Below are 121896 nucleotides of genomic sequence, written 5' to 3'. Positions count from 1 at the left end.
CCACACGTTAAGAGGCAGCGTTTCTAGCCTCACCCTTTGCCCACAGCCTTGTTGTGGTTTCCTTTGTTTCTGTTTTTCTTTGGGCTCTGCTGGGTCTTCACCCCGGGGCGAGGGCTTTCCCTAGCTATGGAGCACTGGCTCCAGAATGTGTGAGCCCAGTAGCTGCAGGAACCCCGGTTTAGGTGCCTGGCAGCATGTGGGGTCTTAGATCCCTGCCCAGGGAACCCGAGTCCCCTGCATTGGAAGGCAGATTCTCAACTTCTGGATCAGCAGGGAAGTCTCGCCCGAAGGCTTGTTTAATTCACAGTTCTTGAAAAGAGAGCTTGTGCCTAGAAGACCTTATAATAGTAAACCAAGGGATGAGGGACTCTGTTGATGGTTCCCAATTAACAATCAGGTTCTATTTCAAGAGAATGTACATGAGCCTTTCCCCATAGAAATAATATTCTGGGTGAGAGGAGGTAGGGAGGCAGGGCCTGCCAGAATGTGGGGTGATGGAGGGTGGGCCCTTCCTGAGTGGGACCCTCTCTCCCTCCAGGACCTGGGATGGCTGGGAGGGAGGAGCTGGGATCCCCCCAGCCCCACTCCGGAGTTTCTCCAGGCTGTGTGGTTACCAGCAGCTGATTCCTAATAATTTAGATCTCCACTTCAGTTTATGCTTTGAAGACAGAAATTAAAAGAAACAAAGCCTTTGAAAGCATGTTTTATAAACTGTTTCTTGAAGACATTTCAAAAGAAAACCAGTTGTAAAGAAATTCTTTCCTTACCCTTCTTACCTCTTTCAACCAGTAAGTACCTGCCTACTTCAGGGGGTTATCGGTAATACCCAGCAAGGTGTGTGTGTCTGTGTGTGTGAGAGAGAGAGACAGAGACAGGGAGAGCTCTCTGTTGACCATATGGCACTGGGGAAATGCAAAATGGCATGGTTTTCATTACAAGAGAGTCTCAGGCAACAGGCTCAGTCCTCAAGATGAAAAATCATCCTTAAACACACAGTTTGAAAAGGAGCAGGGTGGAGATTTCTGCTCCAACCTCCTATGATTTAAGCTGTTGAAAACTTTGGAAAGAGCCAAGCTGCACTGCTGAAGGCTTGGATAAGAGGGGAAATTTAACCTAGATAAAGGACAGATGATACACATTAGAGGAAACCCTAAACACGCTATCAACTCTGAAAGCTTGTTGACTTTTAACGTATCAAGTTGCCCAGGAGCAGGGGTGGCAGAGGAAAGGTGGGTTGCATGCGGAAGCTGGACCTCTGCAACCTGGCTTAGGGGCTGCACAGGGACCCAGATGCCATAGAGGATCACCAACTATTGGCCAAGACTGAGTAGTTTCCTGGGCTGTGGGGCTTGGAGTGCTAGAATGATGAAAGTCCTGGGTAAACTGGGAGGTACTGGTCACCTTAAGACCATAGCAGTTCTGTTTGTGATACACTCTGGGATGAACAAGCCATGTAACTTCTTCACACCTTCTTTCCTCTGTTCATAAGTGGAATTATCCTGTGTTCCTTTTCCACAGGAAACGGGGAATTTCTCTTCCTTATCAAACGTCACTGAGTTTCACCATCCCGACACCAGAACAAAGATGCTGCAGTGGTTTGTTGTTTGGTTTTCTTTTTATATTTGTGGAGAAACCCAGAAACACAGGATACTTGTGAACTAAAAGCTTCCAGCCAAGCTCAGAGTCTGTTGACAGTGGCAGGACAGGGAATTGTGAAAGAAAGCTTGAGATATGAGATTCCATAGGGTCTCCTGAGGATAAAAATGAGAGCAGAGCAAAAGGAGAAGTGAGTTCAAAGCAGTTAGTCAGGGTACTCTTTCCAGAAAGAAGTCAGTGCTGGGAAATGTTGTGGACACAGTTTAGGGAAACTGCCAAGCTGGAATTTATAGATAGCAGTTTTGTCTGGAAACGAAGGGGAATCCACAGCCCTGAAAAGAGCTAACTTTTCTGAGAGGCTAGAGAGTGAAGTAAGATTTAGCTTTAAACTGGGGGATGGAGCCTGGAAGGACAGGGTGATTGAAAGGATCAAGTTGCTAAGGGCTAGCAGATAAAGAAGTGAGAAGGAGGAGATGGGACTTCTGCAGTTTGAATGGGGTACCCTGAAACTGTGGACCGGAACTTCTCAATGTGTTCAGTTGATATGTCAAGATCACCTTGAACTGCAGGCTCAGAACCAGGCGGTTAGTTGTGGCTATTCACATCAACAAGCATGCAGAAGGGATGTGTGAGAGCAAATCAGGAAATCAAAACTGTGTTCACTCTCTATCAATGCAGTAGTTATCCAGAGGAGTGACTCTGGAGTGCCAAGGGACTCTGGACAAGAAGGTGGGCTTCCAGTGGTTGTAAAAAGATGGTCAGAGAGAAAGAAGGATGATGTTCCAGGTACAGGAACAGCCAAAGCAAAAGTATGGAATGTGTTTGTTTAAAGGGAGAGGAGGCTGTTTGGGAAGTAAATGAGAACTGAAGTAGAATTTGACAATGATTGCCAGTCTTTAATTTCGTGGCCCTCATTGAAAATGGAGGTCATCAGTCTGCTACCCTAGAGTGCTAGGTTCTGCTGTGGGAACCCCACTGAGACACAGCAGCATGCACGGCCATTGGTTGATAGGCTCCGGGATAACGAGTGAGAAATTGGATGCTAAGGTCCTGAAGTAAACCAGAGACATTCACCCTTGGTTTGCTAGGACATGGAAAAACAATGGCAAAACTTGAGCAGGAAAATAAAATGTTAAAAATGGAACTTTAAGAAAAATGGACTTCCCTGGTAAATGGCTCAGCTGGTAAAGAATCCACCTGCAATGAGGGAGACCTGGGTTCGACCCCTGGGTTGGGAAGACCCCCTGGAGAAGAGAAAGGCTACCCACTCCAGTATTCTGGCCTGGAGAATCCCACGGACTGTATAGTCCACGGGGTTCCATGGAGTCAGACATGGCTAAGTGACTTTCACTTTCACTTTAAGAAAAATAGTACAACCACATCTTCCAGGATTGATTGGGAGTAGGGAACAGCTTGAGAATGGAGGAAGATATTAATATTAAAAGGGGCAATATTATTTTGTACAATTAGTGATTCACCTGAGGTGCTTCTAGTCACTGAAACAATCATTTTTAAAAGTTGAAACACATCTTAAGATGAAGTATTAGCAACATTTATTTCTTCTGGCTATGGTTTGGGTGAGGATGATGATGATGTCACCATTCAAGATATCCAGTTAACCTAAAAAAATGAAATGATTCAGTCTGAATAGATTAAATAAACATTGAATTCAAAAAATTTTTTCCTGCCAAATGTAAGACAATAAGCTAGACATTGGGAAAAAAAAAATAATGAGACAGGTGATATGGAACCTCTATTCTCAACAGACAACCTAAAATATAAAATATCCTAGCCTGTTACAATATGATAGGCACTGGGATATAAGAATGGACACAGAGGGAGAATGAATTCTGGGGGTGGGGATGGGGTCGTGGATCCTTTGATATTTTAGCTGGACCACAAGGGATGAATAGGATCAGAAAGACACAGAGAAGGGAAAAGCATAAACAAACAAGCAAACTAACAAAAAAAATGCATGAGTTTGTATGTGTGAAGCTGCACAGTGCATTCTTTCAAGATGGTGAGCACTTTGGTGTGGCCACACTATGAGGGAGGGGAAGGTGTGAGAAGGGAATGATAAGAGATGAGGCTAGAGAAGCGTAGCATCTTCTGAAACTTCCTGTCACTGTCTCTCTTTCTCTCACACTCTCGGTGGAGAACAACTTTTCTACCAGCCTCTCCTAGAGAGGCACTGTAGAGTGTGGTCAAGGCAATGGAGTCTGAGAACTGGGAATTGAGTTGCAACCCCGCCACTTGCTGCCTAAGTGACCTGGGACCGAATGCTTAATTTCCCCACCTGTAAAACGTGAGTGTTCATGGGGTTCTCAAGCAAGAATACTGAAGTGGCTTGCCATTCCCTCCGCCAGTGGACCACGCTTTGTCAGAACTCTCCACCATGACCTGTCCGTCTTGGGTGGCCCTACACCGCATGGCTCATAGTTTCGCTGAGTTAGACAAGGCTGTGATCAGATTGGTTAGTTTTCTGTGATTGTGGTTTTCAGTCTGTCTGCCCTCTGATGAAGAAAGATAAGAGGCTTATGGAAGCTTCCTGATGGGAGAGACTGACTGAGGGGGAAACTGGGTCTTGTTCTGATGGGTGGGGCCATGTTCAGTAAATCTTTAATCCAATTTTATGTTGATGGGCAGAGCTGTGTTCCCTCCCTGTTGTTTGACCTGAGGTCAAACTATGGTGGAGGTAATGAGGATAATGGGGACCTCCTTCAAAAGGTTCCATGATGCACTGCTGCATTCAGTGCCCCCGACCGTGCAGCAGGCCACTGCCAACCCATGCCTCCCCAGAGACTCCCGGACACTCATGGGCAAGTCTGGGTCACTCTCTTGTGGGGTCACTGCTCCTTTCTCCTGGGTCCTGGTATGCACATGGTTCTGTTTGTGCCCTCCAGGAGTCTGTTTCCCTAGTCCTGTGTAAGTTCCGGCCCCTCTATTGTGGGGTTAATGGCAATCTCCTCCAAGAGGGCTTATGCCATACACAGGTCTGCTGTACCCAGGGCCCCTGTCCCTGCAGCAGGCCACTGCTGACCCGTACCTCCTCAGGAGACACCTAAACACAGTTCTGTCTCAGTCTCTGTGGGATCTCTGGGTCCTGGTGTGCACAAGGTATTTTTGAGCCCTCTGAGCATCTCTGGTGGGTATGGGGTTTGATTCTAAATGCAATTTCACCCCTCCTCCAATCTTGCTGGGGCTTCTCCTTTGCCCTTGAACGTGGGGTATCTCCTCAAAGTCACTCCAGCGCCACACAGCCACCGCTCCAGCACCTACCATCTTGCTGGGGCTTCACTTCTCTGCCCTTGGCCGTGGGGTATCTCCTCATAGTCGCTCCAGTGTGACATTGTACAGGAGACAGTGATCAAAACCAACACCAAGAAAAAGAAATGCAAAAAGGCAAAATGGTTATCTGAGGAGGCCTTACAAACAGCTATGAAAAGAAGAGAAGTGAAAGGCAAAGGAGAAAAGGAAAGATATACCCATTTGAGTGCAAAGTTCCAAAGAACAGCAAGGAGAGATAAGAAAGCCTTCCTCAGTGATCAATGCAAAGAAATAGAAGAAAACACTAGAATGGGAAAGACTAGAGATCTCTTCAAGAAAATTAGAGATACCAAGGGAAAATTTCATGCAAAGATGGGCACAATAAAGGACAAAAATGGTATGGACCTAACAGAAGCAGAAGATATTAAGAAGAGGTGGCAAGAATACACAGAAGAACTGTACAAAAAAGATCTTCATGACCCAGATAATCACGATGGTGTGATCACTCACCTAGAGCCAGACATCCTGGAATGTGAAGTCAAGTGGGCCTTAGGAAGCATCGTTACAAACAAAGTTAGTGGAGGTCATGAAATTCCAGTTGAGCTATTTCAAATCCTAAAAGATGATTCTGTGAAAGTCTTGCACTCAATATGCCACAATTTCCAATATGCAAATTTGGAAAACTCAGCAGTGGCCACAGGACTGGAAAAGGTCAGTTTTCTTTCCAATCCTAAAGAAAGGCAATGCCTTTGGAATGCTCAAACTACTGCACAATTGATCTCATCTCACATGCTGGCAAAGTAATGCTGAAAATTCTCCAAGCCAGGCTTCAACAGTACTTGAACCGTGAACTTCCAGATGTTCAAGCTGGATTTAGAAAATGCAGAGGAACCAGAAATCAAATTGCCAACATCTGCTGGATCATTGAAAAATCAAGAGAGTTTCAGAAAAACATCTACTTCTGCTTTATTGACTATGCCAAAGCCTTTGACTGTGTGGATCATAACAAACTCTGGAAAATTCTGAAAGAGATGGGAATACCAGACCACCTGACCTGCCTCCTGAGAAATCTGTATGCAGGTCAAGAAGCAACAGTTAGAAGTGGATATGGAACAACAGACTGGTTCCAAATAGGAAAAGAAGTACATCAAGGCTGTATATTGTTACCCTGCTTATTTAACTTACATGCAGAGTACATCATGAGAAATGCTGGGCTGGAGGAAGCACAAGCTGGAATCAAGATTGCCAGGAGAAATATCAATAACCTCAGATACGCAGAAGACTTCACCCTTATGGCAGAAAGTGAAGAAGAACTAAAGAGCCTCTTGATGAAAGTGAAAGAGGAGAGTGAAAAAGTTGGCTTAAAACTCAACATTCAGAAAACTAAGATCATGGCATCTGGTCCCATCACTTCATGGGAAATAGATGGGGAAACAGTGGAAACAGCGGCTTTATTTTTTTGGGCTCCAAAGTCCCTGCAGATGGTGACTGCAACCATGAAATTAAAAGACGCTTGCTCCTTGGAAAAGAAGTCATGACCAACCTAGATAGCATATTAAAAAGCAGAGACATTACTTTGCCAACAAAGATCCATCTCGTCAAAGCTATGGTTTTTCCAGTAGTCATGTATGGTTGTGAGAGTTGGACTATAAAGAAAGCTGAGTGCCAAAGAATTGATGCTTTTAAACTGTGGCGTTGGAGGAGACTCGCCCTTGGATAGCAAGGAGATCCAACCAGTCTATCCTAAAGGAAATCAGTCCTGAATATTCAGTGGAAGGACTGATGTTGCAGCTGAAACTCCAATACTTTGGCCACCTGATGCAAAGAACTGACTCATTTGAAAAGAACCTGATGTTGGGAAAGATTGAGGCAGGAGGAGAAGGGGATGACAGAGGATGAGATGGTTGGATGGCATCACCAACTCGATGGACATGAGTTTGAATAAACTCCGGGAGTTGGTGATGGACAGGGAGGCCTGGACTGCTGCAGTCCATGGAGTTGCAAAGAGTCGGAAACGACTGAGCCACTGAACTGAACTGAAAATGTGGGTGACAGTATGGTCCTCATAAGGTCTTTGTGAAGAATGAATGATTTGATGCCTGGAAAGCAAGCACTGAGAACAGGGCTGGCAGTGTTGAAAGTGATTAATAAATGTCAACTATTATTACTACTGTAACATAATCATGAATATCAAGTTATTTCAGTTCTTATGTTAGGAAAAGCCAATTTTAAATTTGGATTTGTCTTATTCTTACGGGTACTACATGGTTTTATAGCTTCTGTCAGCTAGGAACTTGCTGAAATAGACCCTCCAAAATATCTTACAGGAATACTTCTCCACAATAGAACCTGGGAATCTACCAATAGAAATGCTTTTAAGGAAGTCCTTTTTATTTTTTATTTTTTTAAAATTTTATTTTTAAACTTTACAATATTGTATTGGTTCTGCCATATATCAAAATGAATCCGCCACAGGCATACATGTGTTCCCCATGTTGAACCCTCCTCCCTCCCTGTACCATCCCTCTGGGTCGTCCCAGTGCACCAGCCCCAAGCATCCAGTATTGTGCATCGAATCTGGACTGGCGACTCGTTTCATATATGATATTATACATATTTCAGGGCCATTCTCCCAAATCATCCCACCCTCTCCCTCTCCCACAGAGTCCAAAAGACTGTTCTATCCATCAGTGTCTCTTTTGCTGTCTCGTATACAGGGTTATTGTTACCATCTTTCTAAATTCCATATATATGCGTTAGTATACTGTATTGGTGTTTTTCTTTCTGGCTTACTTCACTCTGTATAATAGGCTCCAGTTTCATCCACCTCATTAGGAAGTCCTTTTTAAAACGTTAATACTTTAGGAAGAGGGACTGTGGGTTTCAGCCATTAGCAACTCAGCAGGGATTAGTTTACCCCACTAGGCAAGAAAGACAGGGCTGAAATGCAATGTTGGATAGGTGAGAAAATAGGTTCTAGCTTAGAGTGTTGTCTGTTGGGGGTGGGGTTCTTAGATGGGGTCTTCAGTGCCCCCTGGAAACTAGGGACCGTTTCAGTATCAAGAGGGGAAAAGGAAATTAGTCGAAGAGGAGAGGGACATAGGAAGGAAAAGAGAATTGTTTACTTCACAGTATTGTTTAAAGTCAATCTTGTTAATAAAAAGAGTTGCTGAAATGGCTTAAATAAGGCTGCTGTCAAGACTTATCTAAAAAATGTTAAGGTTACAAGCCCTAACATACTTCATGCAAAATGATTATGGATACTAATATAGAAGAAAAATTATATACAGTGTATTTCATATTTATTTTTGGCCTGGAGAATCCCAGGGATGGGGAGCCTGATGGGCTGCCGTCTATGGGGTTGCACAGAGTCAGACACACCTGAAGCGACTTAGCAGCAGCAGCAGCAGCAGATATATACGTGCCAGGCTTCCCTGGAAGCTCAGATGGTAAAGAATCTGCCTGCAATGCAGGAGACCCAGCTTCGATCCCTGGGTTCGGAAGATCCTCTGGAAAAGGGCATGGCAACCCACTCCTATTCTTGTCTGGGAAATCCCATGGACAGAGCAGCCTGTCAGGCTACAGTCCATAGGGTCACAAAGAGTCAGACATCACTGAGCGACTAACCCTTTCAAGCTTCACTTTCCTTTTCACGATACGTATGTATCTCCCTTTTTGTCTGAAGTTAAATCTGACAACGCTCAGACTGTATGACTGTCTTAGAGGCTAATTTCTAGGTTGCAACTGTGCCTAGTGATGTGTATGTGTGGGGGGGCCTTTGTCAAGTCATTGAATGTTTATGAGCTGCTGGTTGGGTTTACCCTAGAGAGAACTGGTTCAGTGGAGCTTTAGTGCAGAAACTGTCACAGGTAGCTGAAATGTTTTTTTAATTGCCACCAGGAAAAAGAGAGGGCCCAGAAGGATTCTTCAGCCCAAGGGAGCCCCTCCTTGGTTATAACCTAATTTGCTGTGTGCATGTGGACCAGATGGATGGAATTAAACCTTCTTGGGTGTCATGGTTAAATCATTTTAAAATGTCTGGAGACTCCTGGAAATGTAAGAAGCATACTTCTCTTTCAAAGGATCATCCTCTTGTGGTTCAAATGTGAGTTTTGAAACTGAAACTATAACTCCTGTGGCTATAGGGTGGGGTCTCTATGTTTTCCTTTTTCCCCTATTGGGCTGTACTATATAGAAAGGTTGTAAAATTCTCAATTTATGTTTGTGTTTTGATAAAACCAGCTCTAAGGTAGTTAGAGAGGGGACTGGAGGCTAGTTAATCTTTGAAGAAAGTCCCTGCTTTCTACAGATCTTCTGTCCTGAAGAACTGGTCATCCCAATCTTCTTGTTACAGTTGTTCAGAGCCTTTACACACCTGTCTGCCTGTGGTATTGTGGAAATAACCTACAGAAACATCTCAGGAGGCTGCATCAGTAAGTTGAAATATGGCGGAGAAAAAAATGTAGGCCAGAGGGAAGTATTATATGTAGGGTAAGAGAATACAGACCCAGGCTTAATTCCTGGTTTGGGAAGATCCCCTGGAGGAGGAAATAGCAACCCACTCCAGTATTCTTGCCTGGAGAATCCCATGGACAGGGGAGCCTGGTGGGCTACAGTCCGTGGGGTTGCAAAGAGTCAGACACCACTGAGTGACTAACCCTTTCACTTTTCAAGAGAATACAAAACATATATCTTAAAGGAAATATGAAATACAAGAAATAAATATAAGCATCATCTGAAATTGTTCCCTGAAGAAGCCAGCCCAAATTATCCATTGTAGATACTGAATTGTCTGGAAGCTAAACACACTACTGTGGTGAAAAATGTTAAAAAGATAAGCCCTCTCAATCACTCTGGGCAATAAAACAGGGCATATCTACACCTGGAACACCATGTCTTGTTCTATATCCTTAGCTTCAAGATAAGTCTAATGAAGTGGAATCAGTCAAGAGGGGACCAGCTCAAATAATCAAGGTTAGGGTTTCCACATCCCTCCCATAAAGCTACTGTAAAGAATCTGTCTGCAATGCAGGAGACCTAAGTTCGATTCCTGTGTCAGGGAGATCCCCTGGAGAAGGAAATGGCAACCCACTCCAGTATTCTTGCCTGGAGAATCCCATGGACAGGGGAGCCTGGTGGGCTATATTCCATGGGGTCACAAGAGTCAGACATGACCTAGTGACTAAACCACCACCACCAAAGAGTAGAAGTAGGATGTTATGGGTGACTCTTGTCCCCCTAAAATTCATATATTGAAGTCATAACCTTCAGTACTTCTGAACCTGGCTGTATTTGGAGACAGGGCCTTTAAAGAGGTAATTAAATTAAATGGGGTCATTAGGGTGGGTGCTAATCCAACATGACTAGTATAAGGACTGGGGTTCTTGAAAGAAGAGACTGGGACACAAGAATGACACCAGATACCTGCACGCACAGACAGATGACTGTGGTAATACACAAGAAGATGGGCATCCACAAGCCAAGGTGAGACGCTTCAGAAGAAACAAACCCTGCCGACACCTTGATCTGTGATTTCCAGCCTTTGCAAGTGCTAGAGATAAATTTCTGTTGTTTAAGTTCCCCAGTCTGTGATATTTTATATCACAGCCCTACAATGCGATATAAAGTACCAATGAGAACAGATATGATTGAATTATTTAAAATCATGAAAGGTCAAGAAAAGGTGATTATCTTAGGATCCTTCTCAGTCAGAGTTTCTTAAAGCAAGATCTGCCTACTCTGCCTGCATTAGAAACACCTATGGTTTTTTGTTTTTTTTAAAAAAGCAGGTTCTCCAGCTCCTCTGAACCTAGAGTATGAAAATATTTCTCATATGAGGTTCAAGAATCTCTCTTTTTGGTAGGCACCATAAGTGATGTTTTTGCACGCTAAACTTTGACACCTGCTGTGCAGCCATGAAATTAAAAGACGCTTACTCCTTGGAAGGAAAGTTATGACCAACCTAGAGAGCATATTCAAAAACAGAGACATTACTTTGCCAACAAAGGTTCGTCTAGTCAAGGCTATGGTTTTTCCTGTGGTCATGTATGGATGTGAGATTTGGACTGTGAAGAAGGCCGAGCGCTGAAGAATTGATGCTTTTGAACTGTGGTGTTGGAGAAGACTCTTGAGAGTCCCTTGGACTGCAAGGAGATCCAACCAATCCATTCTGAAGGAGATCAGCCCTGGGATTTCTTTGGAAGGAATGATGCTAAAGCTGAAACTCCAGTACTTTGGCCACCTCATGCGAAGAGTTGACTCATTGGAAAAGACTCTGATGCTGGGAGGGATTGGGGGCGGGAGGAGAAGGGGACGACAGAGGATGAGATGGCTGGATGGCATCACTGACTCGATGGACGTGAGTCTGAGTGAACTCCGGGAGTTGGTGATGGACAGGGAGGCCTGGCGTGCTGCAATTCATGGGGTCGCAAAGAGTCAGACACGACTGAGCGACTGATCTGATCTGTGAAAGGTCCTCCCCAACCTCTGGCCCTTTTCTGGGCATGACTGACTGATACTAATTACATCTCAGCAAGTGCTGGTGTATCTGGAGCTCTGGCAGATGCTCTGTAATCCAGGAACCAGGTACAGATCACATTGTAGGTTATGTCTCCCCAGGTGTCAGCCAGCATTTGCCAGCATGTGGAGAATGCTGAATGGGATGGACCTAATGGAATCTTAGGGGAGTTTACTCTTGATTCTCAGAAGAAATATGTGTCTCACCTATCTTACCCACTTAATAATACTATGACATATTTTAAACAATCAATAAATAGTACATATATTATTTTTCTCATGAGATTTATTTTAAGATGCTATTACCTTGGCACCTAAATTCTCAAAGGAAACATTGATACAAAGAATAGAAAGATCATATTTAACTTGTCTATTGCTATTCATCACTTGAACTTATACAGAAAGATATCTGACATGGCCTGTGCCTTTTTATGGCCTGTACAGTTAGAATATAATATTGGTGAAATAAACAACATCTATAAATAAAAACAAATTAATAATAAATGGAAAGAAATCTAATCAACTATTCCAGCCAGGCTCTGTGCTTTCATATTTTCTCATCACCCAAGGGAATAGGAAATACTCTTTCACATGTCCCTAAGGTGAATTTTCTTTCCTTCACCTGTGAGCCAAAGAGGAGCTAGAGAAAGAGAGAGGTCATTGAAAGTCCAAAGCAAACACAGTGATAAACATTTTGTAGGAAGAGTAAGTGGCATTCTGATTTAAATATGGCAGTTCACCATAATGGCAGGGCACCAAAAAAAAAAAAAGTGCGCCTCCTCAATTTACAAATGTGATTAAGGGATATAACAAGATTTTATACTTTTTTTTTTAATACTGAAAATTAGTAGGCCATATGTGGAGAAGGAAATGGCAACCCACTCCTGTATTCTTGCCTAGGGACTCCTGTGGACAGAGGAGCCTGATGGGCTCCTGTCCATAGGGTCACATAGAGTCGGACACGACTGAAGCGACTTAGCATGCATGCATGCATTGGAGAAGGAAATGGCAACCCACTCCAGTATTCTTGCCTGGAGAATCCCAGGGACAGAGGAGCCTGGTGGGCTGCCATCTATGGCGTCGCACAGAGTAGGACACGACTGAAGGGACTTAGCAGCAGCAGCAGCAGCAGCAGCAGTAGACAGTATGAGAATGTGTAGGTGGGGAGGTCGTTGGGCTCTTTCTCTGTTTTTCTTCTGGTGGTCCAGCCTTTGAAACAGAATGCAACTACAGTATCTTGGGAATGACCCAGCCCTGACCAGGGGTACCTATGGACATGAATTTTTGAGCACTCGCTCAATGACAGTTACTGCCTACCTGCTTTTCCCTCTTTGACTAACCAAATTTTAGTGTCTCTGTGTAGACCACTCATTCCCACTGGATTCTTTGGGGTGGGGGTGGTGTAGGGGGCAGGAGGATGGATGGGGCATTGGAACTGTCATTAATGTTCCATGTGCTTTCCAGGAACGAGAGTTCTGGCACTTAACATGAATTGATTTTAAACTCTAGACCTTAATCCTCTGGAGAGAGTCAGAAGAAAAGCCATGAGAGCAGCTGGGTTTCATTAGGAAAGAAAAGAGGGCATTCAGTCTTCGAGGAGGACAGTTTCCCAGTCTGGGCAGTGATCGGGTTTGTCAAGGGGAGAGACAGAGCCCTCACAATGAAAAACCGCTGTTTCGGCAGAAAAGCGGCTCTAAATCTGGACCAAATCACTCTCGTGTGGTGGAAGGGTTGGAGCTCGTTGCTAGATCTTGCCGAGCGGCCCTCTTCCTCGGTCCGGGGCTAAGCCAGGTCCCAGCCTAAGGACCGGGCGGGCCCCAAGGGCCTCGACCCACTGCCAGCGGGATCGCCGGCGGCGGTGGCGCGAGCGGGCGGGCGGACGACGGCCGCCGCGCCTTCATTAGAGGGCGCTCTGGGGACGGCTCTGCAGCAGTGCAGACTCCCGCCGCTTCCTCCCCGCTGCCCCTCCCCGCGAGTCCCGGCGAAACGCGGCCAGGCCCCGGGGACCGAGTCTCGGCGCCGCCGGGGGCCGGGTGCGGGCCGCGCCGCTCCTCCTTCCGCCGGCCATGCAGTCTTCCGGCTCCTCTGGCTCCCGCAGCCCCGGCTGGGGCCGGGCCGGCCCGAGGTGAGTCCGGGCTCGGCGGGTGCAGGCCCCGCGGCTGCCGCAGGCTGGGCCCCGGGGAGGCGCTGTGGGGTGAGGTGGGGGGGAGGCGGGGAACGGGTGTCGTCGTCGCGTGGCCCGGGGAGGAGGCGGCGGCGGCGGCATGAGGGACGAGGGCGCGGTAGGCCCCAAGGAGGAGGCGGGGGCGCGGGGCATCCGCCCGCCTCCCTGGGACCCGCCCCGGTGACAGGTCCGGCCTCTGAGTCCCCGCCGTCCCCTCTGTCCGCAGGCAGCCGCGAGGGGAGTAGGGCGCCCTCGCGCCCGCTCGCGCCGCACCTCGGCCGCCGCCGCCGCCGCGTCCATGACCGCGACCCCCCGGCCGAGGACACCCGCCGCCGCCGCCGCGCCCCGGGCCGCCCACCCCCGGCCCCGCCGGTCCCCGCACTCTACCGCCCGCCGCCCGCGCCAGCTGAGGTGAGCCCGGGGCGCGGGCCGACACCGGCGGCCCCGACCCCTCCCACACCTCGGACCCCGCGGCCGGCCCCAGCCGCCCCCCTGAGTGCAGCGCCGCGGTCGCCTCTTCCCCGCTCCTTTCATCACCCCCGGCTCCCCTGCGCTCCGGCCGCGGACGGGGCTCGTCATCCCCGGCTCTGCGCCTCCTGCTGCCGCCGCCGCTCCCCTCCCCCTACTCCCGTTCTTCCTCCTTTTCGCCTGATTATCGCCCACTTTCTTCCTCTCACCCGCTCACCCTTTTGCCCGCTTTTCTGGCCCCCCTTCTTTCCCCCCACCCTCCTCTACACACCTAAGGAAAAAGGAACGCCAGACCCGATTTGCCGCAAATGAACCATTTTAGCGTAACTCTTTTTTTTTTTTTTTTTGGCTAATGCGAGAGACCGTTTTAAAGGATGAATCAGTGCAGAAGGGTGGTGGTGAGGGTCCCGGTCTGGATCGAGAGGTGCCCGCTTCAGTCTTCTCTTCACTGCTGTCAGTTAGGGAGCTGCCGCAGGCGTGTGAGGCAGGTCGCTGTGTTGTTTCTTCCTCAAAGTCCAACCGGAGACTGCAGTGACACGCGGTTGCGGGCCGGCCGCTGAGGAGTTGGTGGGAATAGTGCTATCAGTTGCTAAATATATTAGGACGTAGCCTGTGCCTCCGTGAACAGCTCCCTTGACCTTGTGGGGCTCCTCCTCCGCTGGCTGTCCGTCCCCCTCTGGAATTTCCCGGACGGATCGCTGAGGTACTACAGTGAGGGGGAAAAGCTTAGATCCTCGATTTTTTCTTTTCTTTTTTCATTTGTTTTTGTGCTGGAGGTGATTTCTCTATTAGTGACTGTCTAGATGTGTTCACTCCGTTTTCCTTTTTAAATGAATTTTCTTTTCACCTCAGCAAGACAGGACAGACTTCGATGTGAGAATGGCTGTGACTCTGGAAGAAGCTCCGTGGCTGGGCTGGATCTTGGTGAAAGCCCTGGTGAGGTTTGCCTTCATGGTCGCCAACAACCTGGTTGCGATTCCATCCTACCTCTGCTATATAATCGTGCTTCTGCCCCTTCGACTGCTGGACAGCAAGCGCTACTGGTACCTTGAAGGAATGATGTACAAATGGCTTTTAGGAATGGTGGCTTCTTGGGGATGGTATGCTGGATATACAGGTAAGAGCATGAGCGGTTTTTAAAATGCATATTTAAAAGTGTGTAACGTTTGCCTTAAATCAGGAGCCATGTTTTAAAAAAAATGTGTATTACACTTCAAGTGGAAGATGCTTTGACCATTGTAAACACAGAGAACAATTCTATTGAGGTTTTTTTTTTTTTTTTTTTTAAGAATCCTAATTTAGAAAGGATGATATTTTCAGAAGTATCATTTCATAGTTATATACTGATAAATTCCTTAAATAAAATGGCTTTTAATGATTGACATGTACTAAAACCCGTCAGTGTAAGCTGTCCTAGAGGACTAAGAGTGAGTTTTATTGGACTTCAGGGGTTATAAAATGAAGAAGTAAGATGTTTAGCTCATAATCATTGGTCATTAAGAAAAAGTACTGAGCCCTATTTGTGCTAAGATAGTTTAATAAAAGTTTTTTCATTTAATGGTGTATTGTACTTGTGTTCACATTTGAAGCCAAGCGAAGGGTGGCTTTTTTTCTGTTAAGTATGTTTCCTTTGTTTACTAGATAATTTTATATTAGAATATTAAATGTAAGAAATTAAGTTTATCCCTGGTAAGCTAATGTATCTTCAGAGTGTCTTTTAATAGATTTTTATTTCTGCAAGCGTAATGCTATTCTAAAGTGAATTTTAAAGAACTGAGAAGCAGTGTTTATTTTCTGCTTATAAGCCTTACATGCTTTGAGAACTTGTGCCCTGGTTGTGAAAATTGTGTACTATTATATTTATTTGACATTTCCCTCTAAAAAGTAGGATAATGAAAAAAGCATTCAGGTTTCTGGCCCTTGTCTTGGACATTGAGGCTTTATCATAGAATTTTATAACTGATAAACTCCTTAGAGATGTGCCACAGATGCTGTGGTCAGTGGAGTCTGTAGCTCATATCTTGGAAGAGTGAGCAGGGTACTTTTAGAGTTGAACAGCACCGCAGATCCCCACTTAAGATTTTCTGTCTCCCTCTTTCCTGCCCAGGCGACATCTGCAGATTTTATGTACACACACAAGGGTACTGACAGCACACAGCTTTTTTGGAGTCTGGGAGTCTCTTGCTAGGTTAGAGTGCTCTTAGTTGCCCCAGATGAAGCCTTTTCTCCTTCTGGCAATGCCATTTATTATTCTGCAAGACCCGAACCCCCAGGGATAGTATACGCATTGCTTCTTTGTTATGTATCTTGTTGAAATTCCAGTGGTCTTTAGATATGGCAGGTGAACTTCTGGTCCTCTTTGGGGGGACCTGGTGGTAGCAGCAGTAGTAAGAGAGAAAAGAAAACGAAGTAAAAATGAATTTTTTTCTATGGTGCTGAATTTTCACCTGTGCTGCACTGCTGTCATAGAATCGCTTTACTCTGTAGAGTCTGAGCTTCCCCCAATATGCTATGCAGTACTACTGGTTTGTTCTTTGCACAGTATACTTAAGTTTGCTTGTTTTAAATGAGCTCATAGTATTTCTAGATATAAGTTCTAGAAGTTCATTCTACTTAAAAATAATGAAATTACTGAAACATTTGTGCCTGTGTGTGTGTGTTTTTGGAATATTTGTGTGTAAGTGTTAGCATGATCAGAAGCTGGGAAAAAATAATTTGGCATTGACCTTGAGATTGTAAGGAGGGTAGTGGTGCTGACTGAAGTTAAAGTTAATTATGCTATGGCTACAGCAAGGCTGCAGTATAATTTTTAAGCATATTTTCTTGGAGTGTTTCTTCTTTGCTGCCTACAAAACCATGCAGTTTCTTTGGCCACCTGCTTGGAAGGTGGTCTTGGCATGCTCTGCGTATTTTAGTCTCTCTGAAGCATCTGCTCTCCTTCAAGATACTGCTTTTTGACCATTTGATTGGTTTGTCTCATTTAAATATAGAATATCCTGGTATGTGCATTTTAAATAGTCTTCCTATAGGTAGACTACTTCTCAAGGGTCTGGTCATAACAGAACACAGACAAGGTCAAACAAATGTAGGAGTGACTTTTGTTTAAAGCCACAACTGTGTCTAAAGAAGCAAACATAAGCAGGGGTTGATGAGCAGATATACCCACAAGGGGGTTGTGTTGGGCTTTGTTTGGATTATATGTTTCATTTCTTACCTTTGTATCAAGGAGAGGGTGGGCCTGAGTTTTTTTTTCACCTTCCCCTTTCCCTAGTTTTAAGTTTCACACCTGGAAAATTGAGCATTGCCAAAGCAGTGCTGCTCAGCGTGTCTAGTATGTTTATGTTTTAAAATAAAAATTGCCAGACTTTGTTGAAAAACCGCTTCTAAGGAAATCTTAAATGTTAATTAGCTAACTGTTAACTGGGAAACTGAAAATTGAATATTGGTATAGAATATCAAATTTTCAAGTTGTGACATTCAGTCTAAGGTAAGTGAATTACTCAGCTTTGCTGCTGAAGACTTATGTTGATTATATAATCTACACTGCCCCATATAGTAGCTGCCAGCCATATTTGACTATTTAAATTAATTAAAATGAAATAAATTTAAAACTCAGTTTCTCATTCACACCAACCACATTCCAAGTGCTCAGTACTAGGTGTCTGGTGGCTACTGTAGTAGACAGTGGAGATAATAGAACGTTTCCATCATCACAGGAAGTTCTATTGAATAGAGCTGATAAATAGTAGGTGTGACTTTTTCCTATTTCTTAGAAAAAGTGCATTTTATCTTTATAAAAGAATGTTTTTCTCAACATAATTCTGAACAGATTTCTTTTGGGGAAGACAAGAAGTTTTATAACATTGACCTTTAATTTGAGGCAAATATCACACAAAAAATGAGTCCTTTAAACTCAAACACACTTCTTGGATAGAGAATGGTGAGACTAGTTAAGTCTAAAAATTTAACTAGATGTTCTTGTACTTGATTTGTCTTCTCAGAGCTGGAGTACTATCTGTGGACCCAGAAGAGGGAAAAGGATTTTCTGGTCTCTCTGCCCATTTCTGATTTTACATTTTCTGTCCAGGGGAACACATTTCTTGAAAGAACTCTGAGGACGCTGGGGTTTCTTCATCTCTAGTTTGCTACTAGGCAGTGATGATTGTTGTGATCACATTTCCTTCAATGGCACGTGCTGTCCAAGCCTCTCGTGTTGAGGGAAAGTTGTATACTACCTTGGTCTCTTTATTTCAAGAGCAAACCAAAAGACCTACTCCTTAATGATTCATATCTACCTGCTTTATTCAGAGCCAGGATAAATCAGCATACTCCTTTGTCTTCAGTTTAAGTGAAGATTGGCAAATCTCAATGCGCTATTTCTTTGAAATAATATGTTTATTTAAAATAGATTATTATGATTTTCATTCACTTCTTTAATAAATACATTGTTCCCCATCCAAACACATCTAATTAAAGCCTCTTACACAAAATCCTTTAAAAATATTCACTGTAAGTAGAAGCTTCAAAATTTCTTATGCAGGATGAGGGGAGTCTTTTGGGCCACAGTCTGGCTGGAAAAGAGCGAGGTGCCAGGGGACTTAGCACCAAGCTATCTTTGCTTCGCAATCCTCGTTTCCCTTGGATTGGGTGTTTACTTGGATGGCTGATGGGGATTAGGTTTAGCTTCCTCCCACTCCCCAGGGGACAGCTGTCATGGCTCCATGTTAGTCTTTGGGGTGCTATTTGATAGTGTTGTACATTTTTTTTTGCTGGGATATTCACTGTGTGAGGAAAATTAATTATTATGAATTTTGTCTGCCTGACATTTAAGAGTTTTAATCTAGCGTAGTATTTTTCCACTTTTGAGGCATAAACCTACTTAATGTGTCAGGACGAACATAAAAAAAAAAAAAGAGTGTGAACTAGAAAAGATCAGAAGTATATGCATTTGTACTGGGTGGGTGGTTGTTAGTCTCTCAGTCGTGTCTGACTCTTTGTGACCCATGGACTGTAGCCCGCCAGGCTCCTCTGTCCATGGGATTCTCCACTCAAGAATACTGGAGTGAGTCGCAGTGCTACAGATTTCATTTTTTTTTTTTTTTTTTTGCTGTGAGCCGTCAGAATGTCATTTGAAAGACATTCTTCCGGTGGAAAGAGCTAAAATTTAGAATTTTGGGAGTCAGCTGTCTTGGTCTAGCTTTAACTTTAACATCTCTACCTAACTAGTAGGAGGGAGAGCCTTACCTGCTCTGTGCCCCGTGGCTGTGAGCTCCCTATAGACAGAGATGTAGTGTTCTTTATACCCCTAGAACCCAGTTCATTGCCTGATGCTCACAGGGTGCTCTATAAGTGTTCTAAGTTTTTTTTTTTTCCTTCAATGAATCCTTTCTTTCATTCTTAGTCCCAGCTGACCTTCCATTCCCCCCCAACCCCCGCTCTTGGAAGCGTGGCCATCTTAATCACTGGACTGCCAGGGAAGTCCACTGCCTGCTGCTACTGCTGCTGCTAAGTCGCTTCAGTCATGTCCGACTCTGCAACCCCATAGACGGCAGCCCACCAGGCTCCCCCATCCCTGGGATTCTCCAGGCAAGAACAGTGGAGTGGGTTGCCATTTCCTTCTCCAATGCATGAAAGTGAGAAGTGAAAGGGAAGTCACTTAGTCATGTCCGACTCTTCGCGACCCCATGGACTGCAGCCCACCAGGCTCCTCCATCCATGGGATTTTCCAGGCAAGAGTACTGGAGTGGGGTGCCATTGTCTTCTCCGAGTCCACTGCCTACCTTCCTAATTTTGATATCAGAACTTTCAGGAAGGTAGGCATCTAAGGCAGCTCAGTCTGTTATCAAGATCATTGCAATCCACAGAATATAAACCCTGAACTGGATCATGTTTTTCATACACTTGCACGCACATACACACACCGACTACAATACCACATTTGTTAATTTAACACACCTTAATTGAGCTTCTAGTGTGTGTGGGAACAGGTGCATAAGACATAAATATGACTTTAAGTCGTTCACAGCAGCTTTGGTCGGAAAGACAGTGCCGCTAACAATGAACGCATCCTGGTACAAGGCTTAATGGAGTGTACCATGGGATGAAAGAGGAAGGGCTGCTAATCTTGCCCCGGAGGTAGGTGGCAGCCGAGAGGAAATAGGGAATTTAGGATAGGAGCAACTTTACATTCTTTTTTTTTCATAGGGAAATATTTGTCTATGGGGCTAATTCTATCATCAGTAATTATATAGATTTAAGAGATTTGAATAATGCATCAGTTTTAAATTTGCATCTCCATGATGATAATATTAGCTAACACTTATTGCAATGTAAACCAAGCAGTGTTTGATGAGTTTTAGTCATGTGATGCTCACAGCAGTGTTATCAAGTTGGTACTATTATTATCCTCTCCTTTTGTTATTGATGTTGAAATTGAAACACAGAGATTTCACAATTACTTCCTCTTATGCATTAACTGAGTTGATGCTGCCACAAGTGCATTTTTGTGTTTATAGAACCATTATTGACCTTTATATTATATTTTTAGAATATTTTTTAATTTTTTTTACTACCCATACTGTTGTTTCTGAGGCTTGAAATCTCTTTCTGAAACTACAGATTTTTAACTCCTGAAAGCAATCTCATGGTTGTGGATTTCTGCAAGAGGTTAAAAAAATTGTTGCTTCAACAGAATTATTTTTAATAAATAAATTGCATAAAATCCCACTTCCTTAAGATTCAGAAAACAACTCAACCGAAATTTTAGTTTTTGAGTGCTTGACAGTCATCAGGATGAGGAGGTATTGCAATGATGTTAGATCAACAGCTGATCTTGATGTAAATACAGGTGAGGACTGCTCAGTAAAGTATTTTGATTTTTATGTGGAAAAATTTTTATATACCATTAACTCAGCAATTTGATATCTAGTCTTACTTCAAAGATTGTATATTTGTATATAATTAATTATTATATAGTTTTAATGTATATATGGTATATTTAATCATGTACACATACCCTATACATACATTGTTACAGAAGCACATGAAACATTATTTGCAGTTCTTGTAAAAGATAAGACCTCAGATTCTGGAATCAAAAAATTCCTACTTTCTTTTTGTTTACATTTGCCTTGTATATCTTTGCCCATCCTTTTGTTTTCTAACCATTTAAATTACTTTGATTTACATATATCTTTCAATCAGCATGAAGATAGGTTTTGCTCTATGAGTCAATTTGAAAATCTCTTTCAACATGAGTTGAATCCATTTACATTGATTGATATGTCAGACTTTTTTTCTGGGGTCTGTCATTGTATTTTATATTTTCTGTTGTAAAATTTATAAATGTTAAGTCTTTCACTGTGTAGTCTTCCCTTGCTTTCTTGTTCTTTTGATATTTAGGAAGGTTTGTGTTTTTGTCTTATTAGTTGCTTTATATATTTTTATATTACAGTTCACAGTAACTGTTTTCTTCTATGAAAAAAGGTGAAAGTCTTTTAAAATATTCTCTTCTCTCTTCCCCTTTCTCTTTTCTGTCACCCAATTTTAGTCAATAGTGAATACTATTTATTCACTATTGTATTTACATTTGCACTGTTTTGTATGCTTTTACTTCTGCTACTTGATTTGTAAGCTTTAAGGCTCTCTGTTGACTCCCAGCTGTTACATCAAGATAATGAGTTAGCTTAGTATACTTCCTGCTCACTTTCTCCCGTCATCTAATTTTTTTATTTGAATTTATACATTATTATAGACTATAATGTTTGTGTTCTGTTTTGTCACCTTTATCTTTTCTTCTTTTAGTCTTAATTTTTCAGTTAAATATGTGTAATGCTCACTCAAACACTTTTGCAGAAGTTTTTCCTAGTTGCTTAAAGTTTGTCATCTGGTAGTTTCTCAGTAACATCATGAAAACAAAAGGGAACATTATTCTAACATTTTCAGAACTTCTTTTTGTTGCTTTACACTTAGGATGGCTTAGCAGATAATAAAGTCCTCGGCTCACTCTTTATTTCCTTGAGCATCTTATAGGTTTGTTCAATGTCTTCCGGCATTAAACGTTGCTGTGTAGATGTGTGAAGCTAACTTGAATTTTTTCCCATTATTAATGATTTGATCTTTTTGCCTATTGGCCCAATGAATTCTGTCTCTAATATTTAGTAATTTTACTAGGATATGCTGGTGTAGGATACGTTGGCACATGTGTGCTTTTTTAATATATAGACTCAGATCCATTTTTATTTCAGGAAAGTTTTCTTTAATTACATCTTTAAATGTTTGTTTTGTTTAATTATTTTTGTTTTCTTTCTTGGTGACCCTAATTATATATCTGTTGGATCTCCCTTTTTATATCTTTTCTGTTTATTACTTTGCTCTAATCCTTCTAAACACTTTTTCATTTGTTTCTATCTTTAATGTCTCTTTCTGTGTCTTCTGCAGTCTCTTTTCTGTGTTCTCCTTCCAGTTTCTTCATGTCTGTGATGCTTTTGTTCATTCTTCTGTTTCTTCCTTGAGTTCTGCTAGTTCATGCTTCTTTTGTTCCTGTTGTCTAGTCAGTTCTTCCTTGAGTTCTTATTATATTTATGCTTTGTGATCTTTTTCATATTGGAGTGACTTCATTGATTAATTTCTTAATTTCGTGCAAGAGTATGTAGTTACAGTTTTTATTTTCTCCGTTGTAATGTTTTTCTAGCAGTATTCTTTGACAGTTGGTATGTTATGCTGCTCATTTCTACTGTTTTTCTTACAGTATCTCCAAGTCATTGCTGTGCCAGTTTCCCTTTGGTTTCCTGTGATTTAGTGAATTGGATTTTCCCTATTCAGTTATTTGTAGGAGGTATGGGTGGAACCAAAGTAGATTCCAGATTTCAGAGGTAGTTTTTTTTTTTTTTAACATATGAAGCCTGATTGTGTTCTCTGTGGTGCCACAAATCCTCTGTCTCTCCAAACCAGACTAAGTCCAGGAGGCTTTTTGCCACTGCAGCATGCCAGCGTAAATCCCTCTTAAGGATGAGCACTTTCACGTTGCTTTCTGAGAGCTGCCATTTTGGAGCCCTCTTCGTCACATGCCACACATTCTGTCTGTCTCTGCTCTCCACTTCCACTACAGATTCTGTCTTATGTCAGCTTGGTTTGATCTCAGCCAGATCTCATGTATTGTGGAAGTTTTATATTTTTGTTTTTCTCCTATACTTCCAGGAAAAGAGTTTTGTGAGGTGTTCTTTTTCTCTTTCTCCTTGTTGCTATGTATATTTTCTAGGAAGATTCACATCTATAACTCTACAGTATTCATGCCAATGTAAGATTTTTATTCAACTATGTAATTATAATGCAGGCAACTCTATGTCCATTTAAATGTACTACTAGTGGATTATTATAAAGTGGAGACTAGTTTTGCTACATATTTAAGTTCCTTTCTTTCTGTCCAAAAGCAAGACATAACCTCCCCGTTTTTTTTTTCCCCTCCCAAATTGTTTTGGATTTTGGTTCTCAAACTGTTTTGTTTCTTGAAATACTTATCACTGGAGTATATAGAAGATAAATTCTCTGTTTCCACTTGACTACAGAAAGAAAATGTCACTAAAATGAATGGAAGAAGTGACTTATCTTTGATACTTGAGTAAGGAATATGAATGAAATGTAACATTAATACTATAGGATCTGGTCTATTGACCACTTTGAAAACTTTAAAGGTGACTAGTGCTACCAAACTTTGATAAACATATATATAGTATATTATAATATTAAATATATTAAGTATATATAATATATATTAGTTATATAAAAGTATATTATCTGTATAAAATATGGTATATTTATAGTTTGAAAATGTTAGTCACTCAGTCATGTTCGACTCTTTGCGACCCCATGGATTGTAGCCCTCCAAGCTCTCCAGTGCATGTATGGATGTGAGAGTTGGACTGTGAAGAAAGCTGAGTGCCAGAGAATTGATGCTTTTGAACTGTGGTGCTGGAGATGACTCTTGAGAGTCCCTTGGACTGCAAGGAGATCCAACCAGTCCATCCTAATGGAGATCAGTCCTGGGTGTTCATTGGAAGGACTGATGCTGAAGCTGAAACTCCAATACTTTGGCCACCTCATGCGAAGAGTTGACTCATTGGAAAAGACCCTGATGCTGGGAGGGAGGGATTGGGGGCAGGAAGAGAAGGGGACAACAGAGGATGAGATGGCTGAATAGCATCACCGACTTGATGGACATGAGTTTGGGTAAACTCCGGGAGTTGGTGAGGGACAAGGAGGCCTGGCGTGCTGCGATTCATGGGGTCGCAAGGAGTTGGACACGACTGAGCGACTGAACTGAACTGAAGCTCTTCTGTCTGTGGAATTCTCCAGGCAGAAATACTGGAGTGGGTAGCCATTCCCTTCTCCAAGGGATCTTCCCAACCCAGGGATCAAACCCAGGTCTCCTGCATTGCAGGCAGATTTTTTTATAATCTGAACCCAGGGAAGCCCATATTTATAGTTTGTCTGTTATAAACTAGTTTCAAGAGTTTCTTTTCAGAGTTTGCAAACTAGTGGCCATATTCAGCAGCCAGTGGGACTTTATTTGATCTTTGCAGTTTTTCAATTTTTTAAATTAGTTGGCAACATTTCAAAATTAGGGGTTTTTCCCAAAACATGAAAGATGAAACCAAAGTTTCCAGCTCTTGAGAAATGAGAAATGTGACTCTCTTGGGGCCTCACGTCTGGCAGCAGCTTGCTGGAGTTGAGTGATGGCTGTCTCCTTTAGATGGTCCTGTGCTCTCCTGTTTACCCAAGACCCCACCCCTTCCTTGTCCTCCTCTGGACCCGCTCTGCTCACTTACATTACTGCCTGGACCCCAGAGGCTTAAATGATATTCATTGAAAAATACTCAAGCAATGATTACTAGTCTATTTCTGCTGGGAATATGACAGTTTTGCATTTGTGGCCTTTAACAATGCCTGTATCCTAATGAATTGTACCATTAAAACCAAAAGTTGGTTAGTGATCTCAGGCTCTGATTTCATGCAGCAGAGGCACGTGATGAAGACTGCAAAATGAAATGCCATTAGTAAGAACTGTGGTCACAGGTTTTTCAAGTTTCATGTACCATATTACTTGTCTAATGAAATGTTTCCTGTTACTTGTGCATTCAGTAACTGGTAGAATGTCTCATTTCTTCTTTTGAATATAGTCATGGAAAACCTAGATGATTAAAAATTGGTAATTTCTTTTTGCTTTTCATATTTGAATATGAAAAACAAAGTCTAGTTGATTTGTTTCTTTAACTTGTAGTGTAGATAATTTTAAAATAGTGTCATAAAAACATGCATAAATTTTAGTTATAAGATTATACTTTTTCTTAAGTTTGGTAGATCTGATCAAGTTTTGCTAGTAACCTTTTCCACAAAATTTTTTATTACTCATTAAACTTTAAGAAACTATTATGAGTCAAGTATATAAACATGTTTTACATATGCTATTAGGAGTATGCATTGTTTGACACTTTTAAGGGATAAAACATCTGTAAATTTAAATACATCAGGATGTTTCTGAATCATCAAAAGACTAAACTATGATCAATATAGCTTTTGTTGCTGTTGTTCAGTCACTATATGATAATATATATGTGTATATAAATATATAAAAATTGAGATAGAACTCACATACCATAAATTTTGCTATATTTGAATGTACAATTTAATGGGTTTTACTAAAGTCACAAGATTATACAGCCATGAGCACTGACTAATCCTAAGACATTTCATCACCCCCAAAAGAAACCCCAAACTGTTTAGTCCTCACTCTCTATTTCCTCCTCCCTTCAATCCTGGCAACCACTAATCTCTCTTCTGTCTGTATGGATTTGCCTATTCTGGACTTTCATACAAATGGAATTGTACAATATGTACTTGTATGTGTCTGACTTCTTTCACATAGCACAGTGTTTTCTGGGTTCATCCATATTATAATGTGTTAGGACTTTATTCCTTTGTATGTCTGAATAATACTCCATTGTGTAGACAGATTACATTTCATTTATATATTCCTCAGTTGATGAACATTTGGGTTGTTTCTACATGTTGGCTATTGTAAATAATGCTTCCAGAAACATTCATGTATGAGTTTTGGGGTGAATATATGTTTTCAGTTCTCTTGGACCTAGGAGTCCAATCGCTGAGTCATATGATAATTCTGTGTTTAACTTTTTGAGGAACTGCCAAACTATTTTCCATAGCAGTTGTCATGTTGTGCGTTCTTACCAGCAGGGTAGAAGAGTTCCAGTTTCTCCATATCCTCATTAATACTTTCTATTGTCTGGGTTTTTGTTTTTGTTGTTTTAGTTTGGCCATCCTAGTGGATGTGAAGTAATAGCTCACTGTGGTTTAGATTTGCATGTTCCTAATGAGGGATTGGGGGCAGGAGGAGAAGGGGACGACAGAGGATGAGATGGCTGGATGGCATCACCGACTCGATGGACGTGAGTTTGAGTGAACTCCGGGAGTTGGTGATGGACAGGGAGGCCTGGCGTGCTGCAATTCATGGGGTCACAAAGAGTTGGACACGACTGAGTGACTGAACTGAACTGAACTGAATGACTAATGGTCATAAGCATCTTTTCATATGCTTATTAGCCAGTTATATATCTTTTGAGAAATGTCTGTTCAAATGCTTTGCCCGTTTTTGAATTGAATTATTTGTCTTCTTAGTATTGAGTTGTAAGGTTTTTCTGTGTTTTATATACTACACTCTATCTGTTTTTTCATTGGTTACTTGTGTTTTTGGTGTCATCTAAGGAACCACTGCCTAATCCAAGGTCATGAAGGTTTACACCTATGGGTGGTTTTTTTTTCCTTTTTTTTTTTTTTTTGGTCCCTCTGTGCGGCATGCAGAATCTTAGTTCCCTAACCAGGGATCAAACCCATACCCTCTTCACTGGAAGCATAGAGTTTTAACATCTGGACTGCCAGGGAAGTCCTATGTTTTAAGAGTTTAGATTTTATACTTAAGTTTTTGATCAATTTTGAGTTAATTTTTCTAGGTAGTATAAGGTAGGGGTTCATACTTCATTCTTTTGCACATGGAGGATATCTAGTTGTTCTAACATTACTTGTTGGAAAGACTGTTCTTTCCATATTGAGTGATCTTGGCACCATTGTTGAGTATCCAGTTGGCCATATGGGTTTATTTCTGGGCTCTCAGATCTGTCCTAGTGCCAGTACCACACTTTTCTTTATTACTGTAGTTTTGTACTAAGTTTTACATTTCAAGTATATTTTGCTGTATTTCAGTACTTTAAGAATTCATGATCCATTTTGTTACATATAATGACTTCAATAATCATGCTAGTTCACTAATCAGAAATCCTAAAGTTGTTTTGGATTTAAAAGTGTTTACTGAATACTGTGTTTTTCAAGAATTAATGTTTATAATTGGGTTAAATCACCCATTTTTACCTCTGTGTTGAGGAAACGCTTATAAGTTATGTATTTCACTAGGAGTTGTCTTAGAAATAACATGATTAGAATTAACAATATTTCTTTCCTGTTTGCTCTGTCAAGAAAGTAGGGCGTTCATTGTAGAAATATCTTGTGTAATTGAACAATCAAATGCTTATTGTCTACTGCCAGTTAGCAAAGTTATTGATTTATATAATACTGTGCTGAAGAGTATGATTTAGATTAATTTCTACCCAAAGGATTTTTGGCATAGTTTCTAGTTTGATGGATGGTTTTGAGTTTGCTATGAACTATGGGTCCAAAATGCTTTTGCAAAAAATTTTCTGAAAAACAGTGTTCAGTATGCACATTTTCCCCAATGTGATGGTTCTACTTTTTAAAGTTAATTGAAATCATTGCAGAGAAGAAAATTAACTAGAAGCTAAATTGATATTAAAAATGGATGTATAAAATGGATTATATGGATCAGGAAAAAGGGTGTCATTTGTAGTAAGTTGTAAGCTGTTTTTTTTATGGGTGGGATTGTTATTGTTCAGTCACTAGTCATGTCTGAGTCTCTGTGACCCCATGGACTGCAGCACACCAGGCTTCCCTGTCCTTCACTGTCTCCCGGAGTTTGCTCCGACTCATGTCCTCTGAGAAAGTGATGTCACCCAGCCATCTCGTCCTCTGTCACCTCCTTCTCCCTGCCCTCAATGTTGCCCAGCATCAGGGTCTTTTCCAGTAAGTCGGCTCTTCACAGCAGGTGGCCAGAGTATTAGCACTTCAGCCTAAGCGCTTCCAATGAATATTCCCTTCCACTAACCCTTCCAATGAATATTCAGGGTTGAATTCCTTTAGGATTGACTGGTTTGATCTCCTTGCTGGCCAAGGGACTCAAGAGTCTTCTCCAACACCATCCTTAAAAAGCATCAATTCTTTGATACTCAGCCTTCTTTATGTTCCATCTCGGACATCCATACATGACAACTGGAAAAACCATAGCTTTGTCTATACAGAACTTTGTGGGCAAAATAATATCTCTGCTTTTTAATACACTGTCTAGATTTGTCATAACTTTCCTTTCAAGGAGCAAGCATCTTTTAATTTCACGGTTGCAGTCACCATCCACAGTGATTTTGGAATTCAGGAGAATAAAATCTGTCACTGCTTCCACTTTGTCCCCTTCTATTTGCCATGAAGTGATGGGACCAGATGCCATGATCTTAGTTTTCTGGATGTTAAGTTTTAAGCCAGTTTTTCACTCTCCTCTTTTCACCTTCATGAAGAGTCTCTTTAGTTCCTCTTCACTTTCTGCCTTTAGTGTGATGTCATCTGTATTTTTGAGGTTATTGATATTTGTCCCACCAATTTTGATTCCATCTTGTGATTCATCCAACTTGGCATTTTGCATGAGGTGCTCTGTGTAGAAGTTAAGTAAGCAGGGTGAAAACATATATATAGCCTTGACGTACTCCTTTCCCAATTTTGAACCAGTCCATTGTTCCATGTTTGGTTTTACCTGTTGCTTCTTGACCTGCATACAGGTTTCTCGGGAGACAGGTAAGGCGGTCGGGTATTCTTGTCTCTTTCAGAATTTTCCATAGTTTGTTGTAATCCACACAGTCAAAGGCATTAGTGTAGTCAATGAAACAGAAGTAGATGTTTTTCTGGAATTCCCTTGGTTTCTCTGTGATCCAGTGGATGTTGGCAATTTGATCTCTGTTCTTCTGCCTTTTTGAAACACAGCTCATACATCTAGAAGTTCTCAGTTCATGTACTGCTGAAGTCTAGTTTGTAGGATTTTGAGCTTTTCCTTTCTAGCATGTGAAACGAGTGCAGTTGTACAGTGATTTGAACATTCTTTGGCTTTGGCTTTCTTTGGGATCTTCCCTCATAGCTCAGTTGATAAAGAATCCACCTGCAATGCAGGAGACCCCAGTTTGATTCTTGAGTTGGGAAGATCCACTGGAGAAGGGAAAGGCTACCTACTCCCGTATTCTTGGGCTTCCCTTGTGGCTCAGCTGGTAAAGAATCTGCCTGCAGTGCAGGAGACCTGGGTTTGATCGCTGGGTTGGGAAGATCCCCTGGAGAAGGGAAAGGCTACTCCATCTAGTATTCTGGCCTGGAGAATTCCATGGACTGTAGTCCATGGAGTTGCAAAGAGTTGGACACAACTGAGCGACTTTCACTTCACTTCACTTCTTTGGGATCGGAGTGAAAACTGACCTTTTCCAGTCCTGTGGCCACTGCTGAGTTTTCCAAATTTGCTGGCATATTGAGTGTAGGACTTTCCACAGCATCATCTTTTAGGATTTGAAATAGCTCAGCTGGAATTGCATTACCTCCACTAGCTTTGTTCATATTAATGCTTCCTAAGGCCCACTTGACTTTATACTCCAGGATGTCTGGCTCTAGGTAAGTGACCACACCATCATGGTTATCCAGGTCATTGAGACCTTTTTTGTATAGTTCTCCTGTGTATTCGTGCCACCTCTTCTTAATCTCTTCTGCTTCTGTTGGGTCCTTACCGTTTCTGTCCTTTATTGTGTCTATCCTTGCATGAAATGCTCCCATACTCCTTTGATAGCTCTGATTTTCTTGAAGAGATCTCTAGTTTTTCCCCTTCTGTTGTTTTCCTCTATTTCTTTGCACTGTTCACTGAAGAAGGCCTTCTTGTTTCTCCTCGCTGTTCTCTGGAATTCTACATTCAGTTGGGTATATCTTTCCCTTTCTCCCTTGCCTTTTGCATCTCTTCTTTCCTCAGCTGTTTGTAAGGCTGCCTCAGACAACCACTTTGCTTTCTTGCATTTTTCCCCTGCTTTGGAGTGGTTTTGATCACTGCCTCCTATACAGTGTTACAGACCTCTGTCCATAGTTCTTCAGGTATTCTGTCTACAAGATCTCATCCCTTGAATCTACTTATCACCTCCACTGTATAATCATAAAGGATTTGATTTCGGTCATACTTAAATAGATTTGTGGTTTTTCCCAACGTTTAATTTGAGCCTGAATTTTGCAATAAGGAGCTGCTGATCTGAGTTTTTGTGATTGAGAGGCTGAGTTAGGCAATCATTTTAAAGCTGATATAAACTTTTAAAACTGTTTTAAACCTCAGATCCTTGTATACAGTTGTAGTATTCTATTACAGTTAATAATTATTTCTAAATATGTATGTTATTGGAGATACACCATGAGGTATTCCGGAAAAACATTGACTTTTGAGTTTGGGTTCTGCCACAGCTCATTACTAGTTGTATAACCTTGAACTTAACTTCTCTGAGCTTCAGTTTCACTGTCTTTATTAATGGAAGTTGTATTGATAATATTTTTCTCTGTGAAGTTTAAATGTGAAGTGAATAGCTTGACATTTGGTACTCTATAAATAATAATATCATTATCATCATTATTATTACATTAATGCCTAGGAAAACAATTATGTTTACTTTTGGGGGAGAGGTGTGAATAAATGAATAAAAGCTAACTTACGGAATAATTTTAGAAACACATTTGAGGATACTCAGACTTGGCTCAATATAGTTCTTATGCTTTCAGTTCAGTTCAGTCGCTCAGTCGTGTCTGACTCTTTGTGATTCCATGAATCACAGCACGCCAGGCCTCCCTGTCCATCACCAACTCCTGGAGTTTACCCAAACTCATGTCCATCGAGTCAGTGATGCCATCCAGCCATCTCATCCTCTGTCGTCCCCTTCTCCTCCTGCCCCCAGTCCCTCCCTCCCAGCATCAAGGTCTTTTCCAGTGAGTCAACTCTTCGCATGAGGTGGCCAAAGTATTGGATTTTCAGCTTCAGCATCAGTCCTTCCAATGAACACCCAGGACTGATCTCCGTTGGGATGGACTGGTTGGATCTCCTTGCAGTCTAAGGGACTCTCAAGAGTCTTCTCCAACACCACAGTTTAAAAGCATCAATTCTTCGGTGCTCAGCTTTCTTCACAGTCCAACTCTTCATCCATACATGACCACTGGAAAAACCATAACCTTGACTAGACGAACCTTTGTTGGCAAAGTAATGTCTCTGCTTTTGAATATGCTATCTAGGTTGGTCATAACTTTCCTTCCAAGGAGTCAGCATCTTTTAATTTCATGGCTGCAATCACTATCTACAATGATTTTGGAGCCCCCCAAAATAAAGTCTGACACTGTTTCCACTGTTTCCCCATCTATTTCCCATGAAGTGATGGGACCAGGTGCCATGATCTTCGTTTTCTGAATGTTGAGCTTTAAGCCAACTTTTTCACTCTCCTCTTTCACTTTCATCAAGAGGCTTTTTAAGTTCCTCTTCACTTTCTGTCATAAGGGTGGTATCATCTGCGTATCTGAGGTTATTGATATTTCTCCTGGCAATCTTGATTGCAGCTTGTGCTTCTTCCAGCCCAGCATTTCTCAGGGTGTACTCTGCATATAAGTTAAATAAGCAGGGTGACAGTATACAGCCTTGACGTACTCCTTTTCCTATTTGGAACCAGTCTGTTGTTCCATGTCCAGTTCTAACTGCTGCTTCCTGACCTGCATATAGGTTTCTCAAGAGGCAGGTCAGGTGGTCTGGTTTTCCCATCTCTTTCAGAATTTTCTAGTTTATTGTGATCCACTTCTGCTTTAAGCAATAAATAAAAATAATTTATTGTTAGTAGTTTAAGCCATAGTCTAGCTAAAATATTAACTAAATTTCACATTTGTAAATTACAAAATGCTTCAAAGCAATTTATGTTTAACTTTTCTGATTCATTCCGTCACCTATTCTAATACCAAATATTTGAGTGTCTTTTCTGTCAGACATTGTGCTGGTGGTGGAAATAAAACAGTAACAAAACAGAAGAGCTCCTGTTCTTCTACAGTTGACTTTTTCACATGGGAGACAGAAGGAGTTGCATGATAACCATGAAACCCCAAGTGTGAAAAGGGCTACAAAGAACAAGTATAGGGGCTGTGAGAGTAGGTAATAGAGGTCTTGTTCTGGAGATGATGGTGTCAGGGAGAAATGGCCTCCTTGAGAAAGTGACATTGAGACTGAGACTTCAAGTATGAGTGGACCAGGTGGTGCTGGGGGAGGGCTGCATGTTCAGAGGACGCAGAGTTTGTTGTGTTTGAGGAATGAAGGGAAGAGCAGGTGGGATGCAGCAGGGAGCGAATGAGGAGGGGAGCAGCGGCGGCGAGGGTGAGATGATGAGGCCAAGCCCACTGAGGCCTTGTGGTACTTACTGAGAATTTTGAAATTTATCATAAAAGGAATTAATGCAAGGATTTTAAGCAAGGGAATGATGGAAATCAGACTCTCTAATCCATTTCCACAAAACTCTGCCTGTTTTGTGAAAATGGATTAGAGAGAGGTGAGAGTAAGCAGGTAGTACCCTCTGGAAGGTTCTCAGCTTCCCCAGGTGAGGTGATAGTTGCTTGGTCCAGGGGTGATGGTATTGGAGATGGAAAGGAGTGAACTAATTTGGGGATTTTATGGGAGGAAATTATCGGGACTTGCTGAGAGCTTGGACATAGAGGACAGAATTCATGGACAGGTGATGGGTTTGACTATGAGGTTTCTGGTGTGAGATGCTGCGTTCATAGGGAAGCCCAGCGAAGGAGCAGTGTTGAGAAGAAAGATGAAAAATTGAGCACAGGCTGAGTGAGAAGCATCTAGGAAAAGCTCTGAAGTAGATACATGGGTATGCAGTTTAGAACTCAGAAGAGACACGTGAACTAGAAAGATCAATTGGGAAATTAACAATGGTACTTAAAGCCATGGAGATGAATGGGTTCACCTAGGGAGATTGTAAGTACTGAGTGGTGGGAGACCAGGGCCAGACTCTGAAGAATGCTGACACTTGGAGGTTGGGGAGAGGAGGGTAGTAGAGCCTGTGAAGGAGCAGCTAGAGAAGTAGAAGGCATGTCTGGGCTGTGAGTGTGTGTGAGAGGTCAGCAGTGTTCCAGGGCAGGGGTTCCCCAGGAGAGCTGCTGAGAGTGTCCATTTTGTAAGGTAAGAGCTGATTCATCCTTTCAATTATTTGGCAAGAGCACCTTCATTGAGGTAGGAGTGACCTAGCTTGGAGTGAGTTGGAGATGAATGATGAATGGAGGAAATAAAATGGAAACATGTATGTATGATTTTCCAGAAACGTGGCTCTGCAGGAATAAAGGGTGACAGTTGCAGGAGAGAAATTGGGTCAAGGGAAGGCTTTTATTTATTTATTTATTTTTTAAGATGTAAAACTCTCGCTTTTGACCCACTTAAGAGTTGTACCTGATGAAACCAGAGTCATTTACTTACACCGCTCAAGTGCTTAGGAAACTATTCTATGATTAAATGAGACAAGGCTTATCAGATCTCCGTGATACGATAAAACATGGAAAGCACTTAAATGCTGCCTCTGGTGACACAGGCAGGTAAGCAAGGCAGAGCTGCCATGGTTTGATCCTGTTCCAAGCTCTTATTCAGTAAGGCTTCTCTCCCTTGGTCCCTCTGCATTTTCTCATTGATGTTTTTCCTGTCCCTAAGATCTGTTCTTCAGTTTCTTTGAAAGTGTATCTCGTTATCTAAGCCCATGACATCCTTTCCTACTGCTCTAATTTCTGCTGTTTCCTTCTTTCTGAACCTCTTTGACATCTACTCTGCAACTGTGGTTACAAACCTTTGGACTGAGAGTTCCTGCAGTGCTTCAGAGTTCTCTCAGGGGTTCGAGAATCCCAAAATATATTAAATGCCATCTGTGGTTGAATAAATAATGGGTCTTATAAGTACATGTTAATATTTTTCAAATATATGTAGCTGCTGTTTTTTTTTTTTTAAATAAGAAATCCCTTAAAAGCATTATAGACTTTACAGTTGCTTTTTGTTACCAATCTTTTAATTCAGTGCTAAGAGAACTACTAGCATAGATGTCTGCCACATTTTTTCTACTTAATTTTAGAATGCTGGGAGGAATTGGGGGCAGGAGGAGAAGGGGACGACAGAGGATGAGATGGCTAGATGGCATCACTGACTCGATGGACATGAGTTTGAGTGAACTCTGGGAGTTGGAGATGGACAGGGAGGCCTGGCATGCTGCGATTCATGGGGTCACAAAGAGTCGGACACGACTGAGCGACTGATCTGATCTGATCTGATCTTAGAATGCTATACCACTCACTTTGAGAAACAATCTATTAATGTCAGGGGGTAAATATTATAAGATATAAAGTCAAAAATTTTATTAGGTTACTAAGGTAGGGCAGTAAGACAAGTGTTGGCGAAATGTTCAGATTTCCTTGGTCGTGCACTGCACACTGTGCAGCATGTCAGGTCTTAAAGTTCCCTGACCAGGGGTCGAACCCACACCCCCAGCACTGGAAGCACTGAGTCCTACCCACTGGACCGCCAGGGAGGTCCTACACAGATTTCATGTCTCATTTCTCTGTGCTCAGAGGGTCTATATTGCCAGGCCCAGGTCTTGTCGTGTTTTGTGATGTTAAAAAAGACTGTTCACACTTGAAACAGTTAAGACTCACTGCTCCACAACCAGAATTCCGGTTCATATTTTTTCACTGTTGTTTTTACCTTTGCTGTTCCAATCTCTTTAGCTTGTCAGCTAGTTCAGGGCAGGGACTGTGGTTCTTTCTTCTTCCTTATACCTTTCTGCAGAAATTGGCAAGCTAGTGCCTTTAAGCCAAATCCAGCTGTTTGTTTCGTAAGTTTTCTCTAGTTCAAGAGGTTTTTTACAGATGACGGTTTGCAGTTGATCTGATAATAGGAAACACTAACTTTGAAACCCAGTTCACTGAAATCTTACCCCTCGCAAGAAAGAATTTTTTTCTTCTCTTTAGTAGACCAAAAATCACAAAAAGTTGTATTCTATTATTTTTATATTTTCAATTTTGTCAATAAAGATTTGTAGAATTTTGTTGTAAAACAAATTTGTTACGTAAATGCCTATATAATTTTACTCAATTCTGACTCTTGGCCCGCATAGCCTAATAGTTTACTATCTGACCTTTTAGAGAAGTTTATTGATCCCTGCTTTATAGTGATAATTCCCAAATTAGTCTGCACATCTGTATTATCAGAGAAGCTTTGTATGTATATGAATTTCTCTACCCTGGAGAGTCTGATCAACATATTAAGATGGAGCCTGAGAACCTATATTTTTAACAGGCCGTTTAATTGTTTAGGAATCACTGCCTTTTAATGCCAGGGTCCCCAGTCTCTGGGATCTAATGCCTGATGATCTGAGGTGAAGCTGATGTAATAATTACAGAAATAAAGTGTACAATAAACATAATGCATTTGAATCATCCCAAAACCATACCACCCCTCCTCTCTCTTTGTGGAGAAATTGTCTTTCACGAAACCAGTCCCTGGTGCTAAAAATGTTGGGGACTGCTGTGAATGCATTCATAGGGTTGAACCCTAAGAGATAGCGAAATGAATATTGGATTAGATATCAGAGGACAGCTTGTTATTTTCTTACTTCAACATTTACTGACTATGGGACCCTATCCAAGTAACTACTTGTTCTGCAGGTTTTTGAGAAATTTTCGGTTCCTTTGTTTACACAGAATTTTGCTTAATCCTCTACAGTAGTAGTTCTTTTACCTTGTGGGGTTCATAAGAACCTCTTTCAGAGTCTGATGAGAGCTCTGGGCTCTCCTCTCAGAAAAGTGCACCTGTATTAATTTCATGTAGTTGCATAACAAATGAGCACAGAAGCGTTTAAAACAACAGAAGTGAATTCTTGTCACATTTCTGGAAGCCTGAAGTTCAACTCCTCACAGAGGCTCTAGGGGGAGATTGTCTGCCTCTTTTCTGGTAGCTGTCAGCATTCCTGGGCTTGTGGCTGCATCACTCCGAGCTCCGCCTCCAGAGTCATGTGGCCACCCCCTCTTCTCTGTGTCTGTCCTCTATGTGTCTCTTATAAGGATGTTTGTCATTGGCTGAGGGCCTAGCTGGGTAATCCGGAATTAGCTCCTCTTCTCAAGAGCCTAAACTGAATCACATCTTTTACCATATAGGATAACATTCACAGGTTCCAGAAACTTGACATGGTTATCTTGCGGAGTGGGTGTAGGGGAACATTTTTTGGCTTACCACAGCACCTTTGCACATACTCACAGTTTTACAGATAGTTTCAAGGGGTTCACAACTCTTTTAAGTCCATTTATTGACCCACAAACTCCAGGTTTGAGCTCCATGCTCAGTGAGAAGAACTTTACACCTTTAGTGTATTCTAGTCTATTTACTCTCTCCTCTATGTCAAGTTACATTCATGTCCTGTTAATATGAATCTCGAAATTATGATGTTTTCTTCTTGTGACTTAGTTTCTTCAATTTATAGTATGCTTTGAGTTAGTTTCTCTGATTCCTTTAGGAACTATTTATTCTCTAGTAAGATTTATTGTTAAAATACAAATCTTTCACAATCCTTTTTACTTAATTCTGTCAGTAATGCTTCCAGTGAGGAGACAAACTTACCTTAGCTGAGTACCTGATGTTCCAGGCTATTTACCAAGTGCTTACATGTGACTTCTTATTATATACTGAAAACAATCCTGAGAGGGAAGTAGTATCAACACCATTACATAAAGGAAAAAAGGAAGACTTCTGGATGCTAAGTAACTTGCTTAATGTGGGTGATAGAGCTAGCAAGGGATAGAGCTGGTCTTTGAATGAAAGTCTACTTGAAAGTCCGTTCTATTTTCATTATACGTTGAACAACATACTTCCCTTTTAGTTGAATGGTTAATAATTTTGTTAAACAGGGGCTATCTATGCTTTGGTTTTAGGGACAAAGAGACAGATTTCAGTAAGATTTATAGTGCTTACTTATAGTATTACCTTTTGCAATATCTTCTCTGAGTCTTAGCTTTAAGTAAGACTGATACACTGCTTGTATGTGTTTAGTGCTGCTGTGGCAATTGAGAGAATAGGGATGAAAGCCCTTTAAAATAGGAAATTTTTACTAATGTGTACTTTCTCATATAATTATATTCTTAGTACTTCCTTCTTTTAGTATCCTGGATTTCAACACTTAGGAATATGGTCAAACCTCAAACCAGGGGCTATATTATTAATAGCTCCAACTATGAACTTCTTTGCTTCAGGCCTCTTGGGCAGTTAGCTGGTGTGAATGCTTGTATCTGCTTTCTGCTCCTCTGTTTTGAGGGGCATCCTCAATTTTGTCTAGCTCAGTTCCACTCAGGATGTCTATGTTCATGATGCTTTTGTCAGCAGTTCTCTTTCCCAGGTCAGTTTTGAATTCCACTCATTGCCTTTTGCCATGGGTTTGGTTGGTGCCCTGGAATTGTGCTCTGGAGACTCTCCCCCTTTCTCTGTCCTACTCCCCAACTTCTTTGCACCCTCATTCATCAATAGATCATCCCTTACCCAAAGCAATTTCCCTCTCTCTCTTGTTTCACCTTATTGATTACTGTCTGCTTCTATTTGTGTTTTAGTCTTACAGGATATAAAAATACTAAAGACATTCTCATCTTAAAAAAAAAAATCCCCCACTTAACAAATAGCTACTCTCCCTCATCCCTGCAGTCCTGCATCTCTTCCCTCCATCCCACATTTTGTCAGTTCCTTTCCTACAGGCTTTCTGTGGTTTGTGAGATAACGTGCAGAGCTCTGGTGCTCTGCTACCCTGGCCCAAACCTGCCTCTTTGGCCACATCTTTTGGTATTCCTTCCTTTATTCCTCCCATTATATTGCAGAATGTCCTTTCTACCAAAAGCCAGTTGTCTCTTTGCTTATGTTCTATTCCTGCTAACCCAGGAGTCTTCCAACATTGTTAATCTTCTATTTAAATTTCATAAAAACTCTCAAATGTCCAATTACTGTTGGATTGGAGGGTCTGGTAAACTGGGTCCACATTTCCAGATATCAGAAACAGCTTAGAACTGGAACTCTTGGAGGGGGTGAGGCATACAAACTGTTCTGAACACAATACCACTGCTCCCTTCTGTCATATAGGAGCCCACTGCCCTCAATTTTGTCACCTGCCTGGTGACAAAAAAAAGGAATTTTATATTTCCTGGTCTCAATTCTAGTATCTGACGTCTAAAAGTACCTCTGTAATCTGACCTTTTATTTACAGTTGCAACCTCATTTTCCAGTCTTCCCAATAGCAACTCTCTGTTCAAGGCCATTTCCCCTGTGTCTTTGGTGTCTCTTCCATTCATGTTTTATCTCCCAATGATTTCTTCCCATCATGCCTCTTGTAGTACATATTTTCATGTGCCATGCATTATTCCCTAGTTTAATTTTTATTCCTAATAAGTGAGCAAACTTCTTGAGGGCAGGGATCATGTTTCATCAATTAAAAAGTTTGCTTACATTTTTTTATGGAAGAAAATGAATTTTTTTAAAAAGCGAAATCATCCTGCTCAGTGGGCTGCTATCATGATGACCGGCACATGAGAGCTGAATTGAGGAGGCATAGCGGCTTCACAATTTCAGTCTCGGGCTTCCCCCAGGGCATACACCTGAGAAGTGGAAGGGCAGGCAGAATTGCTTGTACTATTTAAAATGTTCTCTGTCTCAGTCTTTTACTTCTTCCCTTCCTTACTCTATCTTCCCTCAACCTTTGCCTTTTTTTCTCTCTTAGTTTTCTTGCTAAGCTCATGTAGTTGAATTTAATGATTGAATTACTTTTTGATACAATCCCTGTATATGCAGAGAAATGCTGGGCTGGATGAAGCACAAGCTGGAATCAAGATTGCCGGGAGAAATATCAATAACCTCAGATATGCAGATGACACCACCCTTATGGCAGAAAGTGAAGAGGAACTAAAGAGCCTCTTGATGAAAGTGAAAGAGGAGAGTGAAAAAGGTGGCTTAAAACTCAACATTCAGAAAACTAAGATCATAGTGTCTGATCCCATCACTTCATGACAAATAGATGGAGAAACAATGGAAACAGTGACAGACTTTATTTTTGGGGGCTCCAAAATCACTGCAGATGGTGACTGCAGCCATGAGATTAAAACATGCTTGCTCCTTGGAAGGAAAATTATGACCAACCTAGACAGCATATTAAAAACCAGAGACATTACTTTGCCAACAAAGGTCCGTCTAGTCAAAGCTATGGTTTTTCCAGTAGTCATATATGGATGTGAGAGTTGGACTATAAAGCAAGCTGAGTGCTGAAGAATTGATGCTTTTGAACTGTGGTGTTGGAGAAGACTTGTGAGAGTCCCTTGGACTGCAGGGAGATCCAACCAATCCATCCTAAAGGAACTCAGTCCTGACTATTCATTGGAAGGACTGATGCTGAAGCTGAAACTCCAATACTTTGGCCACCTGATGCAAAGAACTGACTCATTGGAAAAGACCCTGATGCTGGGAAAGATTGAAGGCGGGAGGAGAAAGGGACAACAGAGGATGAGATGATTGGATGGCATCACCGACTCAATGGACATGAGTTTGAGTAAACTCCGGGAGTTGGTGATGGACAGGGAGGCCTGGCGTGCTGCAGTCCATGGGGTCACAAAGAGTCGGATATGACTAAGCGACTGAACTGAACTGAACTGAACTGTATATGTCTACGTCCCCCAAAGTGGCAGAATCCTGTTTATCTATGAAGAAAATAAAACTAATTGAATGAATGAATACATCAGTAAGTGCCTTAGGGGATAGTAAGCAAGAGCTGTTGTAAATTAATTATCCTTATCATTTGCATGTTTTTTCTTGCAACTAATTCAGTCAGTCAAGGGGTAGCCATAGAGTTCTGCTTCTTGTATTTGAAAAAGTATCTATGAAGTAAGGAACTTGATTCAAATACCTCTATGTTCCTTTCAAGCTGTAAACTTCATTAAAATCAGACCTCCTCCCATATGTAATGGCCTGATTCTAAAGCTATTTAGAACTCTACTAGCAAAGCAGAGAAGCATCTACGTTGTGTACTTATTTCCTACCAGTTTGGTTTAATCCTCTACCTTTAGGAGAAGTTAGAATTTCCCTTCTTCTAATTACTCATTTTAGTAACCCAAGGCAGGCACTACTTAATCCCATTGCTTATACTTTCCCAAGGGAATCAAATTAAAGTACCTTTGATTTAAATCCGAATCTTTGAATTTAGTGTAGTGTTCTGTTTGTCATCTTACAAGTAAATGAAAGAAGCTATATAAAAGGTTGAGAAAACAAAACTTTGAACAAGTTGAGGATTTTGTGTAGAGTGAAGTACTTTTATTGGAACATTCTGTAAAAAGCAACAATATAAAGTCTTAGCTACTTCAATTCTCAGTGATTTAACAAAATACATTTGAAGCAGACTACTCAAGGGGAGAGGTTTTTAGAAAGTGAGAAAATGAACATTTAAGAAACAAAAAGAGTGCAATCCATTAGTAACATCTTCTAATACTTAGATGTGGGGCAAAAAACCTCCCTGAATTACTAAAGTAAGAAGTCAAATGCTGAAAACTTGGAGAAAACAGAAAATTATTTTTGAAAGGAAGAAAAACAACAGAGTAAAAAATCATCTGTAGTTTTGCCATGCTTCAGTGATCTCTATCCTTGGTAATCACATCCTCCCTCTACCTGTAACCCCTGGCAATCCCTTGTCTGTCCTCTTTCACTATAATTTTGTCTTTTTGAGAATGTAATAAAATAGAATCATGCATTATGTAACCTTTTGAGAGGCAATTCCTGGTCTGTTTTCTGTCACCATAATTTTGTCTTTTTGAGACTGTCATAAAATAGAATCGTGCATTATGTAACTTTTTTGAGACTGACTTCTTTGACTCAGCATGCCTTTTAAAGTTGTCTAAGTTGTGGTGTGTATCATTAGAATGCCCTTTTTTGCTGCTAAGTCATATTCCATTTTATGGATGTATCACAGTTGATATCCATTCAGCTACTGAAGGACATTTGGGTTGTTTCTAGTATTTAGCAATTATGAATATAGCTGGTGTAAACATTCATGTAGAGTTTTCTGTATTGACGTAAGTTTTCATTTCTCTAGGGTAAGAGTCAACAAACTATGCCCAAATTTTCCTGTTGCCTGTTTTTGTATGGCACTGAAATTCCAGTACTTTGGCCACCTCATGCGAAGAGTTGACTCATTGGAAAAGACTCTGATGCTGGGAGGGATTAGGGGCAGGAGGAGAAGGGGACGACAGAGGATGAGATGGCTGGATGGCATCACTGACTCGATGAACGTGAGTCTGAGTGAACTCCGGGAGTTGGTGATGGACCGGGAGGCCTGGCGTGCTGCGATTCATGGGGTCGCAAAGAGTCTGAGTGACTGATCTGATCTGATCTGATCTGATGAGCTAAGAATGCCTTTTACATTTGTAAAGGTTTGTTTAAAAAAAAAAGAGAGAGAGAATATGCAACAGAGACCATATGTGGCCCTCAAAGTTTAGAATATGTAATGGCTGACTCTTTACAGAAAAAGTTTGCTAACCCTTGCTTTAGGGTAAATACCCAGGAGTCGGTTTCTTAGGTCAGATGGTAAGTGTATTTTTAACTTTAGAAGAAACTGCCAAACTGTTTCCCGAGTGGCTATATATTTTTCATTTTCATCAGCAGTGTCTGTAAGTTTGTTTTTCTGCATCCTTATCAAAATTTGGTATCATCAGTATGTTTAATTTTAATAATTCTAGTAAGTGTATGGGCTTTCCTTGTGGCACAGATGGTAAAGAATCTGAAGTTTTCAGCTCTTCATGGTTTTAATTTGTATTTCCCTAATGGCTAATGATGTTGAACATCTTTTAATAAGGTTGTTTGTCATCCTTCTATATTCTTTGGTGAGGTGTCCAAATTTTTTGCCTAGTTTTTAATTGAGTGATTTGTTATCTTACTCTTGAGTTTTAGAAGTTCTGTAAACATTCTAGATACAAAGACACAAATACTTTGTTGTGATTGCTTCCATTTTCACCCAGTCTTGTCATTCTCTTAACAGTGTCTTTTCCTGAGCAAAAGGTTTAAATTTCGAAAAGTCCAGTTTTACTGATTTTTTCTTTTATGAATTATGCTTCTCTTATCAAGTCTAAGAACACTTTGCCTAACTCCAGGTCATGGAGATTTCCCCCTAAATTTTCTTCAGGAAGTTTTATAGTTCTAAGTTTCACATTTAATTCTGTGATCCATTTTGTATTAATTGTAGTAAGGTATGGGTTTAGGTTTCATATTTTTCTAACATTGTTTGTTGAAAAGACTCTTCTTTCTCCATTGGATTGACTTAGCACCTTTGTCAAAAATCATTTAGCCATATTTGTGTGATCTATTTCTGGAGTCTGTTTACTCATCTGTTGATCTGTGTGTCTGATCCTTCACCAGTACCATGCCATTTGATTAGTGTAGCTTTATAGTTAATAAGTAAAATTTACTTTTACTTTATTTTTCCTTTTTAAAGTTATTTTGGTTATTCTAGTTTGTTGGTCTTTATAAGTTTTAGAATCCAATTGTCTGTATATGCAAAAATTCTTTTTGGGATTTTTATAAGAATTGTGTTTTATTTGTAGACCAATTTGTGGGAGAATTGATATCTTTATTGTGTTGAATCTTTCAACCCATTAACATGGTATTCATTTCATTTTAGCCTTCTTTGATTTCTTTCATCAACACTTTGTAGTTGGAAGCATACAGATCCTGTCCATGTGTTTTAGATTTATACCTAAGTATATTTTTTGATCTGTTGTAAGTGGGATTTAATTTTTAAAACTTCCTATCATTCATTACTAATATAAAAATATGATACTTGTTGTTGAGTTTGTATCCTTCAGCTTTTCTAAACTCATTTATTAATGTGCTAAGTCACTTCCATCATGTCTGACTCTGTGTGATCCCATGGACTGTAGACTGCCAGGCTTCTCTGTCCATGGGATTCTCCAGACAAGAATACTGGAGTGGGTTGCCATTTCCTTCTCCACATTTATTAATAATATGAGCTTTTTAGAGATTGATTCAGAGAAGGCAATGGCACCCCACTCCAGTACTCTTGCCTGGAAAATCCCATGAACGGAGGAGCCCGGTAGGCTGCAGTCCGTGGGGTCGCTAAGAGTTGGACACGACTGAGTGACTTCACTTTCACTTTTCACTTTCATGCATTGGAGAAGGAAATGGCAACCCACTCCAGTGTTCTTGCCTGGAGAATCGCAGGGATGGGGGAGCCTGGTGGGCTGCTGTCTAGGGTCACACAGAGTCGGACACGACTGAAGTGACTTAGCATAGCAGAGCATAGAGATTGATTGGGATTGGGACATTCTACAGAGATAGTCATGCCATTTGTGAATATGGGCAGAATTATCTCTTCCTTTTCAATCTGCATGGCTTTCATTTCTTTTTCATTTCCCCCCCCCTTTTCTTTCTTTTTTCTCCTGTTACTAAACTCGCTAAGACTTCTGGAATAATGTTAAATAAGATAGGTGAGATTGAGCATCCTTGCCTTGTTCTCAATCTTAGGCAGAAAGCACTCATATATAATTAATACCAAATAATATGTTAACTATTGGTTTTGTGTAGAAACACTTTATCACACTGAGGAAATTCCTTTCTGTGCTTAGTTTACTGAGAGTTTTTATCATGAATGGGTATTGAAATTTAAGTGCTTTTTGTGTATTAATTCATATGTGTCTTGGTCTTTTGGACTGCTGTAACAAAGTGTCACAGGCTGGGTGGTTTATGAAAAACAGAAATTTATTGCTCATAATTCAGGAGGCTTAGAAGTCCAAAGTCAAGGTGCCAGCACAGTCACCATCTGGTAAAGGCTCTCTTCATGGTTCATAGCCTTTTCACTGTGCCCTCACTTGGTAGAATGAGCTGGATAGCTCCGTGGGGTCTCTTATAAGCCCACTAATTCCATTCATGAGGCCTCAACTCATGAATGATTAGGACCTAATCACTTTCCAAAGTCCTTGTCTACTAATACCATCACCTTGGAGGGTTGGGACTTTAAGATATGAATTTAGAGGGATACAAACCTTCAGACTGTTGCAATATAGTTGTGAGGTTTTTCTTCCTTAGACTGTTAATATGTTGGATTATTACCTTCAGTTCTTGTGATGATAAAACCTTACTTGATTGCAGTGTATATTATTGGAGTCCATTTCCTGATATTTTTTGAGGATTTTAATGGACATGAGTCTATAGGGGTTTTTTTTTGTTGTTGTTGTCTTTTTCTGGTTTTGGTATAAGGGTAATCTTTCCCTTCTTTTCTATTTTCTGGAAGAGATGGTATAGAATTGGTGTTGTTTCTTTTTAAAAAGATTAGTGGAATTTGCTAGTGAAATCATTTGGGCCAGAAGAATTATTTTTTGGAAGGTTTTTGACTATATATATCAATTTCTTTAATAGACTATTTGCTTTATTTTCTTTCACATTAAGGGCTTTTTCTGGTTATCTGGTAATACATGACAGTGTGTTCTTATTTAAGAGTAGGGGACTATAATCACTGCACATGGTGACTGCAGCCATGAAATTAAAAGACACTTACTCCTTGGAAGAAACACAAGCTGGAATCAAGATTGCTGGGAGAAATATCAATAACCTCAGATATGCAGATGACACCACCCTTATGACAGAAAGTGAAGAGGAACTAAAAAGCCTCTTGATGAAAGTGAAAGAGGAGAGTGAAAAAGTTGGCTTAAAGCTCAACATTCAGAAAACGAAGATCATGGCATCTGGTCCCATCACTTCATGGCAAATAGATGGGAAAACAGTGGAAACAGTGTCAGACTTTATTTTGGGGGGCTCCAAAATCACTGCAGATGGTGACTGCAGCCATGAAATTAAAAGACGCTTACTCCTTGGAAGGAAAGTTATGACCAACCTAGAGAGCATATTCAAAAGCAGAGACATTACTTTGCCAACAAAGGTCCATCTAGTCAAGGCTATGGTTTTTCCTGTGGTCATGTATGGATGCGAGAGTTGGACTGTGAAGAAGGCTGAGCGCCGAAGAATTGATGCTTTTGAACTGTGGTGTTGGAGAAGACTCTTGAGAGTCCCTTGGACTGCAAGGAGATCCAGCCAGTCCATTCTGAAGGAGATCAGCCCTGGGATTTCTTTGGAAGGAATGATGCTAAAGCTGAAACTCTGGTACTTTGGCCACCTCATGTGAAGAGTTGACTCATTGGAAAAGAGTCTGATGCTGGGGGGGACTGGGGGCAGGAGGAGAAGGGGATGATAGAGGATGAGATGGCTGGATGGCATCACTGACTCGATGGACATGAGTTTGAGTGAACTCCGGGAGATGGTGATGGACAGGGAGGCCTGGAGTGCTGCGATTCATGGGGTCACAAAGAGTTGGACACGACTGAGCGACTGAACTGAACTGAACTGAGGGGACTATAAAGTTGATTGGCAGCCCTACTAGTGGTTGAGGCTTGTCTACACTAAGCCTCATTGTAAGATAATGATTGGAATACTTCGCTGGAGAATCCTAAATGTCAGGATTTTATATCTTTTCTCATGAACTGATCAGATTTCCCAGAGAAGACTCTAGCAGTCTCCTTGCTGCCATATCCTGGGAGGTGATTGGGTAAAAGCTGGTGTCACAGGGCATGATCTTTGTTTTTAATAAGCATGTGTTCACTTAGTCCTCATGTTGTCTGCACTATTCTCATTTGTTATTTAACTCACTCTGATTTTATTACAGGGTCCTATTGACCTCAGTCATTTTGAACTCTCTTAGTGGTTTTATGGCACCCAACTCCAGTACTCTTGCCTGGAAAATCCCATGGACAGAGGAGCCTGGTAGGCTGCAGTCCATGGGGTCGGTAAGAGTCGGACATGACTGAGCGACTTCACTTTCACTTTTCACTTTCATGCTTTGGAGAAGGAAATGGCAACCCACTCCAGTGTTCTTGCCTGGAGAATCCCAGGGATGGGGGAGCTTGGTGGGCTGCCGTCACTGGGGTTGCACAGAGTCGGACACGACTGAAGCGACCTAGCAGCAGCAGTGGTTTTAAGTGGGATAGAGGTGGGAGTAGGATGTTTGGACATGTGTAGGGTCTTTCGGTTGTAACGGAGGATGCTGACCAGCTGTGCTGAAAGTTTGCAGTCCTGTGACCGCAGATAGAGTTGCTTCTTCCGAGATACATATCTTCCCTTTGGAAATTGTCTAGGTTTGAGGTAAAACAAACCTGTCTAGATTTAAGGTAACCCACTCCAGTACTCTTGCCTGGCAAATCCCATGGACGGAGGAGCCTAGTAGGCTGCAGTCCATGGGGTCGCTAGGAGTCGGACACGACTGAGCGACTTCACTTTCACTTTTCACTTTCAAGCATTGGAGAAGGAAATGGCAACCCACTCCAGTGTTCTTGCCTGCAGAATCCCAGGGATGGGGGAGCCTGGTGGGCTGCCGTCTATGGGGTCACACAGAGTCAGACACGACTGAAATGACTTAGTAGTAGTAGTAGTTAGAGTTAATTATCAGTTATCTTTGACTTTCCTGCTCTTTCTCTTTCCAGTCTTGCCAGTGTGATTCAGATTATATTGGTATTTGAAATTACAAACTATTTTAAAATTTTGTTTTAAGCAGGTGGCTAAAGTAGAAGTGAGAGGTCTAGTTAGGAGGTCACTTTAGAGTCCATGACAGAGGTGTCGGTGGCTCAGCCTAGAGTAGAGGTAGTAAGAAGGAGCAACATGGAGGTTGCAGGATGTGTCTTGGAGGTAGAGCTCAAAGGACTTAGATTAAATGTGGAGAACTGAGGAAAGGAAGGAATCAAAGGTGGCCTTAGGTTTTGTCTTGAGTTGGTTGGGTGAATGATGATGTCCTTTGTTGAGATGGAGAAGACTAGGGTGAAGAACTGGTTCTGTATTGAGCATATTAAATTTAAGATGACAGCATCCGGGCCCAAAAGCAATGTTGATTCTCCTTTCTTAGGTATTCTTTGCCTCTTTAGTCTGGGTTATTGTTCAACTGTCATGAAAAAAGCACTTGATTCTTGGCTTCTGTTCCACTCCTTACTGTTGTTGTCCACCACCCTTATTTGTTGTTGAGGATAAGGAAGGTTAGTGGACCTAACCACTAACTTGGCACGCCTGCCCCATTTCCTGGTATGATCATGGGCAACGTCAGGGGCTGTGTGGACAGCATACCCGTTTGTTCCTCTCCTCAAGGTTCCTCGACGCCGTAAGACACCTGCAGTGACAACATGATACAGTGGTTTTGAATCCCAGTTCCTGTACTTCCTAACTGTGTAACTTTAAATATATTGCTTAACCTTTTGTATCTCATTTTCTTCAATTATAAATTGTGGATAATAGTGTCTATACCTTTGGGATTTTTGTGAAGGTTACATAAGAAAATAATGTGAATTATTTTCTATTACTAATTATTAATGCCTGACACATGGTAAACGTTCTATAAATGATATTAATATTATTAGTATTTAATTGTATATCTATTTAATAATATATGCTACTATTATTCTTTTAGTTAAGCAGTCCTTCCAAAAGCTATACCTTGAGCCTTGCCACCTCAAGTTTAACCTCTTAAAGTCCCCAAAAGGGGTGCTGACCAGAGCTTCCCAGTATGTTCAGTATTCTTAAAAACATTGGTGCATAAATTCTAGTGATTCTTACTTATAGGCATACATTGGATTCTCCTGGGGGCTTTCTCAGAATGTCTGGACCCCATTTGTGGAGGTTTGAATAGGATGGGTAAAGGTGAACAGAGCGGGAGGCACCGAGTATCTCCATAATAATAGCCCTCCCTCGGTTTTCTTTTAGTGAATCACTCCCTTACTTGCTTCCTCCCCTCCTGTCTCCTCGCTATTATTCAGTACCGTAAGCTGCTTTCTCATATACACCCGTAATGTCCTCTCTCCTTTTTCATCTTCCTCTGCTAACCCCAGACTTTGGATGAGTCCAGTCCAGTCTGCCGGCAATCTGGGCTACTGAAAGCTGCAGTTCCGGAGTTTCACGAGATTCTTTCATGTTTTTTTTTTTTTTTTTTCCTCTCTAATCTTTTCTATTCATATTAGAATACCTGACCTTACATGAGTGACATAGTAGTTGTATGACTCAGTTAATAGTGATTTCAAAGGGAACGTCAACTGTCGTGTAATCTAATTACCCAGGATGTCTGTGATTCTATCAATTATATCTCATTCATTTCACAATAAGTTTGAATAGCATAATGATATCATTATATTTCTTAAGTGAAAATACTTAGGCACAGAATCATAAAATAGTTTGTTCCATCAGCTTTCCGATATTTTTTTTTTATTTTTGAAAAGCAAGCTATGGCTATGATTGTGTTATTATGATTGCATGTAAAAAGCAACCTTTCTTCTCCACATTGATTCTGTTTTGTGGATCAGTATAACAGCTTTAGCAGCAATGTTTTTAAGGAATTTGTGATGGTTTAATTGTTGTTTTTATTTTCTTTTTGAGATGTGCACTATCCTGATCAATTCTAGTCTATGACTTTTGGTGAGATTTATTAATATATGTGTATGTGTGTGTGTTGGAGAAGGCAATGGTACCCCACTCCAGTACTCTTGCCTGGGAAATCCCAGGGACGGAGGAGCCTGGTAGGAGGCCGTCTATGGGGTCGCACAGAGATGGACACGACTGAAGCGACTTAGCAGCAGCAGCAGCATGTGTGTGTGTAGCAGGTGATAATCTTTGGCTTTGGTTTTTAATAAGAATTTTTAAAAAATCAGTTATAACTAGGAAACTTTTCTTCCAGTTTTTACCCAGTTGTCTTTCATTCCCTTTGGAAATAGTGGACCTGACCCAGTTCTTTTTTGAGAATTCATTTCACAGAACAGTATGTTAAAATATTTTTGTTATTCTAATCAAGTACAATGTAAGAACTGGCTGTCATCCATAGTTTCTGTTCTTTAACATGAGAATAATTCTGTTCCTTGGTTAAGATACTCCTCCATTATTATACTTAACTGGTTTGGATAGCAGGCTATGATTTGAGGAACACAGCTATTTCATACATAAAATAAATGATGTTTCTCTGCAAGCATTTTTTAATCTTGATTTTGTCTAACTTGAAGTACATAATGATATGGTAAACGTACTGGTAAAAGAAGAATCCCATAGATACTAGAAGTGAAATTTATTGTTGAATAAAATTCAGCTTATTATAAAATATAGCATGACTTTATTGCTACATCAGGATAATTTTTAAAAAATTGATCCAGCTACCTTCCCTTGTTTGATTTAGTATTCATGTAAGTCTTAGTATAATAAATTGACATTTAGTTTTAAAAGTAATTTTAGCTAAGTTGTGGCAGAGAAAGAAAATATATATTGGGTTAACTCTTAATGATTATACCCTTAACCTATTTGTAGGAACAAACATTGAGGACCATTTATAATATATAATATTAGGTTTCTATATAATCTTCTGGGTGTTTAAAGTACAGTGTTGTTGTTCTTTTCTTATAGTTGGTTAGAAAAAAACTATTATTTGAAGGGAATAGAATGGAAAAGCAAAATGAGGAAAGTTGAGGAGGGTGGGATATATTAGTTTTAGAGGGCTTCCATAACCAAGTGCCACAAACTGGGGGACAAAACAACAGGAATTTATTATCTCATAGTTCAGGGTTAGAAGTCTGAAACTAAAGTGTTGGCAGGGATGTCCTGTCTGACAGCTCCAGTGGGAAGGATCCTTCCTTGCCTCTTGCTCACTTTTGATGGTTGTCTGCAGTCCTTGGCTTATGGACGCATCACTCCAGTTTCTGTCTCCGTCGTCACATGACATTCTCCTTGTGTATCTCTGTCCAAATTTCCCTCATTTTATAAGGACACCAGTCATATTGGATATAGGTTTAGAGCCCACCCTAATCAACTCTAACCTCATCTTAACTTGATTACATCTACAAAGCCCCTGTTTCCAAATAAAGTCACATTCATAGATTTTGGATTGATGTAAATTTGAAGGGACACTATTTAAGCCAAAACAAAGAGTTCTAAATTCAATTTATATTTTGAGATTTGAAACCAACACACTGGATTTATCTATTTTATATCTAACAAATGGTAAGATGCATTTTATGTAGAAAGCTTATTTTTATTTGCAGTTATATTTACACGTAGGCTTTCCTGTGTCACAGGCCGAAGTATCTAGTATTTTCCATTCATGTAGCAGAAATTGCTTAAAAGGAATATTTGGCTATAAAACATCAATGTGGAGCCAGAAGGCTTTCCACATTACCTCTTAACAGCCCAATATTTGTAGAATTGAGTTAGAGTTTTCTTGTGTTTTAACTGCTGTTAGAATAATACTTTTGCTTTTATTCATTTTATATCCACAGTGCCTGATGCTGCTTTATTGAGTGAAGAATGAGTTAATAAAAGGGTAGGGTGTGCATGTGTGTGTCCATTGAAGGGTTGTTGACAGAGGCGTAACATGGGAAGTTCTCACTTAGTAAATATATTCTGTCTTTTTTGAAAACCCAGCTGGTGGCATCCTTCACACAGTGTTCTGCACTTGGCCTTTATTACTTACAGTCATTTCATCAGTTCAGTTCAGTTGTTCAGTCATGTCTGACTCTGCGACCCCATGGACTGCAGCACACCAGGCCTCCCTGTCCATCACCAACTCCTGGAGTTTACTCAAGCTCATATCCATCAAGTTGGTGATGCCATCCAAACATCTCATCCTCTGTTCCCCGTCTCCTCCTGCCTTCAATCTTTCCCAGCATCAGGGTCTTTTCTAATGAGTTAGTTCTTTGCATCAGGTGCCCAGAGTATTGGAGCTTCAGCCAGTATCATTTCATAGTAGTGTATAGATGCTATGATTGCATAATATTCTATTGCATGGATATATTATAATTTATTTAACTAGCAAGCTCCCCAATTTTCCCCATCAACCACCATTTTAGAAACTTCTATGAATTTGAGCTACTCTGTCTTTTTAGTTGCTTTCATCTTTGCTCTTTGAAATGATGCTGCAATAAAGAGCTTTGCATATGTGTCACTTTACACATAAGTATATTTGTAAGATGAATTCCTAGAAGTGGAATGCCTGGCTAAAAAGATTTTTACATTTCTTAGTTCTCATATAGATTGCCAGATTGACTTCCAAAACTCTTGTACCAATTTATACTCCCGCCCCCTACACATACAATGTATGATATATCAGCTGTTCAGATAAGTTTAAGTAAAGTTAGCTTGTCAGCTAAACTTCACGGGCAGCTTGAGGAAGGAAAGGCCACTCTGAAGGAAAGTTGTTGCCACTGGACTGTCCCCAGTGTTCTACCTCTATTCCTTAAGGATTACTGGACATCTGTAATGTGGTTTCCATTCTGCATTCATTTAAAAAGCTTAAAGTAAAAGGTTTCAGTACTCAGTGTAAGCTACTTGTGTTTTAGTAATAATTTCTGAGAGAATGATTATGCAAGTAGATACCACAGCTGATTGAAGGCAAAAGAAGAAGAGGGTGGCAGAGGTTGAGGTGGTTAGATAGCATCACTGGACATGAATATGAGCAAACCCTAGGAGATAGTGAAGGACAGGAGAGCCTGGTGTGCTGCAGTTCATGAGGTCGCTAAGAGTTGGACAAGACTTAACAACTGAGCAACATAACAACCACAACTGAAGATATGTTCATCCTGGCTGAAATTCCCTTAATACAGATTTTTAAAATGAAGGCATAGATGCTTTGCTTAGATTTTAATAGAAAAAAATAGCAGAACTCTTTTCTCAAATGATGTCTTAAGAGGAGCTCCACTGTACTGGGGTGACAGTGAAGTGTGGCTGCGGAGGACGGGGGCTGGCAGAGGTAAAGCAAGTGAGCTCCAGGCCCCCATCCCTGTTTCCTCCAGAACTATTGCGCACAGGGAGCCCCGCTTCTTTCCTTATAGCGATGACAGAGTTGAGTGAATACTAGTGTATATTCAGCCTCCGGTAATTTAGGTCAGACATTTCAAGAACCAAGGAGCTTCTCCATAGAATCCTGATGTTTGAAACTGATGTTTAATTTTCTCTTGTGTGTGTGTAGTAAGTGTGCTATAAAATGAGGCATACCTACTTGGAGATATCATTGTTTTCCTTAGAGTGTACATATAGGTTTTGGTGCAATGATTTTTCATCTGGAGATTTTAAATAAATGTAACATCTTTAATTAGTTTTCTTATAAAATGAAAATGCTTACACAGTTTATAATATTTGCATATTTTATTCTAAAGTAGAATTTAAGGATATTTGGGGACTGCCTCCCAATGAAGATCAGTACTTACAGTTTTGAATTCATTTCCCCAGACTTTTTCAATGTGTTAAATTACATGTAAATTTTATTCCTTCTTTGCAAAAATGGAATCATATTATATATACTGTTTTGTGATTTGTTTTGTTTACTTGATAAGAAGACCTTTGAGGTTAGTGTATAGAGATATCTTCCATTCTTTTAATGGATTTATACTCTTTCATTGTATGAAAATTACCCATTCCCCTGTTGGTGAACTATCCTTTATGCATATTTTTGCCCATTTGGACAAATGTTTCTGTAGGATAAACTCTTAAATAGAATTTCTAAATCAAAGGTATGGCTGTTTTACCATGGATATTTTGGGTGTCTCTAAAATATGAATATCCTCATTTTTATAGGAAATATACTTAGGAAATAAACTTTCAGAAGTTTTAATGTGCACCCACTCCAGTGTTCTTGCCTGGAGAATCCCAGGGACGGCGGAGTCTGGTGGGCTGCCGTCTATGGGGTCACACACAGTCAGACATGACTGAAGTGACGCAGCAGCAGCAGTGTTTCTAACATAAGATTTCTGGAAATAGATAAATTTTTAAAATGACAGCTTTGAAACTTTTTGTCTTTACAGTGATGGAGTGGGGGGAAGATATTAAAACAATTTCAGAAGATGAAGCAGTCATGTTGGTGAACCATCAGGCAACAGGAGACGTTTGCACTCTGATGATGTGCCTCCAGGACAAGGGACTGGTAAGCCATCCTGAAGGCAGAGACAGACTGTGGGGAGAGGGGTTGACGAAGGGTCAGCTGAGTGTCTTACTACAGCTGGGAATGTAAAATCTTGAAGAAAAAATATACTGTGTATATAATTCTAAATCACTCTAAGAGGCATTTATAGACTTAAAGAAAACCAACTGGGAAAATGTGGATTATACCTCCATGAAGCTTTTTTTTTTTTTTTAAAGAACTGAAATGAAAGCAAAGTTAATATGGTTCAACTTGGGGCTATCTTGAGGTGAGTGGTGGATTTCCAGTTTGAGAAATACAACCACAAAAAACAGTTTGCTTAAGACAGAAGAATAAAATTGGATGGGGAATTAGGTGATCTTGGGGATTTTTAGCCAGAAGAAAGTAAAGTAGATATTGTTTTGAATTTCACTTAGAAAGCAAATTGAAAGGAAAGATACTACGTCTATTTTATTCCGTGTTCTAGGGCTGTGTTTGAACTGTTGATTTCACATTGCTTATATTGATAACTAAAATATATCTATAAAATGGGAGGATGTTAAAGTCAATCCTTAACATTAAAAGAATTAACACCTTAGGAGAAGGTAAAGAGGTTATGTTCATAGAAAAGTAAATAAATAGAAAGTATATAGAATTAATGGAGTTAATATTTGGCCTAATAATGAAGAAACCAATAGGTATTTTATCAATGTTTCATGTTCATGGTCACTAACTATAAATATAGAAGAACATCATCCTATAAGATGTCCTTTTAAAGGAACTGATAAGCTAGTGATAGGTGAAGAGAGGGAATAGCAAACAATACTTAATTACAAAGTGAGAAGCATTTGGTGGAAGGTGAGCTCACCATGTACTTGGTGGATATAGAAAAATTTGTGGAGAGGAGAAGACATAAACTTGACCTGAAAGGATTGAGTAGAACTTAAGCAGAGTAGTGAAGCAAGGGCCTCTTCTGTAATGAAATAATCATGGCTAAAACCCAAGGCAAGAATACACCTGGTGTGTTTAGGTCCTCACAGTTTGATTCAGCAGGTCAAGGGTCAGAAAATGAGGTGAGAGTAAATGGAAAAGGTTTGCTTATTATGAAATCTGTTTTTGTTGTTTATCTGAGAAGCAAAGGCATTATTTTGCTAGAATGTAGAATAAATTCAATAATTTCTTATATTCAGAATTGTTAAATAATATCACTGTATATATATATTTGCATTTATAATAATATGTCACCTGTCCTCTAAATTATTGATGTTAAAATTTTGTAAAAACTAGTTTATTTTTGGACTTCTCTGGTGGTCCAGTGGTTAAGACTCTGCTTCCACTGCAAGGGGCATAGGTTCGATCCCTGATTGGCAAACTAAGATCCCACATGCTGTGAAGTGTGGGCCCCCCCCCCCCGCAAAAAAAAACCTATTTGGCTTTATATCAAGGAGAACATTTTTATTCTTACTGATAAGATACTTGTAGTGATTTTTCTGAGGGCCTATGATGTCTTCCATTGGTTTTTGAGTCTCAAAAAGTGCTTAAAATGATAAGTATAAATATCCTAACTTTGTTACTCTTAACTTCAGTTTGGCAGAAATGATGACTGCATTAGTCAGAATATAGGTAATCTGAGATTCATCAATATTGCAGACAAAAGAAATTTTGATTTATTTGTTTGCTTTTGTAAAAAGATTTCAGTTAGTTGGTCTTCTGCTCATTTTTCTGTCCAGAGTTATTCCCATTTTCAGATTAGTTATACTAAGTATTTGTTACCATCTGATATTACTAAATAATGTGAAATTTCAAAGAATTTTTATCTTGTTTCATAAAGGAGTAGTTGAGAAATAAAAGGTAGAACATTATGATCTCTACCTCCTGCCTAGTAAATGTGGAGCAATATTAATTTATACTCATAAATAGAAATGTTTACTTGATTAATTGCATACTCCATGGGCACTTTCAAAGAAAGAAAACTAATGTCAGTTTAAAACTGGCCCACTAGGGCTTCCCTGGTGGCTCAGATGGTAAAGAATCTGCCTGCGATGCAGGAGACCTGTGTTCGATACCTGGGTCGGGAAGATCTCCTGGAGAAGGAAATGGCAACTCACTGCAGTATTCTTGCCTGGAGAATCCCATAGACAGAGGAACCCATTGGGTTGCAAAGAGTCAGACATGACTGAGCAAGTAACACTTAAAAATATTAGTTTAATGGTGATATAAGTGTAACATAGCTTTTTGAATTCAGGAATTCCTGTGGTGCTCGTCATTATTCCTTTGTGGAGCAAGGGCACTGCTTGCATTTTGGTAGGACAGCACTGTTGTTCTCATCTGTCCTGCTGGAGTTGTTTTCCTTACCTGGCTGCAACCTGCTGCATGCTAGTAGAACTCCCTAGCTATTGTGACCGCCAAAATTGTCCTTGCAGATTTCTAAATGGAGAATCATTGACTTTACTAACATTTCAGAATGATATAAAGAATGGAGCCATTTATGTAAGCCTCTCCAGATGTTTGAATATGTAGAAAATCCATGCTTATGGTAAAGGATAATTAATGTAAAAGATAAAGCACAAGTTGGAATCAAGATTGCTGGGAGAAATATCAATAACCTCAGATATGCAGATGACACCACCGTTATGGCAGAAAGTGAAGAGGAACTAAAAAGCCTCTTGATGAAAGTGAAAGAGAAGAGTGAAAAAGTTGGCTTAAAGCTCAACATTCAGAAAACTAAGATCATGGCATCTGGTCCTATCACTTCATGGAGAATAGATGTGGAAACAGTGTCAGACTTTATTTTTGGGGGCTCCAAATTCACTGCAGATGGTGACTGCAGCATGAAATAAAAAGACGCTTACTCCTTGGGAGAAAAGTTATGACCAACCTAGACAGCATATTAAAAAACAGAGACGTTACTTTGCCAACAAAGGTCCATCTGGTCAAGACTATGGTTTTTCCAGTGATCATGTATGGATGTGAGAGTTAGACTATAAAGAAAGCTGAGCACTGAAGAATTGATGCTTTTGAACTGTGGTATTGGAGAAGACTCTTGAGAGTCCCTTGGACTGCAAGGAGGTCCAACCAGTCCATTCTAAAGGAAATCAGTCCTGAGTGTTCATTGGAAGGACTGATGTTGAAGCTGAAACTCCCAATACTTTGGCCACCTGATATGAATAGCTGACTCATTTGAAAAGACTCTGATGCCGGGGAAGATTGAGGGCAGGAGGAGAAGGGGACAACAGAGGATGAGATGGTTGGATGGCATCACCGACTCAATGGACATGAATTTGAGTAAACTCTGGGAGTTGGTGGACAGGGAGGCCTGGCATGCTGCAGTCCATGGGGTCGCAAAGAGTTGGACACGACTGAGCGACTGAACTGAACTGGATTTTGTCCCCTGGAAATACCTAGCAGTGCTCTGACAGACAACCTGTGAAATGTCGCCGGAGTTGACTCAGGCGGGTTGTGTTTACTGACTTCCTTTTTTCAGGAATGTGAGTCAAAGGATTAGTTATATTTTCTAAACATTCTAGTACCTTTTTAAGAAATGTCTCTAAAGTGAGGGGTCTTGCCCTTTCACGGCAGTTGATGATAAAACTAAGAATTTTCATTTCTACTAATAGAACTCTGTTGGACATGTAATATATATTTATTGACTTGTAATATTTCTGCTAAAATAAGTCAGGACAGAATTATCCATACAAATCTTAGAAGATAGCTTGACTGTCTTATTGAATTTGTTTTAGGTTACTTTCTAACTGAGGAAATAAATCCACTATAAATGTAAGATTAAACATAAAAGCTACTTTAGTGTTGGTATATTAAACCCAGAGATCAGTAATTTGCAGCCACACTTAATACCGTGTATAAAGCTCAAAGATTTTACAGGTTGAATCCACCTGCTTTTTGTTTTGTTTCTTGGGAAACTTTTCAGCAAATTCCATTTAGTTCAGATCTCAATTTATTTACAGAAAGTACTTATCATTACAAAGCAAAACAAATTATTTTAATCTGTATTAATTGATTTGAAAATTAGTCTTTCACTGGGCATGTATCTATTTTTTTTAAGTTGTTTTATATAGTAAAACTGGTGGAATAGGAATCATGCAACTGAATTATTTAGTAATGCTGAAAAATTAAGGCAGAAGCTCCAGTATTATATTATTTGTGGGGTTTTATAATGTTTTTGTAAAAGCAGCACATGGGTGTCAATGCTTCATTTTTTCCTTATATGTGCATACAGTTTTGTGCTTAGAGATGGAATTTATGTTTCTTATTCCTGTAGGAACCGAAGTAGAGCTCTGTTGCATTCTTGATTGAGGCTGTAGTTTTCACTTTATTTATTTAAGGCTTATAACAAGGGATGCTATTATCTCAGCAGGGGAGAACAATTAAGCCATTCATTAACTAGATCCTGTTTACATTTACTTTTAATTTTGAAATTTTGCTTGGAATAAAGTCTTCTGCTCCTGATAGAGTATTAACTCTTATCAACAATGGATAATATTTTGGGTTTAAGAAACTGTATTTTTATGCTGGTAAAGAGTATGGCTTTGTATAAACTAACAAATACACTTAATAGTAGAATGTGTAAATCACTCTCCTGAATTAATTTTTAAAAATTTACAGTGTATTTTTTGAGTAAATGAATGGTTTAATGTTCTTTTGTTGAACATTTTTATATTTTTGTATTTATATCTTTATGTTTTTCGACTTTTAGTATTTTAACCATTAAGGTAAAGTCACATTTTATAAAGCTTTAAAAAAGATGTTAACGAAGATATTAAGGCTTTTATAAAGCCTTAATAAAAATGTTAATCGTTCAGTTGTGTCTGACTTTGCAACCCCATGGACTGTAGTCCACCGGGCCTCTCTGTCCGTGGGGTTCTCCAGGCAAGGCTAGTGGAGTGGGTTTCCATTTCCTCCTCCAGGGGACCTTCCTAACCCCGGGGTCAAACCAGCGTCTCCCCTTGCGGGCAGATTCTTTACCATCTGAGCTATTAGGGAAGCCCTTACAAAGCCTTAGTGCTTATTGATTAAACTCATAGCCCTCATTTGATAATTTAGGCATATTGTATTGTTTCAGAATAACTTTATAAGTTATGTAAGAATTACCAGTCATGTTTATATAGAACAAATTGGAAATCATTAAGTTCAAATTTAAGTTAATTCAGTTTTATCTGTTACTAGTGATGTATATACCTGTGATTTAAGAATCCAAGACTTGGAATCAAGACCTGTAATTTTTCATGTAGCACTTTATTTGTAGAAATAGCATTAGATTTTAAATATTTAGGTTAATGAAAAGTATGGTTGGATGATTATGCTTAAAATTTAGATACTGGCTAGTCTATACTCAGTATTTTTTCTATCCAATATTTAATTATTTTTTGTTTTTAAATATTTTAGGTTGTTGCTCAGATGATGTGGTTGATGGATCATATTTTTAAATACACAAACTTTGGAATTGTTTCTCTAGTTCATGGAGACTTCTTTATAAGACAGGTAACCAATGAGCATTTTTTTCCATAGTGAGAGTTGATCAGTCTGATTCTTTAGTGTAAAAAGAGACATCACAAAACTAATTGTAATAGATAGAGCCTCTTCTAGTTATCTCAGGGAGCTGGGAATCTGTTCCCTAAAACAGAGTTTGTATTATTTCAGTCTGAATTTGAGTATGCATAAGTATTAAAAATACAAATATTTTCATCTCTACCCTCCTCCTCTCTTTCTAAACAGTTTTCAAGCACCTGCCACATTCTCAGCTCTTCTGAGATCACTGTTAATTTTATTTACGAGTCACTGTTACATGATACAGAAGATACCTAAATTAGCAATTGTGAGATTGTAAAGTAAGATTACCAGTAGGGAGAATATTAAGTAATTAAATAAATAAGAGAAAATATTTTGTGAATTCATAATATGAAAACTGAGTACATCAGATTTCTGTAAATCCAGAAAAACCTTAGAGGAGAAGATAATACATGGCATAAATTTAAAGAATGAGTATGAGTTTGATGGAAGAAGATGGACTGGGAATGGATCCCAAGCATTAGGAATAGTTTAGTTGGAAAAAGAAACTCACTTATCAAAATAGTGTTTCCCTGATATGCTACTTAGAGTCGCATGCTTTGTTTTCTCAAAAATGGATAACTGAAATATGATATCAAGAGTTTTTATGTATGGTAATGCCACACTAATCTACTGTTTATATATTTAGCAACTTCACCTTGGATGGTGCAGTACCTTGTACATGTTAATTTATTTAATGAATTGCTGGTGAATCTAATTAAACCTCTTCTGAGAACTGTAAATTCAGAAATAAGCTGAAATAATGTAGAAAAACTTCTGAGCTGTATGAAAATACATATCCCAAAACACATAAACTTTGCTCCAGACAGTTATATGTACAAAACATTTTTTTTTTTCCCATTCTGTATAATTGCTTTGTTCCTTCTGGGAAGGCCCTTGGTTTTTCTGAGCAGAGAGATGGGAAAAAAGAGCAGGCTTGGAACCTCAGGAAGAACTGGGAATGGGGATTGGCCACAATAAGACTGAAACAAAATAAGCAGATCAACTTATAAGTAATCAGAACAAGTTAATGAAGAAACTAATCTAACATCTTAGTATCACTGGAGGGAAAGACAGCGGAACTGACAATTGAAGCAGTCTGGGTGGAGTCCAGAGGAGAAGCTGCATGAACCGCTCAGAAGTCTGAGGAAATTATTGAATTTATAGTGTTGTAACAGTTGACCTTGTTATCATGATGATCCTTAGGCCTCAACAAGAGGCTAAATTAGACTGAATTATCAGTGAACTTTGAGGAATTGGAAGTAGAAAATAATGTACTCCAAAACATTTCCTTTTTTATTACAGTGTTGTTTTACATACTTAAGACTATATTTCAGATTATTGGAGAGACTTACAAATTCACTTATAAAGAGCAAAAATATTTTCCCTGTTATATAGTAATTAAAATCTATAACTTGAGGGTAATAGAGAGAAAAAAATATTACTATTATAGAAAATCTGTTGGGGCTTTGCTACTAGACATTTTTAATAAAATATTTCCAAGGATATTAAAAATATTTTATATGTAGTGTTGGGAACTTAATAAATAAAGTTTAATCATAATCAGTTCCATAAATCAGCTAAGAAAATTGTTACTTGTTTTGCGCTTGGAATAATTTAAAGACTGAAAGCATACGAATTATTTGGGGGGAGCTTCTGTAATTTTGTTGGCTGGAAAATTACTAGCAAATTGATCATACTGAAAGGGAGAGCCTTTCTAATATTTAGTCATGAGTTTGGGGCTTTCCTGAAAATGCTTCTGAATTCTTTTTTTCAGTATCCAAGTTATCCTCTTTCCTTACTTTCCCTCAAAACTGAAACCCAGTCCATCAGAGCATCCTGTTAGCATTCAGACTTTTTTCCTGAATGTATGTACCTCTCATCTATATCCTGTAGTTGAATCTCATCAAACTCCCCTGTCCAGACTCTACAGCAGTCTCCTAACTTATTTCCTGCAGTCTTTTTGTCACTGGAGCTAGAAGATATTTAATGTAAATAAGATCATGACTCTCCCTTTTTGAAAACTGTTTAATGACATCCCATCCCAAATTACTACTCACCAAACTCAAGGCCTTTCTCCTATGATCTCCACCTCTCTGCATTTCTCAGCCACACTGACCTTGTCATGCTCTCTGAAATGCCAAGGTTACTCCCACCTCAGGGCCCTTTGTCTCTTTTGTCCTCATCACCTCGAGTTCTCTGCCACTCATGTTCACATGGCTTATTCCCTCACAATAGCCTCTCTGCTTAAATTTCACCTCCCTGGAGTTGCTTCCCCTGACCCTGTTGCACTTCTCTAGCCTCTTACTCTTCTTCCTAACACTTATCACCAGTTGCATGCATCCTCCACGAGGGTGTCTTACTTCTCTAAGACGTGCCTGGCAAGTAAGTAGTAGATACTCAGTAAATACTCACTAATGAAGAGTGAATAAACTTTCAGGGGCAATTAGAGCACTTTGTTTCTTCAGAAAGAAGAGTTTATTTATGTAAGTGGTAATAACTTCCTTTTGCCACTGTGGTCAAAAGGGGAAGTAAGCAGTGCAGGGGGAAGTCACTGTTCTAGCCTGTGTTTGGAATTTACTCTGGAAGCAGTCATTTCTAGCATTTATGGTCTTTAAATTTCAAACATGCCTATACTTATTATACATGTGTCTACCCTCTAGGGAAAATCTCATCGTGACCAACAGCTTCTTCTTCTTAAGAAGCACCTAGAAAATAATTACAGGAGCAGAGATCGAAAATGGATTGTTCTGTTTCCAGAAGGGGGCTTCCTCAGGAAGAGGCGAGAAACCAGTCAGTCATTTGCCAAGAAAAATAACTTGCCATTTCTTACACATGTCACTTTGCCAAGAGTTGGGGCAACAAAAATTATTTTGCGTGCACTTGTAGCACGACAGGAAAATGGAAGTCCAGCAGGAGGAGACGCTAAGGAATTAGGTACGATGGTTTTTAGCATTTTTTTCTTTTCTTGAAATTAGAGGCTTTTCTGGAGTTCTTTTTTATATTTACAATGTTGTTGAATAGAAATAATACTGAGGAAGAAGATGAAAATATAATTTAAAATATTTATTTGTTTGGCTATGTTGGATTTTAGTTGTAGCTCAGGACTCACATGTGGGATCTTAGTTCCTCAACCTGGAATTGAACCCTCATCCCCTGCATTGGAAGGCACATCCTAAACCACTGGACTGCCAGGGAAGTCCTGAAAATATAACTTTTTAATGTTTCTATTTACAAAGTAGTCCATGCTTACAGTAATCTATTCAAATAGTATAGGAATGTATAAGGTCAAAGGTGTCTTTCCCTTCCTGTATATCTTTCTCCTGGTCATTCACACTGCTTCAGTTGCCATTCCTGTAAATATCTTTTCAGATTTGTGAAGCATGTAAGTAGTGTAAATTCCTATAAGTGGAATTAGTATATTAAAAGATACAGGAGTAGAAATGAGTAATTTGAAAAACTGTATGCAAATGAAATTGTAATGATACATATATTTTGCATTTATCAAATTTAGAAAGTTTTTTTTTGTTTTTAATACAGAGAATGAGTTTAATACAATTGGGCAGTATTTATTGAAAGTCTTAAAATGTTGATTAGTTACTCCACTGCATATAATACTTATCAAAATGGAATGATCTGAAATACTGGCACAGTAGTTTATCACAGCATTATGTCAAATGGCAGGAAATTGGAAATAGCCAGAAGAGAGAATAGATAAGTAATTATTAAATATCCGTCTAACAGAATACAACACAATCATTATGAATGATGTCTATGGGCTTAGAAAATGCTTCTGCTCTATAATATTAATGGAGTAGGAGGAACATAACAACTCTTGTGTAAACAATATGAGCTTAAATATGTAAATAATAAGGCAGTAGAAAATTTGTGAAAGGAAAGATTCCAGAATATTAGTGATTGCTTCTCTGAGTTGTAACATTATGGATATTTTTTCCCCATTTCTTAATACTTTTCTGAATTAAAAAAAAATAGCACATATTACTTTTATGGCCAGGAAAAAGTAAACCATCCTCAAAGATGCAGCTCTCTTGCAGATAGTCTGATGAAGTATGCAGATCTGCAGCATCTATTTGTGCCAACAATGTGAAGGCTCTTTTGAACAATTTTCTCTAAGACACTATGAAAGTTTGCTGATAAATTATAAGTCAAAAAGCTGAAAGAAACTGACTAGGCCTGTTTCCTTAGTAGCTATTTCTTTTAATAGTCTTTAGATAAAATAAAAATGGAAATGATGGACCCTCAGAAATGTGTGTTGTTTTAGATGACAGTAAGGACCAGATACAAAAATAATGCCATGAGATTGTGCTGAGTTCTTTTATTTGTTTTTTGCAAACAGCTGCCTGGCAGTCAGCTCTCTTGATCTTTCATCATCTATTAAAAAGACAAATTGAAAGAGTCTTTTAATAGAAAAGGAAGGTTTGGAATAGCTTCACGGCTGCAGAGACTGTGGCAATGTCAGCCAAGCCAAAGCTTGAAGACAAAGGTCTTCCAAACAGGATTAATTGCACTAATAAAGGCTGCTGTTTTTAAATAGTTTTACCCAGTCAATATTCTGTAGTGGTCTAGATCCCAAAGGAATGGGTACTTATCATAATCATTACACACAAGGGAAGAAAAATGTTTTGTTTTGTTTTCCTTTTGGACAGAAACAGTCTCTGTTTATAACCAAAGTGAAATTGTTTATTACTTATCTTACCTTAGTTGAAATTTTTAGGCCTCTCACCTTCTGAGATGACCCACACTCTGTAGAGTGTGTTTCTCCCAGGGCCGCCCTCGCCTTCTGAGACAGATCACATTCTGTCTATGGGATGTGTATCTCTCTAAATAAATCCACTTCTTACCTGTCAAGAAAAAAAAAATTTCTTAATTCTAGCAGATTAGGAAAAATCCATAAGAAATTCTATAAAGCTATATACCCCAAAACTAGTTTTACTTATATTTTACCTTTTCTTCTCTATGTTTTGGTATTTGTATCTTATTTTTTTAGTGTTCATATTCACTATTTAGTATTTTATTCTATATAAACACAAACCATGCCTTCATGTTGGTTTTAAACATGTAAGCATAAACGTGTGAAAATAAAGTTGTATCTAATTAACTTTAAAAGGATTAGTATTTTCATTTTTGTGTGATTTAATCAATATTAAATTGAACTCTGGTGATTTTTCCCAACCATTTTATTATAAAAATTTTTAAACATACATAAAAATTAAAAGAACTTTGCAATTTTGCAGTTAGTGAGCAGACCAACTAGATTTTACAGTTAACACTTTACTGTATTTGTTTTATCACATGTCTCTCTATCCTTCTATCTGTCTATTAGTCCATTTTGGTTGTTGTTTTTTTTTTTTTTTTTAATGCAGCTCAAGGTAAGTTGCAGTCATTACTTTAGCCCCAAACATTTCAGCTTGTATGTCATGGGTAGCTTGTTAAAATGTCTTTCTTTACCTACACTATTCCTTCAGCAATATATTATTTAAAAATTAAAATTTTTAAACTTATTTCTTATATGAGTATTTTTCCCCTTTAGAATGTTGTCTAAAATTTTAAAACAATTTTAGGCCAGTTTTAAATTATTTGACACTTTAAGTAAAATATTATTGATTCCTTCTGTACATTTGGCCTTATGTTTAAAAGTAAGTTTTATTGTTTTAAAGATCCTTTAATTACTTCAAACAAAGGATAGACCTCTACACTTTAAAGTCTACCTATTAGCATTCTCTGTGAGGATTCCCCTCTCAATTCTTGCTCAACTTTGTACCCTGAGCTGGGAACAGAAACGGAGTGCAGAGGACTGCAGTGAGCAGAACTTCCCCGGCCCCTCCCACAACAATGGTTACCACCTGTTGTTCTGCCAAAGGGTGGACGGTTTAGTGCTTTATTTTTCTATAACTCTTGACATAATGGGAGGGGTGTTTTGTTGTTGGTTTTGAACAAAAGCAGCAACTGAAGATCATGTGTGTCAATAAAGTGCTTAATTTTACTGCTTTAATCCAATATTTATTAATATCTTCCAAGTATCACAAATCTTAGTGTTTGTATTATCTTGTGAATGGATTTTTTTGTTTGTTTTGAGATCTGCTTTTTACTTTCCTGATGTGATACTTTAGCTTTTGACGTTTTCAAGATGCTTTATACTTTCTATGCTTATTGCAGGTTAGTTTTTCTTAGTGTTATTTGATGCAAATAATATAAAAATTGATCCAATTTTATATTGTTCTCAGACAACAAATCAAAAGGCCTCCAGTGGATAATAGATACAACTATAGCTTATCCCAAAGCTGAACCCATAGATATTCAAACCTGGATCCTTGGATACAGGAAACCAGCAGTCATACATGTACATTACAGGTAAGAATCCCGCATTAGTACTCAGCATAAATCCAACATAAAGTACTGTCTCTATCAACCGTAGGTTGACTAGGTCACCTCATGTATTATTCTAGGCCACCAGGACACCCTGGGGGATAGGAAAAGAAAGATTGGTGTTTTGTTTGGCTGTTGGGGGGATTTTGGCTTTATTTTAACCCCTAGCTTTCTTAATTCCAAAACAGTCTGTTCATTGCATATTCTAGATTTGTCCTGTCAGGAATAACACCATTGAAATTAAAATAAATGGAAACATACATGGTACTCCTTACCCATTCTTGGTTTTCTGTTTTGTTTGTTTGTTTATTGTTCTCAGAAGAATTGGTTTCTGTTCAGACTCTCCAGTTGTTTGGTTGTATTTTAAAACTTTTAAATAAGAATGAAATGTTTTCAATTAGAATAAGAGATTTAAAATGCAGCATTAGAAACCATATATATATACAAATGTTAATAATACAAATAATGAGGTTAGATCTCTTTCTCTTTTAATGTGGGGAGATTGGCAAGAAAAACTAAGTGGCCCTGACTGCTTAAAGTGGGAAATAGGTGCATACAGATAGAAGGTAGTTTGGAAACTATGAAGTTCACTGAAAAATGATAATTTTGGTTTACTTATAGGTAGGTTTTAAAGTCTATTCATGAATGTATTCTTTTTCTGCGGTTAAGCATATCTTATCCAGAACATTACTGTTAGCCCAAAATTAGTACAAGCCAGTTTTGCTTCATGTGACATAGAAAATGTTTTTCTTCTTTATCTCAACTGACTTTAAAGATAAAGCAACACCCATTCTTAGAGAATTTAATCGAAATGATCACTTTGGTAATTTGGTGTAGCTAGACAAGTTAGTACTTTTGCTAGTTTTTTCCCCCTAGTATAATTTAGAAGACTATACATGTGATTGGAGAAGGGAAATGGCAACCCACTCCAGTATTCTTGCCTGGAGAATCCCACGGACAGAGGAGCCTGGTGAGCTATATAGTCCACAGGGTCGCAAAGAGTCAGACATGACTGAGCAACTAAAACAACAACAGCAATGCATGTGATAGTTGGGCTTCCCTGGTGACTCAGTAGTAAAGAATGTGCCTGCCAGTGCAGGAGATGAGGGTTTGACCATTGGGTCAGGAAGATCACCAGGAAGAGGAAACGGCAACCCACTCCAGTATCCTGCCTGGGAAATCCCATGGACAGAGGAGCCTGGGGGGCTACAATCCATAGGGTCACAAAGTGTTGGACATGACTTAGCGTACCCAACATATCTTAGCAACTAAACAACAGCAACAAGAACACATGTGAGAGTCAGAAAGGAATTATTCTATTTTGCTCAGTATTTATCAGATCCCACTTAGAGTATTACATGTAATTTCTCTACTTCAAAAGAAATAATGCAATTAGTAGAAAAGTTTGCAAAGAGCCAATATGATAGATCACTACTACCACTTAAAATGCAGTTGTTTTAGAGCAAATCAAATTTGGAGATAGTAGAGACTAAATGAAACAATGCTAGGAGAAACTCCAAGTTGAAAGCACCAAATCCTAACCACTAAAGCACCAGGGGAGTGAAACTCCAAGTTGAAAGCACAAACAGGTTAAAGAGAAGTTTTAACAACTCATAAATATTAAATTTGTAATAGGTTTCTGTGTATATGAAGTATTTTTTATTGTATTTTAAGTAGATTTCATGGAAGGTAGTTTGATGCTAAGAACTGACTCATTTGAAAAGACCCCGATGCTAGGAAAGATTGAAGGCAGGAGGAGAAGGGGACGACAGAGGGGTGATGGACAGGGAAGCCTGGCGTGGTGCAGTCCATGGGGTTGTGAAGAGTTGGACACGACTAAGCGACTGAACTGAATAGAATAGTAACTGTCCTTTCCTGTGCGATCATCTTGGAGCCTGCTGAGAATAGCACAGTGTGCCTCTGGATGGCTGGAGCACTCTATTATTATACTGCAACATTGCTGACCGTCAGAGTATACTTGGGAAATAATAAAGTTGCCATCATTTATTTACCATTAATCAATGGTTAGGCCATTTTAAATTTCTTTAATGCATTACTTTTCTCTTCTTGGAAATTATTGTCAAGGCTACTAAGTGGATTCCACTGTTCTTTGTCTCTTTGCAACGTACTGTGACGGGTGTATGGAGATCTCTGAGCAAGAAAGACATTCCCCACCAAGTGACTGCAGCCGTGATGCGCCAGTACACTTAAGTGCTTGGAAAACATTTGGTCTTTATTTAAATAGGAAAAGAATATCCAGTTACCAGAATGCGCAGCTGAATGTTCTTTTAGATTTTATGTTTCTATACTGATGCTTAGGGGAAAAAATTAGAAGAATGCAATAGCTAATTTTAACTGTTCTGATATAAACTGTTTTTTCTTCCAAAAGCAGTTTTCTACATTGTCAGTTCAATTGTTACTTCTTAGGCTTATGTTGATTTTTAGAATTTCTGGAAGAGATGAACTCTAAATGTACATATTATTATGTACTATAGAATACTTTCCTAAAATACCACATAAATGAGAAAGTTAAAATTTGTGATGTGGTTACTTATTAGATCCTATCCTATGAACAGGTAGTAAATAACAGTGCCGTAAATGCATTGTTTGAGCACCAAATGATACACTGATTTTTAAAGTGTTTAAAAAACTACACAAAGTACTATTACTAAGATATATAAGGTTATCAATAAATCCAGTACTAATAAATTAGCATTCTGCATAGATTGGATCTAAACTACTTTATTGGAGAAGGAAATGGCAACCCACTCCAGTATTCTTTCCTGGAAAATTCCATGGACAGAGAAGTCTGGCAGGCTACAGTCCATGGGGTCACAAAGAGTTGGACACAACTGCACGACTAAGCACAAGTTACTTTAAAAGGTGTCTTATTCTTTACTTCCCAATGCTATATATTATTTAACTAGGGAAATATTTTTCGTTACTGTGGATACAACTGCATTATGGATCTCTTTCAGAAGTGAAGGTTGTTTTAAAAGAGGAAAGTGAAAGAAGAAAGTGAAGTCGCTCAGTCATCTCTCACTCTTTGCAACCCCATGGACTGTAGCCTGCCAGGCTCCTCTGTCCATGGGATTTTGCAGGCAAGAATAGTGGAGTGAGCTGCCATTTCCTTCTCTAGGGAGTCTTCCCAACCCAAGGATCGAATCCAGGTCCCCTCACACTGCAGGCAGACTCTTTACCATCTGAGTCACCAGGGAAGCCCCTTTAAAATGAGAACCATTTGAGGGGAACAACTTTTTCCTCCACTTCATATTACAGTCACATCAGAAGACAGCTTATTCCTATTAAAGTAGAAATGGGCACAGTATGCTGCTGTTAAGGAGTTAGTAGCAAAATTAAACATGAATTAGATTTTAATTACAGGGATAGAATGCCCCATCCTTAATACAAATGTCTGCTTCACTCCAAATTAGAAAAAGTGAGTTGGAGAACATTCCGTCATGCAGAAATAGCTTATATTTTAAAAAATCTTAAGTTATAACCATGAGTGTGCTGTTGCTGCTAAGTTGCTTCAGTCGTGTCTGACTCTGTGAGACCCCGTAGACAGCAGCCCACCAGGCTCCTCTGTCCCTGGGATTCTCCAGGCAAGAATACTGGAGTGGGTTGCCATTTCCTTCTCCAATGCATGAAAGTGAAAGGTGAAAGTGAAGTCGCTCAGTTGTATCCAACTCTTAGCGACACCATGGACTATAGCCTACCAGGCTCCTCCATCCATGGGATTCTCCAGGCAAGAGTACTGGAGTGGGTTGCCATTTCCTTCTCCAAACCATGAGCGTAGTGGCATAGATAAATTGCTAAAAGCAGAGGTGTTACTTTCATGTCTAATTTGATTGGAACATTGGTAACTTCGTTCATGTCTAATTTGATTGGAACGTTGGTAACTTCGAAGGTGTTCAGTTAAAGACTTTGGGTAGTAAATTATTTTCTGTTTGTAGGAGGGTGGGAATTAATTCAGAAAAGTACTATTTAATGAATATTTTTAAAGAAAATATATTCATTAGCAAGAATGGACAAGTGTTAACATTCTGACATATTTGCCTCAGGATAGTTTTATCAGTAAAGAAAATAAAACATTTCTAGAATGCAGTACTTGTTGAATGTATGAATGCTGAAGTTCGTGCTATTTAGACATGGACTGTCCAGTTACAGCAGCCACTAGCCACATTTGCTATTGAGCACTTAAAATGTAGCTAGTCTGATTTGAGATGTTCTGTATGTGTAAAATATACAGTGAATTTTAAAGACTAGTAGGAAAAAGGAATATAAAATATCTCACTAATAATTTTTATTGATGATATACTAAAATGATATTTTAGCTTTAGGGGATTAAAGGATTAAATTTCTTTAATGTTATTAGATGCTCTCTATTGTGTACTTTGTAAAACATTAAATTTCTTTTTAAAAATAAAAACATATAACTATGAAAATACATCATAGAGGGAAAAAATCTCTCCCAGCATGCTCACATAAATTTTTTTTTCATATTTCAATATTGTTTTATGTATATTTATGGTGTAGCTGCAGTTGTAATATGCATAAAAGTTATTTTTATTCTACTTTATTCCACATTGCATTTTAATGAATGTTAAACCTATACACGACTGAGCGACTTCACTTTCACTCTTCACTTTCAAGCATTGGAGAAGGAAATGGCAACCCACTCCAGTGTTCTTGCCTGGAGAATCCCAGGGACGGGGGAGCCTGGTGGGCTGCCGTCTATGGGGTCGCACAGAGTCGGACAAGACTGACTCGACTTAGCAGCAGCAGCAGCAGCCAACCTGTACTACACATGTTCTAGATGTTAAGATTACAAATTTAATAAGTATTTTCAAGTAGCCTTATGAAGTTTTTACATTTTTAGTGGCTTTCCAAAATCCTGGTTACTAAACACATTTAATTATTTTCCTATTGATAATAGATTTCTCAGATTTCATTCTTGATTTTAATACTATGCTGAATGTCAGTACATACATACAGTTTATCTTACCCCATGTTTTAGATTTTTTATAGTAGATATATTTAGCCTGTGAGTTATCATGTTAGATTGCAGAGTGTTATTAAAATTACAGAAAAACTTATTTATTAGAAAAATTACCAACATTTTAAAATAGTATAATATTTTGTTAATTTAATGCATAAACCTATAATATTTGTGATTAATATTATATCACTTTGATTTTTCTTTCTGTTTTTTCCCTTTACTTCTTAAAACAAGTTACAAGTTTTTATCAGTTTTAGGGGCTATAATTTCAGAAATAGTGTTTTCCTCCAAAACTTTTTGTTATGGAAAATTTCAAACCTGGAAATGAAACCCCATGTACCTGTCTTACTCTTATGGTGAATGTTGTTTCCTCTGTGTTATTTCCCAGGTTCCAGTGGATTATTTTGAAGGAAGGCTCAGACATTATATCATTTCATTTGTAAATGTTTTATTGTATATTCTTTAAAATTTAATAATTCTTTTTGTAAAAACCAGTACACATTGTCACACCTAAAATGTTAATAGTTTATTAGTATTATCAAACATCCAATCAATCATCAGTTTTCCTGGATTGTCTCATAAATTATTTTTTTGACACTTTGGATTCGGTTAACTTGCAATTGGTTGACGTATCGCAAGTTTCTTCGGTGTCCAGATTCCTCCCTCTCTTATTTTCCTTGTAGCTTATTTGCTGAGATACCATATCGTTTGCCCTGTAGAGTTTATACAGTTTTTGTTTTGCTGATTGTATCCTATGTATTCCTCTGTTCCCTATATTTCCTATAAATTGGTGGGTAGGTACTACAACTTCATCAGATTAAGGGTTAAATTTGTTTCACAAGAAATACCTTGCAAGTGATGATGCCTACTTCTGTCAAAGAGGTAAATAATGTCTGATTGTCAGAAATAGTTTTTTGAATGCTGTTATTAGTTTAAATTTTTCAAATATATCCAGTGCTTTGAGAAAAAAAATCATACCTCCTTATACCATCCTTTAACCCCAAACAATAATGTCAGAAATTTCAATTTAGAGTCGAGACCTCTTCTGGCATGTAACATATAAAGAGAATCAATTTGCCTAAGATACCCTGATAGTGACGGATTGAGAAAGTCCATAGTCTTTTTATTGTTTGATGAGTCATTAAAAAGGATTTTTCCCTACTATGTCCCTAACTATAAAGATATTGAAATTGTTCTAAACTTAATTGGCAAATGAGATATAAATCATCCATTGGGATGATGGATAGTTGTATTAGTTAGGGTTCTTCAGAGAAATAGAACCAATAGGATATAGAGAGAGATCAAGAATAGATTTATTACAGGAGTTGGCTCTCCTGGTTATGGAAGCCGGGAAGTCCCATGATCCAGTATCTGCAAGCTGGAGAACCAGGAAAGCCAGTGGTATAATTCAGTCTGAGTCCCAAGGTCTGAAAAAGCTGGGGAAGTGTGAAAGCCTAAGAACTAGGAGTGCTGATGCTCTAGAGCAGCAGAAGGAGGTCTTAGCAAAGACAGTGGGCTCCCCCTTCTTCCACTATTCTGTGCTGGTCAGGACCTCAGTGGAGTAGATGCTGCCCGCCAGCATTGGCGAAGCGGGTCTTCTTAACTTAGTCTTCTGATTTGAATACTAATCGCTTCCAGTGACATCCTTAGAACACACCCTTATAGCACACCAAACATTATGTAAATGTATTACATTTGTAATAATGTAAAACATTATTTGGACATCCTTTAGCCCAGTCAGATTGACCCATTGCAGTGGTCTATGTTGAAAACCAAAGAAACTGAGGTCACCGTCTATTTATAGAGTTCAGCAATCTTGATATAAAATCATCACAGAAAAATCAGTATTATCCCTTTATCCTGACAATACATAGAAAATGTGATATTTTTTAAAAGATGCTTATCTGAGAAACAAGAAGACTATTAAGTATTTACCAATAAAACTTAAGAAAAAAATGTAGAAGGCTTCTATGAAGGAAAATATAAAACTGCACTGAAGAACATAAAAAAACTGAAAAAGTGGAAAGAGATACTGTGTTCATAGGGGGAGGGCTGAAAAGTATAAAGATATCAATTCTCCCAATCTATAAATTTAATTAAATTTAATCTATAAATTTAATATAAGTGTAGTTACATTATCCAGGACTATTAGGATCAGAATTCAGGGTGTTTTTTTCTGGAAACTTGACAGATGGTTCTAAAATTCACTTGAGAGAGTAAAGACAAATGAATAGCTAAGATAGTTTTGAAGATAAACAGGACAGAGGAATTCTTCCTACCAGATGTCAAGGCTTAGTGTAATTAAAGCTGTGTACTTTAAGGGCAGGGTTAGATCAATGGAAAGATTAGAGAATCCGGATTTACTTGGGAACTTGTGTATGGTTGATGATTTTCTAACTATATTTTCTATATTTGGTAGTTTTAAAGGGGATATTTGAAGCCCGTCGATAAAGTAGTGTTACTTCTTAGAAACTGCAAGTAAGTTCTGAAAAACACAAGTAAGACATCATATATCCTATTTCATCCATTAAGATACATATTTTTTCACATATTAACATCTCTGAAACTGAGAGTCATCTTAAAACCCAGTAAAATAAAGCCTTAGTTATTATTTAATTGGGCTTCCCTTATGAATCAACTGGTAAAGAATCTGCCTGCAATGTGGGAGACCTGGGTTTGATCCCTGGGTTGGGAAGATCCCCTGGAGAAGGGAAAGGCTACCCTCTCCAGTATTCTGGCCTAGAGAATTCCATAGACATCCATGGGGTCGCAAAGAGTTAGACTCGATTGAGCGACTTTCAGTTCACTTTTCTTCACATTATTTAATTAGATATTTGGCATGCTGCCAAAAAAAAGTAACTGCTGCCTCTCTCCTCTCCCCCTCTGCTTCTGGGGAATGAATCTTTGTACTATTTTAGGACTTTTGTTTGTTTTTTACAATGTGAATGTATTAATTCTTCAATTTGAAAAATTATTTGAGGAATTCCCTGGTGGTTCAGTGGTTGGGAATCTGCATGCTGCAGGGCAACTAAACTTGTATGCCACAACCTCTGACCCCGCACACAAAAGCCTGCAAGCTGCAACTCCTGAAGCCTGCATGCCCGAGAGCCCTGCTCTGAAACAGGAGATGCCACCTCAGTGAGAAGCCTGTGCAACATGACTGGAGAGTAACCCCAACTCGCTACAACCAGAGAAAGCCCATGCACAGCAAAGAAGATCCAGCATTCAGTTCATCAGGTAGCCAAAGTATTGGAGTTTCAGCTTCAACATCAATCCTAGCAATGAACACCCAGATCCCTTGCATTGCAAGGCGAATTCTTAACCACTGGACCACCAGGAAAGTCCCCTATCCATAATTTTAAAGTGAGTTTATAACAGCTTAAATGTGTGTAATAATTTTTTTAGTATAAAATCTAGAATAAAGTAGAATATAAGTAATGTATTCAGTTCAGTTCAGTCGCTCAGTCATGTCCATCTCTTTGTGACCCCATGAATCGCAGCACTCCAGGCCTCCCTGTCCATCACCAACTCCCGGAGTTCACTCAGACTCACGTCCATCGAGTCAGTGATGCCATCCAGCCATCTCATCCTCTGTCGTCCCCTTCTCCTCCTGCCCCCAATCCCTCCCATCATCAGAGTCTTTTCCAATGAGTCAACTCTTCGCATGAGGTGGCCAAAGTACTGGAGTTTCAGCTTTAGCATCATTCCTTCCAAAGAACACCCAGGGCTGATCTCCTTCAGAATGGACTGGTTGGATCTCCTTGCAGTCAAGGGACTCTCAAGAGTCTTCTCCAACACCACAGTTCAAAAGCATCAATTCTTCGGTGCTCGGCCTTCTTCACAGTCCAACTCTCACATCCATACGTGACCACAGGAAAAACCATAGCCTTGACTAGATGGACCTTTGTTGGCAAAGTAATGTCTCTGCTTTTGAATATGCTCTCTAGGTTGGTCATAACTTTCCTTCCAAGGAGTAAGCGTCTTTTAATTTCATAAGTTATTCAACATATTGAGGTTTCAGATCACTTTTCTCAGTAACTGTAACTAAGTAATACACACCTAAGTGGTACACACCAGGTACTAATGATGCAGGTTTAGAGGTTTACCACCCTCAGCCCCCAAATTATTCATCTGAAAGTAAGGTCATTAAATTGCCTCTTGAACTGAAAGTGACTTTTTTTAATAGCAAAAGGAAACATTGTCCTGTCTTTAGTTTTTCTTATAGAACTTTTCCTTATCACCATAGTTATCACTCATTTCACCTCTAGTTTTGCTATCTAATGATTCTCTTCTTTCTATCTACTTTTCTTGTCATCTCTTGTTTTTTACTGCTTTGCCTCTGTGCCCTAGCTTTACTCTGGAAAAGTCTGGATTTTTTCAAAGCTTCCAGTTGGAAAATGGAAAGTTACCCATTAAATTTAACCTTCAGGTTTTTAGTTCTGCTTGGCTGTTTTTATTGATGTTCACCACCCCCAAGTTGTTTTTTCTTTTCTGCCCCAGCAGTTTTGTCTTTCTTCTTTAAGAAAACAAAACATTTTAGTTTGACACAATTCAGGATGCTGACATTAAATAAGTGGTCTTAATTTAGATTTGACTGTATTATGGATTGAATTCTGTGTTTCTGTAATGAAGTTGATTTGAAAGAGGTGAATCATCATTTCAAATAAGATAAAATCTCCATCCTCTACTTAGAAGATATGCTTAATTTCATCTCAAATTTTTATAAGAAGTTATACATGAAAGAGATTTTTTACTGTTAACACAGAACCAAGAAGCTAATAACCTAAAATCTAATTTGCTAAGTTATTTTCATTGTATGAATCTGGAGAGAGTAAGCTTTGGAAATGAAGCTCTATCCTCTCTTCCTTGACCCTCTGGGGGTTCATATTTTCTTTTTCAGATTTCTCTAGAGTCAAGCATAGTTACCGCCATTGGTATTCAAAAAATGCTTTTTGTTTTCTAAGGAAGTTTTGTTGGAAATATTATAGCTTCCAAATTAAAAAAAATTCTTAGAGTTTAAATTTTAATTGAATAATGGTTAAGCATAACTCTCACTGATCAGTATTTATATTTTATATTTTATAGTTACTTAAAGTCATTGAATTGGATCTGTAAAGTGGAAAGGCTAACTAGGTCTTTTTGTCTAACTTTCCATTTAATACAGGAATACACACACAGACACACACACGCACACACACAGATTACTTAAATATAGACTTTCTCTAGAATCCTGTTTTTAGTCTTCTCTTTTTTCTCCTGTGAAAGAGGTTCATAACAGGAGAGTATGTAGAAATGGAGCCTGTGTAGATGTACCTCTGGCTCTCAGTCTTTCTCCCAAGTTCCACATCCTCACTTGGCTTTCTTTCCTCCACCTGGATACCCTGTCTTCTTTGAACCTCATATGTCTAGAACTGAACTCATTTTCCTTCACACAAACTTGTTTCTTTCCTTTTGGGGTTTATGTTAACATAATTCTACCCTCACCCAGAATGACAATTTTGGAGTTTTTTGACTCTTCCACTTTAAAATTTTATCCTCTTTCTCAAATTCAGCTGCCAGTTCCTATGAAAGTTACTTCTGTAATGTTTGTTTCTGTTCTCTCTTTTTATCTAAATGCCATAACCTAGCTCAGATTTCAATACTTTTTACCTAGAATATGTCTGCTTATTAAATATTCCCTTTATTGATACTGATACTTTACCCTATCTTTTTTATTTCACTGCTATTCTCCTTTTCCTAAAGCATGGTGCCTTTTTTTCCCCTTTGTTTCTTTTCTTGTTTCTTTATTCCTTTGTTTCTGTCTTTTTTCTTTACTTTTTTTGTTATAGACATTAGTGGAACACAGCACAATTTGAATGAAATCTGTAGATTGTAAATTACATAATAGTAGCAGTGTTCATTTCCTGATTTTTATCATTGAAGCATAGTTATATGAATGACTGTTCTTGTATTTTTAAAAAACATTCATGGAAGTATTTTAGGGGACGCACCATCTATAACTTACTCTCAAAAGTTGAGGAAAGACTATATAGATAGATCAGGAAAAAATATATATGGAAAGATGATAAAGTAAATATGAGAAATAATGATATTTTAGGAATATGATTGAAGCATATATATGAATTCTTTGCAGTATTTTTGTAACTTTGCTTTGAGTCTGAAATTATTTCAAAATTAAAAAAAAATTTTTTAAGTCTTTAGAGAGATACAGAAAAATCTCTGTACCTTCTCCTCAGTTTTGCTGTGAACCTTAAACTACTCTTTAAAAAAGAAAGTCTTAACAAAAATATTAAGAAGTCATTAGACTCATTGAAAACACAGTAATGATTCTCACCAGTGTTATATTTTGCTTACTGGATAGTTCAGTTCATTCAGCAAGCATTTGTGTCTCAAAGGATGCAACACAAAAAAGATATAATGAATAAATTTGAGGTATAAACAATGCCATCTCATTGTTTATGCCCTCAATGGCATGTTGGTTTGCTATAGCTTTGACTGTTACAAGGAGCAGGACTCAAGTGATGCCTTTTCCATGTATCCTGTGTCCTAAGTAGACATGCACACCCCTTCACTTAAACTTACCCAGAAATTCTTTAAAGTCCTTATATAACCACATTCTGGTTTTAGAGTATTTACTTTTCTTGTTTGGCTCAGTTGTTCCTGAACATGAAGGGAGGCAGTGATCTAGGTGCTGAGTATTTGCTATCTTTCTTTAAACATAAACCTTAAAGTCACTCTGAATTCTCTCCTGTGTGATCCCAGGTTTGCTACCATAGAGCCTTGATTTATTCCTCTACTGAAGTGAGTAAAAGTTTATATCTGAGTTGCCCAATTATTTTTTTCAGATAGCTGAGTGGCTTAAAAAAAAAAAACAAAAAAACTTTTCTAGTGGATCCAGGAGGAAGCTCTAAATATTATTCCTTAGTATGTTGAGGATGAGGCCTGAGCAGCTTACCTAAGGACGATGACTCAAAGCAAAACTGGGAACTGAGTACTCGGAGATATTCTGATGTGTTAAGTTTGACAGGATCTGTTCTTGTCCATAAATCTATTTTTGGTGACAAGTAGTTTCCGTATTTCTGAGCTATTCTTGTCATACTACCCTTGTGTCAGTTAACCATGTTGTGTTGTTGATGGCTGTCTACAGATGCACCTCATCAAGTTTTACCCTGGCAGATTACTTTGAATTTAATTAAGTTCAGCAAATTTGAGTTTTCACAGAGGAGCAGGCACTGATTTATACACTGGATATGCAAAGATGAGTATAGCACAGTCTGATAGAGTAAACAGACGCGTAAAAAAATAAACAGAACATAATCTAATAAGCATAGTTACAAAGGGCAGAGTTGGCACCAAGGAGGAATTACTAACTGCAGGAGAGGAGGAGGAAGTCAAAGAGAGAACAAAGGTAGAAGAGAGCCAAGTCCTTGTCTTTCCTGTTAGGAAGTTGATGAATACATTTTAAATTGGACAGTCTAGCATGTTATATAAGCAATGTGGAAGTGAACAGCAAAATAAAGTTGAAAGAGGTTGTATCTGGGAAATAGGTATCTGAGGAGAGAAAAAATAGGTCTATTATTTTTCACCACGAACCTAATAGTACTCTGACTCTTGAAAACTACATGCAAGTCCTTATATAGTGAAAGTTGCTCAATCATGTCCAACTCTTTGCAACCCCATGGACTGTAATCCGCCAGGCTCCTCTGTCCATGGAATTCTCCAGGCAAGAATACTGGAGTGGGTTGCCATTTCCTTCTCTGAAAATCCTAATATAACGTTTACCATATTCTGATGTTAGATTATTTACTTTCCTTGTCCCTCTGCTAGATTATTTAGTTTAAGAAAGCATCAGCAGTTTATCTTCTTCAGTGCTTATTGGCTCCTAACATACCATTGACATAATTGAATTGAGGGTTTAGCCATGTTGTTTGTTAGCTCACATTTTGGAGTCTTTGTGGCATGAAAATTCAAACATTCTAATGAGAAGGTAAGGTATAGAGGTGTCAGCTGCTAAGCATTATTTTATGTCTTTTTTTTTTTTTTAATATAGTTTATCTAGTGATCCTAAATCTGACCCTATGCTTTTTGGTGGAATACTCTGTATTTAGGAGCACATTCTAGATTACTATTAATAAGAATTTTTATTTCTGGAACACTAGGAGCCAGTTTCTCAATTGGATAACTATTGCTATTGCAAAGGTTTATTTCTTTATATCCCACAAGAACTCCTTTTATTTGATTCCAAGAGGACTGGTATTCAGTGCATTTGACACTCTGCCATATTAGGAGATTAGTCATTTTAATATTTTAATCCCATGGTGACCAAACAATCAGACTAATAGCTGTTGACTGCTCTTGAGCGAGCATTTGGTCTTCCCTCCTGGCTGCCTCTTAAAGCAAGAGAAAGTCCAAGCTATTCTAGGCAGATGGTAGGGTAGATTTTCTGTTAAAACACGGCCCCACTCCCTGACACTCACCCCATTTAAAGCAATAGATACTTCACCAACCTCACCACAGTCTTTCATGAGTTAAGTTGGTAAACCCAAACTTCCTCTTTCAGCCTTATTTTTAATGTCACTTTCCTCCTTATAAAGATGTTTTTTTTTTTTTTAATTTTTATTTTTATTTTTTATTTTTTTTTCTAATTTTATTTTATTTTTAAACTTTACATAATTGTATTAGTTTTGCCAAATAAAAACTATTTCCAAGTTAGCTCTTGCTAAATTATCCTCAGGTTGATTAGACCTGCTTTTTTATTTATAGAAATAGTGTATTTTTAGGGGCTAAAAAGTAATCTAGATAACTCCCCAAACCATTTGACTGTACTCAGTGTGGTAGAGGTAGATAAAGAGTTTAAAGAACACCACTTATATCACAAAACTGTGTTAAGACAGTATTAAACTATCTAAAAGTAAGAAGTCAGTAATTTCTAATACCATTCATTTAAAAAACAAACTTTGATTTTTAAATTTAAATTTTAAAACATTCCATGAATCAACTCTATTTCAATTAAAAAAAAAAAACACTTCAATGAAAGAAACAAATAAAACATCCCTCTAGTATCAGGATGACTAACTGATTTTCCTAAAAATCCAAATATTAAGGACATTTAATTTGAAAAAAACAAAAAGAAACAAATGATTAAATTTCCTGAGTAGTTGAATTTCCTGCATAGCTCTGGGCATCTCTCTTGTGTCCAGCACTGTGCTGGCTTTATTTTGCTGGCTTCTGCCCCATACGTACATAGTTCAGGAGTCACCCAGAAATTCAAGTGGGGAGCAGACTCAGAAGGCATGGTTCCCACTCAGTGCTTACTTCTGTCTGAGATTCCTCACTTTTCAAATGTTATGGTCACCCTAATATCTGTCCTCTGATTCTTCAATGAGTGAGATGACATGTTCTTATATAAGTCTTGATTCTTTGCGTGGCTCTAACTAGGAACTATTTTGAGGTAAAGAGCTGTAAAAAATGGAAAACACACCTACTTTCCTGTTTCTCCTACTCTCCTGTCTTTCCTGACTCTCCTCTAATATCCGATTGCTTTTAGTTACTCTCCAGTGCCTTCCACTAATTACTTTTTGCATTTTGTCCAGAATTTATAACCATTACCTGTGAACTACTCTACCATTTCAAGAAGCAGAACTCCTCTTGTTTTATTTTATTTAAAACATTTATTTTAATGGATATTAAAAAGTCACAGGAGAGGTGACCTTTAAGAGGTGGAAGAATAGGTTTTGCTCCTAAGGGTGCCCTTGTTAAACTTCCCCGGCCCTTATGCCTTTAAAGTTGTACTGCGTTGTGCCAGTGTCGTGTAGTGCCAGTCGCGCAGTCATGTCTGACTCTCTGCGACCCCATGGACTGCAGCCCGCCAGTCTCCTCTGTCCATGGGAGTCTCCAAGCAAGAATACTGGAGTGGGTTGCCATGCCCCTCTCCAAAAGATGTCAGTGCTCAACAAATTCATCTAAATAATTCACTAAGTGAAAGTTGCTCAGTCGTGTCCAACTCTTTGCGACCCCATGGACTCTTCAGTCCATGGAATTCTCCAGGCCAGAGTACTGGAATGGGTAGCTGTTCCCTTCTCCAGGGGATCTTCCCAACTCAGAAATCAAACCGGGGTCTCCTGCACTGAAGGCGGATTATTTACCTTCTGAGCCACCAGGGAAGCCCTAAAGTGACTATAGACATAGGCTCTGAAGTCAGATGGCAGTGCTAATGTGTTTCTCTGTAAGTAAGACTCGGAATATTTGTATTAAGGTTAATATTGAAATGAAGACATAAGGTGTCTGTATTCTTAAAGAGAGCTCATAGGTGGATTCCTAAGAATGTGTCCCCAAATTGGCATATCCCAGTTGTGAAAGGCAGAGGAACCAGAGATCAAATTGCCAACATCCGTTGGATCATAGAAAAAGCAAGAGAGTTGCAGAAAAGCATCTTCTTTATTGACTAAGCCAAAACCTTTGACTGTGTGGATCACAACAAACTGTGGAAAATTTTCAAAGAGATGGGAATACCAGACCATGTTACCTGCCTCCTGAGAATCTGTATGCAGGTCAAGAAGCAACAGTTAGAACCCAACATGGAACAACGGACTGCTTCCAAATTGGGAAAGAAGTATGTTGAGACTGTATATGGTCACCCTGCTTATTTAACTTATATGCAGAGTGCATCATGTGAAATGCTGGGCTAGATGAAACACAGACTGGAATCAGGATTGCCAGGAGAAATATCAATAATCTCAGATACACAGATGACACCACCCTTATGGTAGAAAGTGAAGAAGATCTAAAGAGCTTCTTGATGAAAGTGAAAGAGGAGAGTGAAAAAGCTGGCTTAAAACTCAGCATTCAAAAAACAAAGATCATGGCATCTTATCCCATCATGTCATGGCAAATAGATGGGGAAATGATGGAAACAGTGACAGACTTTATTTTCTTGGGCTCCAGAATCACTGCAGATGATGCCTGCAGCCATGAAATTAAAAGATGCTTGCTCCTTGGAAGAAAAGCTATGACCAACCTAGACAGCATGTTAAAAAGCAGAGACATTACTTTGCCAACAAAGGTCCATCTAGTCAAAGCTATAGTTTTTCCAGTAGTCATGTATGGATGTGAGAGTTGAACTATAAATAAAACTGAGTGCCAAAGAATTGAAGCTTTTGAACTGTGGTGTTGGAGAAGACTATTGGGAGTCCCCTGGACAGCAAGTAGATCAAACCAGTCCATCCTAAAGGAGATCAGTCCTGGATGTTCATTGGAAGAACTGATGCTAAAGCTGAAACTCCAATACTTTGGCCACCTGATGCGAAGAGCTGACTCATTGGAAAAGACCCTGATGCTGGGAAAGATTGAAGGCGGGAGGAGAGGGGGATGACAGAGGATGAGATAGTTGGATGGTGTCACCAACTCAATGGACACGAGTTTGAGCAAGCTCCAAGAGTTGGTGATGGACAGGGAAACCTGGTGTGCTGTGGTCCATGGGGTCACAAAGAGTTGGATACGCCTGAGTGACTGAACTGAATTGAGTTGTGAAACACTGCTCATCATCTTCTACAACCTAAATCAGAGCCTTCAGATTTCGTTCTTCTCCAGTTTAAAAATCTTTCTCTGAGAAGCATTCTCATAAGTTGCTAGTAGGAATATAAATCGGTATAATCTTTATGAAGATAATGTAGCAAAATCTTTCAAAATTAACCTTTGACTTAGCAGTTTCACTTCTGTAATTTTATCATATAGATATACACCTATGAATGGGCATTTGCACAATGCTGTAACAAAAAAATGAGAAACTGTCCATCCGTAGGGTGGTTGTTATTGTTCAGTCACTAATTGTGTCAGACTCTTTGCAGCCCAATAGACTGCAGCATGCCAGGCTTTGCTGTCCTTCACTGTCTCCTGGAGTTTGCTCAAATTCATGTCCATTGAGTTGGTGACACTAACTATCTCATCCTCTGCCACTCTCTTCCCCTTTTGCTTTCGATCTTTCCTAGCATCAGGGTCTTTTCCAATGCGTTGGATCTTCACATCAAGTGGTAGAGAATAGGAGGAATTTACGGCTTACCATGTATGAAGAAATTACAATGAAAGTAGAAAATATTTTTAGCAGAATGATTGTGAAAATATGATCTGTAAGAATTTATGGGGTACAACTTAATCTGTATTAATCTGTATTTTAGAGGAAAATGTACAGCCTTAAAAACTTCTGTTAGAGACTTCCCTGGTGGCACAGTGGATAGGAATCTGCCTGCCAGGGCAGGGGACACAGGTTCAGTCCCTGGTCTGAGAGGGTTCCAGGTGCCACGGAGCAGCTAGGCCTGCACTACAACTACTGAGGCTGCACTTTGGAGCCCTTGAGCTGCAGCCACAGAGCCTGCGTGCCTTAACTGCTGGAGGCTGCGCACCAGAAACTGCGCTCCGCAACAAGAAGAGCCGCCCGGGAGCCTGCACGCTGCTTTCCACAACTAGAGGAAGCCGGCGTGAAACACTGAAGGCTCAGCACAGCCAGAAATAATAATATAAAGAAAAGCAAAAAGAACACTTCTATTAAAAAAGAAGACAGTTAAAAATCAGTGATCTAAATGTCTATTTTAAGAAGTTAGAAAAAAAGAAGCAAATGTAATCCTAAAATAGTAGAAGTCAGGGAATAATAAGGGAGAACTTACTGAAATAGAAAACATACAATAGAAAGAAAAATGACATAAAAATTTTTATTTTTTGAAAACATTAACGTGATCAGCTTCTGGCAAGACTGATCAAGAAAAAAAGATCAGTGTTATCGATAGCAGGAATGAAAAGGGGAACATTACCTCAGATTCTGTAGTCATTAAAAAGGAAAATTAAAGGATATTAAGTGCAGTTATTCCAGAGCATCCAAAAGAGGAAATACTTCCTAGCTTCTTTTATGAGGCCAGCATAACTTGGATACCAAAACCTGAACCAAAGATATTATAAGAAAGGAATATTTAAAGGCAAATCTCTTACATGATTATGGATATAAGAGTAACCCAGCAAAATATTTTAAATTCATCATATTATGTACTGAGAGCATATATTTCAGGAATGAAAGTTTGGCTCAACATTCAAAATAAGTTTGGATTTTTAAATAAAATCACTTACTAAATATAAATACCTATTCATGATAGAAACTCTTTGTAGATTTTTAGAATAGAAAGGACTTTCCTCATTCTGATAAAGGATATCTACAAAATTCTTCAGAAAACACCATATTAAAGGATGATATTCTGAAATATTTCTTTCCAAGATCAGGAATAAGATAATGATGCTTTTTAAAAATAAAAAAGAAACTTTTTATTTTGTATTGGGCTATAACTGATGAACAATATTGTGATAGTTTCAGGTGGATGGCAAAGGGACTCCACTGTACTTATATATGTATCCATTCTCCCCTAAACTCCCCTCTCATCCAGGCTGCCACATAACATTGAGCAGAGATCCCTGTGCTATACAGTAGGACCTTGTTGATTATCCACTTCAAGTATAGCAGTGTGTATGTGTCAGTCCCAAACTCTAAGAACGAAGCTTTTTATCACCACTTTTACAATATTGTATAAGAGGACCTATAATATGCAATAATGAACCCACTGAATAGAAGATATTAACAGTACATTTATTTGATAAAGGGCATGTGTCTGTAATATAGAAATAAAATCTACAAATGGAAAAAATATCTAAAAGTAATCCCTTTAATTAATCACATTAACAGAAGTAGGAAATTATATAAGCATTTCAACAGATGGAAAAAATTGATAAAAGTGCAACTCTTATTCATGATAAAAAAGAAAACTTTTAGCAAATTGTGAATAGAAGGGGATTTCTTTAATCTGATTAATGTTATCTACCAAAGAAATCTACAGCAAGCATATTAAATGGTAAACTACTGAATATTTCCCCCTGAAAAATCAAAAATGAAAGGCAGGGTGCTCATTATCACCACTTCTATTCAACATTGTACTAGAGGTCTTAGAAATGTGATAAGAAAATCGGAAGTGTAAATACAGAGAAGGTAAAAACAAAATTGTCATCATTTGCATTAATTCATCTTCCTACCTGCAAATTAAGATTATAAAATAGTTTGATACAGACATTCAGTCCTTATATATAAATGACTGTTTCATGCAACCAAGTACCCAAAGGGACTTCTTAGGGGAGAAAAGGAGTTAGGAAAAACTACTTCACAAAACTGACTTTTGTTTTTAATTATCTCCCTCTTAAAAACTCACTTTAAGTGGAGATCCAGGCTTGAGATAGGGTGCTAGGCCTTTTGTAACTGACGAGCAAATATACAGGGGGATGAGAAAATGTGAAGTTACTATTATCTAGTGAACACTGAGAACATTTTTCCACAGAAATGTGTTTGTCTAATGGTTCATTCTGCAGGATTTCATGTACAGTGTAGGGGAAGTAGTCTGCAAGCACTCTTAGGAGCTTGTGTATCCTCAGTAACTTCCCTCATAGGAATCTGCTTTCTTAGTTTAAATGGGGAAAGAAGAAAGAGACAATGGAATTCTTGGACTATTATTTCTAATTTGAGGGTTTCTTATAATTCAAAGATAGAAATTATCCTTTGAAGAGAAGGGAAAACACACTTGTTTAAATATCCCACGGACTCTTCCTCTTGAAATTTTCTCTCTCTGTCTCTACTCCTCTGATTATATAAATTTTGATATTAAAAGAACTCTGTCAAGAATTCATTTTTATAATACTTGTAACAGCTGTCCTTTTACATTTATATGGCTGGCTTGAAGCTGGCTTTTTTATTGCCTCCATGGTGTAAAAGATACACACACACACACACACACTAATATGTGTAAAGCTGGCTTGGGACCTGTTACTTTATTTACTGCTCTTTTTTCCAACATCCCAGGTTTTGTTGCTATTGTCATTCCTAGTGTTCACCCCATCCTTGTGAGTTTACCCTTGAAAAACCTCTCTAGTATTTTACTGGGGTTTTGGAAGGGCATGAAAGTGGACTTGAGTTGAGTCTACTCCCTCTTTTGAAAAGCCAAGAGGTTGGCAGCATCAGCACCTGTGGAAATAAGGTGGAAAGTTGCTAAACATGGGAAGACTGGTTGAAATCTGTTTAAGGAGAACTGAGAACCCCAGGGAGAAGGCAATGGCACTCCACTCCAGTAATCTTGCCTGGAAAATCCCATGGATGGAGGAGCCTGGTAGGCTGCAGTCCATGGGGTTGCTAAGAGTCGGACACGACTGAGGGACTTCACTTTCACTTTTCACTTTCATGCATTGGAGAAGGAAATGGCAACCCACTCCAGTGTTCTTGCCTGGAGAATCCCAGGGACGGGGGAGCCTGGTAGCCTGTCGTCTATGGGGTCGCACAGAGTCGGACACGACTGAAGCGACTTAGCAGCAGCAACAGCAGCAGCAGCAAAGAACCCCAGAACCCCCATCCTGCATGCCATTCCTGGGCTCTTGTTCTTTCCCTGCCCTAGCAAATACTGGAGGCCTGCTCTGGAACCCCAGGTGCAGCTGAGGCAGAGGTCCCGTAATGAGACGAGAATAGCAGGGTTAGGTGATGTCTGTGTGCTGAGTGTTGAGACTCCCAGCCCTCACCTTGCTCTGCTGCCAGAAAACTAGCAACAAGGCCTTTCCTCTCTCTTAGCAGGAAATTCGAGGATCTTTCTGTGAGTAAAGGGCGAATTCAAGAGGAAAGACCAATTTAAATGGCCCAGTCAGATAATCCTCAGGGTGACTGACAGTCAACAAACTCCACTCACAGGCAGAGAACTTTGAATCAGCTGTGTAGTCCCACATCTGTAAATGTGCATGAGCAACAGAGAATCCCCAGATAACTGGGAATCTGATCAGCCTCCACTGTTAAAGATGGAGACAAAAACGAACATAGGAGGGTCATGTGAGAAACAGACTGTACGGCTTCCAAAATCCTCATGGTACATGAGAGTTCATTAACCCTTTTCTCTATTTCTGTGAATGTTTTAAAATTCCCATGATAATTGTTATAGAAATGAGATTCTCATAGAGATGAAATATTATAACAATAATAGCATTCTGTAAAAAAAAGGAACACTCAGATCTCTCAGAAACTAAAAGTATGATAAAAAAAAAAGTAAAACTCAGTAAAAGTTTGAAATTTAAATAAGAAATCTCTCAGAAAGGACAAAAAGACAGATGGAAAAAAAATGAATTTCAACTCTGAATCCTATATCTAGTCAAATTATCAACCAGATATGAGGACGGAAAAAAAGACATTGGCAGAAACGCAAGATTTCAAGTGCCTTTTCTCAGGAAACTACTGGAGGGGTGTACTCCATCAAAATGTGGAGTAAACAGAGAAGTAAGACATGAGATACAGAAAGCACTAAATCCACTTCAGGAATATGAAGACTCACCAGGATGACAGTGAAGGGCCTTTGCAGGATGAAAACTACAGGCAACACATCCAGAACCTTGCTTAAATTTCCTCACGAAGGTGAAATTGAAAGAATGTCTAATGCGAGTGGATCCCTTGGGAGACGATCTAGACCCGAGTCCATGTGGCCCACTGCCTGGTTTTTAAATAAAGTTGCATTTGAACACAACTACACTAATTTATTTATACCTTGTCTGTGACTGCCTGCACACTACACAAAGCAGAGTAGAATAGTTGTGACAAAGATCTTAATAGCCTGCAAAGTCTAAATATTTTTTCTCTGGCCCTTTAAGGAAAAGTTTGTCGACCTGATCTAGATATTTGATTTTATTTCATTGGTCCATAGTTTATGGTTGAATTAGTTATGTCTACCTAGGAAACAATGCAAATTGCTCAGTCTAGGGAGAACAGAAATTGGAGATGAGAGGAAACATAGCCTTGATTTACCGCCTGGTTTACCTTTGAATGGGCTTCCCTGGTGGCTCAGAGGTTAAAGCGTCTGCCTGCAATGCAGGAGACCTGGGTTTGATCCCTGGGTCGGGAAGATCTCCTGGAGAAGGAAATGGCAACCCACTCCAGTATTCTTGCCTGGAGAATCCCATGGACGGAGAAGTCTGGTGGGCTACAGACCACGGGGTCGGAAAGAGTCAGACACGACTGAGTCGACTGAGTGACTTACCTTTGAATATACTTACATGATTATAATAATGTAAATATCAAATATTGTGATAATTAAAATGACCATACGAGTGCATGGGAAGATGGAAAGGATGTGCCTGTGTGGTGGGTTAGGAAGAGAAAGGAGCTTAACCCTCATCTGTGATCGTCAGCGAGTGAATGTGTGAAGTCGCTCAGTCGTGTCCAACTCTTTGCGACCCCATGGACTGTAGCCTACCAGGCTCCTCTGTCCATGAGATTTTCCAGGCAATAGTCCTGGAGTGGATTGCCATTTCCTTCTCCAGGGGATCTTCCCAACCCAGGGATCAAACCCGGGTCTCCTGCATTGTAGACAGACGCTTTACCGTCTGAGCCACCGGTGGACAAAGTGTATCATCGTGATTTTGTTATTGCTTCTCACAGTCTTCCCCACTTGCATTTCACATCATTCTAGAGTTCTTTTCTGTTAGCCAGGCTTTTTTGTAGTCTCTTCTTCTTTCCCGGTAATTACTTGCTTCTTTATATCCCGGTTTCCTTCTGTTTGGAAAATACATAGTAAGTGATTGAAGGGGAAAATGTGTAGTTCTCCACTGAAAATTAACCCTCCACCCCACCCTACCCCCATCCTGATTTTTAAAAAAAGGTTTACATTTACAAAGATTCAGATGAAATTTTCAACTCTTAAAAGATTCAGATGAAATTTTCAACTCTTCTGAAACCAGAAGGACACACCTGACTTTAATAGTTTTCTTAGCTGAAATTGTAGATGTTTTTCTTCAGTTTAACTTATGAGAAAAGATTATCTGATAAATTTTGTGTTCAACTTCCCCTTTAGTGGTTTATTTTTGTCTTTTTCTGCCCATCTGTCTACTAATAAAATGTGAAATAAAATACACCTGTATTGCTACTTCCCCATGGAATGACCCTTTTCTTTTTTGTGTGTTAAAAGGTGGTCTTAATACTTCCTATGTTCCCAGATTATACACAGGACTCAGCTGCAAAATTAAAAAAAAACAAATCATAAGCCCTAAATCTAAAGAAGCAGCAGTGCGAAATACTAAGAGGGAAAAATCCATTCCTCTAGGGAAGGAGAAACAAAAGGCAGAGGAAGTGGGGGCTGTGTTTTTCATACAAACAAACGTTTTGCAGACTTTAAAAACCACACCTTTATACTTTTGATGAAGAAATCAAGAACACCTTCTTCTCACAATTGGAAAACAAAAAAGGAAAGAAACACTTGTTCAAGGCCCCTGTTCTGTTCTCACTTGCAGTAGATATATGTCACTCATCATCCCAGTCTAGTTCCTGTTGAGTAAGGACAGTCACAGAATCCTTCAGAATCATGTTCCAACAACTACATTCAGTCATGAAACCAGTATTTCTGATATAATTAGCAAAAGGGCACCAATTAATACAGATTCTGTCTGGTTCATAGATATCCCCAACAAAGGAACATTGCTAAGATACATTATTTGGCCTAACGTTTGAGTATTCTAAATGTGTTCTAAGAAAGCTGCATTCTAAAACTTCACTTGTTCCAAAAAACATTCCTACTTAAACCTACAAACATGGAAAGACAGGTATTTCTCAATAATTTTTTGTAGATATAGGATACTCTAAAGCTAAGTTGTGGTTCTGAATGATTTTGACTTCTGAATTAAAGTAGTTTTTGTTTTTTTTCTGACTCTTGATAGAATCTTTCCAGTTAAAGATGTACCCCTGGAGACTGATGACCTTTCTGACTGGCTCTATCAGCGTTTTATTGAAAAAGAGGACCTCTTATCGCATTTTTATGAAACAGGTACACAGAATCCTATTACACGTATTCCTGAAGTTACTGATGGTTTCAAAGATATATTTTAAGGGAGATAACCATTTTTCAATTCTTCAGGCACCCTAAAGGAATCAAAGTATTTCCATATTTTAGAATTTCAGCTTAAAACTTTTATAAAGACAAATAAATGCATGTGAAATTTATCCAGGCCCTTACTTGGTCAGCCAGTGTGGAACAATCAAATCATGAGTAAAACATCGTACAAACATCAAGTTCAAGAGAATACAAGTCTGTGGAAGACTGTAGACATACCTCTGTGATTATATGGTCTATTTTAAGAAATAACAAATATCATTCATGTTTTGATCCTGCACTTGATTGTTTGACCATCACCATGCAGTCATTTTAGATTATTTTTAACTGCATTTTCATGTGCTTATTCTTTTCTTTATGTGGAGGGATAACATTTACATTTTAAGTCTTCATAGATATAACCTTATTACATTTTTCTCCTAGGGAGAAAAAGGTCTATTTACTCTAAGATACCTTTTCTGTACTCAATATTCTGTACTTTCTATGACAACTACAGTGAGATGAAAAACACAGAGAAGGGAAGGAGAAGAGAGGGAGGAAACCAGGAAGTTGGGGAAGCAGGAACTAACCAGCCTGGAGCCCCAGGCAGACCCCAGGTTTTCACAGACAGCCGTGCTGCACACCTGTTTCCAGAGCAACAGGAGTAAGAAGATGAAGAGAAACATGTCCCGGGTCTGAGGATAGCCGTGGGGTTTTAGATGAATAGAGGCCCAGTTTTCTTCCCATCTAGGCTTTTTGGAGACAGAATTAAAGTAGATATTAAATCAGTCTATCAAAGGTTTAATACTCATAATGTTAGTCGCTCAGTCATGTCCAACTCTTTGCCACCCCATGGACTACAGCCCCTGAGCTCTTCTGTCCATGGGATTCTCCAAGCAAGAATACCGAAATGGGTTGCCATTCCTCCTCCAGAGGATCTTCCTGACTCAGGGATCGAACTAGGGTCTCCTGCATTGCAGGCAGATTCTTTACCGTCTGAGCTACCAGGGAAGCCCCCCAGTAGTCATAAGCAAAAGCTGATACTGTTAATTATCTTTAAGGCTTTTGTGTTTGTATTTAGGATTGTTTCACTTTATCCTCAATGAGACTCCTTCCTCATCTTAACTTTCCCACCCGGGGACTTTGGAGTCATGCATATTAATATGACAGCAGCAGGACGTTGTCTGTGCCATTAAAATGCCTAGTAAGGCTAGTTGAACAACATGTCCCTCTCTGCTGTTTTGCATTCCTTGATCTCCAGGATTTTTTTTCAGGATAAGACAGGTGGATGTATTGGGGAGGCCAAAAAGCTTGTTCAGGTTTTTCTATAAGATGTAATGTAAACCCGAACAAACATTTTTGGCAAACCCAACATAAGAAGGCATCAGGTGATTAAAAGGCCAGCAAGGTCCCTCTTCTTATTCATCTCAATCTCTTTATAATATTTGGCCTAAATAGTAGCAACAATAATAGAAACTCTTTTTAAGAAAGCTATTTGCATAACAGACCTTGAAACTTTAAAATGTTCTCTGTAAATTGTTTGTGAGAAGCAAATCCTCTTTCGAATCAGCTTACCCTAGGGGATTATCCTCAAGAACAAAGACTATTTGGAATGCTGAAGAGTGTTTTCAAGATGACCTTAGAAAATATTGTTCCAAAGTGGTCTAGCTTTCCTTTCCAGAAAAGAATGTAAAGACATCAGTTTACTTTATTTCTCCTTTTTATTTTTTTTATTATTGACATATGCCTTTTGAAAAAAGGAATAAACCATGTTGCCTTTTGAAAAGAGTATCAGCCATTTATGGGCTTCCATGGTGGTTCAGTGGTAAAGAACCCACCTGCCAAGAGAGAAGACACAGGTTCAGTCCCTGGGTCAGGCAGATCCCCTGGAGAAGGAAATGGCAACCGCTTCAGTATTCTTGCCTGGGAAATCCAATGGACAGAGGAGCGTGGTGGGCTACAGTCCTTGGAGTCGCAAAAAATTTGGGCATGACTTAGGGACTAAACAGCAACATTGGTAATTTACAACCCCTTTTGTGGCAAAAACATTTAATTTGTAAATAGAAGAATTAGTATAAATTACGCTATTTTGAAAAAGAAAATATTTTTTGGCCACAAAGTTTGGCTTGTAGGATCTTAGTTCCCTGACCAGGAGTTGAACCCGTGCCTTTGGCAGCGGGCACAGAGTCCTAACCACTTGTCCCTCAAGGAATTCTCTGGAAATTATTTAATTGATTTAATCCTGTGTCCTGGCCATTGTAGAAATCTGTAGGGATACAGTGGAAAACAAGGCAGCCATAGTGCCTGCTCTCCTGCAGTTTGTGTTCCTGTAGGAGACGGAAAGTAAACCAGTCTGTAGAAAAGAGAAAGGTAGATTGGAATCAATACAGACTGTGGAAAGTGCCAAGAAGGAAATAAACATGAAGATACCAGTGACTGGTGGGGAAGGGGAGACAAGACAGTGGTGTTTTTCTGATGTTGGAAAAATGCCCTGAGCCTGCCTTTCATGGAGGTGGAGGGAGGACTATTCTAGGCAGAGAAAAAGGCAAAGGCTCAGAGTTGGGAAAGGGCTCAGTGGTTTGAAAACTGTATCTCAAATGATATCTCTCTTTAAGAGCAAGAAGAAATCAGAGATGCTTTAAAAAAAAAAAAAAAATGCAGGGCTTCCCTGATGGTCTAGTGGTTAAAAATCCGCCTGTCAGTGCAGGGGACGTGGGTTTGATCCCTGGTCCAGGAAGATCCTACAGGTAGCGGAGCAACTAAACCCGTGTGCCGCAACTATTGAGCCAACACTCTAGAGCCTGAGAGCCCCAACTACCGAATCCTGTAGGCCTAGAGCCTGTGCTCTGCAACAGGAGAAGCCACCGCAGTGAGTAGCCCACACGTGGCAATGCAGAGTAGTCTCGGCTGACTGCAGCTAGAGAAAGCCCACAAGCAGCAATGAAGACCCAGCACCAAAGAACACACAGAAGCAAAAACAAACAACAACAGCAAAAATAACTCTAGCTAAACTAATGTTCAGCTTTTACTCTAGGACACCTCCCACCACAGGAAAACAAATGAATATTTCTGTTTTGTCTTTTAGGGGCTTTTCCACCTCCCAAGGGCCATAAGGAAGCTGTTTCCAGGGAGATGACCCTCAGCAATATGTGGATATTTCTCATACAGTCTTTTGCATTTTTGTCAGGCTATATGTGGTACAATATCTTTCAGTACTTTTACCATTGCCTGTTTTAGGAATTGACTTAGACTTGTCATGGTCACCATAGGAGTTTGGACTTTCCTAAGCGTGCATTATTTTACATGTGCAAATCAGAATATAAAAAAAAAACAAAGGAGATTGAATGGATGGATTAATATTTATCCCCCTTTGGGATATTTTTAAACTCTACTAAAATGAGGATCAATAATATAATGACCTGCTAATATGTTTTAATGACTTTTCATGTTTTAAAACAATACACTCTACCACCCACTTATGCAAACATCACATTTGGAGAAGAAGAAATCATCAAATCATCCTAGAAGACTATCTGAGAGAAATTCTGTTGCCACCAGATGTATGTGATAATCTTGCCCAGGCTCAGAAAACTGTGCGCGTCCGTTCCTCTTAGCTAGTCCTCTCTGCTAGGCAGCGCCGGGGCACGCCCTCACCTCTGTCAGCTCTGGCTGTGTTCCCAGTAGCCTCGAGGCGAGCTGGTCGGCACCTTCGAAGAGCTGCTTCCCTTTTGTTTGCAGAGACTCTGTTGTTTGCAGAGGTCCTCAACAGCTCCTGAGGTTTGGTGTCAAGCATGCCCCCAGGGGCAAAGCAGTGTCCAGTGACACATTCCGGTACTAGAAGGTGTTCTTCCAAAAGACCAGCTCAGTCCAATGCCGTGTTTACATGCATTCATGCTGCCCCTTGTATGGGGAGGGGGGGTTCACTTGATTTATCTTTTTGTATAGAAGGCATATCATAGATTGATAATTGTCTTTTACAAAATGCACTTTTATCAGATGCATCTACAGCAGAGGATTAGCACTATAGGTTGGAAACAGACGTGACCGTGATCAGCAAGTGAAATTCTTGAGAGGCTGCCTGTCTGTCTGCATGTTGATCTGTGTGCTGACGCTCTCCAGCGCCATCTGCACTGGGCACCACACCGAGGCTTCTGTCCTGCTCAGAGCCTTTGTTTTGTTTTGTTCTGTTTTCTTTCCATTTTGCATTTTAGCATCAAATGCATATGGGGATGGTTGAAATAAATGAAGGCATTTAACTGATCAAGTTAAGGTGAAATAGACTCATTTAATATAAGGAATATAAGAACTGGAGCCAGGCACTGGCTTCCAATGGTGACACGTCCTCACACGACACCCCCAGAACCCACGTTTGTTCCTTTAGCATTTCAAGGAGCTGCCCATTTCAGAGTGGCGTAACCAGGAGAGACCAGCAAAGAGGCTTCCCAGTTTCTTCCAGTTGATCTTGGAGAGGATAGAGTCAAGTTCATACTTCTAGAAAACTTTTTTTTTTTTATAATGTATCACTATATTTATGTGATTTACCTCATAGGAGAACCAAAAACTCCTCAGAAACTGCTGGCCCGGTGTCAACTGGTCACCCGCACTCCCAGTGTTGAGAGAGAGGTTGTGTTTTGGTTTGGGACTATAGGACTATTTAGACCCTAGTGAGTCAGTGTACTTATTGGTGATGAGCATTGTTGATTCCCCTGTTGTCACTAATTGTACAAATGACAATTTTGAGAAGTAGGCCAGAACCTAAAAGTAAGGGTTTATTGTTTTCTATTTTAAAATAAACCAAAAAAACCAAAAACTGAAAAGATGTGAATTTTCTCCCAGTTACGTGGGAAAGGCAAAGTAACCAAATAAAAGCCCCCAGCAGCTCCATCTTTAGGGTTAATTCAGTACAGAGGTCAAAGAATATTCATTACCTGAAATACCTCATTGAATAGTAGACAACTACTGGTGAAATGCAGAAGACAGTGTTACTATGTTTGGTTTGGTGTAGTGGGTGTTATAAGATGCAGTTTTTTTTGAAATCTGAGCGTTTTGTTCTATGTGTTTTACAGTGACAGTAATTAGGTAAAGCCAATCTCAATTAAAGGAATGAAGGATGATAGGAAGCTGGATAGAAACTTAAGGATGCTTCTGTTTGAGGCCCAGCAAACACTACTAGACAAGATGAATTGAAATTGTTCCCTTGAGAGATTAGTCAGCCAGCTGGGGGATAAGTAGGTCACTGTGGAGTCTGGCATGCATAGTCCTAGCCAATAGACCTTTTTCGTCATTGCTAAGCAAACCACAGATAGAGTGGCCAGTTCTCCCATCCAAAAGAAAAAAAAAGAAATGCACACGTCAGTGTGATTTAGGGCCACTTTTGCCATCACTGTTCTCCAAAGGAACCTAATATTGTGTAATGTACATGTCAAGCAGACTGTTCTGTAAGATGCTTTTGTTTTCAAGTGCAGTCATTTCAGCAGTCTCTAGAGTGAAAAATACCAACAGATGTGTGAGTTAATTTTTGAAAATAGATCTGTGAGTTGTAAATAGATGTATATTTGGTCTGCCCTATCCCTCTTTGATTCCTTATCAACATGTTCTCTCTCTTCTGTTGGCAGAACATGTTTGAGAGCATTGATAGTGCTTTCCCTATCAGTAACTGGAGTTCTGCTCGCACTGGGGAAGGTAAAGAGAGAATCCATGTTTTCGTATGGCAACCAGGGAAGCAGCAATATGCCACTGTACAGAACCAAATTAAAAGTCCTAATCTGTATTTTCTTTGCAAAGTGAGATCAAAGGATGTTTAGAGAGTATACATTTTTGTCAAGGGAAAAGAAAATAAAACTGTGCCAGTTTCTATGCTCGCAGCTTGTAGAATCTCAGCACTTCCTGGTCTCAGCTGATCTGCCTAGATTCACATAGCAGAGAGGGCTGAGATCTCCCTGCTGGATTTTGGTCTCCATGAGTCACAGTGATGGAGCATTGCTTGGCCACAGGCAGGCACAGTGACTCCAGAGATGACCACCCCAGCAGTTCACAGTTAACTTCAGAAACTGTCATTGGTGTTAAAAGATACAAATAGCGTGGAGAAACCTATATGCCAGTGGAAGGTAAAGAAAAATTACAGAATGGAAAATGATGTTTTGGGTGAGCAAACAAGTTGAGAATCTAAATAGTAGATTTTTTTTTAAAGCTAACTATGAATTCAAATCTGTCATTAAGTAGTCCTTCATATTACAACCAACCCTTAATTTTTTCCACGGGAAAAGACCTAGAGATTACCGGAGTTAATCCAGTAATAAGTCATAGTAAACCAAAAATCTAATTGTATTTAGGAGTTTGAGTCCTTATTCTCATCAAACTGTTTTACTTCTAGGGATAAGTATTATTAAAAAAAAAAAAAAGATTTCTCTTGCCTATCTATTTATGACTGTTCATGAGTAGTGAAAAGATTTGGAAAGACAGCTTCAGGAAGAGGAAACACAAAAGCCTGAATAATCCATGGGCTAGAAAAGGAATCCATGAATAATCAAGAGCTGGTGGTATTGTCATTTTTTTTCAAGACTTTTTGTGAAAATGAAATGTTAAATCACCGAATGTAAACCTCAGAACATCAATGTAGTATTAATAGCATTTGGATCGGTGTTGCAATGCCTCTTCATTCTTTGTTCACGCCACTCACGTCTTGTGGATTTGTCTTGGTAATGTTTCTGACAATCATTTCCCTACAGACTGTTCTAAACTACTGGGACCTGGTTATAATTGTAGAAAGTTAATCATGGATAGTCTTATTGGATTCTTTTTATATTTAAGAAAATTTTATTTACATTGCTAAATAGGAAGTTATTTTCTTCATTACACTATAGGACTTCGCTCCAGAGTTACCATTATGAGTATATCAGCTCTATTCTACAAAGGATGGATAAAAATGGGTAGCCTTATTTTCTTGCAGTGTAGTGCTGTGAATTTTACATCTGTTAACATGAGAGGCGAAGTCAGAGCCACCCTGGGCAGCAAGTACACTGGTTTATTTTCTGAGACAGTAGAGACTAATACGTTTGGGACCAAAACCACCAAAATCGAACATTTTGGGGTCACAAAGGGGCCAGGTGTTCTCTGGAGCAGTCACTGGTTGGTGCTTCACTGCAATCATTTTACATTGATACCCAACAGTTAGGACCTGGACCCTAGGAATAAGCTGAGGGTGCTGTACTGTTGGGGGAAGGTGACTGTAGCCATACAGAAGATAAAATAAGGGTTTTTCTGCAAAATTTCCATTTGAGGATTTTTACATTTAATATTTTTTTAAAACAGTTAAAAGAGCAAAAAAATATATAAGTGTAATCTAGTTGCAAGATATGCACACATATGTTGAATGGCTTTATTTTTGTTGTGTAAAACTGTTGAACACATGACTGTAATGCACAAATTCTTTATGTGTAAGGGGTCTGTGCATTTTACAGTAACTCATTTCATGATTGGATAATGAAACAGTTATACGTTGAATCGCCGTTGTTGTGTTACATGCTTTCCTTTTCTTTACAGTTATTACAGAGTTGTATTTATTTTATACAGGTGGATTTTCATTTTCCTGATGCCATAATGTTTACTTCAGCTTGTTGACCTGTCTTTCTTTGTCTATCTGCATGTTGTAATGTATGATAAGAATGAATGTAAAGGCTGTGGCAACTGTCATTAAATTTTGTAAAGGGCTGGTCACTCGTGGATCTATCTGGTTTATGAATGCACTTGGGATTATTTTAGTAACCAGAATCACATTTTCAGAAATTTAGATGTGAACACCAAAAGAAACATTTTTCCCAACAAAAATTAATTGCTGGTTCTATTTTTTTTAATCTAGAAAAAATAAAGTTGATTTTTTTCAAGTAAAGTGCTTTTAATTCTTAGTAGTGGGAATGGGGTGTTTGTATTTTACTGGAGAGATTTAGGCATTAACATCTGTGGGCGTGTATTATGGCAGTTGGATGCTGAGGGCAAACTGAAAAACCAAAAGAAAAAAACATTGTGCTTCCTTCTTTGGTTTTAAACTGTTCCCCCCACTCCTTCCCCACTTTCCCCATCCAGTGGTGTACTGGTAAATGTTGAATAGTCTGCTCTCCTAGAAAAAAAATTCTGTATACAAGTATACATGTTTGTTAAAATTTTGCTGATAGCAAAGACATATAACACAGCTAACAAATAATAATAAAATATACTTTATTGTCAAGTCCATATAGCCAGTTCATTCTCCCAGGATGCTTTAATTGATTTTTGCTGAACTCATGTAGCCAATCTATGGTTGCAATTCGGCCATGATTTGAAAAATGGAATTACATCATAATTACTTATTTCTTAAATATTGTCACTCAATCTGATAAGTGATCTGATAAAGTGTTTCTTCAGTTCAGTTGCTCAGTCGTGTCCGACTCTTTGCGACCCCATGGAGAAAAAATTTTTTCTTACCCTTGTGCAAATTATTGTCACTAAAGTGAACCACATTTGGCTTCATTACTCTTTGTAAGCTTATGTAACTTAATTTTAATAACAACTGTTTAGCAACTGCTGGCAAAATTTTAAAATTTAACAATCAGCTGTAGTGAGCCAGTAGGAGCTGTCTCCAGCACACCACTGTCCTGTACTTATTTTAAAATTTAACTGTTAGTGTTGAGTAAACTCACTGCTCAACACTAAGGGTCCTATTACTGACCCTAGCAGGGGCTTAATGGGTGGAAAGCATTAATATCAGTCCTACAGAGCATGCTTTTGTTTATTTTTTTAAGTTTTTTTTTTTTAATGTGGGTCATTTAAAAAATCTTTATCAAATTTGTCACAATATTGTGCTCTTTTATATTTTTTGGCTACAAACCATGTGGGCTCTCCTAGCTCCCTGACCAGGGATTGAACCCTCACACCCTACATTGGAAAGTGAAGTTTTAACCACTGGACAGCCAGGGGAGTCCCCAGAGCGGGCTTTTGATTTGAAGAATTTGACAACAGCAAGTCTTTCCTCAAGTGCATGGGAAGCTTGCATTTTTCTAAAGTTGGTCCTTTGCTTTCATTTCTCAAAACTAGGTAAACTGATAACAGGCATCTCTAAGATTCTGTTTTGAGCACTGAAAACAGTCTTTGTTTAGATATTTGGAGAATATGTTTGATCCCACTGAAAACTTTTGGCCTTCCCTGGTGGCTCAGATGGTAAAGCGTCTGTCTGCAATGCAGGAGACCCAGGTTCGATCCCTGGGTTGGGAAGATCCCTTGGAGAAGGAAATGGCAGCCCACTCCAGTATTCTTGCTGGAAAATCCCATGGGCGGCGGAGCCTGGTAGGCTACTGTCCATGGGGTCACAAAGAGTTGGACACGACTGAGCGAAGGGAAGATCACACAGTCTGCCAAACAAGTTAAACAGTTCAAGTTCGGTCTACCTCCTCTTTCCCTGTCTGGACTTAGGATGCTGCTCTGGTGAGGCTGTTGTTTCCCGCAGGGTGGTTTCTGTGGAAGATGAACAGACTGAGGACAGAGCCCTGAAAGCAAGTGTGAAGAACTCTGAGATCTATTGCGGACCAGCCCTATTCTTCATGAGTTGGGAACAAAAGAAAATCCATTGTTTTTAATTTCCACTTAATATGAAAACGTTTGTTTTTAGAAAATGTTTCTTCCTGCTGAAAAAGATAATGTATTTTTAAAAGGAAAAAATTTCCTCTTTTGGCTATAAGAAAAAGTCAGCTGTATGAGCATGTGTGACCATATCATAACATGCTGATATGATATAAGTCAATAAATTTTTACCTCTCAGGACTTGGATAACCTTGTTCTTCACTCTTAGAGGCTTGGGAAACAAACTGAGTATCAGTTACCCAGATCATATTGAAACACACATGAATGGACTGTGGGAGGAGGGCTGGCTAACCACTGGAAATAAAACAGTCTCCTTTCCGAGTCAGCAAAATGCTCTTTATTAGCTGAGTAAACCCATTTTACAAAGGAAGAAACTGGAACTGTTTGGGTTTGTTTTTGTTTTGTTTTTTTGCTGGGAAGTATGAGCATATTACAAAGCTCCCTCCTGATTTTTCCCCCGGAAAATTTCTGTTGCCTCTCCTTGGAAAACTTGCTGCTTTTTAGGTGTGCAATTCATTCTAGAGGTGATGGTAAAGTTCTCACTGTTGAAGAGGGAGCTCTGGGCCATCCTTGTGATGATAGCTGTCTCAGTGATGTCGCTGAGAAATCACATGGCTAGGACACCTCCCCTAAAATATCAATTCTGCATCTTCATGCCTTTGTTTCATTTTTGACACCAAACTGCCTGAAAAGGTCTTTATCTTCAGTTCTTACCAGTTAACACTGAACACTATCAGGGTCAGTTGATGGATAGTTAAAGGAAAAGAAAATAGATACCTATAAGTTGGGGGAGTTGGGAGGGGATTGGAAGAGGTTGAAATACAAGGAAGAGGAACCCAGGAGTGTTAAAAGACAAAGAAAGTGCCAAAGTCTGCTGTCTACAAACAGGTACACACACCCCTGATCAATGAGGACCCCAAAGAGTATTCAGACACGGTTTAAGAAATCAACTTCTGTGTGAACTGTCCTCAGGCTGCCATTCCTGTGGGCTCACGTCTAAAGTATCACAGCGTGTAGTGTTAGTCACTCTGTGGCCCACCAGGCTCCCCCGTCCGTGGAATACTAAAGGCAAGAATACTGGAGTGGGTTGCCATTTCCTTTTCCAGGGGATCTTCCCAGTCCAGGGATCAAACCCAGGTATCCTGCACTGCAGGTAGATTCTTTACCATCTGAGCCACCAGAGTAGTTTAGAGGAGCCCAGCTGCCGTTTTCTGCCCTCTTGGCAGAAAAAAAGATATGCCTCTCAGCCTTTAGGCATCTCCAGGATACCAAAACAAAGGGACAATTCAAAATATTGGTGACAAGGAGCCTCTTTTAATCAAGGCATCTAGGGCCCACAATAGGGCTTTTTCTCTTTCCCTGATATGTACACATCTTAATAAGGACAAAGAATGGCATTGGAAATGAGACATCTGGGCCTACATTGGATCTGTTGAACTCTGATAGATCTGGTGTGGAGCAGGGAGAGCAATGGCAACTTGGAGCACCCCAAAAAGCAGCAACCAAGACTTCTTTTGGCTTAGACCCAGGACTGGCACAATGTCACTTGGGCCACAGTGACTCACAGGGCAGTATGGGAGGGCCTACTAAAGGGTATGGATACCAGAAGGCATGGCTCATTTGGGAGCCATCTTTGAAGACCAGCTATCACAGTGAAACAATTCCTCAGCCATTTGAATAATTTAAGAATGCTACATGGGTCTAGAAGAACCCTCTCCCTTCTAAAAGTTTGGCCATAATTTCAATAATTGGAAATTTTTTGAGTCTGAATACTTTAAGAGGATTAGATCTGTTGATCCTTCACTCATTCATACAAATCACATTAATCAAAGGGACACCAATCTAAAACAATGGAGGTTGTGTTTGGTTATAATAGCCAGGACATGGAAGCAAACTAGATGCCCATCAGCAGATGAATGGATAAGAAAGCTGTGGTACATATACACAATGGAGTATTACTCAGCCATTAAAAAGAATACATTTGAATCAGTTCTAATGAGGTGGATGAAACTGGAGCCTATTATACAGAGTGAAGTTAGCCAGAAGGAAAAACACCAATACAGTATACTAACGCATATATATGGAATTTAGAAAGATGGTAACGATAACTTGTATACGAGACAGCAAAAGAGACACTGATGTATAGAACAGTCTTATGGACTCTGTGGGAGAGGGAGAGGGTGAGAAGATTTGAGAGAATGGCATTGAAACATGTAAAATATCATGTGAAACGAGATGCCAGTCCAGGTTTGATGAACAATACTGGATGCTTGGGGCTAGTGCACTGGGACGACCCAGAGGGATGGTATGGGGAGGGAGGAGGGAGGAGGGTTCAGGATGGGGAACACAGGTATACCTGTGGCGGATTCATTTTGATATTTGGCAAAACTAATACAATTATGTAAAGTTTAAAAATTAAATAAAATTTAAAAAAAAAGATAAAACAATGGAGGTTTTGTTTGGGAATAATCTTCATATTACTTTTGGCGCTGATTGATGCATAACTCATTGGCCCTTACAATTTCAGAGCTCCTGGAACTTTAGAAATCACCTTGTTTTGAGATGGCACATTTCATTCTGGGACAATTTTGGTCCATTGCTGGTTGCATTAAATGACTGCTTAATCGAATTATGGGGGCTAGAACCAGGCCTTTTGATTTCCATTCAAATGTTTTCCTCAAAACAGCAGATTGCCCTCTGCTGGATTTGTTTTTAGTAAATGAGAGTTAAATCTAAATGATTAGGTATGCATGTTAAAGGGGGTGATGGACCTAAAGCCTTCTATAATTTCATTTTCCCCAATTTTAAACTGAACATAAGAGCTCCCAAACCCTAGAAGATTACTTTTTAAGATAAGATATGGTCCCCTCAGCTGTTACAGAAATACAATTAACCACTAAAAAAGTTGGAAACCCATTTTTTTTTATCTTTTTGGATATGGATATGAAATGTATTTTGTTTTTATTTTTGCCATAGAGACTGCAACATAAAGAGACATTTGTTTCCGACTGAAGGGGATAGAGATTTCAGTCTCATGATGGTTCCTTTCATTTCTGAATTCCAGGTATGAAACTAGAAGCTGGTGATAATTCTTTACTAGCTCTAGTACCTAAATGTCCCTTCATCATGGTGGCCTCTGAGTTCCAGGGCTTGTTCAAGTAAGAGCCCCAGACAAGCAGTGGAACCAAGGACTCGTCAAATGAGTTTGATCAGCACCCCCTTTGACAAGGTTCTTACTCACTCAACCTCATGCTTGTGTTTTAAATGGGAAACTTTCAAATAGGTCTCTTCAGTGTTAAGTGAGATCATGTATGTGAAGCACATTGTATGAATGCTCAGTAAGGGAGGCTGCTTTATCCCACCCCAAGTAGGTTTAGCAGATGACGTAAATTATTCTTACACCTGGCTGTGCCTAAGGTCCAAATAGCTGGTTTGGTGCATAGGAATTTTATCACTATGGCATATGCTATAGTGCCCACTATCTCATTTTCCAGAGTCCCAGGGAAACTGAAATGCAGTTAGCATAGCCAAGCTCCTAACCTCACCTAGTCAGACTCTATCTAATTATCTAAGGCTCCAGACAGCAGCAAGAAACGGTTTTGTAGGCAGAGAGCCAATTAGAAAGGTGAGGAGGCTAGGGCATAAAGAAGAAATAGGACCTGCTAGACAGAAGACATTACATAGTCCTAATAGGGACCTATTTTTGCTGCTGAGACATGATGTCACTTGTGGTGAAGACCTTGAACTCATTATCAAAAGTGAGGGAAATAAAACTTCTAGTAGTTGGAAGCTACCCACCAGCCCACGGTTCTCTATGTATAATTCATATGATCCTAAATATAAAAGCGTGCTTTGACAGCATCCTAAAGATTTAGGAAGCTGCACTAATTCTGAAAACCTTTTCCTTTCTAGTTACAGTAGATTCTGAGGTTTGAACCTTGAGAACTGACATTTCATCTTCCAGTTTTAAGTACGGTATCCTCAATTCTTGGAAGTCTGGGTACCAGAAGGAAGTGGGCAGATTAGAATCAAATGTTGCTTGTGGTTATGGAGGTGTCATGGTGAAGTACAGAGGGACTCTCAGCAGAGCTGAGACAGCAGGCATGGGTTTGAGGCCTGGCTCTGCTGAAGGTTGGAGGGGAGAAATGATAGAAAGGTGATGTTCCAAAGCCCAATCTGGCCCTAAGGGCCTTTGAGTTCCCAGCCAGATAGCCCTCAGGCTGTTCCGTCTACCATCACAGAACTTCTTCAGAGCACCATCGCCTGAAGGTAGAACTCCCTGAGAAAGAGGACAAAGGCAATGATAAGAGGATGGAACAGGTCTCTGAGAGGAGATTTGGAAATACTTAGAAGCCACCATCCGGTGATGACTCACGGAGATACACCTGTGCCTGCTCTCAGTTCAGTTCAGCCGCTCAGTCGAGTCCTACTCTGCGACCCCATGGACTGCAGCACACCAGGCTTCCCTGTCCTTCACTGTCTCCCGGGGCTTGCTCAAACTCACATCCATTGAGTCAGTGATGCCATCCAACCATCTCATCCTCGGTTGTCCCCTTCTCCTCCTGCCTTCAATCTTTCCCAGCATCAGGGTCTTTTGCAATGAATCAGCTCTTCGAATCAGGTGGCCAAAATATTGGAGTTTCAGCTTCAGCATCAGTCTTTCCAATGAATAGTCAGGACTGACTTCCTTTAGGATGGACTGGTTTGATCTCCTTGCAAGCCAAGGGACTCTCAAGAGTCTTCTCCAACACCACAGTGCCTACCCTGGCACAGCACTATTCAGAGAAGTCCTGATCTGCCTTCTAATGATGAGAACCTGGCTTTGTTTCCCTAAAGAACTACTGAAAAAAAGCAAGGGACTGAGCAAGTTCATGAACGTGGAATTTATAAAGCAGTTTCTCTTTAGAGGCAAAGATGTGGTCTCGTTGATGACTCAACCTGCAGAATCCATTCCATTTTAGATCAGGAATAGCGACTGGAATAAATAGGAGTCCTACCTGAATAGTGAGGAAAGGTGGTGTGTCAGATGAAGTGTTGACTCAGACTGACTTACCCTTTATTGAAAGAGGAGGGAGAGGAGTGACAGGCAGGCTCCCTCCCCCGCCCCACTGGGGCCACCTGTGGCACCGCAGGCAGGGATTCTAACACAGAGAGACAGCTCAAGTGCCAACCCGTGGGTTTTTCATTTAAAAGGTATTTATGGTTCAGGTGGGGGTGGCGAGGAATGCTGTTTGTGGGCACAGGAAAGCTACAAAGAACCTGAAAATCACAGACAAGAAGCAAATGAAAGTAAAGGCCTTTGCTTGACTATAAGGTGGGGGAGCAGGAGAGCAGGAAAGTCTACAGGACAGGGCAGAAACAACAAGCACGGCCTCCAGGGAGCTCCCGCCTCACGTTCAGCTGGGCAGTCAGCGTGTTCTCACCGGCAGGGTGGCATGTGAGGCTGCTTCTGCCTATGTGACCCCTCCAGGGGCTCCAGCTCTTCCTGCCGACCCTGTACCCACCGCGCAGACAGCAGGCCCAGGACAGCCCTTCCTGCCCACTCTCACAAAGTTCCTTGCCCTCCCCTCCCTCAGGCGGCTGCCCTTCAAATCCGAGGACACTGGTGAAGGCTCGGGATTTTCTCCGTGGATCTATTCCCCCAGTGTGGGCTGGGGGACAAAGTCCTCCGGACAAACGTCACTTGGTTCTAGAAGCTTCTGTTTCTTTCCTTGACTGGCTGTTGTTGACGCATGCGTTCTACCCACTTTCCTTGTATGATGGACTCTTTGACTGTTTGGGGTTGTTGTGTTTTTTTGTTTTAAAATTTCTATCGTATTTCTTTGAGAAATAGCAGAAGGAGTTTCTGTGATCCTGTTTTATTCATCTTTTTTTTTTTTGCCTGCACTGGGTCTTCATGGCAGTCCATGGGCTTCTCTAGTTGTGGCATTGGGTTTAGTTGCCCTGGGGAATGTGGGATCTTAGTTCCTCTACCAGGGATAGAACCCACATCCCCTGCATTGGAAGGCATATTCTTAACCACTGGAGCAGCAGGCAAGTCCCCTATCATCTTTAAGCAGAAGTCTAACTGCTCAGCTCAGTTTTTTAAGGTTCAGTTCATTGAAAGTCTGCTTAGCTCATGCCATTTTCATGGCTGTTATTCAAAGTAAAGCACATCTGGGAAAAAAAAAAGGCACTGTATTTCCTATAGCCCAGGGAGAAAAATAATTTACTACCATATAAAGACTTAAGGGAAAAAAGAATGAAGGAGTTTTTCTTCTCTCCAGATAGGTGAAGTGAGATTCCAATTGCTGATAGAAGGAAGGGAAGGCTGAATGAAGCAACAAAGCCTGTTAATCTGGAAGTTAACAATTTCCTCAGTCTCTACCCCTAAGGAAATGACTACCGCCTAAGAAGGTTGGAAAGAATCCAGTGGCTATGCTGATTGCATTTCAGTTTACCTGGGTCAAAGGAGCTGGTAACCCGCCAAAGGCCCAGGTCCTTGTGAAAAGGTTTGGAGAACCTTAAAAGACCCACAGGAGTGAGGGGTGGTTACACTTAGAATCAATAATGAAACGAGTCCTTTCTTGCCACTAGAAGAATTCACAAAGAGGCTTGGATGAGCCTGTGCCAGGGGTGCCGGGCAAGAGATCACGACTCCGGGTGGGGCTGGACCAGCTGGCCCCTAAGGCCTGTCCCCACTGCACCCCCACCCCCAGGAGTCATTGTCGGTCACACCACACCAGCCGTGATAAAAGCTGCCACTGTGTCTGCATTTTCTGTTCTGCTCAGGGAAGGGAGAATCGATGAGCCCAGCTTGGCCAGAGGACAGGGTTCATTGCGCCCTCATCATTTGGAGACTCTTTCCCCCAGACTCCCATCAGCTTCCGTGGTGGCTCAGACGGTAAAGTGTCTGCCTACAATGTGGGAGACCTGGGTTCAATCCCTGGATCGGGAAGATCTCCTGGAGAAGGAAATGGCAACCCACTCCAGTATTCTTGCCTGGAAAATCCCATGGATGGAGGAACCTGGTAGGCTACAGTCCATGGGGTCGCAAAGACGCAGACACGACTGAGCTACTTCACTTTACTTCACTTTCCCCAGACTCAAGCCGCCAGGCAAGGCCAGCTACACAGTTTGGGAGACTCAGTGCAAAATGAAATGTGGGGTGCCCGGTTCAAAAATGTAAAGATTTTCAAAATTGCAACAAACTTCAGAGGTTTGTGAAGTCAGCCTTGCCACCAGGACCACCAGGAAGGACACAAGGACGGGAAGCAGCCAGCGCTGGGTCACTGGGGTCCCCACTCTGTGCCTTCCCCCAGGGCACTGCACAAGGAGCTCTTAGATAGGAGACAAATCTCAAATAGGAAGGCAGTGCTCTAAGCACTTCCCACGCCCACTCCTCTAACCTTCACAGCAACGCCGTGGGTAGCCACTATTACTGTCACTGTTTCACAGATGTATGAAATGACACAGAGCCTGCCTGACTTGCCCAAGACCACCCAACCAGCGGGAGCGGAGCTGCGATGCAGATGCAGGCAGTCTGGCCTTGTAGCCACTAGGATTTATCCTTTTTCAGGGGGGTTCTGTGCAGTGACTCAGACATGGGAACAGTGGTAGGGGAAACTGCTACAGAAATGGATCACCGGGCTGTGGCCTTTTCTCCTTCATCATCCTTAGTAAAACCACACCAGACACACCGAGGAGGAGCACAAGGCCATGGGGACAGAGAGGAAGAGATAACCATGCATCTAGGGGGTGTCTTAGCATGGGTTCCCTCTAAAGCAAATGTAGTTATTTGGGAGATGGTTCCCGGAATGAGTGAGGAAGCAGAGGGCATGGAAAAGAAAAGAAATGAGGAAAAGTCAATATTGGGGGTGTCGCTGAGGCCACCACCGTAGGCAGTGGGAGCGCAGCTCTGCAGGAAGTGGGCAGTCACCCACTATCTGGGGGGCTGCCCCCAAGTCCCAAGGCCAAAAGCAAAAAGACTCAGGGCATGTGCTGGAGGTGTGAATGTGAGTCCTCAGGGAACCCATCTGAATAGGGGCCACCAGATTTCCCTAGGAACAGGCTCCCCGTAGGGGCAGAGGGTGGCAAGATGCCCTGTGGACAGAGCGCCATTTTGCCTTGTTCTCCTGGGCACCCCCCTGTTCCCTCCCCCTCCCTCACTGACTGCCTTAGGCCCCCCTCCCGCTCCGCCCAGTCGCACCACAGAACCGGAACCGGAACCTGGGGAGCAGAAGAGTGGGGCGGGGTCGGTCAGCTGTTGTTTGCTGGGTGGGTGTGTTTCTGGGTGGACCGGCGGAGGGGTCAAGCGGAGAGATAGGACCCAGCTCCCTCACCCTTCCAGCAGCTGACACGCCCCAGATGGCATCATGGAGATTAGCGGAGGCCCTGCTGAAGGGCGTGGGGAGGGGTTAATCCCCAGGGCATTCCTGGAGAAGGAGTCCCGGAGGCCAGGCAAGGACTCACCTCCACCCCCAGCCCCCTCCTGCCCCCTGGGGTCTCCCGGGCTGCCGGCCTGGGACTCTCCGGGCTGAGTCAGGGTGGCTGAGTCAGGCCTGCTCCGAGCCTCTTGCCAAGTCCTTTCTTCCCTTGGCCCCATTTCCTCGAAGCCACTTTCTAGGCTCTGTTTGCCTCCCACACTGTTCTGAGAAGCGGGTTGACAAGTTGACCGGCCCAAAGCCCTGCGCCAGGGAGCAGAGGGCAAGTGTATGACCATTATTCCTCTGTGAGGGGAAACACCCGGGCCCCTCTAGGCTGGGTTTCCAGCTCAGCTTCCCCCAAGCCACTGAGGTCACGGGGCCTCCGTCTCCCAGGGGCAACGGCAACCTGCCCTGCCGTGTCCACTGCCCAGGGTTGCTGGGAGACCAAAGGGAGCAGCGTCTGGCAGCGGAATTTCTGAACCCCTGGCGTTTTCTGTGAGTGGAACACGATGACCATTGTTTCTGCCCTCGCGCCTGGCATCGCTTTAGACCCTCCTGGCACACGCAGTGGACTTTGTTGTTTGGAACTTGTTCTCTTGGCCAGCTCCTGTTTGTCTGGAATCTAAACTGGATGCTCACACAGGCCGGTTGCGAGTTGTCTGGGGTCGTGGGGCAATGGAAGGGGCACACAGACCAGGGCCGGAGCCAAGAATTCTCTCTCCAGACCCAGGAGCCCCGCGGCCTGGGGCAACCTCCCTGATTTCCTCGGGCCTTGTGAGGCATCTGACAAAAGGGCTTATTGTGCCTGCCCAGGCTGCCTCCTGGGTTCTCCTGAGGGTCAAGCTAGATTAAAAGGGCCCACCCGATGTTCAGGTGCTCTGTAAATATTGGGGGTCGCCCCTGAGGAAAGGCTTTCTGACTTCATCCTGTAGCACACAACCACCCACCAGGCCTGGGGTGGACTCAGAGGCAGGCTGAGATCCTGAAAGGCTTCCCGGATCTCCTGGGAAACTCGGTGCACAAGAGAAAGGCCACCCCTCTCACCAGCCAGGGGCACTGGTAGCCGTCTACAGTGATGGTTGTCTTATGAAGATATTGTGGGTCAGAGCGAAGAAAAGGAAAGGGGTGGACTTGGAGTCCCAGAAAAGGAAGAAGAAAATGGTAAGAAGTCTTGGGAGGGGTGACAGGAGCCAGAAGGAAGGAGCAAGGCAGGGCCCTCAGTGCAGAGCCTGGAAGGAGGCGAGAGACAGGCTGGGGGCTGTGGGAGGAGGGGGAGCAGGAGATGGTGGGAGTACAAGAAGAAGCAGGAGCAGGAGAGGGTATGGGGTGCAGGAGGGGGAACTGGAGGGGGTGCTTAGGGCCCCCAAGGGCCCTCCCCCAACCCACCGTGGATGAACCATGACTGGTTTAGAATCTCCTTCTGCACCAGTAATCAGCTTACTAGTGTGACCCAGTCCTGCCGATAGAATCTGGGAGAGATAGTCTACTGGGAGCTTTGGGGAAAGATATTTTTCATCCTAGATTAAAATAAAAGAGATGACGGAGCCTCGTCCGTCCTGGACAGTGTCAAGCCACTGTATCTTGGAGTTCTCGACGTGTGAGCCAAGGATCGGTTTAAGCCACTTGTAATCTAATATTCCATTGACAAGAGGACCAGGGATAAAATAACACTGATAGTATGTGTCATTGGAGGGAACATTCTAGTTTCCATTGCACTTTTATATACACTTAAGCTATTTGATTATCACAAAAGACAAGAGGACTAGTGACCTTATCCTTTTTTAAAAACACACAAGCAAACTGAGGTCGGGGAAGGGAAGTGACCCCCCAAATCACACAGCTAATTGGTGGTAGGTCTAATATCCTAAGTCAGGTTTTCTGACTCTTGGTCCCGTAGGCTTTCCACTCCAAGTCTACTGCAAGAGATAGAAATCAGAACTAAACATAGGGAGACACAAATGCCTCCAGACACGAAAAGAGAGAGACAGCTCCTTACTCTCACCTCCAAGAAGAGTCCAGAGGAGAGTAAAAGAGAATCTGACCATCAACTCTGGGTGAGATATTGGGTGGAGGAGCTGAGACCAGGGTGTTACCTGACAGTGTGGGGTGGGGAGGTGGGCAGACGAAGAAGGTGGCAAGTTCCTCCACCACCCCCAGGGGAGCCCCTCCCTCCCCGAACTCCCTCCCCGCAAGCCTGCCTTCCTTCTAAATTTTCTCTCATTCAACAAATATGTGCTGAGTGCTTCCCACCCGCTAAGCACTCTGTCTGCCAAGAGCTGAGGGCATGGCAGTGAACAAAGCAGACAGGTTCTCCTGGGGCTTATCTTCCGGTCAGGAGGAACACAACACAGCTAAGCGAAGTGCAGCTGACCCTCCTCCTCCTCAGATTGCTTTATTTGCAAGCTCACCTATTTGTTAGAACGTATTTGCAGTCCCAAGATCAATGCACCTAGCACTCTCAGAGTCATCTGGGGACAAGAACTGAGCAGTGAGAATTCTGAGTAAGATGGGCGTATTCCCAGGTGAGGTGGACTCTTCTTGCTTCAGCTCGCATATGCTAAACAAGCGACCTTCTGGGAACTATTTAATGCCACTATTTTTTTTTTTTTAACATTTTTGTCATTTGTATTGGTGGTTTCCCTGTTTTAAAATGGCCCCAAGTTCAGCACTGAAGTTGTCTGTCTAGGGTTTGTAAGTGCAAGAAGCTGGGAAGTGCCCCCTCGAAGGAGAAATCAAAAGTTACATAAGCTTCCCTCAGGCATGCATGCTGTTGGCTGGGAATTCAGTGTTAATGAATCAACAGAATATTTTAAGCAAGCTGTCTTTAAGCAGAAACAAGCAAAGAACACGGTTAAGATCTTGATGAAAATTTTGTGGCCAGAGGCTCATAGGTGCCTAAGCCTGTGTTTCCCCAGTGGCTCAATACTTGCTCATCCGTTGTTCAGGACGAATTTACAGAATATGTGTTCTGTGTGGTAAATCACGTCAGTCGTGTCCAACTCTTTGCGACCCTATGGACTGTAGCCCGCCAGGCTCCTCTGTCCATGGGATTGTCCAGGCAAGAATACTGGAGCAGGTTGCCATTCCCTTCTCCAGGGGATCTTTCCAATCCAGGAATCAAACCCATGTCTCTTACGTCTCCTGCATTGGCCGATGGGTTCTTTACCGCTGGCGCCACCTGGGAAGCCCTTACAGAACATAACTATCTCCAGTAATGAGAAAGACTGGCATTTCATTTGCGATGAGCAGCTTGAGGAAAATCAAACAGGGTGATGATCAGCGTGATCGATGTGATTGGAAGGCGATATTGATCAAGGCAGTGTCTTCAGGAGGTGACACTGGAGCTGAGATCTGCAGAGAAGCAGGCAGCCAGCTGGGAGACCCGAGCAGAGCGGTCCGAGGGCAGAAGCTGGGTGCTCAGATCCTGGTGGGGGCAGGACCAGGTACACAGAGCCCATGCAGCTGGAGGGCCTGGGAGCAGGGGCCCCTGAGGACACAGAAGGACTTAGGCTTTTACTCCAAGTCCTGTGGAAGCCATTAAAGGGTTTTCAGTGGAGCAATGAAACTGATTTCTGGTTTTTCAAAGATGCCCAGCTGCTGTTGTGGAGAACGGCTCAGAGACCACAGTGGAAGCGGGGGTGGCTGCCGGTCCAGGCTGAGACAGGTGTGGCCTCGCGGGCTGTGGCATTGGAGACAGATTGTGGGTGTATTTTGGAGGAAGAGTAAAACCTGACTGGCCGATGAATCAGTGACAGAAAGTGAAAGAGAGAGAGGAATTAAGATGACACCTAGGTTTGGGAGCTGAAGCGACTGCATGAACTGGGGTGCCATCTGCTCAGATGGGCCACGAAAAATAACAGTATGTGATGTTTCAGGCATTTACATTTTCATACATTCAGGCTGACTTTCAGAAGCCCAGTTTGAAGGATTTTGAGCACTACCTGGCTATGAACCAGGACATGTCACATAAGTGACTGAAAACACGGATCTGAAGCTCTGGGGGTGTTGGAGTTGGAGAGGTCAGTTTGGACATGAGAGGACTGGACAAGCTCACCCCCAGCTGGTGGGTGTGGGGGACCCAAGCATCATTCAGACAGAAGTGGGTGGTAGCAGGGAAAGGCTGGCCGGAGGCCAGGGCCTGCGGAGGTGAGGATACAGCTGAGGTCACCGAGGGTTCTTGATTGTGGGAGTGATAGAAAGGGGACCTGAAGAATTCTGAGGCGCGGGGCGGAGGGTCGATGGGAGGCACCCTGGGCAGCCCTGCTCCGCTGAAGCGGGCAGGACCACGCTTCCTGGTGAGTGGCAGGATATAAGGCCAGCCGGGTGCCCGTGACAGTCGTCCAGTGCCTTGTCCTGGGCCACCTGCCAGGAAGCACCTGAGCAGGGTACTAGCTGGTTCACATTTCTAACCAGCTTATTTCCCTTGCTGCTGGGGGCTGGTATTCACTGAGGAGACCAAAGGCAGGACTGGCCTGAGGTGGAGTGAGATGAGAGAACCCGGGGATTTTCCAAGCCTGTCATCGCCTTGGATGAGGGGGCAGAGATAAGAGGAGGAGGAAGGGCAGGCTGGCGGCCAAGGCTCTCAGTAGCTGTGTCCTGTTCAATCAGTCAGGAAGGGGTCATCCTTGTTGCCTGAGGCAGCGCAGGGGGGCACTTTCCACACACGCCTGAGGCCTGACCCTTGGATTCTGATCTTACTGCCACCACTTGCCCGGTCTTTGCATCTGCATAAAAGCGCTGAGCACATGGTGCCCTTGTGGAGCGCTCAGATCAGGGCAGCACTCGGGCCAGCACTCAGCGGTCAGTGTCCACAGCTGTCTATTTAACTCCCTCCTCTGAGCTCAGGCATGATTTCAGAGTTGCAGGTCACGCCTGCACAGATGACAGGTGACTGTGGCTAGATCAAGACTGCGGATGAGGCAACAGCATAATGAACAGATCTGGACAGCACTCAGAACCAGGCAAAAGAACCCTGAGTTCAATAGGTTTCTGTGCAATGGGAATGCCTATTGTATTAGCATTCTTGATCCCATAATGCTGTATGTTTCTCCCACTTTTCATATTAAGCTGATGTATTGTCTCCTCTGGTTGCTCTGCTTTTTCTAAACCCAGCTTGTACATCTGCAAGTTCTCAGTTCATGTACTGTTGAAGCCTAGTTTGAAGGACATTTTGCATTATCTTGCTAGCACGTGAAATGGGTGCAACTGTATGGTCGTTTTGAACATTCTTGGCATTGCCCTTTGGGATTGGAATGAAAACTGACTTTTCCCAGTCCTGTGGCCACTGCTGTATTTTCCAAATTTGCTGACATAATGAGTGTGGCACTTTAACGGCATCATCTATTAGGACTTAAAATAGCGCAGCTGGAATTCTGTCACCTTCGTTAGCTTTGTTCATAGTAATGCTGCCTAAGGCCCACTTGATGTCACACTCCAGGATTTCTGGCTCTAGGTGAGTGACTGCACCATCGTGGTTATCTGGGTCGTTATGATCTTTTTTTGCGTGGTTCCTCTGTGTATTCTTGCTACCTCTTCTTAATGTCTTCTTCTATTAGGCCCTTATTATTTCTATTCTTTATTGTGCCCATCTTTGCATGAAATATTCCCTTTATTTCTCCATTTTTCTTAAAGATATCTCTAGTCTTTCCCATTCTGTTGCTTTCCTCTATTTCTTCACATTGTTCATTTAGGAAGGCTTTCTTATCTCTCCTTGCTCTTCTCTGGAACTCTGCATTCAGATGGGTATATCTGTCCTTTTCCCCTTGCCTTTTGTTTATCTTCTTTTCTCAGCTATTTGTAAAGCCTCCTCAGACAACCATTCTGTCTTCTTGCATTTCTTTTTCTTTGGGATGGCTTTGGTCACTGTCTATACAATGTTATGAACCTCCATCCATAGTTCTTCAGGAACACTGTCTATCAGATCTAATCCCTTGAATCTATTCATCACCTCCACTGAATAATCTTAAGGGGTTTGATTTAGGTCATACCTGAATTGCCTAGTGGTTTTCTCTATTTTCTTCAGTTTAAGCCTGAATTTTGCAATAAGGATCTCATTATCTAGGCCACAGTCAGCTCCTGGTCTAATTTTTGCTGATTGTATAGAGCTTATTCATCTTTGGCTGCAAAGAACATAATCAATCTGATTTCCGTATTGACCATCTGATGATGTCCATGTGTATAGATGTCTCTTGTGTTGTTGGAAAAGGGTGTTTTCTATGACCATCTATTGGCAAAACTCTGTTAGCCTTTGTCCTGCTTCATTTTGTACTCCAAGGCCAAACTTGCCTACTATTCTGGGTACCTCTTGACTTCCTTTTTTTTTTTTTGGTGTTAGTTCTAGAATTGTAGTTTTTCATAGAACTTGTCAACTTCAGCTTCTTCAGCATCAGTGGGTCAGGCATAGACTTGTCTTACTGTGATGTTGAATGGTTTGCCTTGGAAACAAACCAAGATCATTCTGTCTTTTTTGAGATTGCACCCAAATACTGCATTTCAGACTCTTTTGTTGACTAGGAGGGCTACTCTATTTCTTCCAAGGGATTCTTGCCCACAGTAGTAGATACAATGGTCATCTGAATTAAATTTGCCCGTTTCCATGTAATTTAGTTCACTGATTCCTAAAATGTCAGTGTTCACTCTTGCCATCTTCTGCTTGACCACATCCAATTTACCTTGATTCATGGACCTAATATTCCAGGTTTCTAATCAATATTGTTCTTTACAGCATTGGACTTGACTTTCACCACCAGATCCATCCATAACTGAGCATCATTTCTGCTTTGGCCCAGCCACTTCATTCTTTCTGGAGCTATTAGTAATTGCCCTCTGCCATTCTCCAGTAGCATACTGGACACCTTCTGACATGGAGGCTCATCTTCCAATGTCATGTTTTTTTCGCCTTTTCATACTGTTTATGGGGTTCTTGCAGGAAGAATACTGGAGTGGGTTTTCATTCCCTCCTCCAGTGGATCATGTTTTGTCAGAACTCTTCACTGTGACTCATCTGTCTTGGGTGGCCCTACACAGCATGGTTCATAGCTTCACTGAGTTATACAAGTCCCTTCACCACAACGGGGCTGTGATCCATGAAGAGGAGCCAGAGAACAAATTGCCAACATCCATTGGATCATGGAGAAAGCAAGTGAATTCCAAAAAAAAAAATCTATGTCTACTTCATTGCCCACTAAAGCCTTTGACTGTGTGGATCACAACAAACTGTGGAAAATTCTCAAAGAGATGGGAGTACCAGACCACTTTAACTGCCTCCTAAGAAACCTGTATGTGGATCAAGAAGCAACAGTTAGAACCAGACATGAAACATCTGACTGGTTCAAATTGGGAGAGGAATATGACAAGGCTGAATATTGTCATCCTGCTTATTTAACTTTTATGCATGCAGAGTACATCATGTGAAGTGCTGGACTGGATGAATCACAAGCTGGAACCAAGACTGGCAGGAAAAATATCAACAACTTCAGATATGCAGATACTACTCTAATGGCAAAAAGTGAAGAGAAATTAAAGAGCCTCTTGAAGAGGGTGAAAGAAGAGAGTGAAAAAGCTGGCTCGAAACTCAGCATTAAAAAACTAAGATCATGGCATCCAGTCCCATCGCTTCATGGCAAATAGAAGGGGACAAAGTGGAAGCAGTGAACAAATTCTATTTTCTTGGGCTCCAAAATCTGCAGCCATGTAATTAAAAGACACTTGCTCCTGGGAAGGAAAGCTATGACAAACCTAGACAGCGTATAAAAAAGCAGAGAAACATCACTTTGCTGACCAAGGCTATGTAGTCAAAGCTATGGTTTTCTCCAGGAGTTGTGTATGAATGTGAGAGCTGAACCACAAAGAAGGCTGAGCACCGAAGAATTGATGCTTTCAAACTGTAGTGCTGAAGAAGACTCCTGAGAGTCCCTTGGACTGGAAGGAGATCAAACCAGTCGATCTTAAAGGAAATCAACCCTGAATATTCATTGGAAGGACTGATATTGAGGTGGAAGCTCCAGTACTTTGGCCACCTGATGCCAAGAACCAACTCATTGGAAAAGACCTTGATGCTGGGAAAGATTGAAGACAAAAGGAGAAGAAGGTAAAGATGAGATGTTAGATAGCATTCCCGACTCAATGGACATGAATTTGAGCAGACTCCGGGAGACAGTGAAGGACAGAGAAGCCTGGCGTGCTGCAGTCCATGGGGTCACAAAGAGTCAGACATGACTTAGTGACCAAACAACAGCATCGTCTCCTCTGGCTGCCGTAACAAATTACCCACCAGCTGAACAGCTTAAAACAACAGATGCTTATTTGCTCACACTTCAGGAGTCCAGAAACCTGAAGTCAAGGTGCTGTCCAGGTTGGTTCCTTCTGGGGGCTGTGAAGGAGAGACCACCCCGTTCCTCTCTCCTGGCTTCTGGCGGCTTTCCTCGATGGTCAGCACCCTTTGGTTTGTAGACACACCTCTCCAGTCTCTGCCTCCCTCTTCTCGTGACCTTTTTCTCTGTGTCTCTTTGTGTCCTCCTCTCTTCTGACAGGGACATCTGTCACTAGACTTAGGCAATGTCCCCAACCCCAGTATCATTTCATCTCAGGATACTTAATTCTATCTGCAAATACTCTTGAAATAAAGTTGTATTCTGAGATCTATGTAAACATGAATTTTGGGTAGACACTATTCAATCCTCTGCACCTTCCCCCACAGCCTCCCTCTAGATACAGATACTCTAATTCCCTTTTTAGGCATTGAGAAGCCAGGGTCTAGAGAGAAGTGAACCACCCCGTGGTCATATAATTAGTAGGTGGGCATAGATCCTCAGATTTCAATTCCTGCCCTAACACCCAAGTGTTATTCCCTTTAGAGAAGCGCTGTGTGCGTGTGAGAGAGACAGACAGGAAGGGCAAGAAGGAGCTTCATCTTGACTGTCCAGCTCTCCCCGCCTCTTCTGTCAAGTTGGCTCAGCCTTTTCAGTCATGTGGTGCCGTGGAGACGATGTTCTGACAGGACCTCCCCGCCCACCCAGCACAGGAGTTCACCTGGGGCCCAGCACCTTCCCCAAAATGAGTGCCAGGACATCATTGCTGACTGCGCTCGATGGTCCAGAGATGGACACATGATTCAAAGGAAAGCAGAGCCTCTTCTTAGGGATGTATACCTCAGGGCTTTGTATAGCAGTGTAAACATGTAAACAAACTCAGTTGACAATGAGGAGGTCAGTAAACAAAGTTAGAAATCATATTTGGTTTTCAATTTAATGTTAGATGGCAAAGTATTCATATTTAAATAAATAAATTTATTTAATCAACGGATTAGCACAGAAGTGTTGACAGAGCTCTTTTTAAATTCAGTAGGAAAGAGCAAAAGTGATAGTCAAATAGCCTCATGATTTTAATGGCTACACTCTGTGATAGGCAGACTTCTAAGATGGTCCCCAGTGACTGAATGCCCTGGTACTCACGACTGTCACTTGAATAGGAGACAAGCCTAGTAACTTGCTTCTGACAAATAGAACACAGCAAAAGTTGTGGAGTGCCACTTAAGCAATTAGGTTACAAAAGATATTTTGCTGAGCCTGTCTTTTGCTGACTTTGATGAAAGAAGCTGGCATGGTGGATAAGCCCACAGGGCAAGGAATCCAGGGTGGCCTCCAGCCAACAGCCAGCAAGGGACTGAACCCTGCCACTACTGTGTAAGGGAGCTTGGAAGTAGATCAGGCCCCAGTTGGAACCCGGTTACAGCTGGGTGAGATCTCCCAAAACAGAGGGCTCAGATCAGCTGAGCCCAGCCTCCTGACACAGACACTATGTGAGTAAGGCATGTGTAATATTTTAAGCCACTAATGGTTGGGGGAATTTGTTACAGAGCATTTCCTCTACACACACACACACACACACACACACACACACATATACACACACATTACAGACTTCAGTTTGCATGGCTAGACAAGATAGAAAATTCTGTCAGCTAAAGAAAAATGCACAGCCTAGAAGTTGTGAGTTAAGTTTTATTTGGGGACCCACTAAGGACTATAGCCTGGAAAACTAGTCTTTCAGATAGCTATGAGGAACTGCTCTGAAATGGTAAGGGAGGCGCCAGCATATATTGAAGGTGTTTTTTGCTGGACATATAGTTGAACAAAACAGAATAATCTAAATTTAGATCTAAAGATTATTGCTAATGACAACAGACACGTCGAGGTAGTGATCTTAGTGCTTTTTCTATGTATGGAAGATGCAAGAACCTGGGATCACTTGAAGTTATTCCTTAGATATGTATCGTAACTATCCAGGGCCAGCATCCAAAGCACAGAACGTGTCCTGTTTTTCTCCATCCTGAATTCCCCTCAGGGTGCATCGTGGGTGAATGGTTGCAGTGGCTAATGCCTTGATCTTTGTAGAATTGAGATGGTGGGCAACATTCTTTGTTTACCAGAATGGCAGGTAACATTTCCTGTCCACACTTCCATAGACAGAGGGAAATTGAAAAGAGGACCTGGAAAGATAGAGAAAAAACACATGAGTTTTGGAAGTTGATGAGGAAAACACCTTTGGTTCAGAGCCTCACTAAAGCTTTATACCTTTTTTTTTTTTTTTCCAGTTATGGGTGCATTTAAATTTGCCTTTGTGTCAGGAGATGAGGTTCATTTATTCATTTGTCTTTTCATTAATCAACAAATATTTACCCAGTGTCTATAGAGTATTGGACAGCATCAGTGCAGCTGAGATGAGAAATGAAAAACCAGGTCATACTCCCGAGGCATCCACAGAGCCTGTGTACACAGAGCATATGGTTAGAGCCAGATGGTACAGTTAACAATGCAGAGATGGCTGCTGTGAGGAGAGTGTGTACTATGGGTGGAAGCAGGGAGAACCCAGTCTAACCCAGCCTGGGCTGCAGCACAGAAACCTCCTAGGAAGAATAGACGCCTCGGTCTAAGTTAGCAGGGTCCACTGTAGGTGTCCTTGCAAGAACAGACCTGGGCCTGAAACCTGAACTAAGACAGTGCCATAGAATGGAAAGGAATGGCCAGTGGGGAGGGGGTCCAAGGAGGACCTGGCTGAGGGTGGTAACCATGTCCCCCTCGCCCCTGCCACCGATTTCAGCTCATGGAACCGGCAAGATAAGAATGCCATTAACTGAAACAGGGAAGAAAAGAACAGGTTTATGGCCAAAGGATTTTTTCCCCCCAAATATAAGAATTTGATCATATAAATATCTGACAGAATATTTTCCAAAAATTTGCCATAGCTTTTAAGAAAATATTTAAACAACTCTTTTTCAGCACATATGGCTCTCCAATGTTTTTCTTCTTCTCCAGGTTTATTTCTTGCCACTCAACCAAGTTCATCCACAGATTCAGCTATTTGAAACTACTAGTAATTCCCCAGGCACATTCCATGGCTGTTGTAATAGTTTTGAACATGTGATTCTCTCTGTTTAGAAAGTTCTCTATTAAAAAAAAAAAAAAAAAAGAAAGAAAGTTCTCTATTAGGGGTATCTGTTGTTTTTGTGTTTTCAGCATCCTCTCCCTTGGCTTTTCTCTGTTTCATTCCATGTGATCCTGATGGAATATCATAGTATCCTGCTCTCCAACCTCAGGGATGGGCAGGAGATCCAAGCCTCTTTAAGCATAGTATCCCAGCCCTCAGTGATTGGTCCAGGATTGGCATGTGACCCAATCTGGACCAATCAGAGCCCTTCTCTGGGATTTTATATATGGTCCTGGGATAGTTTTCTCTTTCTTAAAGAGCCAACACACTGAAGTGACATAAGCCTGGAACTTCATGTGGCCATGCTCCTTTTGCCCACTGAAACACAGAGGAAGCTCACTGGCTAGGAGAGAATGGGTCTAACACAGAGGGAGAGACAACAGAGCTGAGTGTGAGAGCAGCAGATATGAAGGCTTTTCCTGCAGTCAGTCTTCCCAGTTATATAGTTCTGGTGTGCTTAAGTTAATCCTGTCACTTAAAATTGAAAGAGTCCTGCAACCAAAATTCCAGTTTCTTCTACACACTTCCTACACATCCTTTAAAACTCAGTTCCAACCCAATTCTTCCAGAAAGCCTACTGTGACCAGTTGCTCCTCCCTTCCCCATTTGGTGCACTTCCCTGGGTTCTCGTGCATACCATTCTGGGCAGATTTCAATTTCATCCCTTCCTAATCAAATCCACAAGAGTTGGCTTACATCTCTGTTTACCATCAAATCATAAGCTCCTTGATCCTCATTGTATTCACCTTACAGCTCAATGTTTGGCAAAAAGTGTTTTATAAACCTTTGATGAATGAATAACAAGTTCAAAGTCCATCTGTGGAGCATTCAGGTGCCCAGGAGAGTTGCGGGTCTACAAATCATAGGAGGGGGTCTCTGTGTCAGTGTAGCAGTTGGAGACAGTGGACTGTGGGCAGTGGGCAGTGAAGAGGGTGGGGTGCCCTCAGTCTCTCCAAGAAGGGAAGGAGAGAAGTTGGCTGGTGACTGGAGGGATGAAGAGGGATTTATTTTAAGATTCCAAAGTCCTTCCCTGGTGGTCCTGTGGCTGGGACTCTGCACTCCCAATGCAGGGGGCCCGGATTTGATCCCTGGTCAGGGAACTAGGTCCCACATGCCACAGTGAAAATTGAAGATCCCGTGTGTGGCAACTAATACCTGTTGCAGCCAAAAAAAAAAAAAAAACATTAAAAAAAAAGTTCCAAGGTCCCAAATGTGTTTATATATTGAGCCAGCGGAGAGAGAGGGGTGAAGATTCAGACCAACCAAGACGTGTCGCATGGAGAGGTCATGAGCCCCGAGCCCAGCTGGAGAACAGAGAACAGGTGTGATCACTCCAGTTTAGTCAACTCAGCAGCAGAGGCAGTGGAAATGGGGCATCCATGCCAGAGTGACCTCATTCAGCAGCCCACAGGCAGTGAGGTTGGGCAAAATAGAGCCTCCATCTTGTTCCTAAGGCTCCCAGAGCGTTCAGCTTTCTCTTCCCCAATCACCCTCCACCCCCCGCCAGGGACAGGCCACCGCTGAGCTGAAGCAGCCCTATCAGGTCACCCACCTCTCACCGGGTCCAGATCTCCCGGAGCGCTGGCCAGCATTCAATTCAATCCTCACATTGTTTCCCCTTGTTTCTGTCACCTGACCTAGGAGATCAGGTTACCCAGCTGAGTGTTCACCGATTTTGTCCGGGGCCATGTGATCCTGTCCAGGGAGAAGCAGAGATGTAAATTATTGAGGAAACCTCAGGTTCTCAACAACTCCCTAGCCATCCCCATCTGCCTGGAAACTTGAGCGGACTGGCCCTGGGCACCCATCAGCCGGGATTGGACAGCATCACTGCCCAGGCCTCTGAGGTCTGAACCTGCAGTGATTGTACCCCGAAGCCTGGTGGCTCCCCAGGGCCTCGGCAGCCAGGATTTCCCAAGGTCTGTAGGGGAGAGCGTGCAGCAGGTCACTGAGAAACCCAGCTTAGAAGCACTCCCCCGGGGCCCTGGGCACTTGGGGAGGTGAGGAGGAGGAGGCAATGTCTGCTCCCTCAGGAGGGGCCCAGGTGAGGGAGGGTCTTCCCTCAAGAAAGGCTCGGCCTCAGCATGGAAGGCACGCTGCCTGCCCTTGGGGAGCTCCTGGACAGATGGAGAACACACACACACACACACACTTGCTGTTTCTAGCTGTTGAGCATCAAACCCTGTGGTTCCAAGGGCAGAGCTGAAAAGATCTTGCTAAAGTCCCAGCCTCCTTTCTGAAAAAGAGGACAGGAAGGCAGGGGGGAGTTCAACCCCTCTGAGCATCCTTCGGCTTTGGTTATCAGGAGACAGCCCAAGCGTCTGCCCCAGACTCTCACTTCTCTGCTGTTTAACAACTGTGATCACACTCGCTGTGTTTTGTGGGCTCTGAAAAACTGCCAAGCTTGTGTGTTTGTGCATCTTCATGGAAGCCTCGTGTGCATCTCTACATGCCTGGCCATCCAAGTGCACATCCACACATTTCCACGTGGGTGTGACCGCATGTGGTAACTCCCGCTTGCCTAAGTGGTCCCTGTGCACACCCCAGTGTGGGCAGGTGTCCGTGGTGGGCATCCTCTTTCTCAAACACACTGAGTGTTCCTCTGCCAGGTTTTAGTGTCCAGCAATGTGACGACATTAACACAGTAGGTTGTATGTTGAACTGAGTCTTGCCACTCCCCGGCTTTGCCCAGAGCTGACACATGTACCCTAATATCCGCAACCACCCCTCTGCTGTCTGCCTTGAGTCCCTGAAGGACTCTGGTTTGCTACTCCCGAGGCTTCCCCAGAAGAGCTGAGGATGTCTGCTCTTTGCAGCTTCCACTGGACCTCAGTTCATCTGGTCATTTACTCCTCAAACAATCACTGAGCTTCTGCCGGGCCAGGCCCTGTGTTAAAAGCCAGAAATACTGAAATGAGTATTTCATGGCCCCTGTCTTCGTGAAAGGCACACTCCAGTCAGGGAGAAAGCCCTGGACACAACCAGCCATGTTCAAGGGCAGACTCTGGTGAGACATGGCCGAGAAGTCACTACCACTCATATATGTGGGATCTAGACAAATGCTACTGGTGAACATATTTGCAGGGTAGGACTAGAGATGCAGGCATAGAGAAAGGACTTGTGGATACGGAGGGAAGGAGAGGTGGGGCCTGAACTGAGAGAGTAGCACTGACGTATATACACTGCCATGCGTGAAATAGTCAGCCAGTGGGGAGCTGCCGAGCAGCACAGGGAGCCCAGCCCAGCGCTCTGCGATGACCCAGAGGGGTGGGATGGG

General features: G+C 40.8%; 1 protein-coding gene and 1 long non-coding RNA gene across 8 annotated transcripts; both read left to right on the top strand.

Annotated features, from left to right (window-relative positions):
* Window positions 1-8763: 8763 nt before the first annotated feature.
* LOC147356133 (uncharacterized) lies at window positions 8764-11650 on the top strand. 2 transcript variants are annotated; one of them, XR_015143082.1, is made up of 3 exons: window positions 8764-8968; window positions 9218-9296; window positions 11482-11650. It is a non-coding gene; the product is annotated as an uncharacterized LOC147356133 (long non-coding RNA). The 2 variants fall into 2 exon arrangements; XR_015143083.1 differs by lacking the exon at window positions 9218-9296 and having other exon boundaries at window positions 8833-8968.
* A 1633-nt stretch (window positions 11651-13283) lies between these two features.
* On the top strand, window positions 13284-97003 carry LPGAT1 (lysophosphatidylglycerol acyltransferase 1). Of its 6 annotated transcripts, none has more exons than XM_086343301.1 (9): window positions 13284-13504; window positions 13770-13954; window positions 14864-15128; window positions 53159-53277; window positions 58657-58752; window positions 61482-61755; window positions 65064-65190; window positions 88964-89070; window positions 92201-97003. In XM_086343301.1, the coding sequence occupies exons 3-9, from the start codon at window positions 14891-14893 to the stop codon at window positions 92350-92352; spliced, it is 1113 nt and encodes a 370-aa protein (XP_086199427.1). In that variant the 5' UTR covers window positions 13284-13504; window positions 13770-13954; window positions 14864-14890; the 3' UTR covers window positions 92353-97003. The 6 variants fall into 6 exon arrangements, with proteins under 6 accessions (XP_086199427.1, XP_086199426.1, XP_086199428.1 ...); XM_086343297.1 differs by having other exon boundaries at window positions 13348-13504; window positions 14868-15128; XM_086343300.1 differs by lacking the exon at window positions 13770-13954 and having other exon boundaries at window positions 13294-13504; window positions 14868-15128.
* The last annotated feature ends 24893 nt before the right edge of the window (window positions 97004-121896 follow it).

This window comes from Bos grunniens, chromosome 16 (genome assembly GCF_055505025.1).
Source record: "Bos grunniens cultivar Pamir isolate PY7600 chromosome 16, Bosgru_T2T1.0, whole genome shotgun sequence".
Taxonomy (NCBI): Eukaryota; Metazoa; Chordata; class Mammalia; order Artiodactyla; family Bovidae; genus Bos; species Bos grunniens.
This window is presented reverse-complemented; position numbering and strand designations above follow the sequence as displayed.

Coding starts and splice junctions, on each gene's coding strand:
- LPGAT1 (XM_086343301.1), top strand. CDS start 14,891: ATGGCTGTGACTCTGGAAGAAGCTCCGTGGCTGGGCTGGATCTTGGTG. Junction 15,129..53,158: donor ATGGTATGCTGGATATACAG/GTAAGAGCATGA, acceptor TTGTCTTTACAG/TGATGGAGTGGGGGGAAGAT. Junction 65,191..88,963: donor GTCATACATGTACATTACAG/GTAAGAATCCCG, acceptor GACTCTTGATAG/AATCTTTCCAGTTAAAGATG.